Source organism: Bombus terrestris, chromosome 3 (genome assembly GCF_910591885.1).
Source record: "Bombus terrestris chromosome 3, iyBomTerr1.2, whole genome shotgun sequence".
NCBI classification, from domain to species: Eukaryota; Metazoa; Arthropoda; class Insecta; order Hymenoptera; family Apidae; genus Bombus; species Bombus terrestris.
The window spans coordinates 21,925,603-22,069,781 of NC_063271.1; positions in this window are offsets into that span (position 1 = coordinate 21,925,603).

Below are 144,179 nucleotides of genomic sequence, written 5' to 3' on the forward strand. Positions count from 1 at the left end.
AACGTTATATACCATTACGTAATAGCGTATAACGTTATATAGTATTACCATATCACGTATAACGTTGTATATTATTACGTACTAACGTATAACGTTATATACTATTACTATATAACGTATAACGTTATATACTATTACTATATAACGCATAACGTTATATAATATTACTATATAACGTATAACGTTATATACTATTACTATATAACGTATAACGTTATATACTATTACTATATAACGTATAACGTTATATACTATTACTATATAACGTATAACGTTATATACTATTACTATATAACGTATAACGTTATATACTATTACTATATAACGTATAACGATATATACTATTACGTATTAACGTATAACGTTAGATAGTATTACCATATCACGTATAACGTTGTATATTATTACGTACTAACGTATGACGTTATATACTATTACTATATAACGTATAACGTTATATACTATTACTATATAACGTATAACGTTATATACTATTACTATATAACGTATAACGTTATATACTATTACTATATAACGTATAACGATATATACTATTACGTATTAACGTATAACGTTATATACTATTACTATATAACGTATAACGTTATATACTATTACTATATAACGTATAACGTTATATTCTATTACGTAATAACGTATAACGTTATATAGTATTGCCATATCACGTATAACGTTGTATATTATTACGTTCTAACGTATAACGTTATATACTATTACTATATAACGTATAACGTTATATACTATTACTATATAACGTATAACGTTCTATACTATTACTCTATAACGCATAACGTTATATAATATTACTATATAACGTATAACGTTATATACTATTACTATATAACGTATAACGTTATATACTATTACTATATAACGTATAACGTTATATAATATTACTATATAACGCATAACGTTATATAATATTACTATATAACGTATAACGTTATATACTTATACTATATAACGTATAACGTTATATACTATTACTATATAACGTATAACGTTATACACTGTTACTATATAACGTATAACGATATATACTATTACGTATTAACGTATAACATTATATGCTATTACGTACTAACGTATAACGTTATATACTATTACTATATAACGTATATCGCTATATACTATTACTATATAACGTATAACGATATATACTATTACGTATTAACGTATAACGTTATATACTATTACATAATAGCGTATAACTTTATATAGTATTACCATATCACGTATAACGTTATATACTATTACGTACTATCGTATAACGTTATATACTATTACTATATAACGCATAACGTTATATACTATTACTATATAACGTATAACGATATATACTATGACGTATTAACGTATAACGTTATAAACTATTACGTAATAGCGTATAACGTTATATAGTATTACCATATCACGTATAACGTTGTATATTATTACGTTCTAACGTATAACGTTGTATATTATTACGTTCTAACGTATAACGTTATATACTATTACTATATAACGTATAACGTTATATACTATTACTATATAACGTATAACGTTATATACTATGACTATATACCGCATAACGTTATATACTATTACTATATAACGTATAACGTTATATACTATTACTATATAACGTATAACGTTATATACTATTACTATATAACGTATAACGTTATATACTATTACTATATAACGTATAACGATATATACTATTACGTATTAACGTATATGGTTATATAGTTTTACCATATCACGTATAACGTTGTATACTATTACGTAATAACGTATAACGTTATATTCTATTACGTAATAACGTATAACGTTATATAGTATTGCCATATCACGTATAACGTTGTATATTATTACGTACTAACGTATAACGTTATATACTATTACTATATAACGTATAACGTTATATACTATTACTATATAACGTATAACGTTATATACTATTACTATATAACGTATAACGTTATATACTGTTACTATATAACGTATAACGATATATACTATTACGTATTAACGTATAACGTTATATACTATTACGTACTAACGTATAACGTTATATACTATTACTATATAACGTATATCGCTATATACTATTACTATATAACGTATATCGCTATATACTATTACTATATAACGTATAACGATATATACTGTTACTATATAACGTATAACGATATATACTATTACGTATTAACGTATAACGTTATATACCATTACGTAATAGCGTATAACGTTATATAGTATTACCATATCACGTATAACGTTGTATATTATTACGTACTAACGTATAACGTTATATACTATTACTATATAACGTATAACGTTATATACTATTACTATATAACGTATACCGTTATATACTATTACTATATAACGCATAACGTTATATAATATTACTATATAACGTATAACGTTATATACTATTACTATATAACGTATAACGTTATATACTATTACTATATAACGTATAACGTTATATACTATTGCTATATAACGTATAACGTTATATACTATTACTATATAACGTATAACGATATATACTATGACGTATTAACGTATAACGTTATATACTATTACGTAATAGCGTATAACGTTATATAGTATTACCATATCACGTATAACGTTATGTACTATTACGTACTATCGTATAACGTTATATACTATTACTATATAACGTATAACGTTATATACTATTACTATATAACGTATAACGATATATACTATTACGTATTAACGTATAACATTATATAGTATTACCATATCACGTATAACGTTGTATATTATTACGTACTAACGTATAACGTTATATACTATTACTATATAACGTATAACGTTATATACTATTACTATATAACGTATATCGTTATATACTATTACTATATAACGTATAACGTTATATACTATTACTATATAACGTATAACGATATATACTATTCCGTACTATCGTATAACGTTATATACTATTACTATATAACGCATAACGTTATATACTATTACTATGTAACGTATAACGTTATATACTATTACTATATAACGCATAACGTTATATAATATTACTATATAACGTATAACGTTATATACTATTACTATATAACGTATAACGATATATACTATTACGTATTAACGTATAACGTTATATAGTATTACCATATCACGTATAACGTTGTATATTATTACGTACTAACGTATAACGTTATATACTATTACTATATAACGTATAACGTTATATACTATTACTATATAACGTATAACGTTATATACTATTACTATATAACGTATAACGTTATATACTATGACTATATACCGCATAACGTTATATAATATTACTATATAACGCATAACGTTATATACTATTACTATATAACGTATAACGTTATATACTATTACTATATAACGTATAACGTTATATACTATTACTATATAACGTATAACGATATATACTATTCCGTACTATCGTATAACGTTATATACTATTACTATATAACGCATAACGTTATATGCTATTACTATATAACGCATAACGTTATATACTATTACTATATAACGCATAACGTTATATAATATTACTATATAACGTATAACGTTATATACTATTACTATATAACGTATAACGTTATATACTATTACTATATAACGTATAACGATATATACTATTACGTATTAACGTATAACGTTAGATAGTATTACCATATCACGTATAACGTTGTATATTATTACGTACTAACGTATGACGTTATATACTATTACTATATAACGTATAACGTTATATACTATTACTATATAACGTATAACGTTATATACTATTACTATATAACGTATAACGTTATATACTATTACTATATAACGTATAACGATATATACTATTACGTATTAACGTATAACGTTATATACTATTACTATATAACGTATAACGTTATATACTATTACTATATAACGTATAACGTTATATTCTATTACGTAATAACGTATAACGTTATATAGTATTGCCATATCACGTATAACGTTGTATATTATTACGTTCTAACGTATAACGTTATATACTATTACTATATAACGTATAACGTTATATACTATTACTATATAACGTATAACGTTCTATACTATTACTCTATAACGCATAACGTTATATAATATTACTATATAACGTATAACGTTATATACTATTACTATATAACGTATAACGTTATATACTATTACTATATAACGTATAACGTTATATAATATTACTATATAACGCATAACGTTATATAATATTACTATATAACGTATAACGTTATATACTTATACTATATAACGTATAACGTTATATACTATTACTATATAACGTATAACGTTATACACTGTTACTATATAACGTATAACGATATATACTATTACGTATTAACGTATAACATTATATACTATTACGTACTAACGTATAACGTTATATACTATTACTATATAACGTATATCGCTATATACTATTACTATATAACGTATAACGATATATACTATTACGTATTAACGTATAACGTTATATACTATTACGTAATAGCGTATAACTTTATATAGTATTACCATATCACGTATAACGTTATATACTATTACGTACTATCGTATAACGTTATATACTATTACTATATAACGCATAACGTTATATACTATTACTATATAACGTATAACGATATATACTATGACGTATTAACGTATAACGTTATAAACTATTACGTAATAGCGTATAACGTTATATAGTATTACCATATCACGTATAACGTTGTATATTATTACGTTCTAACGTATAACGTTGTATATTATTACGTTCTAACGTATAACGTTATATACTATTACTATATAACGTATAACGTTATATACTATTACTATATAACGTATAACGTTATATACTATGACTATATACCGCATAACGTTATATAATATTACTATATAACGCATAACGTTATATACTATTACTATATAACGTATAACGTTATATACTATTACTATATAACGTATAACGTTATATACTATTACTATATAACGTATAACGATATATACTATTCCGTACTATCGTATAACGTTATATACTATTACTATATAACGCATAACGTTATATGCTATTACTATATAACGCATAACGTTATATACTATTACTATATAACGCATAACGTTATATAATATTACTATATAACGCATAACGTTATATGCTATTACTATATAACGCATAACGTTATATAATATTACTATATAACGTATAACGTTATATACTATTACTATATAACGTATAACGTTATATACTATTACTATATAACGCATAACGTTATATACTATTACTATATAACGCATAACGTTATATAATATTACTATATAACGTATAACGTTATATACTATTACTATATAACGTATAACGTTATATACTATTACTATATAACGTATAACGTTATATACTATTACTATATAACGTATAACGTTATATACTATTACTATATAACGTATAACGTTATATACTATTACTATATAACGTATAACGATATATACTATTACGTATTAACGTATAACGTTAGATAGTATTACCATATCACGTATAACGTTGTATATTATTACGTACTAACGTATGACGTTATATACTATTACTATATAACGTATAACGTTATATACTTTTACTATATAACGTATAACGTTATATACTATTACTATATAACGTATAACGTTATATACTATTACTATATAACGTATAACGATATATACTATTACGTATTAACGTATAACGTTATATACTATTACTATATAACGTATAACGTTATATACTATTACTATATAACGTATAACGTTATATTCTATTACGTAATAACGTGTAACGTTATATAGTATTGCCATATCACGTATAACGTTGTATATTATTACGTTCTAACGTATAACGTTATATACTATTACTATATAACGTATAACGTTATATACTATTACTATATAACGTATAACGTTCTATACTATTACTATATAACGCATAACGTTATATAATATTACTATATAACGTATAACGTTATATACTATTACTATATAACGTATAACGTTATATACTATTACTATATAACGTATAACGTTATATAATATTACTATATAACGCATAACGTTATATAATATTACTATATAACGTATAACGTTATATACTATTACTATATACGGTATAACGTTATATACTATTACTATATAACGTATAACGTTATATACTATTACTATATAACGTATAACGTTATATACTATTACTATATAACGTATAACGTTATATACTATTACTATATAACGTATAACGTTATATACTATTACTATATAACGTATAACGTTATATACTATTACTATATAACGCATAACGTTATATAATATTACTATATAACGTATAACGTTATATACTATTACTATATAACGTATAACGTTATATACTATTACTATATAACGTATAACGATATATACTATTACGTATTAACGTATAACGTTAGATAGTATTACCATATCACGTATAACGTTGTATATTATTACGTACTAACGTATGACGTTATATACTATTACTATATAACGTATAACGTTATATACTATTACTATATAACGTATAACGTTATATACTATTACTATATAACGTATAACGTTATATACTATTACTATATAACGTATAACGTTATATACTATTACTATATAACGTATAACGATATATACTATTACGTATTAACGTATAACGTTATATAGTTTTACCATATCACGTATAACGTTGTATACTATTACGTAATAACGTATAACGTTATATTCTATTACGTAATAACGTATAACGTTATATAGTATTGCCATATCACGTATAACGTTGTATATTATTACGTTCTAACGTATAACGTTGTATATTATTACGTTCTAACGTATAACGTTATATACTATTACTATATAACGTATAACGTTATATACTATTACTATATAACGTATAACGTTCTATACTATTACTATTTAACGCATAACGTTATATAATATTACTATATAACGTATAACGTTATATACTATTACTATATAACGTATAACGTTATATAATATTACTATATAACGTATAACGTTATATAATATTACTATATAACGCATAACGTTATATAATATTACTATATAACGTATAACGTTATATACTTATACTATATAACGTATAACGTTATATACTATTACTATATAACGTATAACGTTATACACTGTTACTATATAACGTATAACGATATATACTATTACGTATTAACGTATAACATTATATACTATTACGTACTAACGTATAACGTTATATACTATTACTATATAACGTATATCGCTATATACTATTACTATATAACGTATAACGATATATACTATTACGTATTAACGTATAACGTTATATACTATTACGTAATAGCGTATAACTTTATATAGTATTACCATATCACGTATAACGTTATATACTATTACGTACTATCGTATAACGTTATATACTATTACTATATGACGCATAACGTTATATACTATTACTATATAACGTATAACGATATATACTATGACGTATTAACGTATAACGTTATAAACTATTACGTAATAGCGTATAACGTTATATAGTATTACCATATCACGTATAACGTTGTATATTATTACGTTCTAACGTATAACGTTGTATATTATTACGTTCTAACGTATAACGTTATATACTATTACTATATAACGTATAACGTTATATACTATTACTATATAACGTATAACGTTATATACTATGACTATATACCGCATAACGTTATATAATATTACTATATAACGCATAACGTTATATACTATTACTATATAACGTATAACGTTATATACTATTACTATATAACGTATAACGTTATATACTATTACTATATAACGTATAACGATATATACTATTCCGTACTATCGTATAACGTTATATACTATTACTATATAACGCATAACGTTATATGCTATTACTATATAACGCATAACGTTATATACTATTACTATATAACGCATAACGTTATATAATATTACTATATAACGCATAACGTTATATGCTATTACTATATAACGCATAACGTTATATAATATTACTATATAACGTATAACGTTATATACTATTACTATATAACGTATAACGTTATATACTATTACTATATAACGCATAACGTTATATACTATTACTATATAACGCATAACGTTATATAATATTACTATATAACGTATAACGTTATATACTATTACTATATAACGTATAACGTTATATACTATTACTATATAACGTATAACGTTATATACTATTACTATATAACGTATAACGTTATATACTATTACTATATAACGTATAACGTTATATACTATTACTATATAACGTATAACGATATATACTATTACGTATTAACGTATAACGTTAGATAGTATTACCATATCACGTATAACGTTGTATATTATTACGTACTAACGTATGACGTTATATACTATTACTATATAACGTATAACGTTATATACTATTACTATATAACGTATAACGTTATATACTATTACTATATAACGTATAACGTTATATACTATTACTATATAACGTATAACGATATATACTATTACGTATTAACGTATAACGTTATATACTATTACTATATAACGTATAACGTTATATACTATTACTATATAACGTATAACGTTATATTCTATTACGTAATAACGTATAACGTTATATAGTATTGCCATATCACGTATAACGTTGTATATTATTACGTTCTAACGTATAACGTTATATACTATTACTATATAACGTATAACGTTATATAATATTACTATATAACGTATAACGTTATATACTATTACTATATAACGTATAACGTTATATACTATTACTATATAACGTATAACGTTATATAATATTACTATATAACGCATAACGTTATATAATATTACTATATAACGTATAACGTTATATACTTATACTATATAACGTATAACGTTATATACTATTACTATATAACGTATAACGTTATACACTGTTACTATATAACGTATAACGATATATACTATTACGTATTAACGTATAACATTATATACTATTACGTACTAACGTATAACGTTATATACTATTACTATATAACGTATATCGCTATATACTATTACTATATAACGTATAACGATATATACTATTACGTATTAACGTATAACGTTATATACTATTACGTAATAGCGTATAACTTTATATAGTATTACCATATCACGTATAACGTTATATACTATTACGTACTATCGTATAACGTTATATACTATTACTATATAACGCATAACGTTATATACTATTACTATATAACGTATAACGATATATACTATGACGTATTAACGTATAACGTTATAAACTATTACGTAATAGCGTATAACGTTATATAGTATTACCATATCACGTATAACGTTATGTACTATTACGTACTATCGTATAACGTTATATACTATTACTATATAACGTATAACGTTATATACTATTACTATATAACGTATAACGTTATATACTATTACTATATAACGTATAACGATATATACTATTACGTATTAACGTATAACGTTATATAGTATTACCATATCACGTATAACGTTGTATATTATTACGTACTAACGTATAACGTTATATACTATTACTATATAACGCATAACGTTATATAATATTACTATATAACGTATAACGTTATATACTTATACTATATAACGTATAACGTTATATACTATTACTATATAACGTATAACGTTATACACTGTTACTATATAACGTATAACGATATATACTATTACGTATTAACGTATAACATTATATACTATTACGTACTAACGTATAACGTTATATAATATTACTATATAACGTATAACGTTATATACTACTACTATATAACGTATAACGTTATATACTATTACTATATAACGCATAACGTTATATACTATTACTATATAACGCATAACGTTATATAATATTACTATATAACGTATAACGTTATATACTACTACTATATAACGTATAACGTTATATACTATTACTATATAACGTATAACGTTATATACTATTACTATATAACGTATAACGTTATATACTATTACTATATAACGTATAACGTTATATACTATTACTATATAACGCATAACGTTATATAATATTACTATATAACGTATAACGTTATATACTATTACTATATAACGTATAACGTTATATACTATTACTATATAACGTATAACGATATATACTATTACGTATTAACGAATAACGTTAGATAGTATTACCATATCACGTATAACGTTGTATATTATTACTATATACGGTATAACGTTATATACTATTACTATATAACGTATAACGTTATATACTATTACTATATAACGTATAACGTTATATACTATTACTATATAACGTATAACGTTATATACTATTACTATATAACGTATAACGTTATATACTATTACTATATAACGTATAACGTTATATACTATTACTATATAACGCATAACGTTATATAATATTACTATATAACGTATAACGTTATATACTATTACTATATAACGTATAACGTTATATACTATTACTATATAACGTATAACGATATATACTATTACGTATTAACGTATAACGTTAGATAGTATTACCATATCACGTATAACGTTGTATATTATTACGTACTAACGTATGACGTTATATACTATTACTATATAACGTATAACGTTATATACTATTACTATATAACGTATAACGTTATATACTATTACTATATAACGTATAACGTTATATACTATTACTATATAACGTATAACGATATATACTATTACGTATTAACGTATAACGTTATATAGTTTTACCATATCACGTATAACGTTGTATACTATTACGTAATAACGTATAACGTTATATTCTATTACGTAATAACGTATAACGTTATATAGTATTGCCATATCACGTATAACGTTGTATATTATTACGTTCTAACGTATAACGTTGTATATTATTACGTTCTAACGTATAACGTTATATACTATTACTATATAACGTATAACGTTATATACTATTACTATATAACGTATAACGTTCTATACTATTACTATTTAACGCATAACGTTATATAATATTACTATATAACGTATAACGTTATATACTTATACTATATAACGTATAACGTTATATACTATTACTATATAACGTATAACGTTATACACTGTTACTATATAACGTATAACGATATATACTATTACGTATTAACGTATAACATTATATACTATTACGTACTAACGTATAACGTTATATACTATTACTATATAACGTATATCGCTATATACTATTACTATATAACGTATAACGATATATACTATTACGTATTAACGTATAACGTTATATACTATTACGTAATAGCGTATAACTTTATATAGTATTACCATATCACGTATAACGTTATATACTATTACGTACTATCGTATAACGTTATATACTATTACTATATAACGCATAACGTTATATACTATTACTATATAACGTATAACGATATATACTATGACGTATTAACGTATAACGTTATAAACTATTACGTAATAGCGTATAACGTTATATAGTATTACCATATCACGTATAACGTTATGTACTATTACGTACTATCGTATAACGTTATATACTATTACTATATAACGTATAACGTTATATACTATTACTATATAACGTATAACGATATATACTATTACGTATTAACGTATAACGTTATATAGTATTACCATATCACGTATAACGTTGTATATTATTACGTACTAACGTATAACGTTATATACTATTACTATATAACGTATAACGTTATATACTATTACTATATAACGTATAACGTTATATACTATTACTATATAACGTATAACGTTATATACTATTACTATATAACGTATAACGATATATACTATTCCGTACTATCGTATAACGTTATATACTATTACTATATAACGCATAACGTTATATACTATTACTATATAACGTATAACGTTATATACTATTACTATATAACGCATAACGTTATATAATATTACTATATAACGTATAACGTTATATACTATTACTATATAACGTATAACGATATATACTATTACCTATTAACGTATAACGTTATATAGTATTACCATATCACGTATAACGTTGTATATTATTACGTACTAACGTATAACGTTATATACTATTACTATATAACGTATAACGTTATATACTATTACTATATAACGCATAACGTTATATACTATTACTATATAACGCATAACGTTATATAATATTACTATATAACGTATAACGTTATATACTATTACTATATAACGTATAACGTTATATACTATTACTATATAACGTATAACGTTATATACTATTACTATATAACGTATAACGTTATATACTATTACTATATAACGTATAACGTTATATACTATTACTATATAACGTATAACGTTATATACTATTACTATATAACGTATAACGTTATATACTATTACTATATAGCGTATAACGTTATATACTATTACTATATAACGTATAACGATATATACTATTCCGTACTATCGTATAACGTTATATACTATTACTATATAACGCATAACGTTATATACTATTACTATATAACGTATAACGTTATATACTATTACTATATAACGCATAACGTTATATAATATTACTATATAACGTATAACGTTATATACTATTACTATATAACGTATAACGATATATACTATTACCTATTAACGTATAACGTTATATAGTATTACCATATCACGTATAACGTTGTATATTATTACGTACTAACGTATAACGTTATATGCTATTACTATATAACGTATAACGATATATACTATTACGTACTATCGTATAACGTTATATACTGTTACTATATAACGTATAACGATATATATTATTATGTACTAACGTATAACGTTATATACTATTACTATATAACGTATAAAGTTATATACTATTACTATATAACGTATAACGTTATATACTATTACTATATAACGTATAACGTTATATACTATTACTATATAACGTATAACGTTATATACTATTACTATATAACGTATAACGATATATATATTCCGTACTATCGTATAACGTTATATACTATTACTATATAACGCATAACGTTATATACTATTACTATATAACGCATAACGTTATATACTATTACTATATAACGCATAACGTTATATAATATTACTATATAACGTATAACGTTATATACTATTACTATATAACGTATAACGTTATATACTATTACTATATAACGTATATCGCTATATACTATTACTATATAACGTATAACGATATATACTATTACGTATTAACGTATAACGTTATATACCATTACGTAATAGCGTATAACGTTATATAGTATTACCATATCACGTATAACGTTGTATATTATTACGTACTAACGTATAACGTTATATACTATTACTATATAACGTATAACGTTATATACTATTACTATATAACGTATAACGATATATACTATTACGTATTAACGTATAACGTTATATAGTATTACCATATCACGTATAACGTTGTATATTATTACGTACTAACGTATAACGTTATATACTATTACTATATAACGTATAACGTTATATACTATTACTATATAACGTATAACGTTATATACTATTACTATATAACGCATAACGATATATAATATTACTATATAACGTATAACGTTATATACTATTACTATATAACGTATAACGATATATACTATTACGTATTAACGTATAACGTTATATAGTATTACCATATCACGCATAACGTTATATAATATTACTATATAACGTATAACATTATATACTATTACTATATAACGTATAACGTTATATACTATTACTATATAACGCATAACGTTATATAATATTACTATATAACGTATAACGTTATATACTATTACTATATAACGTATAACGTTATATACTATTACTATATAACGTATAACGTTATATACTATTACTATATAACGTATAACGTTATATACTATTACTATATAACGTATAACGTTATATACTATTACTATATAACGTATAACGATATATACTATGACGTATTAACATATAACGTTATATACTATTACGTCATAGCGTATAACGTTGTATAGTATTACCATATCACGTATAACGTTATATACTATTACGTACTATCGTATAACGTTATATACTATTACTATATAACGTATAACGTTATATACTATTACTATATACCGCATAACGTTATATAATATTACTATATAACGCATAACGTTATATACTATTACTATATAACGTATAACGTTATATACTATTACTATATAACGTATAACGTTATATACTTATACTATATAACGTATAACGTTATATACTATTGCTATATAACGTATAACGTTATATACTATTACTATATAACGTATAACGATATATACTATTCCGTATTAACGTATAACGTTATATACTATTACGCAATAGCGTATAACGTTATATAGTATTACCACATCACGTATAACGTTGTATATTATTACGTACTAACGTATAACGTTATATGCTATTACTATATAACGTATAAAGTTATATACTATTACTATAAAACGTATAACGTTATATACTATTACTATATAACGTATAACGTTATATACTATTACTATATAACGTTGTAACGTTATATACTATTACTATATAACGTATAACGTTATATACTATTACTATATAACGTATAACGATATATACTATTACGTATTAACGTATAACGTTATATAGTATTACCATATCACGTATAACGTTGTATATTATTACGTACTAACGTAAAACGTTATATACTATTACTATATAACGTATAACGTTATATACTATTACTATATAACGTATAACGTTATATACTATTACTATATAACGCATAACGTTATATAATATTACTATATAACGTATAACGTTATATACTATTACTATATAACGTATAACGTTATATACTATTACTATATAACGTATAACGTTATATACTATTACTATATAACGTATAACGTTATATACTATTACTATATAACGTATAACGTTATATACTATTACTATATAACGTATAACGATATATACTATGACGTATTAACATATAACGTTATATACTATTACGTAATAGCGTATAACGTTGTATAGTATTACCATATCACGTATAACGTTATATACTATTACGTACTATCGTATAACGTTATATACTATTACTATATAACGTATAACGTTATATACTATTACTATATAACGTATAACGTTACATACTATTACTATATAACGCATAACGTTATATAATATTACTATATAACGTATGACGTTATATACTATTACTATATAACGTATAACGTTATATACTATTACTATATAACGTATAACGTTATATACTATTAGTATATAACGTATAACGTTATATACTATTACTATATAACGTATAACGATATATACTATTACGTATTAACGTATAACGTTATATAGTTTTACCATATCACGTATAACGTTGTATACTATTACGTAATAACGTACAACGTTATATAGTATTGCCATATCACGTATAACGTTGTATATTATTACGTACTAACGTATAACGTTATATACTATTACTATATAACGTATAACGTTATATACTATTACTATATAACGCATAACGTTATATACTATTACTATATAACGTATAACGTTATATACTATTACTATATAACGTATAACGTTATATAATATTACTATATAACGCATAACGTTATATAATATTACTATATAACGTATAACGTTATATACTTATACTATATAACGTATAACGTTATATACTATTACTATATAACGTATAACGTTATACACTGTTACTATATAACGTATAACGATATATACTATTACGTATTAACGTACAACATTATATACTATTACGTACTAACGTATAACGTTATATACTATTACTATATAACGTATATCGCTATATACTATTACTATATAACGTATAACGATATATACTATTACGTATTAACGTATATCGTTATATACTATTACGTAATAGCGTATAACTTTATGTAGTATTACCATATCACGTATAACGTTATATACTATTACGTACCATCGTATAACGTTATATACTATTACTATATAACGCATAACGTTATATACTATTACTATATAACGCATAACGTTATATAATATTACTATATAACGTATAACGTTATATACTATTACTATATAACGTATAACGTTATATACTATTACTATATAACGTATAACGTTATATACTATTACTATATAACGTATAACGTTATATACTATTACTATATAACGTATAACGTTATATACTATTACTATATAACGTATAACGTTATATACTATTACTATATAACGTATAACGATATATACTATGACGTATTAACGTATAACGTTATAAACTATTACGTAATAGCGTATAACGTTATATAGTTTTACCATATCACGTATAACGTTGTATACTATTACGTATTAACGTATAACGTTATATAGTATTACCATATCACGTATAACGTTGTATATTATTACGTACTAACGTATAACGTTATATACTATTACTATATAACGTATAACGTTATATACTATTACTATATAACGTATAACGTTATATACTATTACTATATAGCTTATAACGTTATATACTATTACTATATAACGTATAACGATATATACTATTCCGTACTATCGTATAACGTTATATACTATTACTATATAACGCATAACGTTATATACTATTACTATATAACGTATAACGTTATATACTATTACTATATAACGCATAACGTTATATAATATTACTATATAACGTATAACGTTATATACTATTACTATATAACGTATAACGATATATACTATTACCTATTAACGTATAACGTTATATAGTATTACCATATCACGTATAACGTTGTATGTTATTACGTACTAACGTATAACGTTATATACTATTACTATATAACGTATAACGTTATATACTATTACTATATAACGTATAACGTTATATACTATTACTATATAACGCATAACGTTATATACTATTACTATATAACGTATAACGTTATATACTATTACTATATAACGTATAACGTTATATACTATTACTATATAACGTATAACGTTATATACTATTACTATATAACGTATAACGATATATACTATGACGTATTAACGTATAACGTTATATACTATTACGTAATAGCGTATAACGTTATATAGTATTACCATATCACGTATAACGTTATATACTATTACGTACTATCGTATAACGTTATATACTATTACTATATAACGTATAACGTTATATACTATTACTATATAACGTATAACGATATATACTATTACGTATTAACGTATAACGTTATATAGTATTACCATATCACGTATAACGTTGTATATTATTACGTACTAACGTATAACGTTACATACTATTACTATATAACGTATAACGTTATATACTATTACTATATAACGTATAACGTTATATACTATTACTATATAACGTATAACGTTATATACTATTACTATATAACGTATAACGTTATATACTATTACTATATAACGCATAACGTTATATAATATTACTATATAACGTATAACGTTATATACTATTACTATATAACGTATAACGATATATACTATTACGTATTAACGTATAACGTAATATAGTATTACCATATCACGCATAACGTTATATAATATTACTATATAACGTATAACGTTATATACTATTACTATATAACGTATAACGTTATATACTATTACTATATAACGCATAACGTTATATAATATTACTATATAACGTATAACGTTATATACTATTACTATATAACGTATAACGTTATATACTATTACTATATAACGTATAACGTTATATACTATTACTATATAACGTATAACGTTATATACTATTACTATATAACGTATAACGATATATACTATGACGTATTAACATATAACGTTATATACTATTACGTAATAGCGTATAACGTTGTATAGTATTACCATATCACGTATAACGTTATATACTATTACGTACTATCGTATAACGTTATATACTATTACTATATAACGTACAACGTTATATACTATTACTATATACCGCATAACGTTATATAATATTACTATATAACGCATAACGTTATATACTATTACTATATAACGTATAACGTTATATACTATTACTATATAACGTATAACGTTATATACTTATACTATATAACGTATAACGTTATATACTATTGCTATATAACGTATATCGTTATATACTATTACTATATAACGTATAACGATATATACTATTCCGTATTAACGTATAACGTTATATACTATTACGCAATAGCGTATAACGTTATATAGTATTACCACATCACGTATAACGTTGTATATTATTACGTACTAACGTATAACGTTATATGCTATTACTATATAACGTATAAAGTTATATACTATTACTATAAAACGTATAACGTTATATACTATTACTATATAACGTATAACGTTATATACTATTACTATATAACGTTGTAACGTTATATACTATTACTATATAACGTATAACGTTATATACTATTACTATATAACGTATAACGATATATACTATTACGTATTAACGTATAACTTTATATAGTATTACCATATCACGTATAACGTTGTATATTATTACGTACTAACGTAAAACGTTATATACTATTACTATATAACGTATAACGTTATATACTATTACTATATAACGTATAACGTTATATACTATTACTATATAACGCATAACGTTATATAATATTACTATATAACGTATAACGTTATATACTATTACTATATAACGTATAACGTTATATACTATTACTATATAACGTATAACGTTATATACTATTACTATATAACGTATAACGATATATACTATTACGTATTAACGTATAACGTTATATAGTATTACCATATCACGTATAACGTTGTATATTATTACGTACTAACGTATAACGTTACATACTATTACTATATAACGTATAACGTTATATACTATTACTATATAACGTATAACGTTATATACTATTACTATATAACGCATAACGTTATATAATATTACTATATAACGTATAACGTTATATACTATTACTATATAACGTATAACGATATATACTATTACGTATTAACGTATAACGTAATATAGTATTACCATATCACGCATAACGTTATATAATATTACTATATAACGTATAACGTTATATACTATTACTATATAACGTATAACGTTATATACTATTACTATATAACGCATAACGTTATATAATATTACTATATAACGTATAACGTTATATACTATTACTATATAACGTATAACGTTATATACTATTACTATATAACGTATAACGTTATATACTATTACTATATAACGTATAACGTTATATACTATTACTATATAACGTATAACGATATATACTATGACGTATTAACATATAACGTTATATACTATTACGTAATAGCGTATAACGTTGTATAGTATTACCATATCACGTATAACGTTATATACTATTACGTACTATCGTATAACGTTATATACTATTACTATATAACGTACAACGTTATATACTATTACTATATACCGCATAACGTTATATAATATTACTATATAACGCATAACGTTATATACTATTACTATATAACGTATAACGTTATATACTATTACTATATAACGTATAACGTTATATACTTATACTATATAACGTATAACGTTATATACTATTGCTATATAACGTATATCGTTATATACTATTACTATATAACGTATAACGATATATACTATTCCGTATTAACGTATAACGTTATATACTATTACGCAATAGCGTATAACGTTATATAGTATTACCACATCACGTATAACGTTGTATATTATTACGTACTAACGTATAACGTTATATGCTATTACTATATAACGTATAAAGTTATATACTATTACTATAAAACGTATAACGTTATATACTATTACTATATAACGTATAACGTTATATACTATTACTATATAACGTTGTAACGTTATATACTATTACTATATAACGTATAACGTTATATACTATTACTATATAACGTATAACGATATATACTATTACGTATTAACGTATAACTTTATATAGTATTACCATATCACGTATAACGTTGTATATTATTACGTACTAACGTAAAACGTTATATACTATTACTATATAACGTATAACGTTATATACTATTACTATATAACGTATAACGTTATATACTATTACTATATAACGCATAACGTTATATAATATTACTATATAACGTATAACGTTATATACTATTACTATATAACGTCTAACGTTATATACTATTACTATATAACGTATAACGTTATATACTATTACTATATAACGTATAACATTATATACTATTACTATATAACGTATAACGTTATATACTATTACTATATAACGTATAACGATATATACTATGACGTATTAACATATAACGTTATATACTATTACGTAATAGCGTATAACGTTGTATAGTATTACCATATCACGTATAACGTTATATACTATTACGTACTATCGTATAACGTTATATACTATTACTATATAACGTATAACGTTATATACTATTACTATATAACGTATAACGTTACATACTATTACTATATAACGCATAACGTTATATAATATTACTATATAACGTATGACGTTATATACTATTACTATATAACGTATAACGTTATATACTATTACTATATAACGTATAACGTTATATACTATTAGTATATAACGTATAACGTTATATACTATTACTATATAACGTATAACGATATATACTATTACGTATTAACGTATAACGTTATATAGTTTTACCATATCACGTATAACGTTGTATACTATTACCTAATAACGTATAACGTTATATAGTATTGCCATATCACGTATAACGTTGTATATTATTACGTACTAACGTATAACGTTATATACTATTACTATATAACGTATAACGTTATATACTATTACTATATAACGTATAACGTTCTATACTATTACTATATAACGCATAACGTTATATAATATTACTATATAACGTATAACGTTATATACTATTACTATATAACGTATAACGTTATATACTATTACTATATAACGTATAACGTTATATAATATTACTATATAACGCATAACGTTATATAATATTACTATATAACGTATAACGTTATATACTTATACTATATAACGTATAACGTTATATACTATTACTATATAACTTATAACGTTATACACTGTTACTATATAACGTATAACGATATATACTATTACGTATTAACGTATAACATTATATACTATTACGTACTAACGTATAACGTTATATACTATTACTATATAACGTATATCGCTATATACTATTACTATATAACGTATAACGATATATACTATTACGTATTAACGTATAACGTTATATACTATTACGTAATAGCGTATAACTTTATATAGTATTACCATATCACGTATAACGTTATATACTATTACGTACCATCGTATAACGTTATATACTATTACTATATAACGCATAACGTTATATACTATTACTATATAACGCATAACGTTATATACTATTACTATATAACGCATAACGTTATATAATATTACTATATAACGTATAACGTTATATACTATTACTATATAACGTATAACGTTATATACTATTACTATATAACGTATAACGTTATATACTATTACTATATAACGTATAACGTTATATACTATTACTATATAACGTATAACGTTATATACTATTACTATATAACGTATAACGTTATATACTATTACTATATAACGTATAACGATATATACTATGACGTATTAACGTATAACGTTATAAACTATTACGTAATAGCGTATAACGTTATATAGTATTACCATATCACGTATAACGTTATGTACTATTACGTACTATCGTATAACGTTATATACTATTACTATATAACGTATAACGTTATATACTATTACTATATAACGTATAACGATATATACTATTACGTATTAACGTATAACGTTATATAGTATTACCATATCACGTATAACGTTGTATATTATTACGTACTAACGTATAACGTTATATACTATTACTATATAACGTATAACGTTATATACTATTACTATATAACGTATAACGTTATATACTATTACTATATAGCGTATAACGTTATATACTGTTACTATATAACGTATAACGATATATACTATTCCGTACTATCCTATAACGTTATATACTATTACTATATAACGCATAACGTTATATACTATTACTATATAACGTATAACGTTATATACTATTACTATATAACGCATAACGTTATATAATATTACTATATAACGTATAACGTTATATACTATTACTATATAACGTATAACGATATATACTATTACCTATTAACGTATAACGTTATATAGTACTACCATATCACGTATAACGTTGTATATTATTACGTACTAACGTATAACGTTATATACTATTACTATATAACGTATAACGTTATATACTATTACTATATAACGTATAACGTTATATACTATTACTATATAACGTATAACGTTATATACTATTACTATATCTCGCATAACGTTATATAATATTACTATATAACGCATAACGTTATATACTATTACTATATAACGTATAACGTTATATACTATTACTATATAACGTATAACGTTATATACTTATACTATATAACGTATAACGTTATATACTATTACTATATAACGTATATCGCTATATACTATTACTATATAACGTATAACGATATATACTATTACGTATTAACGTATAACGTTATATACCATTACGTAATAGCGTATAACGTTATATAGTATTACCATATCACGTATAACGTTGTATATTATTACGTACTAACGTATAACGTTATATACTATTACTATATAACGTATAACGATATATACTATTACGTATTAACGTATAACGTTATATAGTTTTACCATATCACGTATAACGTTGTATATTATTACGTACTAACGTATAACGTTATATACTATTACTATATAACGTATAACGTTATATACTATTACTATATAACGTATAACGTTATATACTATTACTATATAACGTATAACGTTATATACTATTACTATATAACGTATAACGTTATATACTATTACTATATAACGTATAACGATATATACTATTCCGTACTATCGTATAACGTTATATACTATTACTATATAACGCATAACGTTATATACTATTACTATATAACGTATAACGTTATATACTATTACTATATAACGCATAACGTTATATAATATTACTATATAACGTATAACGATATATACTATTCCGTACTATCGTATAACGTTATATACTATTACTATATAACGCATAACGTTATATACTATTACTATATAACGCATAACGTTATATACTATTACTATATAACGCATAACGTTATATAATATTACTATATAACGTATAACGTTATATACTATTACTATATAACGTATAACGTTATATACTATTACTATATAACGTATAACGTTATATACTATTACTATATAACGTATAACGTTATATACTATTACTATATAACGTATAACGTTATATACTATTACTATATAACGTTTAACGATATATACTATGACGTATTAACATATAACGTTATATACTATTACGTAATAGCGTATAACGTTGTATAGTATTACCATATCACGTATAACGTTATATACTATTACGTACTATCGTATAACGTTATATACTATTACTATATAACGTATAACGTTATATACTATTACTATATAACGTATAACGTTACATACTATTACTATATAACGCATAACGTTATATAATATTACTATATAACGTATGACGTTATATACTATTACTATATAACGTATAACGTTATATACTATTACTATATAACGTATAACGTTATATACTATTAGTATATAACGTCTAACGTTATATACTATTACTATATAACGTATAACGATATATACTATTACGTATTAACGTATAACGTTATATAGTTTTACCATATCACGTATAACGTTGTATACTATTACGTAATAACGTATAACGTTATATAGTATTGCCATATCACGTATAACGTTGTATATTATTACGTACTAACGTATAACGTTATATACTATTACTATATAACGTATAACGTTATATACTATTACTATATAACGTATAACGTTCTATACTATTACTATATAACGCATAACGTTATATAATATTACTATATAACGTATAACGTTATATACTATTACTATATAACGTATAACGTTATATACTATTACTATATAACGTATAACGTTATATAATATTACTATATAACGCATAACGTTATATAATATTACTATATAACGTATAACGTTATATACTTATACTATATAACGTATAACGTTATATACTATTACTATATAACGTATAACGTTATACACTGTTACTATATAACGTATAACGATATATACTATTACGTATTAACGTATAACATTATATACTATTACGTACTAACGTATAACGTTATATACTATTACTATATAACGTATATCGCTATATACTATTACTATATAACGTATAACGATATATACTATTACGTATTAACGTATAACGTTATATACTATTACGTAATAGCGTATAACTTTATATAGTATTACCATATCACGTATAACGTTATATACTATTATGTACCATCGTATAACGTTATATACTATTACTATATAACGCATAACGTTATATACTATTACTATATAACGCATAACGTTATATACTATTACTATATAACGCATAACGTTATATAATATTACTATATAACGTATAATGTTATATACTATTACTATATAACGTATAACGTTATATACTATTACTATATAACGTATAACGTTATATACTATTACTATATAACGTATAACGTTATATACTATTACTATATAACGTATAACGTTATATACTATTACTATATAACGTATAACGTTATATACTATTACTATATAACGTATAACGATATATACTATGACGTATTAACGTATAACGTTATAAACTATTACGTAATAGCGTATAACGTTATATAGTATTACCATATCACGTATAACGTTATGTACTATTACGTACTATCGTATAACGTTATATACTATTACTATATAACGTATAACGTTATATACTATTACTATATAACGTATAACGATATATACTATTACGTATTAACGTATAACGTTATATAGTATTACCATATCACGTATAACGTTGTATATTATTACGTACTAACGTATAACGTTATATACTATTACTATATAACGTATAACGTTATATACTATTACTATATAACGTATAACGTTATATACTATTACTATAAAGCGTATAACGTTATATACTATTACTATATAACGTATAACGTTATATACTATTACTATATAACGTATAACGATATATACTATTACGTATTAACGTATAACGTTATATAGTATTACCATATCATGTATAACGTTGTATATTATTACGTACTAACGTATAACGTTATATACTATTACTATATAACGTATAACGTTATATACTATTACTATATAACGTATAACGATATATACTATTCCGTACTATCGTATAACGTTATATACTATTACTATATAACGCATAACGTTATATACTATTACTATATAACGTATAACGTTATATACTATTACTATATAACGCATAACGTTATATAATATTACTATATAACGTATAACGTTATATACTATTACTATATAACGTATAACGATATATACTATTACCTATTAACGTATAACGTTATATAGTATTACCATATCACGTATAACGTTGTATATTATTACGTACTAACGTATAACGTTATATACTATTACTATATAACGTATAACGTTATATACTATTACTATATAACGTATAACGTTATATACTATTACTATATAACGTATAACGTTATATACTACTACTATATACCGCATAACGTTATATAATATTACTATATAACGCATAACGTTATATACTATTACTATATAACGTATAACGTTATATACTATTACTATATAACGTATAACGTTATATACTTATACTATATAACGTATAACGTTATATACTATTGCTATATAACGTATAACGTTATATACTATTACTATATAACGTATACCGATATATACTATTCCGTATTAACGTATAACGTTATATACTATTACGTAATAGCGTATAACGTTATATAGTATTACCATATCACGTATAACGTTGTATATTATTACGTACTAACGTATAACGTTATATGCTATTACTATATAACGCATAACGTTATACACTGTTACTATATAACGTATAACGATATATACTATTACGTATTAACGTATAACATTATATACTATTACGTACTAACGTATAACGTTATATACTATTACTATATAACGTATATCGCTATATACTATTACTATATAACGTATAACGATATATACTATTACGTATTAACGTATAACGTTATATACTATTACGTAATAGCGTATAACTTTATATAGTATTACCATATCACGTATAACGTTATATACTATTACGTACCATCGTATAACGTTATATACTATTACTATATAACGCATAACGTTATATACTATTACTATATAACGCATAACGTTATATACTATTACTATATAACGCATAACGTTATATAATATTACTATATAACGTATAACGTTATATACTATTACTATATAACGTATAACGTTATATACTATTACTATATAACGTATAACGTTATATACTATTACTATATAACGTATAACGTTATATACTTATACTATATAACGTATAACGTTATATACTTATACTATATAACGTATAACGTTATATACTATTACTATATAACGTATAACGTTATACACTGTTACTATATAACGTATAACGATATATACTATTACGTATTAACGTATAACATTATATACTATTACGTACTAACGTATAACGTTATATACTATTACTATATAACGTATATCGCTATATACTATTACTATATAACGTATAACGATATATACTATTACGTATTAACGTATAACGTTATATACTATTACGTAATAGCGTATAACTTTATATAGTATTACCATATCACGTATAACGTTATATACTATTACGTACCATCGTATAACGTTATATACTATTACTATATAACGCATAACGTTATATACTATTACTATATAACGCATAACGTTATATACTATTACTATATAACGCATAACGTTATATAATATTACTATATAACGTATAACGTTATATACTATTACTATATAACGTATAACGTTATATACTATTACTATATAACGTATAACGTTATATACTATTACTATATAACGTATAACGTTATATACTATTACTATATAACGTATAACGTTATATACTATTACTATATAACGTATAACGTTATATACTATTACTATATAACGTATAACGATATATACTATGACGTATTAACGTATAACGTTATAAACTATTACGTAATAGCGTATAACGTTATATAGTATTACCATATCACGTATAACGTTATGTACTATTACGTACTATCGTATAACGTTATATACTATTACTATATAACGTATAACGTTATATACTATTACTATATAACGTATAACGATATATACTATTACGTATTAACGTATAACGTTATATAGTATTACCATATCACGTATAACGTTGTATATTATTACGTACTAACGTATAACGTTATATACTATTACTATATAACGTATAACGTTATATACTATTACTATATAACGTATAACGTTATATACTATTACTATAAAGCGTATAACGTTATATACTATTACTATATAACGTATAACGATATATACTATTCCGTACTATCGTATAACGTTATATACTATTACTATATAACGCATAACGTTATATACTATTACTATATAACGTATAACGTTATATACTATTACTATATAACGCATAACGTTGTATAATATTACTATATAACGTATAACGTTATATACTATTACTATATAACGTATAACGATATATACTATTACCTATTAACGTATAACGTTATATAGTATTACCATATCACGTATAACGTTGTATATTATTACGTACTAACGTATAACGTTATATACTATTACTATATAACGTATAACGTTATATACTATTACTATATAACGTATAACGTTATATACTATTACTATATAACGTATAACGTTATATACTATTACTATATACCGCATAACGTTATATAATATTACTATATAACGCATAACGTTATATACTATTACTATATAACGTATAACGCTATATACTATTACTATATAACGTATAACGTTATATACTTATACTATATAACGTATAACGTTATATACTATTACTATATAACGTATATCGCTATATACTATTACTATATAACGTATAACGATATATACTATTACGTATTAACGTATAACGTTATATACCATTACGTAATAGCGTATAACGTTATATAGTATTACCATATCACGTATAACGTTGTATATTATTACGTACTAACGTATAACGTTATATACTATTACTATATAACGTATAACGATATATACTATTACGTATTAACGTATAACGTTATATAGTATTACCATATCATGTATAACGTTGTATATTATTACGTACTAACGTATAACGTTATATACTATTACTATATAACGTATAACGTTATATACTATTACTATATAACGTATAACGATATATACTATTCCGTACTATCGTATAACGTTATATACTATTACTATATAACGCATAACGTTATATACTATTACTATATAACGTATAACGTTATATACTATTACTATATAACGCATAACGTTATATAATATTACTATATAACGTATAACGTTATATACTATTACTATATAACGTATAACGATATATACTATTACCTATTAACGTATAACGTTATATAGTATTACCATATCACGTATAACGTTGTATATTATTACGTACTAACGTATAACGTTATATACTATTACTATATAACGTATAACGTTATATACTATTACTATATAACGTATAACGTTATATACTATTACTATATAACGTATAACGTTATATACTACTACTATATACCGCATAACGTTATATAATATTACTATATAACGCATAACGTTATATACTATTACTATATAACGTATAACGTTATATACTATTACTATATAACGTATAACGTTATATACTTATACTATATAACGTATAACGTTATATACTATTGCTATATAACGTATAACGTTATATACTATTACTATATAACGTATACCGATATATACTATTCCGTATTAACGTATAACGTTATATACTATTACGTAATAGCGTATAACGTTATATAGTATTACCATATCACGTATAACGTTGTATATTATTACGTACTAACGTATAACGTTATATGCTATTACTACATAACGTATAACGATATATACTATTACGTACTATCGTATAACGTTATATACTATTACTATATAACGTATAAAGTTATATACTATTACTATATAACGTATAACGTTATACACTATTACTATATAACGTATAACGTTATATACTATTACTATATAACGTATAACGTTATATACTATTACTATATAACGTATAACGATATATATATTCCGTACTATCGTATAACGTTATATACTATTACTATATAACGCATAACGTTATATACTATTACTATATAACGCATAACGTTATATACTACTACTATATAACGCATAACGTTATATAATATTACTATATAACGTATAACGTTATATACTATTACTATATAACGTATAACGTTATATACTATTACTATATAACGTATATCGCTATATAGTATTACTATACAACGTATAACGATATATACTATTACGTATTAACGTATAACGTTATATACCATTACGTAATAGCGTATAACGTTATATAGTATTACCATATCACGTATAACGTTGTATATTATTACTATATAACGTATAACGTTATATACTATTACTATATAACGTATATCGCTATATACTATTACTATATAACGTATAACGATATATACTATTACGTATTAACGTATAACGTTATATACCATTACGTAATAGCGTATAACGTTATATAGTATTACCATATCACGTATAACGTTGTATATTATTACGTACTAACGTATAACGTTATATACTATTACTATATAACGTATAACGATATATACTATTCCGTACTATCGTATAACGTTATATACTATTACTATATAACGTATAACGTTATATACTATTACTATATAACGTATAACGTTATATACTATTACTATATAACGTATAACGTTATATACTACTACTATATACCGCATAACGTTATATAATATTACTATATAACGCATAACGTTATATACTATTACTATATAACGTATACCGATATATACTTTTCCGTATTAACGTATAACGTTATATACTATTACGTACTATCGTATAACGTTATATACTATTACTATATAACGTATAACGTTATATACTATTACTATATAACGTATAACGATATATACTATTACGTATTAACGTATAACGTTATATAGTATTACCATATCACGTATAACGTTGTATATTATTACGTACTAACGTATAACGTTATATACTATTACTATATAACGTATAACGTTATATACTATTACTATATAACGTATAACGTTATATACTATTACTATATAACGTATAACGTTATATACTATTACTATATAACGTATAACGATATATACTATTACTATATAACGTATAACGTTATATACTATTACTATATAACGCATAACGTTATATAATATTACTATATAACGTATAACGTTATATACTATTACTATATAACGCATAACGTTATATAATATTACTATATAACGTATAACGTTATATACTATTACTATATAACGTATAACGTTATATACTATTACTATATAACGTATAACGTTATATACTATTACTATATAACGTATAACGTTATATACTATTACTATACAACGTATAACGTTATATACTATTACTATATAACGTATAACGTTATATACTGTTACGTAATAGCGTATAACGTTATATAGTATTGCCATATCACGTATAACGTTGTATATTATTACGTACTAACGTATAACGTTATATACTATTACTATATAACGTATAACGTTATATACTATTACTATATAACGTATAACGTTATATACTATTACTATATAACGTATAACGTTATATACTATTACTATATAACGCATAACGTTATATAATATTACTATATAACGTATAACGTTATATAATATTACTATATAACGTATAACGTTATATACTATTACTATATAACGTATAACGTTATATACTATTACTATATAACGCATAACGTTATATAATATTACTATATAACGTATAACGTTATATACTATTACTATATAACGTATAACGTTATATACTATTACTATATAACGTATATCGCTATATACTATTACTATATAACGTATAACGATATATAATATTACGTATTAACGTATAACGTTATATACTATTACGTAATAGCGTATAACGTTATATAGTGTTACCATATCACGTATAACGTTGTATATTATTACGTACTAACGTATAACGTTATATACTATTACTATATAACGTATAACGTTATATACTATTACTATATAACGTATAACGTTATATACTATTACTATATAACGTATAACGATATATACTATTACGTATTAACGTATAACGTTAGATAGTATTACCATATCACGTATAACGTTGTATATTATTACGTACTAACGTATAACGTTATATACTATTACTATATAACGTATAACGTTATATACTATTACTATATAACGTATAACGTTATATACTATTACTATATAACGTATAACGTTATATACTATTACTATATAACGTATAACGGTATATACTATTCCGTACTATCGTATAACGTTATATACTATTACTATATAACGCATAACGTTATATAATATTACTATATAACGTATAACGTTATATACTATTACTATATAACGCATAACGTTATATAATATTACTATATAACGTATAACGTTATATACTATTACTATATAACGTATAAAGTTATATACTATTACTATATAACGCATAACGTTATATACTATTACTATATAACGCATAACGTTATATAATATTACTATATAACGTATAACGTTATATACTATTACTATATAACGTATAACGTTATATACTATTACTATATAACGTATATCGCTATATACTATTACTATATAACGTATAACGATATATACTATTACGTATTAACGTATAACGTTATATACCATTACGTAATAGCGTATAATGTTATATAGTATTACCATATCACGTATAACGTTGTATATTATTACGTACTAACGTATAACGTTATATACTATTACTATATAACGTATAACGTTATATACTATTACTATATAACGTATAACGTTATATACTATTACTATATAACGCATAACGTTATATAATATTACTATATAACGTATAACGTTATATACTATTACTATATAACGTATAACGTTATATACTATTACTATATAACGTATAACGTTATATACTATTACTATACAACGTATAACGTTATATACTATTGCTATATAACGTATAACGTTATATACTGTTACGTAATAGCGTATAACGTTATATAGTATTGCCATATCACGTATAACGTTGTATATTATTACGTACTAACGTATAACGTTATATACTATTACTATATAACGTATAACGTTATATACTATTACTATATAACGTATAACGTTATATACTATTACTATATAACGTATAACATTATATACTATTACTATATAACGCATAACGTTATATAATATTACTATATAACGTATAACGTTATATAATATTACTATATAACGTATAATGTTATATACTATTACTATATAACGTATAACGTTATATACTATTACTATATAACGCATAACGTTATATAATATTACTATATAACGTATAACGTTATATACTATTACTATATAACGTATAACGTTATATACTATTACTATATAACGTATATCGCTATATACTATTACTATATAACGTATAACGATATATACTATTACGTATTAACGTATAACGTTATATACTATTACGTAATAGCGTATAACGTTATATAGTGTTACCATATCACGTATAACGTTGTATATTATTACGTACTAACGTATAACGTTATATACTATTACTATATAACGTATAACGTTATATACTATTACTATATAACGTATAACGATATATACTATTTCGTATTAACGTATAACGTTAGATAGTATTACCATATCACGTATAACGTTGTATATTATTACGTACTAACGTATAACGTTATATACTATTACTATATAACGTATAACGTTATATACTATTACTATATAACGTATAACGTTATATACTATTACTATATAACGTATAACGTTATATACTATTACTATATAACGTATAACGTTATATACTATTACTATATAACGTATAACGATATATACTATTACGTATTAACGTATAACGTTATATAGTTTTACCATATCACGTATAACGTTATATACTATTACGTGATAACGTATAACGTTATATACTGTTACGTAATAGCGTATAACGTTATATAGTATTGCCATATCACGTATAACGTTGTATATTATTACGTACTAACGTATAACGTTATATACTATTACTATATAACGTATAACGTTATATACTATTACTATATAACGTATAACGTTATATACTATTACTATATAACGTATAACGTTATATACTATTACTATATAACGCATAACGTTATATAATATTACTATATAACGTATAACGTTATATAATATTACTATATAACGTATAACGTTATATACTATTACTATATAACGTATAACGTTATATACTATTACTATATAACGCATAACGCTATATAATATTACTATATAACGTATAACGTTATATACTATTACTATATAACGTATAACGTTATATACTATTACTATATAACGTATAACGTTATATACTATTACTATATAACGTATAACGTTATATACTATTACTATATAACGCATAACGTTATATACTATTACTATATAACGTATAACGATATATACTATTACGTATTAACGTATAACGTTAGATAGTATTACCATATCACGTATAACGTTGTATATTATTACGTACTAACGTATAACGTTATATACTATTACTATATAACGTATAACGTTATATACTATTACTATATAACGTATAACGTTATATACTATTACTATATAACGTATAACGTTATATACTATTACTATATAACGTATAACGATATATACTATTACGTATTAACGTATAACGTTATATAGTTTTACCATATCACGTATAACGTTATATACTATTACGTGATAACGTATAACGTTATATTCTATTACGTAATAACGTATAACGTTATATAGTATTGCCATATCACGTATAACGTTGTATATTATTACGTACTAACGTATAACGTTATATACTATTACTATATAACGTATAACGTTATATAATATTACTATATAACGCATAACGTTATATACTATTACTATATAACGTATAACGTTATATACTATTACTATATAACGTATAACGGTATATACTATTCCGTACTATCGTATAACGTTATATACTATTACTATATAACGCATAACGTTATATAATATTACTATATAACGTATAACGTTATATACTATTACTATATAACGCATAACGTTATATAATATTACTATATAACGTATAACGTTATATACTATTACTATATAACGTATAAAGTTATATACTATTACTATATAACGCATAACGTTATATACTATTACTATATAACGCATAACGTTATATAATATTACTATATAACGTATAACGTTATATACTATTACTATATAACGTATAACGTTATATACTATTACTATATAACGTATATCGCTATATACTATTACTATATAACGTATAACGATATATACTATTACGTATTAACGTATAACGTTATATACCATTACGTAATAGCGTATAATGTTATATAGTATTACCATATCACGTATAACGTTGTATATTATTACGTACTAACGTATAACGTTATATACTATTACTATATAACGTATAACGTTATATACTATTACTATATAACGTATAACGTTATATACTATTACTATATAACGCATAACGTTATATAATATTACTATATAACGTATAACGTTATATACTATTACTATATAACGTATAACGTTATATACTATTACTATATAACGTATAACGTTATATACTATTACTATACAACGTATAACGTTATATACTATTACTATATAACGTATAACGTTATATACTGTTACGTAATAGCGTATAACGTTATATAGTATTGCCATATCACGTATAACGTTGTATATTATTACGTACTAACGTATAACGTTATATACTATTACTATATAACGTATAACGTTATATACTATTACTATATAACGTATAACGTTATATACTATTACTATATAACGTATAACGTTATATACTATTACTATATAACGCATAACGTTATATAATATTACTATATAACGTATAACGTTATATAATATTACTATATAACGTATAATGTTATATACTATTACTATATAACGTATAACGTTATATACTATTACTATATAACGCATAACGTTATATAATATTACTATATAACGTATAACGTTATATACTATTACTATATAACGTATAACGTTATATACTATTACTATATAACGTATATCGCTATATACTATTACTATATAACGTATAACGATATATACTATTACGTATTAACGTATAACGTTATATACTATTACGTAATAGCGTATAACGTTATATAGTGTTACCATATCACGTATAACGTTGTATATTATTACGTACTAACGTATAACTTTATATACTATTACTATATAACGTATAACGTTATATACTATTACTATATAACGTATAACGATATATACTATTTCGTATTAACGTATAACGTTAGATAGTATTACCATATCACGTATAACGTTGTATATTATTACGTACTAACGTATAACGTTATATACTATTACTATATAACGTATAACTTTATATACTATTACTATATAACGTATAACGTTATATACTATTACTATATAACGTATAACGTTATATACTATTACTATATAACGTATAACGTTATATACTATTACTATATAACGTATAACGATATATACTATTACGTATTAACGTATAACGTTATATAGTTTTACCATATCACGTATAACGTTATATACTATTACGTGATAACGTATAACGTTATATTCTATTACGTAATAACGTATAACGTTATATAGTATTGCCATATCACGTATAACGTTGTATATTATTACGTACTAACGTATAACGTTATATACTATTACTATATAACGTATAACGTTATATAATATTACTATATAACGCATAACGTTATATAATATTACTATATAACGTATAACGTTATATACTATTACTATATAACGTATAACGTTATATAATATTACTATATAACGTATAACGTTATATACTATTACTATATAACGTATAACGATATATACTATTACCTATTAACGTATAACGTTATATAGTATTACCATATCACGTATAACGTTGTATATTATTACGTACTAACGTATAACGTTATATACTATTACTATATAACGTATAACGTTATATACTATTACTATATAACGTATAACGTTATATACTATTACTATATAACGTATAACGATATATACTATTCCGTACTATCGTATAACGTTATATACTATTACTATATAACGCATAACGTTATATACTATTACTATATAACGTATAACGTTATATACTATTACTATATAACGCATAACGTTATATAATATTACTATATAACCTATAACGTTATATACTATTACTATATAACGTATAACGATATATACTATTACCTATTAACGTATAACGTTATATAGTATTACCATATCACGTATAACGTTGTATATTATTACGTACTAACGTATAACGTTATATACTATTACTATATAACGTATAACGTTATATACTATTACTATATAACGTATAACGTTATATACTATTACTATATAACGTATAACGTTATATACTACTACTATATACCGCATAACGTTATATAATATTACTATATAACGCATAACGTTATATACTATTACTATATAACGTATAACGTTATATACTATTACTATATAACGTATAACGTTATATACTTATACTATATAACGTATAACGTTATATACTATTGCTATATAACGTATAACGTTATATACTATTACTATATAACGTATACCGATATATACTATTCCGTATTAACGTATAACGTTATATACTATTACGTAATAGCGTATAACGTTATATAGTATTACCATATCACGTATAACGTTGTATATTATTACGTACTAACGTATAACGTTATATGCTATTACTATATAACGTATAACGATATATACTATTACGTACTATCGTATAACGTTATATACTATTACTATATAACGTATAAAGTTATATACTATTACTATATAACGTATAACGTTATATACTATTACTATATAACGTATAACGTTATATACTATTACTATATAACGTATAACGTTATATACTATTACTATATAACGTATAACGATATATATATTCCGTACTATCGTATAACGTTATATACTATTACTATATAACGCATAACGTTATATACTATTACTATATAACGCATAACGTTATATACTATTACTATATAACGCATAACGTTATATAATATTACTATATAACGTATAACGTTATATACTATTACTATATAACGTATAACGTTATATACTATTACTATATAACGTATATCGCTATATACTATTACTATATAACGTATAACGATATATACTATTACGTATTAACGTATAACGTTATATACCATTACGTAATAGCGTATAACGTTATATAGTATTACCATATCACGTATAACGTTGTATATTATTACGTACTAACGTATAACGTTATATACTATTACTATATAACGTATAACGTTATATACTATTACTATATAACGTATAACGTTATATACTATTACTATATAACGCATAAAGTTATATACTATTACTATATAACGTATAACGTTATATACTATTACTATATAACGTATAACGTTATATACTATTACTATATAACGTATAACGTTATATACTATTACTATATAACGTATAACGTTATATACTATTACTATATAACGTATAACGATATATACTATGACGTATTAACGTGTAACGTTATATACTATTACGTAATAGCGTATAACGTTATATAGTATTACCATATCACGTATAACGTTATATACTATTACGTACTATCGTATAACGTTATATACTATTACTATATAACGTATAACGTTATATACTATTACTATATAACGTATATCGCTATATACTATTACTATATAACGTATAACGATATATACTATTACGTATTAACGTATAACGTTATATACCATTACGTAATAGCGTATAACGTTATATAGTATTGCCATATCACGTATAACGTTGTATATTATTACGTACTAACGTATAACGTTATATACTATTACTATATAACGTATAACGATATATACTATTCCGTACTATCGTATAACGTTATATACTATTACTATATAACGTATAACGTTATATACTATTACTATATAACGTATAACGTTATATACTATTACTATATAACGTATAACGTTATATACTACTACTATATACCGCATAACGTTATATAATATTACTATATAACGCATAACGTTATATACTATTACTATATAACGTATACCGATATATACTATTCCGTACTAACGTATAACGTTATATACTATTACGTACTATCGTATAACGTTATATACTATTACTATATAACGTATAACGTTATATACTATTACTATATAACGTATAACGATATATACTATTACGTATTAACGTATAACGTTATATAGTATTACCATATCACGTATAACGTTGTATATTATTACGTACTAACGTATAACGTTATATACTATTACTATATAACGTATAACGTTATATACTATTACTATATAACGTATAACGTTATATACTATTACTATATAACGTATAACGTTATATACTATTACTATATAACGTATAACGATATATACTATTACTATATAACGTATAACGTTATATACTATTACTATATAACGCATAACGTTATATAATATTACTATATAACGTATAACGTTATATACTATTACTATATAACGCATAACGTTATATAATATTACTATATAACGTATAACGTTATATACTATTACTATATAACGTATAACGTTATATACTATTACTATATAACGTATAACGTTATATACTATTACTATACAACGTATAACGTTATATACTATTACTATATAACGTATAACGTTATATACTATTACTATACAACGTATAACGTTATATACTATTACTATATAACGTATAACGTTATATACTGTTACGTAATAGCGTATAACGTTATATAGTATTGCCATATCACGTATAACGTTGTATATTATTACGTACTAACGTATAACGTTATATACTATTACTATATAACGTATAACGTTATATACTATTACTATATAACGCATAACGTTATATAATATTACTATATAACGTATAACGTTATATAATATTACTATATAACGTATAACGTTATATACTATTACTATATAACGTATAACGTTATATACTATTACTATATAACGCATAACGTTATATAATATTACTATATAACGTATAACGTTATATACTATTACTATATAACGTATAACGTTATATACTATTACTATATAACGTATATCGCTATATACTATTACTATATAACGTATAACGATATATAATATTACGTATTAACGTATAACGTTATATACTATTACGTAATAGCGTATAACGTTATATAGTGTTACCATATCACGTATAACGTTGTATATTATTACGTACTAACGTATAACGTTATATACTATTACTATATAACGTATAACGTTATATACTATTACTATATAACGTATAACGTTATATACTATTACTATATAACGTATAACGATATATACTATTACGTATTAACGTATAACGTTAGATAGTATTACCATATCACGTATAACGTTGTATATTATTACGTACTAACGTATAACGTTATATACTATTACTATATAACGTATAACGTTATATACTATTACTATATAACGTATAACGTTATATACTATTACTATATAACGTATAACGTTATATACTATTACTATATAACGTATAACGTTATATACTATTACTATATAACGTATAACGATATATACTATTACGTATTAACGTATAACGTTATATAGTTTTACCATATCACGTATAACGTTATATACTATTACGTGATAACGTATAACGTTATATTCTATTACGTAATAACGTATAACGTTATATAGTATTGCCATATCACGTATAACGTTGTATATTATTACGTACTAACGTATAACGTTATATACTATTACTATATAACGTATAACGTTATATAATATTACTATATAACGCATAACGTTATATACTATTACTATATAACGTATAACGTTATATACTATTACTATATAACGTATAACGGTATATACTATTCCGTACTATCGTATAACGTTATATACTATTACTATATAACGCATAACGTTATATAATATTACTATATAACGTATAACGTTATATACTATTACTATATAACGCATAACGTTATATAATATTACTATATAACGTATAACGTTATATACTATTACTATATAACGTATAAAGTTATATACTATTACTATATAACGCATAACGTTATATACTATTACTATATAACGCATAACGTTATATAATATTACTATATAACGTATAACGTTATATACTATTACTATATAACGTATAACGTTATATACTATTACTATATAACGTATATCGCTATATACTATTACTATATAACGTATAACGATATATACTATTACGTATTAACGTATAACGTTATATACCATTACGTAATAGCGTATAATGTTATATAGTATTACCATATCACGTATAACGTTGTATATTATTACGTACTAACGTATAACGTTATATACTATTACTATATAACGTATAACGTTATATACTATTACTATATAACGTATAACGTTATATACTATTACTATATAACGCATAACGTTATATAATATTACTATATAACGTATAACGTTATATACTATTACTATATAACGCATAACGTTATATAATATTACTATATAACGTATAACGTTATATACTATTACTATATAACGTATAACGTTATATACTATTACTATATAACGTATAACGTTATATACTATTACTATACAACGTATAACGTTATATACTATTACTATATAACGTATAACGTTATATACTGTTACGTAATAGCGTATAACGTTATGTAGTATTGCCATATCACGTATAACGTTGTATATTATTACGTACTAACGTATAACGTTATATACTATTACTATATAACGTATAACGTTATATACTATTACTATATAACGCATAACGTTATATAATATTACTATATAACGTATAACGTTATATAATATTACTATATAACGTATAACGTTATATACTATTACTATATAACGTATAACGTTATATACTATTACTATATAACGCATAACGTTATATAATATTACTATATAACGTATAACGTTATATACTATTACTATACAACGTATAACGTTATATACTATTACTATATAACGTATAACGTTATATACTGTTACGTAATAGCGTATAACGTTATATAGTATTGCCATATCACGTATAACGTTGTATATTATTACGTACTAACGTATAACGTTATATACTATTACTATATAACGTATAACGTTATATACTATTACTATATAACGTATAACGTTATATACTATTACTATATAACGTATAACGTTATATACTATTACTATATAACGCATAACGTTATATAATATTACTATATAACGTATAACGTTATATAATATTACTATATAACGTATAATGTTATATACTATTACTATATAACGTATAACGTTATATACTATTACTATATAACGCATAACGTTATATAATATTACTATATAACGTATAACGTTATATACTATTACTATATAACGTATAACGTTATATACTATTACTATATAACGTATATCGATATATACTATTACTATATAACGTATAACGATATATACTATTACGTATTAACGTATAACGTTATATACTATTACGTAATAGCGTATAACGTTATATAGTGTTACCATATCACGTATAACGTTGTATATTATTACGTACTAACGTATAACGTTATATACTATTACTATATAACGTATAACGTTATATACTATTACTATATAACGTATAACGATATATACTATTACGTATTAACGTATAACGTTAGATAGTATTACCATATCACGTATAACGTTGTATATTATTACGTACTAACGTATAACGTTATATACTATTACTGTATAACGTATAACGTTATATACTATTACTATATAACGTATAACGTTATATACTATTACTATATAACGTATAACGTTATATACTATTACTATATAACGTATAACGTTATATACTATTACTATATAACGTATAACGATATATACTATTACGTATTAACGTATAACGTTATATAGTTTTACCATATCACGTATAACGTTATATACTATTACGTGATAACGTATAACGTTATATTCTATTACGTAATAACGTATAACGTTATATAGTATTGCCATATCACGTATAACGTTGTATATTATTACGTACTAACGTATAACGTTATATACTGTTACTATATAACGTATAACGTTATATAATATTACTATATAACGCATAACGTTATATAATATTACTATATAACGTATAACGTTATATACTATTACTATATAACGTATAACGTTATATACTGTTACTATATAACGTATAACGATATATACTATTACGTATTAACGTATAACGTTATATACCATTACGTACTAACGTATAACGTTATATACTATTACTATATAACGTATATCGCTATATACTATTACTATATAACGTATAACGATATATACTATTACGTATTAACGTATAACGTTATATACTGTTACGTAATAGCGTATGACTTTATATAGTATTACCATATCACGTATAACGTTATATACTATTACGTACTATCGTATAACGTTATATACTATTACTATATAACGCATAACGTTATATACTATTACTATATAACGCATAACGTTATATACTATTACTATATAACGCATAACGTTATATAATATTACTATATAACGTATAACGTTATATACTATTACTATATAACGTATAACGTTATATACTATTACAATATAACGTATATCGCTATATACTATTACTATATAACGTATAACGATATATACTATTACGTATTAACGTATAACGTTATATACCATTACGTAATAGCGTATAACGTTATATAGTATTACCAGATCACGTATAACGTTGTATATTATTACGTACTAACGTATAACGTTATATACTATTACTATATAACGTATAACGTTATATACTATTACTATATAACGTATAACGTTATATACTATTACTATATAACGCATAACGTTATATAATATTACTATATAACGTATAACGTTATATACTATTACTATATAACGTATAACGTTATATACTATTACTATATAACGTATAACGTTATATACTATTACTATATAACGTATAACGTTATATACTATTACTATATAACGTATAACGTTATATACTATTACTATATAACGTATAACGATATATACTATGACGTATTAACGTATAACGTTATATAGTATTACCATATCACGTATAACGTTGTATATTATTACGTACTAACGTATAACGTTATATACTATTACTATATAACGTATAACGTTATATACTATTACTATATAACATATAACGATATATACTATTCCGTACTATCGTATAACGTTATATACTATTACTATATAACGCATAACGTTATATACTATTACTATATAACGTATAACGTTATATACTATTACTATATAACGCATAACGTTATATAATATTACTATATAACGCATAACGTTATATAATATTACTATATAACGTATAACGTTATATACTATTACTATATAACGTATAACGATATATACTATTACGTATTAACGTATAACGTTATATAGTATTACCATATCACGTATAACGTTGTACATTATTACGTACTAACGTATAACGTTATATACTATTACTATATAACGTATAACCTTATATACTATTACTATATAACGTATAACGATATATACTATTACGTATTAACGTATAACGTTATATTCTATTACGTAATAACGTATAACGTTATATAGTATTGCCATATCACGTATAACGTTGTATATTATTACGTACTAACGTATAACGTTATATACTATTACTATATAACGTATAACGATATATACTATTACGTATTAACGTATAACGTTATATAGTTTTACCATATCACGTATAACGTTGTATACTATTACGTAATAACGTATAACGTTATATTCTATTACGTAATAACGTATAACGTTATATAGTATTGCCATATCACGTATAACGTTGTATATTATTACGTACTAACGTATAACGTTATATACTATTACTATATAACGCATAACGTTATATAATATTACTATATAACGTATAACGTTATATACTATTACTATATAACGTATAACGTTATATACTATTACTATATAACGTATAACGTTATATAATATTACTATATAACGCATAACGTTATATAATATTACTATATAACGTATAACGTTATATACTTATACTATATAACGTATAACGTTATATACTTTTACTACATAACGTATAACGTTATATACTGTTACTATATAACGTATAACGATATATACTATTACGTATTAACGTATAACGTTATATACTATTACGTACTAACGTATAACGTTATATACTATTACTATATAACGTATATCGCTATATACTATTACTATATAACGTATAACTATATATACTATTACGTATTAACGTATAACGTTATATACTATTACGTAATAGCGTATAACTTTATATAGTATTACCATATCACGTATAACGTTATATACTATTACGTACTATCGTATAACGTTATATACTATTACTATATAACGTATAACGTTATATACTATTACGTATTAACGTATAACGTTATATACTATTACTATATAACGTATAACATTATATACCATTACTATATAACGTATAACGTTATATACTATTACTATATAACGTATAACGTTATATACTATTACTATATAACGCATAACGTTATATACTATTACTATATAACGTATAACGAATATATGTCGAATATATGTCGAATTATTATATATGTCGAATTGTCGTTTGGATTTCGAGCGCGAGACGATTCTTCGTTAGCATTTGCCATCATGATGTTCAATAAAGGTTGTATTTACATAAAATTATATTTCTTTACAAAGTTTGATAAATAATTAGTTTATCGGTTAACTAAGATAACAAACAATAAGTAAACAAATGCTTCAAATAATATTCTTGGTTTCTGTAACGAATCCACGGTCAACGGGAAACTTTCTGTACGTTTTAATATATTTTTGATAGCACACTGACACGTTCACTCTGGCACAGGGTTTCTCTAAGACTGACTCCAAGACGATGACAGTAAACTCTCCAAGGAGATTGCAAAATAGAAGACAGATATAGTTACATATATCAAATACATATCGATCGGGAATATCAACAAATTCCCAAGCGCCGTAACTAGGCATTACCACATAAACCAGCAATGCTCCTGATCAAGGCTTCATTGTTTATACAGCGTATCCCTTAACACTGGAACCTCCTTTGTAAAACATTTCGTTCATCCCGTGACCGTGGCTACGTTCGGCGACCAGTTATGTCACCCCGAGCCCAAGTATTGAGAAATCTTCCAAAAGAAAGGCTCGATGTCTCTGCATCTCCGACATACTATTACTATATAACGCATAACGTTATATAATATTACTATATAACGCATAACGTTATATAATATTACTATATAACGTATAACGTTATATACTATTACTATATAACGTATAACGTTATATACTATTACTATATAACGTATAACGTTATATACTGTTACTATATAACGTATAACGATATATACTATTACGTATTAACGTATAACGTTATATAGTATTACCATATCACGTATAACGTTGTATATTATTACGTACTAACGTATAACGTTATATACTATTACTATATAACGTATAACGTTATATACTATTACTATATAACGTATAACGATATATACTATTCCGTACTATCGTATAACGTTATATACTATTACTATATAACGCATAACGTTATATACTATTACTATATAACGTATAACGTTATATACTATTACTATATAACGCATAACGTTATATAATATTACTATATAACGCATAACGTTATATAATATTACTATATAACGTATAACGTTATATACTATTACTATATAACGTATAACGATATATACTATTACGTATTAACGTATAACGTTATATAGTATTACCATATCACGTATAACGTTGTACATTATTACGTACTAACGTATAACGTTATATACTATTACTATATAACGTATAACGTTATATACTATTACTATATAACGTATAACGTTATATACTATTACTATATAACGTATAACGATATATACTATTCCGTACTATCGTATAACGTTATATACTATTACTATATAACGCATAACGTTATATACTATTACTATATAACGCATAACGTTATATACTATTACTATATAACGCATAACGTTATATAATATTACTATATAACGTATAACGTTATATACTATTACTATATAACGTATAACGTTATATACTATTACTATATAACGTATATCGCTATATACTATTACTATATAACGTATAACGATATATACTATTACGTATTAACGTATAACGTTATATACCATTACGTAATAGCGTATAACGTTATATAGTATTACCATATCACGTATAACGTTGTATATTATTACGTACTAACGTATAACGTTATATACTATTACTATATAACGTATAACGTTATATACTATTACTATATAACGTATAACGTTATATACTATTACTATATAACGCATAACGTTATATAATATTACTATATAACGTATAACGTTATATACTATTACTATATAACGTATAACGTTATATACTATTACTATATAACGTATAACGATATATACTATTACGTATTAACGTATAACGTTATATAGTATTACCATATCACGTATAACGTTGTATATTATTACGTACTAACGTATAACGATATATACTATTACTATATAACGTATAACGTTATATACTATTACTATATAACGTATAACGTTATATACTATTACTATATAACGTATAACGTTATATACTATTACTATATAACGTATAACGATATATACTATTACGTATTAACGTATAACGTTATATTCTATTACGTAATAACGTATAACGTTATATAGTATTGCCATATCACGTATAACGTTGTATATTATTACGTACTAACGTATAACGTTATATACTATTACTATATAACGTATAACGATATATACTATTACGTATTAACGTATAACGTTATATAGTTTTACCATATCACGTATAACGTTGTATACTATTACGTAATAACGTATAACGTTATATTCTATTACGTAATAACGTATAACGTTATATAGTTTTGCCATATCACGTATAACGTTGTATATTATTACGTACTAACGTATAACGTTATATACTATTACTATATAACGCATAACGTTATATAATATTACTATATAACGTATAACGTTATATACTATTACTATATAACGTATAACGTTATATACTATTACTATATAACGTATAACGTTATATAATATTACTATATAACGCATAACGTTATATAATATTACTATATAACGTATAACGTTATATACTTATACTATATAACGTATAACGTTATATACTTTTACTATATAACGTATAACGTTATATACTGTTACTATATAACGTATAACGATATATACTATTACGTATTAACGTATAACGTTATATACTATTACGTACTAACGTATAACGTTATATACTATTACTATATAACGTATATCGCTATATACTATTACTATATAACGTATAACGATATATACTATTACGTATTAACGTATAACGTTATATACTATTACGTAATAGCGTATAACTTTATATAGTATTACCATATCACGTATAACGTTATATACTATTACGTACTATCGTATAACGTTATATACTATTACTATATAACGTATAACGTTATATACTATTACGTATTAACGTATAACGTTATATACTATTACTATATAACGTATAACATTATATACCATTACTATATAACGTATAACGTTATATACTATTACTATATAACGTATAACGTTATATACTATTACTATATAACGCATAACGTTATATACTATTACTATATAACGTATAACGAATATATGTCGAATATATGTCGAATTATTATATATGTCGAATTGTCGTTTGGATTTCGAGCGCGAGACGATTCTTCGTTAGCATTTGCCATCATGATGTTCAATAAAGGTTGTATTTACATAAAATTATATTTCTTTACAAAGTTTGATAAATAATTAGTTTATCGGTTAACTAAGATAACAAACAATAAGTAAACAAATGCTTCAAATAATATTCTTGGTTTCTGTAACGAATCCACGGTCAACGGGAAACTTTCTGTACGTTTTAATATATTTTTGATAGCACACTGACACGTTCACTCTGGCACAGGGTTTCTCTAAGACTGACTCCAAGACGATGACAGTAAACTCTCCAAGGAGATTGCAAAATAGAAGACAGATATAGTTACATATATCAAATACATATCGATCGGGAATATCAACAAATTCCCAAGCGCCGTAACTAGGCATTTCCACATAAACCAGCAATGCTCCTGATCAAGGCTTCATTGTTTATACAGCGTATCCCTTAACACTGGAACCTCCTTTGTAAAACATTTCGTTCATCCCGTGACCGTGGCTACGTTCGGCGACCAGTTATGTCACCCCGAGCCCAAGTATTGAGAAATCTTCCAAAAGAAAGGCTCGATGTCTCTGCATCTCCGACATACTATTACTATATAACGCATAACGTTATATAATATTACTATATAACGCATAACGTTATATAATATTACTATGTAACGTATAACGTTATATACTATTACTATATAACGTATAACGTTATATACTATTACTATATAACGTATAACGTTATATACTGTTACTATATAACGTATAACGATATATACTATTACGTATTAACGTATAACGTTATATACTATTACGTACTAACGTATAACGTTATATACTATTACTATATAACGTATATCGCTATATACTATTACTATATAACGCATAACGTTATATAATATTACTATATAACGTATAACGTTATATACTATTACTATATAACGTATAACGTTATATACTATTACAATATAACGTATATCGCTATATACTATTACTATATAACGTATAACGATATATACTATTACGTATTAACGTATAACGTTATATACCATTACGTAATAGCGTATAACGTTATATAGTATTACCAGATCACGTATAACGTTGTATATTATTACGTACTAACGTATAACGTTATATACTATTACTATATAACGTATAACGTTATATACTATTACTATATAACGTATAACGTTATATACTATTACTATATAACGCATAACGTTATATAATATTACTATATAACGTATAACGTTATATACTATTACTATATAACGTATAACGTTATATACTATTACTATATAACGTATAACGTTATATACTATTACTATATAACGTATAACGTTATATACTATTACTATATAACGTATAACGTTATATACTATTACTATATAACGTATAACGATATATACTATGACGTATTAACGTATAACGTTATATAGTATTACCATATCACGTATAACGTTGTATATTATTACGTACTAACGTATAACGTTATATACTATTACTATATAACGTATAACGTTATATACTATTACTATATAACGTATAACGATATATACTATTCCGTACTATCGTATAACGTTATATACTATTACTATATAACGCATAACGTTATATACTATTACTATATAACGTATAACGTTATATACTATTACTATATAACGCATAACGTTATATAATATTACTATATAACGCATAACGTTATATAATATTACTATATAACGTATAACGTTATATACTATTACTATATAACGTATAACGATATATACTATTACGTATTAACGTATAACGTTATATAGTATTACCATATCACGTATAACGTTGTACATTATTACGTACTAACGTATAACGTTATATACTATTACTATATAACGTATAACGTTATATACTATTACTATACAACGTATAACGTTATATACTATTACTATATAACGTATAACGATATATACTATTCCGTACTATCGTATAACGTTATATACTATTACTATATAACGCATAACGTTACATACTATTACTATATAACGCATAACGTTATATACTATTACTATATAACGCATAACGTTATATAATATTACTATATAACGTATAACGTTATATACTATTACTATATAACGTATAACGTTATATACTATTACTATATAACGTATATCGCTATATACTATTACTATATAACGTATAACGATATATACTATTACGTATTAACGTATAACGTTATATACCATTACGTAATAGCGTATAACGTTATATAGTATTACCATATCACGTATAACGTTGTATATTATTACGTACTAACGTATAACGTTATATACTATTACTATATAACGTATAACGTTATATACTATTACTATATAACGTATAACGTTATATACTATTACTATATAACGCACAACGTTATATAATATTACTATATAACGTATAACGTTATATACTATTACTATATAACGTATAACGTTATATACTATTACTATATAACGTATAACGATATATACTATTACGTATTAACGTATAACGTTATATAGTATTACCATATCACGTATAACGTTGTATATTATTACGTACTAACGTATAACGATATATACTATTACTATATAACGTATAACGTTATATACTATTACTATATAACGTATAACGTTATATACTGTTACTATATAACGTATAACGATATATACTATTACGTATTAACGTATAACGTTATATAGTATTACCATATCACGTATAACGTTGTATATTATTACGTACTAACGTATAACGTTATATACTATTACTATATAACGTATAACGTTATATACTATTACTATATAACGTATAACGATATATACTATTCCGTACTATCGTATAACGTTATATACTATTACTATATAACGCATAACGTTATATACTATTACTATATAACGTATAACGTTATATACTATTACTATATAACGCATAACGTTATATAATATTACTATATAACGCATAACGTTATATAATATTACTATATAACGTATAACGTTATATACTATTACTATATAACGTATAACGATATATACTATTACGTATTAACGTATAACGTTATATAGTATTACCATATCACGTATAACGTTGTACATTATTACGTACTAACGTATAACGTTATATACTATTACTATATAACGTATAACGTTATATACTATTACTATATAACGTATAACGTTATATACTATTACTATATAACGTATAACGATATATACTATTCCGTACTATCGTATAACGTTATATACTATTACTATATAACGCATAACGTTATATACTATTACTATATAACGCATAACGTTATATACTATTACTATATAACGCATAACGTTATATAATATTACTATATAACGTATAACGTTATATACTATTACTATATAACGTATAACGTTATATACTATTACTATATAACGTATATCGCTATATACTATTACTATATAACGTATAACGATATATACTATTACGTATTAACGTATAACGTTATATACCATTACGTAATAGCGTATAACGTTATATAGTATTACCATATCACGTATAACGTTGTATATTATTACGTACTAACGTATAACGTTATATACTATTACTATATAACGTATAACGTTATATACTATTACTATATAACGTATAACGTTATATACTATTACTATATAACGCATAACGTTATATAATATTACTATATAACGTATAACGTTATATACTATTACTATATAACGTATAACGTTATATACTATTACTATATAACGTATAACGATATATACTATTACGTATTAACGTATAACGTTATATAGTATTACCATATCACGTATAACGTTGTATATTATTACGTACTAACGTATAACGATATATACTATTACTATATAACGTATAACGTTATATACTATTACTATATAACGTATAACGTTATATACTATTACTATATAACGTATAACGTTATATACTATTACTATATAACGTATAACGATATATACTATTACGTATTAACGTATAACGTTATATTCTATTACGTAATAACGTATAACGTTATATAGTATTGCCATATCACGTATAACGTTGTATATTATTACGTACTAACGTATAACGTTATATACTATTACTATATAACGTATAACGATATATACTATTACGTATTAACGTATAACGTTATATAGTTTTACCATATCACGTATAACGTTGTATACTATTACGTAATAACGTATAACGTTATATTCTATTACGTAATAACGTATAACGTTATATAGTTTTGCCATATCACGTATAACGTTGTATATTATTACGTACTAACGTATAACGTTATATACTATTACTATATAACGCATAACGTTATATAATATTACTATATAACGTATAACGTTATATACTATTACTATATAACGTATAACGTTATATACTATTACTATATAACGTATAACGTTATATAATATTACTATATAACGCATAACGTTATATAATATTACTATATAACGTATAACGTTATATACTTATACTATATAACGTATAACGTTATATACTTTTACTATATAACGTATAACGTTATATACTGTTACTATATAACGTATAACGATATATACTATTACGTATTAACGTATAACGTTATATACTATTACGTACTAACGTATAACGTTATATACTATTACTATATAACGTATATCGCTATATACTATTACTATATAACGTATAACGATATATACTATTACGTATTAACGTATAACGTTATATACTATTACGTAATAGCGTATAACTTTATATAGTATTACCATATCACGTATAACGTTATATACTATTACGTACTATCGTATAACGTTATATACTATTACTATATAACGTATAACGTTATATACTATTACGTATTAACGTATAACGTTATATACTATTACTATATAACGTATAACATTATATACCATTACTATATAACGTATAACGTTATATACTATTACTATATAACGTATAACGTTATATACTATTACTATATAACGCATAACGTTATATACTATTACTATATAACGTATAACGAATATATGTCGAATATATGTCGAATTATTATATATGTCGAATTGTCGTTTGGATTTCGAGCGCGAGACGATTCTTCGTTAGCATTTGCCATCATGATGTTCAATAAAGGTTGTATTTACATAAAATTATATTTCTTTACAAAGTTTGATAAATAATTAGTTTATCGGTTAACTAAGATAACAAACAATAAGTAAACAAATGCTTCAAATAATATTCTTGGTTTCTGTAACGAATCCACGGTCAACGGGAAACTTTCTGTACGTTTTAATATATTTTTGATAGCACACTGACACGTTCACTCTGGCACAGGGTTTCTCTAAGACTGACTCCAAGACGATGACAGTAAACTCTCCAAGGAGATTGCAAAATAGAAGACAGATATAGTTACATATATCAAATACATATCGATCGGGAATATCAACAAATTCCCAAGCGCCGTAACTAGGCATTTCCACATAAACCAGCAATGCTCCTGATCAAGGCTTCATTGTTTATACAGCGTATCCCTTAACACTGGAACCTCCTTTGTAAAACATTTCGTTCATCCCGTGACCGTGGCTACGTTCGGCGACCAGTTATGTCACCCCGAGCACAAGTATTGAGAAATCTTCCAAAAGAAAGGCTCGATGTCTCTGCATCTCCGACATACTATTACTATATAACGCATAACGTTATATAATATTACTATATAACGCATAACGTTATATAATATTACTATGTAACGTATAACGTTATATACTATTACTATATAACGTATAACGTTATATACTATTACTATATAACGTATAACGTTATATACTGTTACTATATAACGTATAACGATATATACTATTACGTATTAACGTATAACGTTATATACTATTACGTACTAACGTATAACGTTATATACTATTACTATATAACGTATATCGCTATATACTATTACTATATAACGCATAACGTTATATAATATTACTATATAACGTATAACGTTATATACTATTACTATATAACGTATAACGTTATATACTATTACAATATAACGTATATCGCTATATACTATTACTATATAACGTATAACGATATATACTATTACGTATTAACGTATAACGTTATATACCATTACGTAATAGCGTATAACGTTATATAGTATTACCAGATCACGTATAACGTTGTATATTATTACGTACTAACGTATAACGTTATATACTATTACTATATAACGTATAACGTTATATACTATTACTATATAACGTATAACGTTATATACTATTACTATATAACGCATAACGTTATATAATATTACTATATAACGTATAACGTTATATACTATTACTATATAACGTATAACGTTATATACTATTACTATATAACGTATAACGTTATATACTATTACTATATAACGTATAACGTTATATACTATTACTATATAACGTATAACGTTATATACTATTACTATATAACGTATAACGATATATACTATGACGTATTAACGTATAACGTTATATAGTATTACCATATCACGTATAACGTTGTATATTATTACGTACTAACGTATAACGTTATATACTATTACTATATAACGTATAACGTTATATACTATTACTATATAACGTATAACGATATATACTATTCCGTACTATCGTATAACGTTATATACTATTACTATATAACGCATAACGTTATATACTATTACTATATAACGTGTAACGTTATATACTATTACTATATAACGCATAACGTTATATAATATTACTATATAACGCATAACGTTATATAATATTACTATATAACGTATAACGTTATATACTATTACTATATAACGTATAACGATATATACTATTACGTATTAACGTATAACGTTATATAGTATTACCATATCACGTATAACGTTGTACATTATTACGTACTAACGTATAACGTTATATACTATTACTATATAACGTATAACGTTATATACTATTACTATACAACGTATAACGTTATATACTATTACTATATAACGTATAACGATATATACTATTCCGTACTATCGTATAACGTTATATACTATTACTATATAACGCATAACGTTACATACTATTACTATATAACGCATAACGTTATATACTATTACTATATAACGCATAACGTTATATAATATTACTATATAACGTATAACGTTATATACTATTACTATATAACGTATAACGTTATATACTATTACTATATAACGTATATCGCTATATACTATTACTATATAACGTATAACGATATATACTATTACGTATTAACGTATAACGTTATATACCATTACGTAATAGCGTATAACGTTATATAGTATTACCATATCACGTATAACGTTGTATATTATTACGTACTAACGTATAACGTTATATACTATTACTATATAACGTATAACGTTATATACTATTACTATATAACGTATAACGTTATATACTATTACTATATAACGCACAACGTTATATAATATTACTATATAACGTATAACGTTATATACTATTACTATATAACGTATAACGTTATATACTATTACTATATAACGTATAACGATATATACTATTACGTATTAACGTATAACGTTATATAGTATTACCATATCACGTATAACGTTGTATATTATTACGTACTAACGTATAACGATATATACTATTACTATATAACGTATAACGTTATATACTATTACTATATAACGTATAACGTTATATACTATTACTATATAACGTATAACGTTATATACTATTACTATATAACGTATAACGATATATACTATTACGTATTAACGTATAACGTTATATTCTATTACGTAATAACGTATAACGTTATATAGTATTGCCATATCACGTATAACGTTGTATATTATTACGTACTAACGTATAACGTTATATACTATTACTATATAACGTATAACGATATATACTATTACGTATTAACGTATAACGTTATATAGTTTTACCATATCACGTATAACGTTGTATACTATTACGTAATAACGTATAACGTTATATTCTATTACGTAATAACGTATAACGTTATATAGTTTTGCCATATCACGTATAACGTTGTATATTATTACGTACTAACGTATAACGCTATATACTATTACTATATAACGCATAACGTTATATAATATTACTATATAACGTATAACGTTATATACTATTACTATATAACGTATAACGTTATATACTATTACTATATAACGTATAACGTTATATAATATTACTATATAACGCATAACGTTATATAATATTACTATATAACGTATAACGATATATACTTATACTATATAACGTATAACGTTATATACTTTTACTATATAACGTATAACGTTATATACTGTTACTATATAACGTATAACGATATATACTATTACGTATTAACGTATAACGTTATATACTATTACGTACTAACGTATAACGTTATATACTATTACTATATAACGTATATCGCTATATACTATTACTATATAACGTATAACGATATATACTATTACGTATTAACGTATAACGTTATATACTATTACGTAATAGCGTATAACTTTATATAGTATTACCATATCACGTATAACGTTATATACTATTACGTACTATCGTATAACGTTATATACTATTACTATATAACGTATAACGTTATATACTATTACGTATTAACGTATAACGTTATATACTATTACTATATAACGTATAACATTATATACCATTACTATATAACGTATAACGTTATATACTATTACTATATAACGTATAACGTTATATACTATTACTATATAACGCATAACGTTATATACTATTACTATATAACGTATAACGAATATATGTCGAATATATGTCGAATTATTATATATGTCGAATTGTCGTTTGGATTTCGAGCGCGAGACGATTCTTCGTTAGCATTTGCCATCATGATGTTCAATAAAGGTTGTATTTACATAAAATTATATTTCTTTACAAAGTTTGATAAATAATTAGTTTATCGGTTAACTAAGATAACAAACAATAAGTAAACAAATGCTTTAAATAATATTCTTGGTTTCTGTAACGAATCCACGGTCAACGGGAAACTTTCTGTACGTTTTAATATATTTTTGATAGCACACTGACACGTTCACTCTGGCACAGGGTTTCTCTAAGACTGACTCCAAGACGATGACAGTAAACTCTCCAAGGAGATTGCAAAATAGAAGACAGATACAGTTACATATATCAAATACATATCGATCGGGAATATCAACAAATTCCCAAGCGCCCTAACTAGGCATTTCCACATAAACCAGCATTGCTCCTGATCAAGGCTTCATTGTTTATACAGCGTATCCCTTAACACTGGAACCTCCTTTGTAAAACATTTCGTTCATCCCGTGACCGTGGCTACGTTCGGCGACCAGTTATGTCACCACGAGCCCAAGTATTGAGAAATCTTCCAAAAGAAAGGCTCGATGTCTCTGCATCTCCGACATACTATTACTATATAACGCATAACGTTATATAATATTACTATATAACGCATAACGTTATATAATATTACTATATAACGTATAACGTTATATACTATTACTATATAACGTATAACGTTATATACTATTACTATATAACGTATAACGTTATATACTATTACTATATAACGTATAACGTTATATACTATTACTATATAACGTATAACGTTATATACTATTACTATATAACGTATAACGATATATACTATTCCGTACTATCGTATAACGTTATATACTATTACTATATAACGCATAACGTTATATACTATTACTATATAACGTATAACGTTATATACTATTACTATATAACGCATAACGTTATATAATATTACTATATAACGTATAACGTTATATACTATTCCTATATAACGTATAAAGTTATATACTATTACTATATAACGTATAACGTTATATACTATTACTATATAACGTATAACGTTATATACTATTACTATATAACGTATAACGATATATACTATTCCGTACTATCGTATAACGTTATATACTATTACTATATAACGCATAACGTTTTATACTATTACTATATAACGTATAACGTTATATACTATTACTATATAACGCATAACGTTATATAATATTACTATATAACGTATAACGTTATATACTATTACTATATAACGTATAAAGTTATATACTATTACTATATAACGCATAACGTTATATAATATTACTATATAACGTATATCGCTATATACTATTACTATATAACGTATAACGATATATACTATTCCGTACTATCGTATAACGTTATATACTATTACTATATAACGCATAACGTTATATACTATTACTATATAACGTATAACGTTATATACTATTACTATATAACGTATAACGTTATATACTATTACTATATAACGTATATCGCTATATACTATTACTATATAACGTATAACGATATATACTATTACGTATTAACGTATAACGTTATATACCATTACGTAATAGCGTATAATGTTATATAGTATTACCATATCACGTATAACGTTGTATATTATTACGTACTAACGTATAACGTTATATACTATTACTATATAACGTATAACGTTATATACTATTACTATATAACGTATAACGTTATATACTATTACTATATAACGCATAACGTTATATAATATTACTATATAACGTATAACGTTATATACTATTACTATATAACGTATAACGTTATATACTATTACTATATAACGTATAACGTTATATACTATTACAATACAACGTATAACGTTATATACTATTACTATATAACGTATAACGTTATATACTGTTACGTAATAGCGTATAACGTTATATAGTATTGCCATATCACGTATAACGTTGTATATTATTACGTACTAACGTATAACGTTATATACTATTACTATATAACGTATAACGTTATATACTATTACTATATAACGTATAACGTTATATACTATTACTATATAACGCATAACGTTATATAATATTACTATATAACGTATAACGTTATATACTATTACTATATAACGTATAACGTTATATACTATTACTATATAACGTATATCGCTATATACTATTACTATATAACGTATAACGATATATACTATTACGTATTAACGTATAACGTTATATACTATTACGTAATAGCTTATAACGTTATATAGTGTTACCATATCACGTATAACGTTGTATATTATTACGTACTAACGTATAACGTTATATACTATTACTATATAACGTATAACGTTATATACTATTACTATATAACGTATAACGATATATACTATTACGTATTAACGTATAACGTTAGATAGTATTACCATATCACGTATAACGTTGTATATTATTACGTACTAACGTATAACGTTATATACTATTACTATATAACGTATAACGTTATATACTATTACTATATAACGTATAACGTTATATACTATTACTATATAACGTATAACGATATATACTATTCCGTACTATCGTATAACGTTATATACTATTACTATATAACGCATAACGTTATATACTATTACTATATAACGTATAACGTTATATACTATTACTACATAACGCATAACGTTATATAATATTACTATATAACGCATAACGTTATATAATATTACTATATAACGTATAACGTTATATACTATTACTATATAACGTATAACGATATATACTATTACGTATTAACGTATAACGTTATATACTATTACGTAATAGCGTATAACTTTATATAGTATTACCATATCACGTATAACGTTATATACTATTACGTACTATCGTATAACGTTATATACTATTACTATATAACGTATAACGTTATATACTGTTACTATATAACGTATAACGATATATACTATTACGTATTAACGTATAACGTTATATACTATTACGTACTAACGTATAACGTTATATACTATTACTATATAACGTATATCGCTATATACTATTACTATATAACGTATAACGATATATACTATTACGTATTAACGTATAACGTTATATACTATTACGTAATAGCGTATAACTTTATATAGTATTACCATATCACGTATAACGTTATATACTATTACGTACTATCGTATAACGTTATATACTATTACTATATAACGTATAACGTTATATACTATTACGTATTAACGTATAACGTTATATACTATTACTATATAACGTATAACATTATATACCATTACTATATAACGTATAACGTTATATACTATTACTATATAACGTATAACGTTATATACTATTACTATATAACGCATAACGTTATATACTATTACTATATAACGTATAACGAATATATGTCGAATATATGTCGAATTATTATATATGTCGAATTGTCGTTTGGATTTCGAGCGCGAGACGATTCTTCGTTAGCATTTGCCATCATGATGTTCAATAAAGGTTGTATTTACATAAAATTATATTTCTTTACAAAGTTTGATAAATAATTAGTTTATCGGTTAACTAAGATAACAAACAATAAGTAAACAAATGCTTCAAATAATATTCTTGGTTTCTGTAACGAATCCACGGTCAACGGGAAACTTTCTGTACGTTTTAATATATTTTTGATAGCACACTGACACGTTCACTCTGGCACAGGGTTTCTCTAAGACTGACTCCAAGACGATGACAGTAAACTCTCCAAGGAGATTGCAAAATAGAAGACAGATATAGTTACATATATCAAATACATATCGATCGGGAATATCAACAAATTCCCAAGCGCCGTAACTAGGCATTTCCACATAAACCAGCAATGCTCCTGATCAAGGCTTCATTGTTTATACAGCGTATCCCTTAACACTGGAACCTCCTTTGTAAAACATTTCGTTCATCCCGTGACCGTGGCTACGTTCGGCGACCAGTTATGTCACCCCGAGCCCAAGTATTGAGAAATCTTCCAAAAGAAAGGCTCGATGTCTCTGCATCTCCGACATACTATTACTATATAACGCATAACGTTATATAATATTACTATATAACGCATAACGTTATATAATATTACTATATAACGTATAACGTTATATACTATTACTATATAACGTATAACGTTATATACTATTACTATATAACGTATAACGTTATATACTGTTACTATATAACGTATAACGATATATACTATTACGTATTAACGTATAACGTTATATACTATTACGTACTAACGTATAACGTTATATACTATTACTATATAACGTATATCGCTATATACTATTACTATATAACGCATAACGTTATATAATATTACTATATAACGTATAACGTTATATACTATTACTATATAACGTATAACGTTATATACTATTACAATATAACGTATATCGCTATATACTATTACTATATAACGTATAACGATATATACTATTACGTATTAACGTATAACGTTATATACCATTACGTAATAGCGTATAACGTTATATAGTATTACCAGATCACGTATAACGTTGTATATTATTACGTACTAACGTATAACGTTATATACTATTACTATATAACGTATAACGTTATATACTATTACTATATAACGTATAACGTTATATACTATTACTATATAACGCATAACGTTATATAATATTACTATATAACGTATAACGTTATATACTATTACTATATAACGTATAACGTTATATACTATTACTATATAACGTATAACGTTATATACTATTACTATATAACGTATAACGTTATATACTATTACTATATAACGTATAACGTTATATACTATTACTATATAACGTATAACGATATATACTATGACGTATTAACGTATAACGTTATATAGTATTACCATATCACGTATAACGTTGTATATTATTACGTACTAACGTATAACGTTATATACTATTACTATATAACGTATAACGTTATATACTATTACTATATAACGTATAACGATATATACTATTCCGTACTATCGTATAACGTTATATACTATTACTATATAACGCATAACGTTATATACTATTACTATATAACGTATAACGTTATATACTATTACTATATAACGCATAACGTTATATAATATTACTATATAACGCATAACGTTATATAATATTACTATATAACGTATAACGTTATATACTATTACTATATAACGTATAACGATATATACTATTACGTATTAACGTATAACGTTATATAGTATTACCATATCACGTATAACGTTGTACATTATTACGTACTAACGTATAACGTTATATACTATTACTATATAACGTATAACGTTATATACTATTACTATACAACGTATAACGTTATATACTATTACTATATAACGTATAACGATATATACTATTCCGTACTATCGTATAACGTTATATACTATTACTATATAACGCATAACGTTACATACTATTACTATATAACGCATAACGTTATATACTATTACTATATAACGCATAACGTTATATAATATTACTATATAACGTATAACGTTATATACTATTACTATATAACGTATAACGTTATATACTATTACTATATAACGTATATCGCTATATACTATTACTATATAACGTATAACGATATATACTATTACGTATTAACGTATAACGTTATATACCATTACGTAATAGCGTATAACGTTATATAGTATTACCATATCACGTATAACGTTGTATATTATTACGTACTAACGTATAACGTTATATACTATTACTATATAACGTATAACGTTATATACTATTACTATATAACGTATAACGTTATATACTATTACTATATAACGCATAACGTTATATAATATTCCTATATAACGTATAACGTTATATACTATTACTATATAACGTATAACGTTATATACTATTACTATATAACGTATAACGATATATACTATTACGTATTAACGTATAACGTTATATAGTATTACCATATCACGTATAACGTTGTATATTATTACGTACTAACGTATAACGATATATACTATTACTATATAACGTATAACGTTATATACTATTACTATATAACGTATAACGTTATATACTATTACTATATAACGTATAACGTTATATACTATTACTATATAACGTATAACGATATATACTATTACGTATTAACGTATAACGTTATATTCTATTACGTAATAACGTATAACGTTATATAGTATTGCCATATCACGTATAACGTTGTATATTATTACGTACTAACGTATAACGTTATATACTATTACTATATAACGTATAACGATATATACTATTACGTATTAACGTATAACGTTATATAGTTTTACCATATCACGTATAACGTTGTATACTATTACGTAATAACGTATAACGTTATATTCTATTACGTAATAACGTATAACGTTATATAGTTTTGCCATATCACGTATAACGTTGTATATTATTACGTACTAACGTATAACGTTATATACTATTACTATATAACGCATAACGTTATATAATATTACTATATAACGTATAACGTTATATACTATTACTATATAACGTATAACGTTATATACTATTACTATATAACGTATAACGTTATATAATATTACTATATAACGCATAACGTTATATAATATTACTATATAACGTATAACGATATATACTTATACTATATAACGTATAACGTTATATACTTTTACTATATAACGTATAACGTTATATACTGTTACTATATAACGTATAACGATATATACTATTACGTATTAACGTATAACGTTATATACTATTACGTACTAACGTATAACGTTATATACTATTACTATATAACGTATATCGCTATATACTATTACTATATAACGTATAACGATATATACTATTACGTATTAACGTATAACGTTATATACTATTACGTAATAGCGTATAACTTTATATAGTATTACCATATCACGTATAACGTTATATACTATTACGTACTATCGTATAACGTTATATACTATTACTATATAACGTATAACGTTATATACTATTACGTATTAACGTATAACGTTATATACTATTACTATATAACGTATAACATTATATACCATTACTATATAACGTATAACGTTATATACTATTACTATATAACGTATAACGTTATATACTATTACTATATAACGCATAACGTTATATACTATTACTATATAACGTATAACGAATATATGTCGAATATATGTCGAATTATTATATATGTCGAATTGTCGTTTGGATTTCGAGCGCGAGACGATTCTTCGTTAGCATTTGCCATCATGATGTTCAATAAAGGTTGTATTTACATAAAATTATGTTTCTTTACAAAGTTTGATAAATAATTAGTTTATCGGTTAACTAAGATAACAAACAATAAGTAAACAAATGCTTTAAATAATATTCTTGGTTTCTGTAACGAATCCACGGTCAACGGGAAACTTTCTGTACGTTTTAATATATTTTTGATAGCACACTGACACGTTCACTCTGGCACAGGGTTTCTCTAAGACTGACTCCAAGACGATGACAGTAAACTCTCCAAGGAGATTGCAAAATAGAAGACAGATACAGTTACATATATCAAATACATATCGATCGGGAATATCAACAAATTCCCAAGCGCCCTAACTAGGCATTTCCACATAAACCAGCATTGCTCCTGATCAAGGCTTCATTGTTTATACAGCGTATCCCTTAACACTGGAACCTCCTTTGTAAAACATTTCGTTCATCCCGTGACCGTGGCTACGTTCGGCGACCAGTTATGTCACCCCGAGCACAAGTATTGAGAAATCTTCCAAAAGAAAGGCTCGATGTCTCTGCATCTCCGACATACTATTACTATATAACGCATAACGTTATATAATATTACTATATAACGCATAACGTTATATAATATTACTATATAACGTATAACGTTATATACTATTACTATATAACGTATAACGTTATATACTATTACTATATAACGTATAACGTTATATACTATTACTATATAACGTATAACGTTATATACTATTACTATATAACGTATAACGTTATATACTATTACTATATAACGTATAACGTTATATACTATTACTATATAACGTATAACGATATATACTATTCCGTACTATCGTATAACGTTATATACTATTACTATATAACGCATAACGTTATATACTATTACTATATAACGTATAACGTTATATACTATTACTATATAACGCATAACGTTATATAATATTACTATATAACGTATAACGTTATATACTATTACTATATAACGTATAAAGTTATATACTATTACTATATAACGTATAACGTTATATACTATTACTATATAACGTATAACGTTATATACTATTACTATATAACGTATAACGATATATACTATTCCGTACTATCGTATAACGTTATATACTATTACTATATAACGCACAACGTTTTATACTATTACTATATAACGTATAACGTTATATACTATTACTATATAACGCATAACGTTATATAATATTACTATATAACGTATAACGTTATATACTATTACTATATAACGTATAAAGTTATATACTATTACTATATAACGCATAACGTTATATACTATTACTATATAACGTATATCGCTATATACTATTACTATATAACGTATAACGATATATACTATTCCGTACTATCGTATAACGTTATATACTATTACTATATAACGCATAACGTTATATACTATTACTATATAACGTATAACGTTATATACTATTACTATATAACGTATAACGTTATATACTATTACTATATAACGTATATCGCTATATACTATTACTATATAACGTATAACGATATATACTATTACGTATTAACGTATAACGTTATATACCATTACGTAATAGCGTATAATGTTATATAGTATTACCATATCACGTATAACGTTGTATATTATTACGTACTAACGTATAACGTTATATACTATTACTATATAACGTATAACGTTATATACTATTACTATATAACGTATAACGTTATATACTATTACTATATAACGCATAACGTTATATAATATTACTATATAACGTATAACGTTATATACTATTACTATATAACGTATAACGTTATATACTATTACTATATAACGTATAACGTTATATACTATTACTATACAACGTATAACGTTATATACTATTACTATATAACGTATAACGTTATATACTGTTACGTAATAGCGTATAACGTTATATAGTATTGCCATATCACGTATAACGTTGTATATTATTACGTACTAACGTATAACGTTATATACTATTACTATATAACGTATAACGTTATATACTATTACTATATAACGTATAACGTTATATACTATTACTATATAACGCATAACGTTATATAATATTACTATATAACGTATAACGTTATATACTATTACTATATAACGTATAACGTTATATACTATTACTATATAACGTATATCGCTATATACTATTACTATATAACGTATAACGATATATACTATTACGTATTAACGTATAACGTTATATACTATTACGTAATAGCTTATAACGTTATATAGTGTTACCATATCACGTATAACGTTGTATATTATTACGTACTAACGTATAACGTTATATACTATTACTATATAACGTATAACGTTATATACTATTACTATATAACGTATAACGATATATACTATTACGTATTAACGTATAACGTTAGATAGTATTACCATATCACGTATAACGTTGTATATTATTACGTACTAACGTATAACGTTATATACTATTACTATATAACGTATAACGTTATATACTATTACTATATAACGTATAACGTTATATACTATTACTATATAACGCATAACGTTATATAATATTACTATATAACGTATAACGTTATATACTATTACTATATAACGTATAACGTTATATACTATTACTATATAACGTATAACGTTATATACTATTACTATATAACGTATAACGATATATACTATTACGTATTAACGTATAACGTTATATAGTTTTACCATATCACGTATAACGTTATATACTATTACGTGATAACGTATAACGTTATATTCTATTACGTAATAACGTATAACGTTATATAGTATTGCCATATCAGGTATAACGTTGTATATTATTACGTACTAACGTATAACGTTATATACTATTACTATATAACGAATAACGTTATATAATATTACTATATAACGCATAACGTTATATAATATTACTATATAACGTATAACGTTATATACTATTACTATATAACGTATAACGTTATATACTGTTACTATATAACGTATATCGATATATACTATTACGTATTAACGTATAACGTTATATACTATTACGTACTAACGTATAACGTTATATACTAATACTATATAACGTATATCGCTATATACTATTACTATATAACGTATAACGATATATACTATTACGTATTAACGTATAACGTTATATACTGTTACGTAATAGCGTATGACTTTATATAGTATTACCATATCACGTATAACGTTATATACTATTACGTACTATCGTATAACGTTATATACTATTACTATATAACGCATAACGTTATATACTATTACTATATAACGCATAACGTTATATACTATTACTATATAACGCATAACGTTATATAATATTACTATATAACGTATAACGTTATATACTATTACTATATAACGTATAACGTTATATACTATTACAATATAACGTATATCGCTATATACTATTACTATATAACGTATAACGATATATACTATTACGTATTAACGTATATCGTTATATACCATTACGTAATAGCGTATAACGTTATATAGTATTACCATATCACGTATAACGTTGTATATAATTACGTACTAACGTATAACGTTATATACTATTACTATATAACGTATAACGTTATATACTATTACTATATAACGTATAACGTTATATACTATTACTATATAACGCATAACGTTATATAATATTACTATATAACGTATAACGTTATATACTATTACTATATAACGTATAACGTTATATACTATTACTATATAACGTATAACGTTATATACTATTACTATATAACGTATAACGTTATATACTATTACTATATAACGTATAACGTTATATACTATTACTATATAACGTATAACGATATATACTATGACGTATTAACGTATAACGTTATATAGTATTACCATATCACGTATAACGTTGTATATTATTACGTACTAACGTATAACGTTATATACTATTACTATATAACGTATAACGTTATATACTATTACTATATAACGTATAACGTTATATACTGTTACTATATAACGTATAACGATATATACTATTACGTATTAACGTATAACGTTATATACTATTACGTACTAACGTATAACGTTATATACTATTACTATATAACGTATATCGCTATATACTATTACTATATAACGTATAACGATATATACTATTACGTATTAACGTATAACGTTATATACCGTTACGTAATAGCGTATGACTTTATATAGTATTACCATATCACGTATAACGTTATATACTATTACGTACTATCGTATAACGTTATATACTATTACTATATAACGCATAACGTTATATACTATTACTATATAACGCATAACGTTATATACTATTACTATATAACGCATAACGTTATATAATATTACTATATAACGTATAACGTTATATACTATTACTATATAACGTATAACGTTATATACTATTACTATATAACGTATATCGCTATATACTATTACTATATAACGTATAACGATATATACTATTACGTATTAACGTATAACGTTATATACCATTACGTAATAGCGTATAACGTTATATAGTATTACCATATCACGTATAACGTTGTATATTATTACGTACTAACGTATAACGTTATATACTATTACTATATAACGTATAACGTTATATACTATTACTATATAACGTATAACGTTATATACTATTACTCTCTTACGCATAACGTTATATAATATTACTATATAACGTATAACGTTATATACTATTACGATATAACGTATAACGTTATATACTATTACTATATAACGTATAACGTTATATACTATTACTATATAACGTATAACGTTATATACTATTACTATATAACGTATAACGTTATATACTATTACTATATAACGTATAACGATATATACTATGACGTATTAACGTATAACGATATATAGTATTACCATATCACGTATAACGTTGTATATTATTACGTACTAACATATAACGTTATATACTATTACTATATAACGTATAACGATATATACTATTCCGTACTATCGTATAACGTTATATACTATTACTATATAACGCATAACGTTACATACTATTACTATATAACGTGTAACGTTATATACTATTACTATATAACGCATAACGTTATATAATATTACTATATAACGCATAACGTTATATAATATTACTATATAACGTATAACGTTATATACTATTACTATATAACGTATAACGTTATATACTATTACTATATAACGTATATCGCTATATACTATTACTATATAACGTATAACGATATATACTATTACGTATTAACGTATAACGTTATATACCATTACGTAATAGCGTATAACGTTATATAGTATTACTATATAACGTATAACGTTGTATATTATTACGTACTAACGTATAACGTTATATACTATTACTATATAACGTATAACGTTATATACTATTACTATATAACGTATAACGTTATATACTATTACTATATAACGCATAACGTTATATAATATTACTATATAACGTATAACGTTATATACTATTACTATATAACGTATAACGTTATATACTATTACTATATAACGTATAACGTTATATACTATTACTATATAACGTATAACGTTATATACTATTACTATATAACGTATAACGTTATATACTATTACTATATAACGTATAACGTTATATACTATTACTATATAACGTATAACGTTATATACTATTACTATATAACGTATAACGATATATACTATGACGTATTAACGTATAACGTTATATAGTATTACCATATCACGTATAACGTTGTATATTATTACGTACTAACGTATAACGTTATATACTATTACTATATAACGTATAACGATATATACTATTCCGTACTATCGTATAACGTTATATACTATTACTATATAACGCATAACGTTATATACTATTACTATATAACGTATAACGTTATATACTATTACTATATAACGCATAACGTTATATAATATTACTATATAACGCATAACGTTATATAATATTACTATATAACGTATAACGTTATATACTATTACTATATAACGTATAAAGATATATACTATTACGTATTAACGTAGAACGTTATATAGTATTACCATATCACGTATAACGTTGTACATTATTACTATATAACGTATAACGTTATATACTATTACTATATAACGCATAACGTTATATAATATTACTATATAACGCATAACGTTATATAATATTACTATATAACGTATAACGTTATATACTATTACTATATAACGTATAACGATATATACTATTACGTATTAACGTATAACGTTATATAGTATTACCATATCACGTATAACGTTGTACATTATTACGTACTAACGTATAACGTTATATACTATTACTATATAACGTATAACGTTATATACTATTACTATATAACGTATAACGATATATACTATTCCGTACTATCGTATAACGTTATCTACTATTACTATATAACGCATAACGTTATATACTATTACTATATAACGCATAACGTTATATACTATTACTATATAACGCATAACGTTATATAATATTACTATATAACGTATAACGTTATATACTATTACTATATAACGTATAACGTTATATACTATTACTATATAACGTATATCGCTATATACTATTACTATATAACGTATAACGATATATACTATTACGTATTAACGTATAACGTTATATACCATTACGTAATAGCGTATAACGTTATATAGTATTACCATATCACGTATAACGTTGTATATTATTACGTACTAACGTATAACGTTATATACTATTACTATATAACGTATAACGTTATATACTATTACTATATAACGTATAACGTTATATACTATTACTATATAACGTATAACGTTATATACTATTACTATATAACGCATAACGTTATATAATATTACTATATAACGTATAACGTTATATACTATTACTATATAACGTATAACGTTATATACTATTACTATATAACGTATAACGTTATATACTATTACTATATAACGTATAACGTTATATACTATTACTATATAACGTATAACGTTATATACTATTACTATATAACGTATAACGATATATACTATGACGTATTAACGTATAACGTTATATAGTATTACCATATCACGTATAACGTTGTATATTATTACGTACTAACGTATAACGTTATATACTATTACTATATAACGTATAACGTTATATACTATTACTATATAACGTATAACGTTATATACTGTTACTATATAACGTATAACGATATATACTATTACGTATTAACGTATAACGTTATATACTATTACGTACTAACGTATAACGTTATATACTATTACTATATAACGTATATCGCTATATACTATTACTATATAACGTATAACGATATATACTATTACGTATTAACGTATAACGTTATATACCATTACGTAATAGCGTATAACGTTATATAGTATTACCATATCACGTATAACGTTGTATATTATTACGTACTAACGTATAACGTTATATACTATTACTATATAACGTATAACGTTATATACTATTACTATATAACGTATAACGTTATATACTATTACTATATAACGCATAACGTTATATAATATTACTATATAACGTATAACGTTATATACTATTACGATATAACGTATAACGTTATATACTATTACTATATAACGTATAACGTTATATACTATTACTATATAACGTATAACGTTATATACTATTACTATATAACGTATAACGATATATACTATGACGTATTAACGTATAACGTTATATAGTATTACCATATCACGTATAACGTTGTATATTATTACGTACTAACGTATAACGTTATATACTATTACTATATAACGTATAACGTTATATACTATTACTATATAACGTATAACGATATATACTATTCCGTACTATCGTATAACGTTATATACTATTACTATATAACGCATAACGTTATATACTATTACTATATAACGTATAACGTTATATACTATTACTATATAACGCATAACGTTATATAATATTACTATATAACGCATAACGTTATATAATATTACTATATAACGTATAACGTTATATACTATTACTATATAACGTATAACGATATATACTATTACGTATTAACGTATAACGTTATATAGTATTACCATATCACGTATAACGTTGTACATTATTACGTACTAACGTATAACGCTATATACTATTACTATATAACGTATAACGTTATATACTATTACTATATAACGTATAACGATATATACTATTCCGTACTATCGTATAACGTTATATACTATTACTATATAACGCATAACGTGCTATACTATTACTATATAACGTATAACGTTATATACTATTACTATATAACGCATAACGTTATATAATATTACTATATAACGCATAACGTTATATAATATTACTATATAACGCATAACGTTATATACTATTACTATATAACGTATAACGTTATACACTATTACTATATAACGCATAACGTTATATAATATTACTATATAACGTATAACGTTATATACTATTACTATATAACGCATAACGTTATATACTATTACTATATAACGCATAACGTTATATACTATTACTATATAACGCATAACGTTATATAATATTACTATATAACGTATAACGTTATATACTATTACTATATAACGTATAACGTTATATACTATTACTATATAACGTATATCGCTATATACTATTTCTATATAACGTATAACGATATATACTATTACGTATTAACGTATAACGTTATATACCATTACGTAATAGCGTATAACGTTATATAGTATTACCATATCACGTATAACGTTGTATATTATTACGTACTAACGTATAACGTTATATACTATTACTATATAACGTATAACGTTATATACTATTACTATATAACGTATAACGTTATATACTATTACTATATAACGCATAACGTTATATAATATTACTATATAACGTATAACGTTATATACTATTACGATATAACGTATAACGTTATATACTATTACTATATAACGTATAACGTTATATACTATTACTATATAACGTATAACGTTATATACTATTACTATATAACGTATAACGTTATATACTATTACTATATAACGTATAACGTTATATACTATTACTATATAACGTATAACGTTATATACTATTACTATATAACGTATAACGATATATACTATGACGTATTAACGTATAACGTTATATAGTATTACCATATCACGTATAACGTTGTATATTATTACGTACTAACGTATAACGTTATATACTATTACTATATAACGTATAACGTTATATACTATTACTATATAACGTATAACGTTATATACTATTACTATATAACGTATAACGATATATACTATTCCGTACTATCGTATAACGTTATATACTATTACTATATAACGCATAACGTTATATACTATTACTATATAACGTATAACGTTATATACTATTACTATATAACGCATAACGTTATATAATATTACTATATAACGCATAACGTTATATAATATTACTATATAACGTATAACGTTATATACTATTACTATATAACGTATAACGATATATACTATTACGTATTAACGTATAACGTTATATAGTATTACCATATCACGTATAACGTTGTACATTATTACGTACTAACGTATAACGTTATATACTATTACTATATAACGTATAACGTTATATACTATTACTATATAACGTATAACGATATATACTATTCCGTACTATCGTATAACGTTATATACTATTACTATATAACGCATAACGTTATATACTATTACTATATAACGCATAACGTTATATACTATTACTATATAACGCATAACGTTATATAATATTACTATATAACGCATAACGTTATATACTATTACTATATAACGTATAACGATATATACTATTACGTATTAACGTATAACATTATATAGTATTACCATATCACGTATAACGTTGTATATTATTACGTACTAACGTATAACGTTATATACTATTACTATATAACGTATAACGTTATATACCATTACTATATACCGCATAACGTTATATAATATTACTATATAACGCATAACGTTATATACTATTACTATATAACGTATAACGTTATATACTATTACTATATAACGTATAACGTTATATACTTGTACTATATAACGTATAACGTTATATACTATTGCTATATAACGTATAACGTTATATACTATTGCTATATAACGTATAACGTTATATACTATTACTATATAACGTATAACGATATATACTATTCCGTATTAACGTATAACGTTATATACTATTACGTAATAGCGTATAACGTTATATAGTATTACCATATCACGTATAACGTTGTATATTATTACGTACTAACGTATAACGTTATATGCTATTACTATATAACGTATAACGATATATACTATTACGTACTATCGTATAACGTTATATACTATTACTATATAACGTATAACGATATATATTATTACGTACTAACGTATAACGTTATATACTATTACTATATAACGTATAAAGTTATATACTATTACTATATAACGTATAACGTTATATACTATTACTATATAACGTATAACGTTATATACTATTACTATATAACGTATAACGTTATATACTATTACTATATAACGTATAACGTTATATACTATTACTATATAACGTATAACGTTATATACTATTACTATATAACGTATAACGATACATACTATGACGTATTAACGTATAACGTTATATACTATTACGTAATAGCGTATAACGTTATATAGTATTACCATATCACGTATAACGTTATATACTATTACGTACTATCGTATAACGTTATATACTATTACTATATAACGTATAACGTTATATACTATTACTATATAACGTATAACGTTATATACTATTACTATATAACGTATAACGTTATATACTATTACTATATAACGTATAACGATATATACTATTCCGTACTATCGTATAACGTTATATACTATTACTATATAACGCATAACGTTATATACTATTACTATATAACGTATAACGTTATATACTATTACTATATAACGCATAACGTTATATAATATTACTATATAACGCATAACGTTATATAATATTACTATATAACGTATAACGTTATATACTATTACTATATAACGCATAACGTTATATACTATTACTATATAACGTATAACGTTATATACTATTACTATATAACGCATAACGTTATATACTATTACTATATAACGCATAACGTTATATACTATTACTATATAACGCATAACGTTATATAATATTACTATATAACGCATAACGTTATATAATATTACTATATAACGTATAACGTTATATACTATTACTATATAACGTATAACGATATATACTATGACGTATTAACGTATAACGTTATATAGTATTACCATATCACGTATAACGTTGTATATTATTACGTACTAACGTATAACGTTATATACTATTACTATATAACGTATAACGTTATATACTATTACTATATAACGTATAACGTTATATACTATTACTATATAACGTATAACGATATATACTATTCCGTACTATCGTATAACGTTATATACTATTACTATATAACGCATAACGTTATATACTATTACTATATAACGTATAACGTTATATACTATTACTACATAACGCATAACGTTATATAATATTACTATATAACGCATAACGTTATATAATATTACTATATAACGTATAACGTTATATACTATTACTATATAACGTATAACGATATATACTATTACGTATTAACGTATAACGTTATATAGTATTACCATATCACGTATAACGTTGTACATTATTACGTACTAACGTATAACGTTATATACTATTACTATATAACGTATAACGTTATATACTATTACTATATAACGTATAACGATATATACTATTCCGTACTATCGTATAACGTTATATACTATTACTATATAACGCATAACGTTATATTCTATTACTATATAACGCATAACGTTATATACTATTACTATATAACGCATAACGTTATATAATATTACTATATAACGTATAACGTTATGAACTATTACTATATAACGTATAACGTTATATACTATTACTATATAACGTATAACGATATATACTATTACGTATTAACGTATAACGTTATATAGTATTACCATATCACGTATAACGTTGTATATTATTACGTACTAACGTATAACGTTATATACTATTACTATATAACGTATAACGATATATACTATTCCGTACTATCGTATAACGTTATATACTATTACTATATAACGCATAACGTTATATACTATTACTATATAACGCATAACGTTATATACTATTACTATATAACGCATAACGTTATATACTATTACTATATAACGTATAACGTTATATACTATTACTATATAACGTATAACGTTATATACTATTACTATATAACGTATAACGTTATATACTATTACTATATAACGTATAACGATATATACTATTCCGTACTATCGTATAACGTTATATACTATTACTATATAACGTATAACGTTATATACTATTACTATATAACGCATAACGTTATATAATATTACTATATAACGCATAACGTTATATAATATTACTATATAACGCATAACGTTATATACTATTACTATATAACGTATAACGTTATACACTATTACTATATAACGCATAACGTTATATAATATTACTATATAACGTATAACGTTATATACTATTACTATATAACGTATAACGATATATACTATTACGTATTAACGTATAACGTTATATAGTATTACCATATCACGTATAACGTTGTATATTATTACGTACTAACGTATAACGTTATATACTATTACTATATAACGTATAACGTTATATACCATTACTATATACCGCATAACGTTATATAATATTACTATATAACGCATAACGTTATATACTATTACTATATAACGTATAACGTTATATACTATTACTATATAACGTATAACGTTATATACTTGTACTATATAACGTATAACGTTATATACTATTGCTATATAACGTATAACGTTATATACTATTGCTATATAACGTATAACGTTATATACTATTACTATATAACGTATAACGATATATACTATTCCGTATTAACGTATAACGTTATATACTATTACGTAATAGCGTATAACGTTATATAGTATTACCATATCACGTATAACGTTGTATATTATTACGTACTAACGTATAACGTTATATCCTATTACTATATAACGTATAACGATATATACTATTACGTACTATCGTATAACGTTATATACTATTACTATATAACGTATAACGATATATATTATTACGTACTAACGTATAACGTTATATACTATTACTATATAACGTATAAAGTTATATACTATTACTATATAACGTATAACGTTATATACTATTACTATATAACGTATAACGTTATATACTATTACTATATAACGTATAACGTTATATACTATTACTATATAACGTATAACGTTATATACTATTACTATATAACGTATAACGTTATATACTATTACTATATAACGTATAACGTTATATACTATTACTATATAACGTATAACGATACATACTATGACGTATTAACGTATAACGTTATATACTATTACGTAATAGCGTATAACGTTATATAGTATTACCATATCACGTATAACGTTATATACTATTACGTACTATCGTATAACGTGATATACTATTACTATATAACGTATAACGTTATATACTATTACTATATAACGTATAACGATATATACTATTACGTATTAACGTATAACGTTATATAGTATTACCATATCACGTATAACGTTGTATATTATTACGTACTAACGTATAACGTTATATACTATTACTATATAACGTATAACGTTATATACTATTACTATATAACGTAGATCGCTATATACTATTACTATATAACGTATAACGATATATACTATTACGTATTAACGTATAACGTTATATACCATTACGTAATAGCGTATAACGTTATATAGTATTACCATATCACGCATAACGTTGTATATTATTACGTACTAACGTATAACGTTATATACTATTACTATATAACGTATAACGTTATATACTATTACTATATAACGTATAACGTTATATACTATTACTATATAACGTATAACGATATATACTATTACGTATTAACGTATAACGTTATATAGTATTACCATATCACGTATAACGTTGTATATTATTACGTACTAACGTATAACGTTATATACTATTACTATATAACGTATAACGTTATATACTATTACTATATAACGTATAACGTTATATACTATTACTATATAACGTATAACGTTATATACTATTACTATATAACGTATAACGTTATATACTATTACTATATAACGTATAACGTTATATACTTATACTATATAACGTATAACGTTATATACTATTACTATATAACGTATAACGTTATATACTTATACTATATAACGTATAACGTTATATACTATTACTATATAACGTATAACGTTATATACTATTACTATATAACGTATAACGTTATATACTATTACTATATAACGTATAACGTTATATACTATTACTATATAACGTATAACGTTATATACTATTACTATATAACGTATAACGATATATACTATGACGTATTAACGTATAACGTTATATACTATTACGTAATAGCGTATAACGTTATATACTATTACTATATAACGTATAACGTTATATACTATTACTATATAACGTATAACGTTATATACTATTACTATATAACGTATAACGATATATACTATTACTATATAACGTATAACGTTATATACTATTACTATATAACGTATAACGTTATATACTATTACTATATAACGTATAACGTTATATACTATTACTATATAACGTATAACGATACATACTATTCCGTATTAACGTATAACGTTATATACTATTACGTAATAGCGTATAACGTTATATAGTATTACCATATCACGTATAACGTTATATACTATTACGTACTATCGTATAACGTTATATACTATTACTATATAACGTATAACGTTATATACTATTACTATATAACGTATAACGTTATATACTATTACTATATAACGTATAACGATATATACTATTACGTATTAACGTATAACGTTATATAGTATTACCATATCACGTATAACGTTGTATATTATTACGTACTAACGTATAACGTTATATACTATTACTATATAACGTATAACGTTATATACTATTACTATATAACGTAGATCGCTATATACTATTACTATATAACGTATAACGATATATACTATTACGTATTAACGTATAACGTTATATACCATTACGTAATAGCGTATAACGTTATATAGTATTACCATATCACGCATAACGTTGTATATTATTACGTACTAACGTATAACGTTATATACTATTACTATATAACGTATAACGTTATATACTATTACTATATAACGTATAACGTTATATACTATTACTATATAACGTATAACGATATATACTATTACGTATTAACGTATAACGTTATATAGTATTACCATATCACGTATAACGTTGTATATTATTACGTACTAACGTATAACGTTATATACTATTACTATATAACGTATAACGTTATATACTATTACTATATAACGTATAACGTTATATACTATTACTATATAACGTATAACGTTATATACTATTACTATATAACGTATAACGTTATATACTATTACTATATAACGTATAACGTTATATACTTATACTATATAACGTATAACGTTATATACTATTACTATATAACGTATAACGTTATATACTTATACTATATAACGTATAACGTTATATACTATTACTATATAACGTATAACGTTATATACTATTACTATATAACGTATAACGTTATATACTATTACTATATAACGTATAACGTTATATACTATTACTATATAACGTATAACGTTATATACTATTACTATATAACGTATAACGATATATACTATGACGTATTAACGTATAACGTTATATACTATTACGTAATAGCGTATAACGTTATATACTATTACTATATAACGTATAACGTTATATACTATTACTATATAACGTATAACGTTATATACTATTACTATATAACGTATAACGATATATACTATTACTATATAACGTATAACGTTATATACTATTACTATATAACGTATAACGTTATATACTATTACTATATAACGTATAACGTTATATACTATTACTATATAACGTATAACGTTTTATACTATTACTATATACCGCATAACGTTATATAATATTACTATATAACGCATAACGTTATATACTATTACTATATAACGTATAACGTTATATACTATTACTATATAACGTATAACGTTATATACTTATACTATATAACGTATAACGTTATATACTATTGCTATATAACGTATAACGTTATATACTATTACTATATAACGTATAACGATATATACTATTCCGTATTAACGTATAACGTTATATACTATTACGTAATAGCGTATAACGTTATATAGTATTACCACATCACGTATAACGTTGTATATTATTACGTACTAACGTATAACGTTATATGCTATTACTATATAACGTATAACGTTATATACTATTACTATATAACGTATAACGATATATACTATGACGTATTAACGTATAACGTTATATAGTATTACCATATCACGTATAACGCTGTATATTATTACGTACTAACGTATAACGTTATATACTATTACTATATAAGGTATAACGTTATATACTATTACTATATAACGTATAACGATATATACCATTCCGTACTATCGTATAACGTTATATACTATTACTATATAACGCATAACGTTATATACTATTACTATATAACGCATAACGTTATATACTATTACTATATAACGCATAACGTTATATAATATTACTATATAACGTATAACGTTATATACTATTACTATATAACGTATAACGTTATATACTCTTACTATATAACGTATAACGATATATACTATTCCGTACTATCGTATAACGTTATATACTATTACTATATAACGCATAACGTTATATACTATTACTATATAACGTATAACGTTATATACTATTACTACATAACGTATAACGTTATATAATATTACTATATAACGTATAACGTTATATACTATTACTATATAACGTATAACGTTATATACTATTTCTATATAACGTATATCGCTATATACTATTACTATATAACTTATAACGATATATACTATTACGTATTAACGTATAACGTTATATACCATTACGTAATAGCGTATAACGTTATATAGTATTACTATATCACGTATAACGTTGTATATTATTACGTACTATCGTATAACGTTATATACTATTACTATATAACGTATAACGTTATATACTATTACTATATAACGTATAACGTTATATACTATTACTATATAACGTATAACGATATATACTATTACGTATTAACGTATAACGTTATATAGTATTACCATATCACGTATAACGTTGTATATTATTACGTACTAACGTATAACGTTATATACTATTACTATATAACGTATAACGTTATATACTATTACTATATAACGTATAACGTTATATACTATTACTATATAACGTATAACGTTATATACTATTACTATATAACGTATAACGATATATACTATTACGTATTAACGTATAACGTTATATAGTTTTACCATATCACGTATAACGTTGTATATTATTACGTACTAACGTATAACGTTATATACTATTACTATATAACGTATAACGTTATATACTATTACTATATAACGTATAACGTTATATACTGTTACTATATAACGTATAACGATATATACTATTACGTATTAACGTATAACGTTATATACTATTACGTACTAACGTATAACGTTATATACTATTACTATATAACGTATATCGCTATATACTATTACTATATAACGTATAACGATATATACTATTACGTATTAACGTATAACGTTATATACTATTACGTAATAGCGTATAACTTTATATAGTATTACCATATCACGTATAACGTTATATACTATTACGTACTATCGTATAACGTTATATACTATTACTATATAACGTATAACGTTATATACTATTACGTATTAACGTATAACGTTATATACTATTACTATATAACGTATAACATTATATACCATTACTATATAACGTATAACGTTATATACTATTACTATATAACGTATAACGTTATATACTATTACTATATAACGTATAACGTTATATACTATTACTATATAACGCATAACGTTATATACTATTACTATATAACGTATAACGAATATATGTCGAATATATGTCGAATTATTATATATGTCGAATTGTCGTTTGGATTTCGAGCGCGAGACGATTCTTCGTTAGCATTTGCCATCATGATGTTCAATAAAGGTTGTATTTACATAAAATTATATTTCTTTACAAAGTTTGATAAATAATTAGTTTATCGGTTAACTAAGATAACAAACAATGAGTAAACAAATGCTTTAAATAATATTCTTGGTTTCTGTAACGAATCCACGGTCAACGGGAAACTTTCTGTACGTTTTAATATATTTTTGATAGCACACTGACACGTTCACTCTGGCACAGGGTTTCTCTAAGACTGACTCCAAGACGATGACAGTAAACTCTCCAAGGAGATTGCAAAATAGAAGACAGATATAGTTACATATATCAAATACATATCGATCGGGAATATCAACAAATTCCCAAGCGCCGTAACTAGGCATTTCCACATAAACCAGCAATGCTCCTGATCAAGGCTTCATTGTTTATACAGCGTATCCCTTAACACTGGAACCTCCTTTGTAAAACATTTCGTTCATCCCGTGACCGTGGCTACGTTCGGCGACCAGTTATGTCACCCCGAGCCCAACTATTGAGAAATCTTCCAAAAGAAAGGCTCGATGTCTCTGCATCTCCGACATACTATTACTATATAACGCATAACGTTATATAATATTACTATATAACGCATAACGTTATATAATATTACTATATAACGTATAACGTTATATACTATTACTATATAACGTATAACGTTATATACTATTACTATATAACGTATAACGTTATATACTATTACTATATAACGTATAACGTTATATACTATTACTATATAACGTATAACGTTATATACTATTACTATATAACGTATAACGATATATACTATTACTATATAACGTATAACGTTATATACTATTACTATATAACGTATAACGATATATACTATTCCGTACTATCGTATAACGTTATATACTATTACTATATAACGCATAACGTTATATACTTTTACTATATAATGTATAACGTTATATACTATTACTATATAACGTATAACGTTATATACTATTACTATATAACGTATAACGTTATATACTATTACTATATAACGTATAACGATATATACTATTCCGTACTATCGTATAACGTTATATACTATTACTATATAACGCATAACGTTATATACTATTACTATATAACGTATAACGTTATATACTATTACTATATAACGCATAACGTTATATAATATTACTATATAACGTATAACGTTATATACTATTACTATATAACGTATAAAGTTATATACTATTACTATATAACGTATAACGTTATATACTATTACTATATAACGTATAACGTTATATACTATTACTATATAACGTATAACGTTATATACTATTACTATATAACGTATAACGATATATACTATTCCGTACTATCGTATAACGTTATATACTATTACTATATAACGCATAACGTTATATACTATTACTATATAGCGCATAACGTTATATACTATTACTATATAACGCATAACGTTATATAATATTACTATATAACGTATAACGTTATATACTATTACTATATAACGTATAACGTTATATACTATTACTATATAACGTATATCGCTATATACTATTACTATATAACGTATAACGTTATATACTATTACTATATAACGTATAACGTTATATACTGTTACGTAATAGCGTAAAACGTTATATAGTATTGCCATATCACGTATAACGTTGTATATTATTACGTACTAACGTATAACGTTATATACTATTACTATATAACGTATAACGTTATATACTATTACTATATAACGTATAACGTTATATACTATTACTATATAACGTATAACGTTATATACTATTACTATATAACGTATAACGTTATATACTATTACTATATAACGCATAACGTTATATAATATTACTATATAACGTATAACGTTATGTACTATTACTATATAACGTATAACGTTATATACTATTACTATATAACGCATAACGTTATATAATATTACTATATAACGTATAACGTTATATACTATTACTATATAACGTATAACGTTATATACTATTACTATATAACGTATATCGCTATATACTATTACTATATAACGTATAACGATATATACTATTACCTATTAACGTATAACGTTATATACTATTACGTAATAGCGTATAACGTTATATAGTGTTACCATATCACGTATAACGTTGTATATTATTACGTACTAACGTATAACGTTATATACTATTACTATATAACGTATAACGTTATATACTATTACTATATAACGTATAACGTTATATACTATTACTATATAACGTATAACGTTATATACTATTACTATATAACGTATAACGTTATATACTATTACTATATAACGTATAACGTTATATACTATTACTATATAACGTATAACGATATATACTATTACGTATTAACGTATAACGTTATATAGTTTTACCATATCACGTATAACGTTGTATACTATTACGTAATGACGTATAACGTTATATTCTATTACGTAATAACGTATAACGTTATATAGTATTGCCATATCACGTATAACGTTGTATATTATTACGTACTTACGTATAACGTTATATACTATTACTATATAACGTATAACGTTATATAATATTACTATATAACGCATAACGTTATATAATATTACTATATAACGTATAACGTTATATACTTATACTATATAACGTATAACGTTATATACTATTACTATATAACGTATAACGTTATATACTGTTACTATATAACGTATAACGATATATACTATTACGTATTAACGTATAACGTTATATACTATTACGTACTAACGTATAACGTTATATACTATTACTATATAACGTATATCGCTATATACTATTACTATATAACGTATAACGATATATACTATTATGTATTAACGTATAACGTTATATACTATTACGTAATAGCGTATAACTTTATATAGTATTACCATATCACGTATAACGTTATATACTATTACGTACTATCGTATAACGTTATATACTATTACTATATAACGCATAACGTTATATACTATAACTATATAACGCATAACGTTATATACTATTACTATATAACGCATAACGTTATATAATATTACTATATAACGTATAACGTTATATACTATTACTATATAACGTATAACGTTATATACTATTACTATATAACGTATATCGCTATATACTATTACTATATAACGTATAACGATATATACTATTACGTATTAACGTATAACGTTATATAGTATTACCATATCACGTATAACGTTGTATATTATTACGTACTAACGTATAACGTTATATACTATTACTATATAACGTATAACGTTATATACTATTACTATATAACGTATAACGTTATATACTATTACTATATAACGTATAACGTTATATACTATTACTATATAACGTATAACGTTATATACTATTACTATATAACGTATAACGATATATACTATTACGTACTATCGTATAACGTTATATACTATTACTATATAACGCATAACGTTATATACTATTACTATATAACGTATAACGTTATATAATATTACTATATAACGCATAACGTTATATAATATTACTATATAACGTATAACGTTATATACTATTACTATATAACGTATAACGTTATATACTATTACTATATAACGTATAACGTTATATACTATTACTATATAACTTATAACGTTATATACTATTACTACATAACGTATAACGTTATATAATATTACTATATAACTCATAACGTTATATAATATTACTATATAACGTATAACGTTATATACTTATACTATATAACGTATAACGTTATATACAATTACTATATAACGTATAACGTTATATACTATTACTATATAACGTATAACGTTATATAATATTACTATATAACGTATAACGTTATATACTATTACTATATAACGTATAACGTTATATACTATTACTATATAACGTATAACGTTATATACTATTACTATATAACGTATAACGTTATATACTATTACTATATAACGTATAACGATATATACTATTACGTACTATCGTATAACGTTATATACTATTACTATATAACGCATAACGTTATATACTATTACTATATAACGTATAACGTTATATACTATTACTATATAACGCATAACGTTATATAATATTACTATATAACGTATATCGTTATATACTATTACTATATAACGTATAACGTTATATAATATTACTATATAACGTATAACGTTATATACTATTACTATATAACGTATAACGTTATATACTATTACTATATAACGTATAACGTTATATACTATTACTATATAACGCATAACGTTATATACTATTACTATATAACGTATAACGTTATATACTATTACTATATAACGCATAACGTTATATAATATTACTATATAACGTATAACGTTATATACTATTACTATATAACGTATAACGTTATATACTATTACTATATAACGCATAACGTTATATATTATTACTATATAACGTATAACGTTATATAATATTACTATATAACGTATAACGTTATATACTTATACTATATAACGTATAACGTTATATACAATTACTATATAACGTATAACGTTATATACTATTACTATATAACGTATAACGTTATATAATATTACTATATAACGTATAACGTTATATACTATTACTATATAACGTATAACGTTATATACTATTACTATATAACGTATAACGTTATATACTATTACTATATAACGTATAACGATATATACTATTATGTACTATCGTATAACGTTATATACTATTACTATATAACGTATAACGTTATATACTATTACTATGTACCGCATAACGTTATATAATATTACTATATAACGCATAACGTTATATACTATTACTATATAACGTATAACGTTATATACTATTACTATATAACGTATAACGTTATATACTTATACTATATAACTTATAACGTTATATACTATTGCTATATAACGTATAACGTTATATACTATTACTATATAACGTATAACGATATATACTATTCCGTATTAACGTATAACGTTATATACTATTACGTAATAGCGTATAACGTTATATAGTGTTACCATATCACGTATAACGTTGTATATTATTATGTACTAACGTATAACGTCATATGCTATTACTATATAACGTATGACGATATATACTATTACGTACTATCGTATAACGTTATATACTATTACTATATAAAGTATAACGATATATATTATTACGTACTAACGTATAACGTTATATACTATTACTATATAACGTATAAAGTTATATACTATTACTATATAACGTATAACGTTATATACTATTACTATATAACGTATAACGTTATATACTATTACTATATAACGTATAACGTTATATACTATTACTATATAACGTATAACGATATATACTATTCCGTACTATCGTATAACGTTATATACTATTACTATATAACGCATAACGTTATATACTATTACTATATAACGCGTAACGTTATATATAATTACTATATAACGCATAACGTTATGTAATATTACTATATAACGTATAACGTTGTATACTATTACGTAATAACGTATAACGTTATATACTATTACGTAATAACGTATAACGGTGTATAGTATTACAATATAACGTATAACGTTATATACTATTACGTACTAACGTATAACGTTGTATATTATTACGTACTAACGTATAACGTTATATACTATTACTATATAACGTATAACGTTATATACTATTACTATATAACGTATAACGATATATACTATTCCGTACTATCGTATAACGTTATATACTATTACTATATAACGCATAACGTTATATACTATTACTATATAACGCGTAACGTTATATATAATTACGATATAACGCATAACGTTATATAATATTACTATATAACGTATAACGTTATATACTATTACTATATAACGTATAACGTTATATACTATTACTATATAACGTATAACGTTATATAATATTACTTTGTAACGCATAACGTTATATAATATTACTATATAACGTATAACGTTATATACTTATACTATATAACGTATAACGTTATATACTATTACTATATAACGTATAACGTTATATACTGTTACTATATAACGTATAACGATATATACTATTACGTATTAACGTATAACGTTATATACTATTACGTACTAACGTATAACGTTATATACTATTACTATATAACGTATATCGCTATATACTATTACTATATAACGTATAACGATATATACTATTACGTATTAACGTATAACGTTATATACGATTACGTAATAGCGTATAACTTTATATAGTATTACCATATCACGTATAACGTTATATACTATTACGTACTATCGTATAACGTTATATACTATTACGTACTATCGTATAACGTTATATACTATTACTATATAACGTATAACATTATATACTATTACGTATTAACGTATAACGTTATATACTATTACGTATTAACGTATAACGTTATATACTATTACTATATAACGTATAACATTATATACCATTACTATATAACGTATAACGTTATATACTATTACTATATAACGTATAACGTTATATACTATTACTATATAACGCATAACGTTATATACTATTACTATATAACGTATAACGAATATATGTCGAATATATGTCGAATTATTATATATGTCGAATTGTCGTTTGGATTTCGAGCGCGAGACGATTCTTCGTTAGCATTTGCCATCATGATGTTCAATAAAGGTTGTATTTACATAAAATTATATTTCTTTACAAAGTTTGATAAATAATTAGTTTATCGGTTAACTAAGATAACAAACAATAAGTAAACAAATGCTTTAAATAATATTCTTGGTTTCTGTAACGAATCCACGGTCAACGGGAAACTTTCTGTACGTTTTAATATATTTTTGATAGCACACTGACACGTTCACTCTGGCACAGGGTTTCTCTAAGACTGACTCCAAGACGATGACAGTAAACTCTCCAAGGAGATTGCAAAATAGAAGACAGATATAGTTACATATATCAAATACATATCGATCGGGAATATCAACAAATTCCCAAGCGCCGTAACTAGGCATTTCCACATAAACCAGCAATGCTCCTGATCAAGGCTTCATTGTTTATACAGCGTATCCCTTAACACTGGAACCTCCTTTGTAAAACATTTCGTTCATCCCGTGACCGTGGCTACGTTCGGCGACCAGTTATGTCACCCCGAGCCCAAGTATTGAGAAATCTTCCAAAAGAAAGGCTCGATGTCTCTGCATCTCCGACATACTATTACTATATAACGCATAACGTTATATAATATTTCTATATAACGCATAACGTTATATAATATTACTATATAACGTATAACGTTATATACTATTACTATATAACGTATAACGTTATATACTATTACTATATAACGTATAACGTTATATACTATTACTATATAACGTATAACGTTATATACTATTACTATATAACGTATAACGTTATATACTATTACTATATAACGTATAACGTTATATACTATTACTATATAACGTATAACGTTATATACTATTACTATATAACGTATAACGATATATACTATTCCGTACTATCGTATAACGTTATATACTATTACTATATAACGCATAACGTTATATACTTTTACTATATAATGTATAACGTTATATACTATTACTATATAACGTATAACGTTATATACTATTACTATATAACGTATAACGTTATATACTATTACTATATAACGTATAACGATATATACTATTCCGTACTATCGTATAACGTTATATACTATTACTATATAACGCATAACGTTATATACTATTACTATATAACGTATAACGTTATATACTATTACTATATAACGCATAACGTTATATAATATTACTATATAACGTATAACGTTATATACTATTACTATATAACGTATAAAGTTATATACTATTACTATATAACGTATAACGTTATATACTATTACTATATAACGTATAACGTTATATACTACTACTATATAACGTATAACGTTATATACTATTACTATATAACGTATAACGTTATATACTATTACTATATAACGTATAACGATATATACTATTCCGTACTATCGTATAACGTTATATACTATTACTATATAACGCATAACGTTATATACTATTACTATATAACGCATAACGTTATATACTATTACTATATAACGTATAACGTTATATACTATTACTATATAACGCATAACGTTATATACTATTACTATATAACGTATAACGTTATACACTATTACTATATAACGCATAACGTTATATAATATTACTATATAACGTATAACGTTATATACTATTACTATATAACGTATAACGTTATATACTATTACTATATAACGCATAACGTTATATACTATTACTATATAACGTATAACGTTATATAATATTACTATATAACGTATAACGTTATATACTTATACTATATAACGTATAACGTTATATACAATTACTATATAACGTATAACGTTATATACTATTACTATATAACGTATAACGTTATATAATATTACTATATAACGTATAACGTTATATACTATTACTATATAACGTATAACGTTATATAATATTACTTTGTAACGCATAACGTTATATAATATTACTATATAACGTATAACGTTATATACTTATACTATATAACGTATAACGTTATATACTATTACTATATAACGTATAACGTTATATACTGTTACTATATAACGTATAACGATATATACTATTACGTATTAACGTATAACGTTATATACTATTACGTACTAACGTATAACGTTATATACTATTACTATATAACGTATATCGCTATATACTATTACTATATAACGTATAACGATATATACTATTACGTATTAACGTATAACGTTATATACGATTACGTAATAGCGTATAACTTTATATAGTATTACCATATCACGTATAACGTTATATACTATTACGTACTATCGTATAACGTTATATACTATTACGTACTATCGTATAACGTTATATACTATTACTATATAACGTATAACGTTATATACTATTACGTATTAACGTATAACGTTATATACTATTACGTATTAACGTATAACGTTATATACTATTACTATATAACGTATAACATTATATACCATTACTATATAACGTATAACGTTATATACTATTACTATATAACGTATAACGTTATATACTATTACTATATAACGCATAACGTTATATACTATTACTATATAACGTATAACGAATATATGTCGAATATATGTCGAATTATTATATATGTCGAATTGTCGTTTGGATTTCGAGCGCGAGACGATTCTTCGTTAGCATTTGCCATCATGATGTTCAATAAAGGTTGTATTTACATAAAATTATATTTCTTTACAAAGTTTGATAAATAATTAGTTTATCGGTTAACTAAGATAACAAACAATAAGTAAACAAATGCTTTAAATAATATTCTTGGTTTCTGTAACGAATCCACGGTCAACGGGAAACTTTCTGTACGTTTTAATATATTTTTGATAGCACACTGACACGTTCACTCTGGCACAGGGTTTCTCTAAGACTGACTCCAAGACGATGACAGTAAACTCTCCAAGGAGATTGCAAAATAGAAGACAGATATAGTTACATATATCAAATACATATCGATCGGGAATATCAACAAATTCCCAAGCGCCGTAACTAGGCATTTCCACATAAACCAGCAATGCTCCTGATCAAGGCTTCATTGTTTATACAGCGTATCCCTTAACACTGGAACCTCCTTTGTAAAACATTTCGTTCATCCCGTGACCGTGGCTACGTTCGGCGACCAGTTATGTCACCCCGAGCCCAAGTATTGAGAAATCTTCCAAAAGAAAGGCTCGATGTCTCTGCATCTCCGACATACTATTACTATATAACGCATAACGTTATATAATATTTCTATATAACGCATAACGTTATATAATATTACTATATAACGTATAACGTTATATACTATTACTATATAACGTATAACGTTATATACTATTACTATATAACGTATAACGTTATATACTATTACTATATAACGTATAACGTTATATACTATTACTATATAACGTATAACGTTATATACTATTACTATATAACGTATAACGTTATATACTATTACTATATAACGTATAACGTTATATACTATTACTATATAACGTATAACGATATATACTATTCCGTACTATCGTATAACGTTATATACTATTACTATATAACGCATAACGTTATATACTTTTACTATATAATGTATAACGTTATATACTATTACTATATAACGTATAACGTTATATACTATTACTATATAACGTATAACGTTATATACTATTACTATATAACGTATAACGATATATACTATTCCGTACTATCGTATAACGTTATATACTATTACTATATAACGCATAACGTTATATACTATTACTATATAACGTATAACGTTATATACTATTACTATATAACGCATAACGTTATATAATATTACTATATAACGTATAACGTTATATACTATTACTATATAACGTATAAAGTTATATACTATTACTATATAACGTATAACGTTATATACTATTACTATATAACGTATAACGTTATATACTACTACTATATAACGTTATACGTTATATACTATTACTATATAACGTATAACGTTATATACTATTACTATATAACGTATAACGATATATACTATTCCGTACTATCGTATAACGTTATATACTATTACTATATAACGCATAACGTTATATACTATTACTATATAACGCATAACGTTATATACTATTACTATATAACGTATAACGTTATATACTATTACTATATAACGCATAACGTTATATACTATTACTATATAACGTATAACGTTATACACTATTACTATATAACGCATAACGTTATATAATATTACTATATAACGTATAACGTTATATACTATTACTATATAACGTATAACGTTATATACTATTACTATATAACGCATAACGTTATATACTATTACTATATAACGTATAACGTTATATAATATTACTATATAACGTATAACGTTATATACTTATACTATATAACGTATAACGTTATATACAATTACTATATAACGTATAACGTTATATACTATTACTATATAACGTATAACGTTATATAATATTACTATATAACGTATAACGTTATATACTATTACTATATAACGTATAACGTTATATACTATTACTATATAACGTATAACGTTATATACTATTACTATATAACGTATAACGTTATATACTATTACTATATAACGTATAACGATATATACTATTATGTACTATCGTATAACGTTATATACTATTACTATATAACGTATAACATTATATACTATTACTATGTACCGCATAACGTTATATAATATTACTATATAACGCATAACGTTATATACTATTACTATATAACGTATAACGTTATATACTATTACTATATAACGTATAACGTTATATACTTATACTATATAACTTATAACGTTATATACTATTACTATATAACGTATAACGTTATATACTATTACTATATAACGTATAACGATATATACTATTCCGTATTAACGTATAACGTTATATACTATTACGTAATAGCGTATAACGTTATATAGTGTTACCATATCACGTATAACGTTGTATATTATTATGTACTAACGTATAACGTCATATGCTATTACTATATAACGTATGACGATATATACTATTACGTACTATCGTATAACGTTATATACTATTACTATATAACGTATAACGATATATATTATTACGTACTAACGTATAACGTTATATACTATTACTATATAACGTATAAAGTTATATACTATTACTATATAACGTATAACGTTATATACTATTACTATATAACGTATAACGTTATATACTATTACTATATAACGTATAACGTTATATACTATTACTATATAACGTATAACGATATATACTATTCCGTACTATCGTATAACGTTATATACTATTACTATATAACGCATAACGTTATATACTATTACTATATAACGCGTAACGTTATATATAATTACTATATAACGCATAACGTTATGTAATATTACTATATAACGTATAACGTTGTATACTATTACGTAATAACGTATAACGTTATATACTATTACGTAATAACGTATAACGGTGTATAGTATTACAATATAACGTATAACGTTATATACTATTACGTACTAACGTATACCGTTGTATATTATTACGTACTAACGTATAACGTTATATACTATTACTATATAACGTATATCGCTATATACTATTACTATATAACGTATAACGATATATACTATTATGTATTAACGTATAACGTTATATACTATTACGTAATAGCGTATAACTTTATATAGTATTACCATATCACGTATAACGTTATATACTATTACGTACTATCGTATAACGTTATATACTATTACTATATAACGCATAACGTTATATACTATAACTATATAACGCATAACGTTATATACTATTGCTATATAACGTATAACGTTATATACTATTACTATATAACGTATAACGTTATATACTTATACTATATAACGTATAACGTTATATACTATTGCTATATAACGTATAACGTTATATACTATTACTATATAACGTATAACGATATATACTATTCCGTATTAACGTATAACGTTATATACTATTACGTAATAGCGTATAACGTTATATAGTATTACCACATCACGTATAACGTTGTATATTATTACGTACTAACGTATAACGTTATATGCTATTACTATATAACGTATAACGTTATATACTATTACTATATAACGTATAACGATATATACTATGACGTATTAACGTATAACGTTATATAGTATTACCATATCACGTATAACGTTGTATATTATTACGTACTAACGTATAACGTTATATACTATTACTATATAACGTATAACGTTATATACTATTACTATATAACGTATAACGTTATATACTATTACTATATAACGTATAACGATATATACCATTCCGTACTATCGTATAACGTTATATACCATTCCGTACTATCGTATAACGTTATATACTATTACTATATAACGCATAACGTTATATACTATTACTATATAACGCATAACGTTATATACTATTACTATATAACGCATAACGTTATATAATATTACTATATAACGTATAACGTTATATACTATTACTATATAACGTATAACGTTATATACTATTACTATATAACGTATAACGATATATACTATTCCGTACTATCGTATAACGTTATATACTATTACTATATAACGCATAACGTTATATACTATTACTATATAACGTATAACGTTATATACTATTACTATATAACGTATAACGTTATATAATATTACTATATAACGTATAACGTTATATACTATTACTATATAACGTATAACGTTATATACTATTTCCATATAACGTATATCGCTATATACTATTACTATATAACTTATAACGATATATACTATTACGTATTAACGTATAACGTTATATACCATTACGTATTAACGTATAACGTTATATAGTATTACCATATCACGTATAACGTTGTATATTATTACGTACTAACGTATAACGTTATATACTATTACTATATAACGTATAACGTTATATACTATTACTATATAACGTATAACGATATATACCATTCCGTACTATCGTATAACGTTATATACTATTACTATATAACGCATAACGTTATATACTATTACTATATAACGCATAACGTTATATACTATTACTATATAACGCATAACGTTATATAATATTACTATATAACGTATAACGTTATATACTATTACTATATAACGTATAACGTTATATACTATTACTATATAACGTATAACGATATATACTATTACGTATTAACGTATAACGTTATATAGTATTACCATATCACGTATAACGTTGTATATTATTACGTACTAACGTATAACGTTATATACTATTACTATATAACGTATAACGTTATATACTATTACTATATAACGTATAACGTTATATACTATTACTATATAACGTATAACGTTATATACTATTACTATATAACGTATAACGATATATACTATTACGTATTAACGTATAACGTTATATAGTTTTACCATATCACGTATAACGTTGTATATTATTACGTACTAACGTATAACGTTATATACTATTACTATATAACGTATAACGTTATATACTATTACTATATAACGTATAACGTTATATACTTTTACTATATAACGTATAACGTTATATACTGTTACTATATAACGTATAACGATATATACTATTACGTATTAACGTATAACGTTATATACTATTACGTACTAACGTATAACGTTATATACTATTACTATATAACGTATATCGCTATATACTATTACTATATAACGTATAACGATATATACTATTACGTATTAACGTATAACGTTATATACTATTACGTAATAGCGTATAACTTTATATAGTATTACCATATCACGTATAACGTTATATACTATTACGTACTATCGTATAACGTTATATACTATTACTATATAACGTATAACGTTATATACTATTACGTATTAACGTATAACGTTATATACTATTACTATATAACGTATAACATTATATACCATTACTATATAACGTATAACGTTATATACTATTACTATATAACGTATAACGTTATATACTATTACTATATAACGTATAACGTTATATACTATTACTATATAACGCATAACGTTATATACTATTACTATATAACGTATAACGAATATATGTCGAATATATGTCGAATTATTATATATGTCGAATTGTCGTTTGGATTTCGAGCGCGAGACGATTCTTCGTTAGCATTTGCCATCATGATGTTCAATAAAGGTTGTATTTACATAAAATTATATTTCTTTACAAAGTTTGATAAATAATTAGTTTATCGGTTAACTAAGATAACAAACAATAAGTAAACAAATGCTTTAAATAATATTCTTGGTTTCTGTAACGAATCCACGGTCAACGGGAAACTTTCTGTACGTTTTAATATATTTTTGATAGCACACTGACACGTTCACTCTGGCACAGGGTTTCTCTAAGACTGACTCCAAGACGATGACAGTAAACTCTCCAAGGAGATTGCAAAATAGAAGACAGATATAGTTACATATATCAAATACATATCGATCGGGAATATCAACAAATTCCCAAGCGCCGTAACTAGGCATTTCCACATAAACCAGCAATGCTCCTGATCAAGGCTTCATTGTTTATACAGCGTATCCCTTAACACTGGAACCTCCTTTGTAAAACATTTCGTTCATCCCGTGACCGTGGCTACGTTCGGCGACCAGTTATGTCACCCCGAGCCCAAGTATTGAGAAATCTTCCAAAAGAAAGGCTCGATGTCTCTGCATCTCCGACATACTATTACTATATAACGCATAACGTTATATAATATTTCTATATAACGCATAACGTTATATAATATTACTATATAACGTATAACGTTATATACTATTACTATATAACGTATAACGTTATATACTATTACTATATAACGTATAACGTTATATACTATTACTATATAACGTATAACGTTATATACTATTACTATATAACGTATAACGTTATATACTATTACTATATAACGTATAACGTTATATACTATTACTATATAACGTATAACGTTATATACTATTACTATATAACGTATAACGTTATATACTATTACTATATAACGTATAACGATATATACTATTCCGTACTATCGTATAACGTTATATACTATTACTATATAACGCATAACGTTATATACTTTTACTATATAATGTATAACGTTATATACTATTACTATATAACGTATAACGTTATATACTATTACTATATAACGTATAACGATATATACTATTACGTATTAACGTATAACGTTATATAGTTTTACCATATCACGTATAACGTTGTATATTATTACGTACTAACGTATAACGTTATATACTATTACTATATAACGTATAACGTTATATACTATTACTATATAACGTATAACGTTATATACTTTTACTATATAACGTATAACGTTATATACTGTTACTATATAACGTATAACGATATATACTATTACGTATTAACGTATAACGTTATATACTATTACGTACTAACGTATAACGTTATATACTATTACTATATAACGTATATCGCTATATACTATTACTATATAACGTATAACGATATATACTATTACGTATTAACGTATAACGTTATATACTATTACGTAATAGCGTATAACTTTATATAGTATTACCATATCACGTATAACGTTATATACTATTACGTACTATCGTATAACGTTATATACTATTACTATATAACGTATAACGTTATATACTATTACGTATTAACGTATAACGTTATATACTATTACTATATAACGTATAACATTATATACCATTACTATATAACGTATAACGTTATATACTATTACTATATAACGTATAACGTTATATACTATTACTATATAACGTATAACGTTATATACTATTACTATATAACGCATAACGTTATATACTATTACTATATAACGTATAACGAATATATGTCGAATATATGTCGAATTATTATATATGTCGAATTGTCGTTTGGATTTCGAGCGCGAGACGATTCTTCGTTAGCATTTGCCATCATGATGTTCAATAAAGGTTGTATTTACATAAAATTATATTTCTTTACAAAGTTTGATAAATAATTAGTTTATCGGTTAACTAAGATAACAAACAATAAGTAAACAAATGCTTTAAATAATATTCTTGGTTTCTGTAACGAATCCACGGTCAACGGGAAACTTTCTGTACGTTTTAATATATTTTTGATAGCACACTGACACGTTCACTCTGGCACAGGGTTTCTCTAAGACTGACTCCAAGACGATGACAGTAAACTCTCCAAGGAGATTGCAAAATAGAAGACAGATATAGTTACATATATCAAATACATATCGATCGGGAATATCAACAAATTCCCAAGCGCCGTAACTAGGCATTTCCACATAAACCAGCAATGCTCCTGATCAAGGCTTCATTGTTTATACAGCGTATCCCTTAACACTGGAACCTCCTTTGTAAAACATTTCGTTCATCCCGTGACCGTGGCTACGTTCGGCGACCAGTTATGTCACCCCGAGCCCAAGTATTGAGAAATCTTCCAAAAGAAAGGCTCGATGTCTCTGCATCTCCGACATACTATTACTATATAACGCATAACGTTATATAATATTTCTATATAACGCATAACGTTATATAATATTACTATATAACGTATAACGTTATATACTATTACTATATAACGTATAACGTTATATACTATTACTATATAACGTATAACGTTATATACTATTACTATATAACGTATAACGTTATATACTATTACTATATAACGTATAACGTTATATACTATTACTATATAACGTATAACGTTATATACTATTACTATATAACGTATAACGTTATATACTATTACTATATAACGTATAACGTTATATACTATTACTATATAACGTATAACGATATATACTATTCCGTACTATCGTATAACGTTATATACTATTACTATATAACGCATAACGTTATATACTATTACTATATAATGTATAACGTTATATACTATTACTATATAACGTATAACGTTATATACTATTACTATATAACGTATAACGTTATATACTATTACTATATAACGTATAACGATATATACTATTCCGTACTATCGTATAACGTTATATACTATTACTATATAACGCATAACGTTATATACTATTACTATATAACGTATAACGTTATATACTATTACTATATAACGCATAACGTTATATAATATTACTATATAACGTATAACGTTATATACTATTACTATATAACGTATAAAGTTATATACTATTACTATATAACGTATAACGTTATATAGTAATAGTATATAACGTATAACGTTATATACTACTACTATATAACGTATAACGTTATATACTATTACTATATAACGTATAACGTTATATACTATTACTATATAACGTATAACGATATATACTATTCCGTACTATCGTATAACGTTATATACTATTACTATATAACGCATAACGTTATATACTATTACTATATAACGCATAACGTTATATACTATTACTATATAACGCATAACGTTATATAATATTACTATATAACGTATAACGTTATATACTATTACTATATAACGTATAACGTTATATACTATTACTATATAACGTATATCGCTATATACTATTACTATATAACGTATAACGTTATATACTATTACTATATAACGTATAACGTTATATACTGTTACGTAATAGCGTATAACGTTATATAGTATTGCCATATCACGTATAACGTTGTATATTATTACGTACTAACGTATAACGTTATATACTATTACTATATAACGTATAACGTTATATACTATTACTATATAACGTATAACGTTATATACTATTACTATATAACGTATAACGTTATATACTATTACTATATAACGCATAACGTTATATAATATTACTATATAACGTATAACGTTATGTACTATTACTATATAACGTATAACGTTATATACTATTACTATATAACGCATAACGTTATATAATATTACTATATAACGTATAACGTTATATACTATTACTATATAACGTATAACGTTATATACTTATACTATATAACGTATAACGTTATATACAATTACTATATAACGTATAACGTTATATACTATTACTATATAACGTATAACGTTATATAATATTACTATATAACGTATAACGTTATATACTATTACTATATAACGCATAACGTTATATACTATTACTATATAACGTATAACGATATATACTATTCCGTACTATCGTATAACGTTATATACTATTACTATATAACGCATAACGTTATATACTATTACTATATAACGCATAACGTTATATACTATTACTATATAACGTATAACGTTATACACTATTACTATATAACGCATAACGTTATATAATATTACTATATAACGTATAACGTTATATACTATTACTATATAACGTATAACGTTATATACTATTACTATATAACGCATAACGTTATATACTATTACTATATAACGTATAACGTTATATAATATTACTATATAACGTATAACGTTATATACTTATACTATATAACGTATAACGTTATATACAATTACTATATAACGTATAACGTTATATACTATTACTATATAACGTATAACGTTATATAATATTACTATATAACGTATAACGTTATATACTATTACTATATAACGTATAACGTTATATACTATTACTATATAACGTATAACGTTATATACTATTACTATATAACGTATAACGTTATATACTATTACTATATAACGTATAACGATATATACTATTATGTACTATCGTATAACGTTATATACTATTACTATATAACGTATAACGTTATATACTATTACTATGTACCGCATAACGTTATATAATATTACTATATAACGCATAACGTTATATACTATTACTATATAACGTATAACGTTATATACTATTACTATATAACGTATAACGTTATATACTTATACTATATAACTTATAACGTTATATACTATTGCTATATAACGTATAACGTTATATACTATTACTATATAACGTATAACGATATATACTATTCCGTATTAACGTATAACGTTATATACTATTACGTAATAGCGTATAACGTTATATAGTGTTACCATATCACGTATAACGTTGTATATTATTATGTACTAACGTATAACGTCATATGCTATTACTATATAACGTATGACGATATATACTATTACGTACTATCGTATAACGTTATATACTATTACTATATAACGTATAACGATATATATTATTACGTACTAACGTATAACGTTATATACTATTACTATATAACGTATAAAGTTATATACTATTACTATATAACGTATAACGTTATATACTATTACTATATAACGTATAACGTTATATACTATTACTATATAACGTATAACGTTATATACTATTACTATATAACGTATAACGATATATACTATTCCGTACTATCGTATAACGTTATATACTATTACTATATAACGCATAACGTTATATACTATTACTATATAACGCGTAACGTTATATATAATTACTATATAACGCATAACGTTATGTAATATTACTATATAACGTATAACGTTGTATACTATTACGTAATAACGTATAACGTTATATACTATTACGTAATAACGTATAACGGTGTATAGTATTACAATATAACGTATAACGTTATATACTATTACGTACTAACGTATACCGTTGTATATTATTACGTACTAACGTATAACGTTATATACTATTACTATATAACGTATATCGCTATATACTATTACTATATAACGTATAACGATATATACTATTATGTATTAACGTATAACGTTATATACTATTACGTAATAGCGTATAACTTTATATAGTATTACCATATCACGTATAACGTTATATACTATTACGTACTATCGTATAACGTTATATACTATTACTATATAACGCATAACGTTATATACTATAACTATATAACGCATAACGTTATATACTATTGCTATATAACGTATAACGTTATATACTATTACTATATAACGTATAACGTTATATACTTATACTATATAACGTATAACGTTATATACTATTGCTATATAACGTATAACGTTATATACTATTACTATATAACGTATAACGATATATACTATTCCGTATTAACGTATAACGTTATATACTATTACGTAATAGCGTATAACGTTATATAGTATTACCACATCACGTATAACGTTGTATATTATTACGTACTAACGTATAACGTTATATGCTATTACTATATAACGTATAACGTTATATACTATTACTATATAACGTATAACGATATATACTATGACGTATTAACGTATAACGTTATATAGTATTACCATATCACGTATAACGTTGTATATTATTACGTACTAACGTATAACGTTATATACTATTACTATATAACGTATAACGTTATATACTATTACTATATAACGTATAACGATATATACCATTCCGTACTATCGTATAACGTTATATACCATTCCGTACTATCGTATAACGTTATATACTATTACTATATAACGCATAACGTTATATACTATTACTATATAACGCATAACGTTATATACTATTACTATATAACGCATAACGTTATATAATATTACTATATAACGTATAACGTTATATACTATTACTATATAACGTATAACGTTATATACTATTACTATATAACGTATAACGATATATACTATTCCGTACTATCGTATAACGTTATATACTATTACTATATAACGCATAACGTTATATACTATTACTATATAACGTATAACGTTATATACTATTACTATATAACGTATAACGTTATATAATATTACTATATAACGTATAACGTTATATACTATTACTATATAACGTATAACGTTATATACTATTTCTATATAACGTATATCGCTATATACTATTACTATATAACTTATAACGATATATACTATTACGTATTAACGTATAACGTTATATACCATTACGTATTAACGTATAACGTTATATAGTATTACCATATCACGTATAACGTTGTATATTATTACGTACTAACGTATAACGTTATATACTATTACTATATAACGTATAACGTTATATACTATTACTATATAACGTATAACGATATATACCATTCCGTACTATCGTATAACGTTATATACTATTACTATATAACGCATAACGTTATATACTATTACTATATAACGCATAACGTTATATACTATTACTATATAACGCATAACGTTATATAATATTACTATATAACGTATAACGTTATATACTATTACTATATAACGTATAACGTTATATACTATTACTATATAACGTATAACGATATATACTATTACGTATTAACGTATAACGTTATATAGTATTACCATATCACGTATAACGTTGTATATTATTACGTACTAACGTATAACGTTATATACTATTACTATATAACGTATAACGTTATATACTATTACTATATAACGTATAACGTTATATACTATTACTATATAACGTATAACGTTATATACTATTACTATATAACGTATAACGATATATACTATTACGTATTAACGTATAACGTTATATAGTTTTACCATATCACGTATAACGTTGTATATTATTACGTACTAACGTATAACGTTATATACTTTTACTATATAACGTATAACGTTATATACTGTTACTATATAACGTATAACGATATATACTATTACGTATTAACGTATAACGTTATATACTATTACGTACTAACATATAACGTTATATACTATTACTATATAACGTATATCGCTATATACTATTACTATATAACGTATAACGATATATACTATTACGTATTAACGTATAACGTTATATACTATTACGTAATAGCGTATAACTTTATATAGTATTACCATATCACGTATAACGTTATATACTATTACGTACTATCGTATAACGTTATATACTATTACTATATAACGTATAACGTTATATACTATTACGTATTAACGTATAACGTTATATACTATTACTATATAACGTATAACATTATATACCATTACTATATAACGTATAACGTTATATACTATTACTATATAACGTATAACGTTATATACTATTACTATATAACGTATAACGTTATATACTATTACTATATAACGCATAACGTTATATACTATTACTATATAACGTATAACGAATATATGTCGAATATATGTCGAATTATTATATATGTCGAATTGTCGTTTGGATTTCGAGCGCGAGACGATTCTTCGTTAGCATTTGCCATCATGATGTTCAATAAAGGTTGTATTTACATAAAATTATATTTCTTTACAAAGTTTGATAAATAATTAGTTTATCGGTTAACTAAGATAACTAACAATAAGTAAACAAATGCTTTAAATAATATTCTTGGTTTCTGTAACGAATCCACGGTCAACGGGAAACTTTCTGTACGTTTTAATATATTTTTGATAGCACACTGACACGTTCACTCTGGCACAGGGTTTCTCTAAGACTGACTCCAAGACGATGACAGTAAACTCTCCAAGGAGATTGCAAAATAGAAGACAGATATAGTTACATATATCAAATACATATCGATCGGGAATATCAACAAATTCCCAAGCGCCGTAACTAGGCATTTCCACATAAACCAGCAATGCTCCTGATCAAGGCTTCATTGTTTATACAGCGTATCCCTTAACACTGGAACCTCCTTTGTAAAACATTTCGTTCATCCCGTGACCGTGGCTACGTTCGGCGACCAGTTATGTCACCCCGAGCCCAAGTATTGAGAAATCTTCCAAAAGAAAGGCTCGATGTCTCTGCATCTCCGACATACTATTACTATATAACGCATAACGTTATATAATATTTCTATATAACGCATAACGTTATATAATATTACTATATAACGTATAACGTTATATACTATTACTATATAACGTATAACGTTATATACTATTACTATATAACGTATAACGTTATATACTATTACTATATAACGTATAACGTTATATACTTATACTATATAACTTATAACGTTATATACTATTGCTATATAACGTATAACGTTATATACTATTACTATATAACGTATAACGATATATACTATTCCGTATTAACGTATAACGTTATATACTATTACGTAATAGCGTATAACGTTATATAGTGTTACCATATCACGTATAACGTTGTATATTATTATGTACTAACGTATAACGTCATATGCTATTACTATATAACGTATGACGATATATACTATTACGTACTATCGTATAACGTTATATACTATTACTATATAACGTATAACGATATATATTATTACGTACTAACGTATAACGTTATATACTATTACTATATAACGTATAAAGTTATATACTATTACTATATAACGTATAACGTTATATACTATTACTATATAACGTATAACGTTATATACTATTACTATATAACGTATAACGATATATACTATTCCGTACTATCGTATAACGTTATATACTATTACTATATAACGCATAACGTTATATACTATTACTATATAACGCGTAACGTTATATATAATTACTATATAACGCATAACGTTATGTAATATTACTATATAACGTATAACGTTGTATACTATTACGTAATAACGTATAACGTTATATACTATTACGTAATAACGTATAACGGTGTATAGTATTACAATATAACGTATAACGTTATATACTATTACGTACTAACGTATACCGTTGTATATTATTACGTACTAACGTATAACGTTATATACTATTACTATATAACGTATATCGCTATATACTATTACTATATAACGTATAACGATATATACTATTATGTATTAACGTATAACGTTATATACTATTACGTAATAGCGTATAACTTTATATAGTATTACCATATCACGTATAACGTTATATACTATTACGTACTATCGTATAACGTTATATACTATTACTATATAACGCATAACGTTATATACTATAACTATATAACGCATAACGTTATATACTATTGCTATATAACGTATAACGTTATATACTATTACTATATAACGTATAACGTTATATACTTATACTATATAACGTATAACGTTATATACTATTGCTATATAACGTATAACGTTATATACTATTACTATATAACGTATAACGATATATACTATTCCGTATTAACGTATAACGTTATATACTATTACGTAATAGCGTATAACGTTATATAGTATTACCACATCACGTATAACGTTGTATATTATTACGTACTAACGTATAACGTTATATGCTATTACTATATAACGTATAACGTTATATACTATTACTATATAACGTATAACGATATATACTATGACGTATTAACGTATAACGTTATATAGTATTACCATATCACGTATAACGTTGTATATTATTACGTACTAACGTATAACGTTATATACTATTACTATATAACGTATAACGTTATATACTATTACTATATAACGTATAACGATATATACCATTCCGTACTATCGTATAACGTTATATACCATTCCGTACTATCGTATAACGTTATATACTATTACTATATAACGCATAACGTTATATACTATTGCTATATAACGTATAACGTTATATACTATTACTATATAACGTATAACGTTATATACTTATACTATATAACGTATAACGTTATATACTATTGCTATATAACGTATAACGTTATATACTATTACTATATAACGTATAACGATATATACTATTCCGTATTAACGTATAACGTTATATACTATTACGTAATAGCGTATAACGTTATATAGTATTACCACATCACGTATAACGTTGTATATTATTACGTACTAACGTATAACGTTATATGCTATTACTATATAACGTATAACGTTATATACTATTACTATATAACGTATAACGATATATACTATGACGTATTAACGTATAACGTTATATAGTATTACCATATCACGTATAACGTTGTATATTATTACGTACTAACGTATAACGTTATATACTATTACTATATAACGTATAACGTTATATACTATTACTATATAACGTATAACGATATATACCATTCCGTACTATCGTATAACGTTATATACCATTCCGTACTATCGTATAACGTTATATACTATTACTATATAACGCATAACGTTATATACTATTACTATATAACGCATAACGTTATATACTATTACTATATAACGCATAACGTTATATAATATTACTATATAACGTATAACGTTATATACTATTACTATATAACGTATAACGTTATATACTATTACTATATAACGTATAACGATATATACTATTCCGTACTATCGTATAACGTTATATACTATTACTATATAACGCATAACGTTATATACTATTACTATATAACGTATAACGTTATATACTGTTACTATATAACGTATAACGTTATATAATATTACTATATAACGTATAACGTTATATACTATTACTATATAACGTATAACGTTATATACTATTTCTATATAACGTATATCGCTATATACTATTACTATATAACTTATAACGATATATACTATTACGTATTAACGTATAACGTTATATACCATTACGTATTAACGTATAACGTTATATAGTATTACCATATCACGTATAACGTTGTATATTATTACGTACTAACGTATAACGTTATATACTATTACTATATAACGTATAACGTTATATACTATTACTATATAACGTATAACGATATATACCATTCCGTACTATCGTATAACGTTATATACTATTACTATATAACGCATAACGTTATATACTACTACTATATAACGCATAACGTTATATACTATTACTATATAACGCATAACGTTATATAATATTACTATATAACGTATAACGTTATATACTATTACTATATAACGTATAACGTTATATACTATTACTATATAACGTATAACGATATATACTATTACGTATTAACGTATAACGTTATATAGTATTACCATATCACGTATAACGTTGTATATTATTACGTACTAACGTATAACGTTATATACTATTACTATATAACGTATAATGTTATATACTATTACTATATAACGTATAACGTTATATACTATTACTATATAACGTATAACGTTATATACTATTACTATATAACGTATAACGATATATACTATTACGTATTAACGTATAACGTTATATAGTTTTACCATATCACGTATAACGTTGTATATTATTACGTACTAACGTATAACGTTATATACTATTACTATATAACGTATAACGTTATATACTATTACTATATAACGTATAACGTTATATACTTTTACTATATAACGTATAACGTTATATACTGTTACTATATAACGTATAACGATATATACTATTACGTATTAACGTATAACGTTATATACTATTACGTACTAACGTATAACGTTATATACTATTACTATATAACGTATATCGCTATATACTATTACTATATAACGTATAACGATATATACTATTACGTATTAACGTATAACGTTATATACTATTACGTAATAGCGTATAACTTTATATAGTATTACCATATCACGTATAACGTTATATACTATTACGTACTATCGTATAACGTTATATACTATTACTATATAACGTATAACGTTATATACTATTACGTATTAACGTATAACGTTATATACTATTACTATATAACGTATAACATTATATAACATTACTATATAACGTATAACGTTATATACTATTACTATATAACGTATAACGTTATATACTATTACTATATAACGTATAACGTTATATACTATTACTATATAACGCATAACGTTATATACTATTACTATATAACGTATAACGAATATATGTCGAATATATGTCGAATTATTATATATGTCGAATTGTCGTTTGGATTTCGAGCGCGAGACGATTCTTCGTTAGCATTTGCCATCATGATGTTCAATAAAGGTTGTATTTACATAAAATTATATTTCTTTACAAAGTTTGATAAATAATTAGTTTATCGGTTAACTAAGATAACAAACAATAAGTAAACAAATGCTTTAAATAATATTCTTGGTTTCTGTAACGAATCCACGGTCAACGGGAAACTTTCTGTACGTTTTAATATATTTTTGATAGCACACTGACACGTTCACTCTGGCACAGGGTTTCTCTAAGACTGACTCCAAGACGATGACAGTAAACTCTCCAAGGAGATTGCAAAATAGAAGACAGATATAGTTACATATATCAAATACATATCGATCGGGAATATCAACAAATTCCCAAGCGCCGTAACTAGGCATTTCCACATAAACCAGCAATGCTCCTGATCAAGGCTTCATTGTTTATACAGCGTATCCCTTAACACTGGAACCTCCTTTGTAAAACATTTCGTTCATCCCGTGACCGTGGCTACGTTCGGCGACCAGTTATGTCACCCCGAGCCCAAGTATTGAGAAATCTTCCAAAAGAAAGGCTCGATGTCTCTGCATCTCCGACATACTATTACTATATAACGCATAACGTTATATAATATTACTATATAACGCATAACGTTATATAATATTACTATATAACGTATAACGTTATATACTATTACTATATAACGTATAACGTTATATACTATTACTATATAACGTATAACGTTATATACTATTACTATATAACGTATAACGTTATATACTATTACTATATAACGTATAACGTTATATACTATTACTATATAACGTATAACGTTATATACTATTACTATATAACGTATAACGTTATATACTATTACTATATAACGTATAACGATATATACTATTCCGTACTATCGTATAACGTTATATACTATTACTATATAACGCATAACGTTATATACTTTTACTATATAATGTATAACGTTATATACTATTACTATATAACGTATAACGTTATATACTATTACTATATAACGTATAACGTTATATACTATTACTATATAACGTATAACGATATATACTATTCCGTACTATCGTATAACGTTATATACTATTACTATATAACGCATAACGTTATATACTATTACTATATAACGTATAACGTTATATACTATTACTATATAACGCATAACGTTATATAATATTACTATATAACGTATAACGTTATATACTATTACTATATAACGTATAAAGTTATATACTATTACTATATAACGTATAACGTTATATACTATTACTATATAACGTATAACGTTATATACTACTACTATATAACGTATAACGTTATATACTATTACTATATAACGTATAACGTTATATACTATTACTATATAACGTATAACGATATATACTATTCCGTACTATCGTATAACGTTATATACTATTACTATATAACGCATAACGTTATATACTATTACTATATAACGCATAACGTTATATACTATTACTATATAACGCATAACGTTATATAATATTACTATATAACGTATAACGTTATATACTATTACTATATAAGGTATTACGTTATATACTATTACTATATAACGTATATCGCTATATACTATTACTATATAACGTATAACGTTATATACTATTACTATATAACGTATAACGTTATATACTGTTACGTAATAGCGTATAACGTTATATAGTATTGCCATATCACGTATAACGTTGTATATTATTACGTACTAACGTATAACGTTATATACTATTACTATATAACGTATAACGTTATATACTATTACTATATAACGTATAACGTTATATACTATTACTATATAACGTATAACGTTATATACTATTACTATATAACGCATAACGTTATATAATATTACTATATAACGTATAACGTTATGTACTATTACTATATAACGTATAACGTTATATACTATTACTATATAACGCATAACGTTATATAATATTACTATATAACGTATAACGTTATATACTATTACTATATAACGTATAACGTTATATACTATTACTATATAACGTATATCGCTATATACTATTACTATATAACGTATAACGATATATACTATTACTATATAACGTATAACGATATATACTATTACGTATTAACGTATAACGTTAGATAGTATTACCATATCACGTATAACGTTGTATATTATTACGTACTAACGTATAACGTTATATACTATTACTATATAACGTATAACGTTATATACTATTACTATATAACGTATAACGTTATATACTATTACTATATAACGTATAACGTTATATACTATTACTATATAACGTATATCGTTATATACTATTACTATATAACGTATAACGTTATATACTATTACTATATAACGCATAACGTTATATAATATTACTATATAACGTATAACGTTATATACTATTACTATATAACGCATAACGTTATATACTATTACTATATACCGTATAACGTTATATACTATTACTATATAACGCATAACGTTATATAATATTACTATATAACGTATAACGTTATATACTATTACTATATAACGTATAACGTTATATACTATTACTATATAACGCATAACGTTATATACTATTACTATATAACGTATAACGTTATATAATATTACTATATAACGTATAACGTTATATACTTATACTATATAACGTATAACGTTATATACAATTACTATATAACGTATAACGTTATATACTATTACTATATAATGTATAACGTTATATAATATTACTATATAACGTATAACGTTATATACTATTACTATATAACGTATAACGTTATATACTATTACTATATAACGTATAACGTTATATACTATTACTATATAACGTATAACGATATATACTATTATGTACTATCGTATAACGTTATATACTATTACTACATAACGCATAACGTTATATACTATTACTATATAACGTATAACGTTATATACTATTACAATATAACTTATAACGTTATATACTATTACTATATAACGCATAACGTTATATAATATTACTATATAACGTATAACGTTATATACTATTACTATATAACGTATAACGTTATATACTATTACTATATAACGTATAACGATATATACTATTACTATATAACGTATAACGTTATATACTTATACTATATAACGTATAACGTTATATACTATTACTATATAACGTATAAGGATATATACTATTACGTATTAACGTATAACGTTATATACTATTACTATATAACGTATAACGTTATATACTATTACTATATAACGTATAACGTTATATACTATTACTATATAACGTATAACGTTATATACTATTACTATATAACGTATAACGGCATATGCTATGCCGTATTAACGTATAACGTTATATACTATTACGTAATAGCGTATAACGTTATATAGTATTACCATATCGCGTATAACGTTGTATATCATTACGTACTAACGTATAACGTTATATACTATTACGTAATAACGTATAACGTTATATAGTATTGCCATATCACGTATAACATTGTATATTATTACGTACTAACGTATAACGTTATATACTATTACTATATAACGTATAACGTTATATACTATTACTATATAACGTATAACGTTCTATACTATTACTATGTAACGCATAACGTTATATAATATTACTATATAACGCATAACGTTATATAATATTACTATATAACGTATAACGTTATATACTATTACTGTATAACGTATAACGATATATACTATTACGTATTAACGTATAACGTTATATAGTTTTACCATATCACGTATAACGTTGTATACTATTACGTAATAACGTATAACGTTATATATTATTACGTAATAACGTATAACGTTATATAGTATTGCCATATCACGTATAACGTTGTATATTATTACGTACTAACGTATAACGTTATATACTATTACTATATAACGTATAACGTTATATACTATTACTATATAACGTATAACGTTCTATACTATTACTATATAACGCATAACGTTATATAATATTACTATATAACGTATAACGTTATATACTATTACTATATAACGTATAACGTTATATACTATTACTATATAACGTATAACGTTACATACTATTACTATATAACGCATAACGTTATATATTATTACTATATAATGTATAACGTTATATACTTATACTATATAACGTATAACGTTCTATACTATTACTATATAACGCATAACGTTATATAATATTACTATATAACGTATAACGTTATATACTATTACTATATAACGTATAACGTTATATACTATTACTATATAACGTATAACGTTATATACTATTACTATATAACGTATAACGTTATATACTATTACTATATAACGTATAACGTTATATACTATTACTATATAACGTATAACGTTATATACTATTACTATATAACGTATAACGATATATACTATTACGTATTAACGTATAACGTTATATAGTTTTACCATATCACGTATAACGTTGTATACTATTACGTAATAACGTATAACGTTATATACTATTACGTAATAACGTATAACGTTATATAGTATTGCCATATCACGTATAACGTTGTATATTATTACGTACTAACGTATAACGTTATATACTATTACTATATAACGTATAACGTTATATACTATTACTATATAACGTATAACGTTCTATACTATTACTATATAACGCATAACGTTATATGCTATTACTATATAACGTATAACGTTCTATACTATTACTATATAACGCATAACGTTATATAATATTACTATATAACGTATAACGTTATATACTATTACTATATAACGTATAACGTTATATACTATTACTATATAACGTATAACGTTATATAATATTACTATATAACGCATAACGTTATATAATATTACTATATAACGTATAACGTTATATACTTATACTATATAACGTATAACGTTATATACTATTACTATATAACGTATATCGTTATATACTATTACTATATAACGTATAACGTTATATAATATTACTATATAACGTATAACGTTATATACTATTACTATATAACGTATAACGTTATATACTATTACTATATAACGTATAACGTTATATACTATTACTATATAACGTATAACGATATATACTATTACGTACTATCGTATAACGTTATATACTATTACTATATAACGCATAACGTTATATACTATTACTATATAACGTATAACGTTATATACTATTACTATATAACGCATAACGTTATATAATATTACTATATAACGAGTAACGTTATATACTATTACTATATAACGTATAACGTTATATACTATTACTATATAACGTATAACGTTATATACTATTACTATATAACTTATAACGTTATATACTATTACTATATAACGTATAACGTTATATAATATTACTATATAACTCATAACGTTATATAATATTACTATATAACGTATAACGTTATATACTTATACTATATAACGTATAACGTTATATACAATTACTATATAACGTATAACGTTATATACTATTACTATATAACGCATAACGTTATATAATATTACTATATAACGTATATCGTTATATACTATTACTATATAACGTATAACGTTATATAATATTACTATATAACGTATAACGTTATATACTATTACTATATAACGTATAACGTTATATACTATTACTATATAACGTATAACGTTATATACTATTACTATATAACGTATAACGATATATACTATTACGTACTATCGTATAACGTTATATACTATTACTATATAACGCATAACGTTATATACTATTACTATATAACGTATAACGTTATATACTATTACTATATAACGCATAACGTTATATAATATTACTATATAACGTATAACGATATATACTATTACGTATTAACGTATAACGTTATATAGTTTTACCATATCACGTATAACGTTGTATACTATTACGTAATAACGTATAACGTTATATACTATTACGTAATAACGTATAACGTTATATAGTATTGCCATATCACGTATAACGTTGTATATTATTACGTACTAACGTATAACGTTATATACTATTACTATATAACGTATAACGTTATATACTATTACTATATAACGTATAACGTTCTATACTATTACTATATAACGCATAACGTTATATACTATTACTATATAACGTATAACGTTCTATACTATTACTATATAACGCATAACGTTATATAATATTACTATATAACGTATAACGTTATATACTATTACTTTATAACGTATAACGTTATATACTATTACTATATAACGTATAACGTTATATAATATTACTATATAACGCATAACGTTATATAATATTACTATATAACGTATAACGTTATATACTTATACTATATAACGTATAACGTTATATACTATTACTATATAACGTATATCGTTATATACTATTACTATATAACGTATAACGTTATATAATATTACTATATAACGTATAACGTTATATACTATTACTATATAACGTATAACGTTATATACTATTACTATATAACGTATAACGTTATATACTATTACTATATAACGTATAACGATATATACTATTACGTACTATCGTATAACGTTATATAATATTACTATATAACGCATAACGTTATATAATATTACTATATAACGTATAACGTTATATACTTATACTATATAACGTATAACGTTATATACTATTACTATATAACGTATATCGTTATATACTATTACTATATAACGTATAACGTTATATACTATTACTATATAACGCATAACGTTATATAATATTACTATATAACGTATAACGTTATATACTATTACTATATAACGCATAACGTTATATACTATTACTATATAACGTATAACGTTATATACTATTACTATATAACGCATAACGTTATATAATATTACTATATAACGTATAACGTTATATACTATTACTATATAACGTATAACGTTATATACTATTACTATATAACGTATAACGTTATATACTATTACTATATAACTTATAACGTTATATACTATTACTATATAACGTATAACGTTATATAATATTACTATATAACTCATAACGTTATATAATATTACTATATAACGTATAACGTTATATACTATTACTATATAACGTATAACGTTATATACTATTACTATATAACGTATAACGTTATATACTATTACTATATAACGTATAACGATATATACTATTACGTACTATCGTATAACGTTATATACTATTACTATATAACGCATAACGTTATATACTATTACTATATAACGTATAACGATATATACTATTACTATATAACGTATAACGTTATATACTTATACTATATAACGTATAACGTTATATACTATTACTATATAACGTATAACGATATATACTATTACGTATTAACGTATAACGTTATATACTATTACTATATAACGTATAACGTTATATACTATTACTATATAACGTATAACGTTATATACTATTACTATATAACGTATAACGTTATATACTATTACTATATAACGTATAACGTTATATACTATTACTATATAACGTATAACGGTATATGCTATTCCGTATTAACGTATAACGTTATATACTATTACGTAATAGCGTATAACGTTATATAGTATTACCATATCGCGTATAACGTTGTATATCATTACGTACTAACGTATAACGTTATATACTATTACGTAATAACGTATAACGTTATATAGTATTGCCATATCACGTATAACATTGTATATTATTACGTACTAACGTATAACGTTATATACTATTACTATATAACGTATAACGTTATATACTATTACTATATAACGTATAACGTTCTATACTATTACTATGTAACGCATAACGTTATATAATATTACTATATAACGCATAACGTTATATAATATTACTATATAACGTATAACGTTATATACTATTACTGTATAACGTATAACGATATATACTATTACGTATTAACGTATAACGTTATATAGTTTTACCATATCACGTATAACGTTGTATACTATTACGTAATAACGTATAACGTTATATATTATTACGTAATAACGTATAACGTTATATAGTATTGCCATATCACGTATAACATTGTATATTATTACGTACTAACGTATAACGTTATATACTATTACTATATAACGTATAACGTTATATACTATTACTATATAACGTATAACGTTCTATACTATTACTATATAACGCATAACGTTATATAATATTACTATATAACGTATAACGTTATATACTATTACTATATAACGTATAACGTTATATACTATTACTATATAACGTATAACGTTACATACTATTACTATATAACGCATAACGTTATATAATATTACTATATAATGTATAACGTTATATACTTATACTATATAACGTATAACGTTCTATACTATTACTATATAACGCATAACGTTATATAATATTACTATATAACGTATAACGTTATATACTATTACTATATAACGTATAACGTTATATACTATTACTATATAACGTATAACGTTATATACTATTACTATATAACGTATAACGTTATATACTATTACTATATAACGTATAACGTTATATACTATTACTATATAACGTATATCGCTATATACTATTACTATATAACGTATAACGATATATACTATTACGTATTAACGTATAACGTTATATACTATTACGTAATAGCGTATAACGTTATATAGTATTACCATATCACGTATAACGTTGTATATTATTACGTACTAACGTATAACGTTATATACTATTACTTTATAACGTATAACGTTATATACTATTACTATATAACGTATAACGTTATATACTATTACTATATAACGTATAACGATATATACTATTACGTATTAACGTATAACGTTATATAGTATTACCATATCACGTATAACGTTGTATATTATTACGTACTAACGTATAACGTTATATACTATTACTATATAACGTATAACGTTATATACTATTACTATATAACGTATAACGTTATATACTGTTACTATATAACGTATAACGTTATATACTATTACTATATAACGTATAACGATATATACTATTACATATTAACGTATAACGTTATATAGTTTTACCATATCACGTATAACGTTGTATACTATTACGTAATAACGTATAACGTTATATACTATTACGTAATAACGTATAACGTTATATAGTATTGCCATATCACGTATAACGTTGTATATTATTACGTACTAACGTATAACGTTATATACTATTACTATATAACGTATAACGTTATATACTATTCGTATATAACGTATAACGTTCTATACTATTACTATATAACGCATAACGTTATATAATATTACTATATAACGTATAACGTTATATACTATTACTATATAACGTATAACGTTATATACTATTACTATATAACGTATAACGTTATATAATATTACTATATAACGCATAACGTTATATAATATTACTATATAACGTATAACGTTATATACTTATACTATATAACGTATAACGTTATATACTATTACTATATAACGTATAACGTTATATACTATTACTATATAACGTATAACGTTATATAATATTACTATATAACGTATAACGTTATATACTATTACTATATAACGTATAACGTTATATACTATTACTATATAACGTATAACGTTTTATTCTATTACTATATAACGTATAACGATATATACTATTACGTACTATCGTATAACGTTATATACTATTACTATATAACGCATAACGTTATATACTATTACTATATAACGTATAACGTTATATACTATTACTATATAACGCATAACGTTATATAATATTACTATATAACGTATAACGTTATATACTATTACTATATAACGTATAACGTTATATACTATTACTATATAACGTATAACGTTATATACTATTACTATATAACTTATAACGTTATATACTATTACTATATAACGCATAACGTTATATAATATTACTATATAACTTATAACGTTATATACTATTACTATATAACGTATAACGTTATATAGTATTGCCATATCACGTATAACGTTGTATATTATTACGTACTAACGTATAACGTTATATACTATTACGTATTAACGTATAACGTTATACACTATTACGTAATAGCGTATAACGTTATATAGTATTACCATATCACGTATAACGTTGTATATTATTACGTGCTAACGTATAACGTTATATAGTATTATCATATCACGTATAACGTTGTATACTATTACGTAATAACGTATAACGTTAGATACTATTACGTAATAACGTATAATGTTATATAGTATTGCCATATCACGTATAACGTTGTATATTATTACGTACTAACGTATAACGTTATATACTATTACTATATAACGTAGAACGTTATATACTATTACGTATTAACGTATAACGTTATATACTATTACGTAATAGCGTATAACGTTATATAGTATTACCATATCACGTATAACGTTATATACTATTACTATATAACGCATAAAGTTATATAATATTACTATATAACGTATAACGTTATATACTATTACTATATAACGTATAATGTTATATACTATTACTATATAACGTATAACGTTATATACTATTACTATATAACGTATATCGCTATATACTATTACTATATAACGTATAACGATATATACTATTACGTATTAACGTATAACGTTATATACTATTACGTAATAGCGTATAACGTTATATAGTATTACCATATCACGTATAACGTTGTATATTATTACGTACTAACGTATAACGTTATATACTATTACTTTATAACGTATAACGTTATATACTATTACTATATAACGTATAACGTTATATACTATTACTATATAACGTATAACGATATATACTATTACGTATTAACGTATAACGTTATATAGTATTACCATATCACGTATAACGTTGTATATTATTACGTACTAACGTATAACGTTATATACTATTACTATATAACGTATAACGTTATATACTATTACTATATAACGTATAACGTTATATACTGTTACTATATAACGTATAACGTTATATACTATTACTATATAACGTATAACGATATATACTATTACGTATTAACGTATAACGTTATATAGTTTTACCATATCACGTATAACGTTGTATACTCTTACGTAATAACGTATAACGTTATATACTATTACGTAATAACGTATAACGTTATATAGTATTGCCATATCACGTATAACGTTGTATATTATTACGTACTAACGTATAACGTTATATACTATTACTATATAACGTATAACGTTATATACTATTACTATATAACGTATAACGTTCTATACTATTACTATATAACGCATAACGTTATATAATATTACTATATAACGTATAACGTTATATACTATTACTATATAACGTATAACGTTATATACTATTACTATATAACGTATAACGTTATATACTATTACTATATAACGTATAACGTTATATAATATTACTATATAACGTATAACGTTATATACTATTACTATATAACGTATAACGTTATATACTATTACTATATAACGCATAACGTTATATAATATTACTATATAACGTATAACGTTATATACTATTACTATATAACGTTATACGTTATATAGTATTGCCATATCACGTATAACGTTGTATATTATTACGTACTAACGTATAACGTTATATACTATTACGTATTAACGTATAACGTTATACACTATTACGTAATAGCGTATAACGTTATATAGTATTACCATATCACGTATAACGTTGTATATTATTACGTGCTAACGTATAACGTTATATAGTATTACCATATCACGTATAACGTTGTATACTATTACGTAATAACGTATAACGTTAGATACTATTACGTAATAACGTATAATGTTATATAGTATTGCCATATCACGTATAACGTTGTATATTATTACGTACTAACGTATAACGTTATATACTATTACTATATAACGTATAACGTTATATACTATTACTATATAACGTAGAACGTTATATACTATTACGTATTAACGTATAACGTTATATACTATTACGTAATAGCGTATAACGTTATATAGTATTACCATATCACGTATAACGTTATATACTATTACGTACTATCGTATAACGTTATATACTATTACTATATAACGCATAACGTTATATAATATTACTATATAACGTATAACGTTATATACTATTACTATATAACGTATAACGTTATATACTATTACTATATAACGTATAACGTTATATACTATTACTATATAACTTATAACGTTATATACTATTACTATATAACGCACAACGTTATATAATATTACTATATAACTTATAACGTTATATACTATTACTATATAACGTATAACGTTATATAGTATTGCCATATCACGTATAACGTTGTATATTATTACGTACTAACGTATAACGTTATATACTATTACGTATTAACGTATAACGTTATACACTATTACGTAATAGCGTATAACGTTATATAGTATTACCATATCACGTATAACGTTGTATATTATTACGTGCTAACGTATAACGTTATATAGTATTATCATATCACGTATAACGTTGTATACTATTACGTAATAACGTATAACGTTAGATACTATTACGTAATAACGTATAATGTTATATAGTATTGCCATATCACGTATAACGTTGTATATTATTACGTACTAACGTATAACGTTATATACTATTACTATATAACGTAGAACGTTATATACTATTACTATATAACGTATAACGTTATATACTATTACTATATAACGTATAACGTTATATACTATTACTATATAACGTATAACGTTATATACTATTACTATATAACTTATAACGTTATATACTATTACTATATAACGCATAACGTTATATAATATTACTGTATAACGTATAACGTTATATACTATTACTATATAACGTATAACGTTATATAGTATTGCCATATCACGTATAACGTTGTATATTATTACGTACTAACGTATAACGTTATATACTATTACGTATTAACGTATAACGTTATACACTATTACGTAATAGCGTATAACGTTATATAGTATTACCATATCACGTATAACGTTATATACTATTACGTACTATCGTATAACGTTATATACTATTACTATATAACGTATAACGTTATATACTATTACTATATAACGTAGAACGTTATATACTATTACGTATTAGCGTATAACGTTATATACTATTACGTAATAGCGTATAACGTTATATAGTATTACCATATCACGTATAACGTTATATACTATTACGTACTATCGTATAACGTTATATACTATTACTATATAACGCATAACGTTATATAATATTACTATATAACGTATAACGTTATATACTATTACTATATAACGTATAACGTTATATACTATTACTATATAACGGATAACGTTATATACTATTACTATATAACGTATATCGCTATATACTATTACTATATAACGTATAACGTTGTATACTATTACTATATAACGTATAACGTTCTATACTATTACTTTATAACGCATAACGTTATATAATATTACTATATAACGCATAACGTTATATAATATTACTATATAACGTATAACGTTATATACTATTACTATATAACGTATAACGTTATATACTATTACTATATAACGTATAACGTTATATACTATTACTATATAACGTATAACGTTATATACTATTACTATATAACGCATAACGTTATATAATATTACTATATAACGTATAACGTTATATACTATTACTATATAACGTATAACGTTATATACTATTACTATATAACGTATAACGTTATATACTATTACTATATAACGTATATCGCTATATACTATTACTATATAACGTATAACGATATATACTATTACGTATTAACGTATAACGTTATATACTATTAGGTAATAGCGTATAACGTTATATAGTATTACCATATCACGTATAACGTTGTATATTATTACGTACTAACGTATAACATTATATACTATTACTATATAACGTATATCGCTATATACTATTACTATATAACGTATAACGATATATACTATTACGTATTAACGTATAACGTTATATACTATTACGTAATAGCGTATAACGTTATATAGTATTACCATATCACGTATAACGTTATATACTATTACGTACTATCGTATAACGTTATATACTATTACTATATAACGCATAACGTTATATAATATTACTATATAACGTTATACGTTATATACTATTACTATATAACGTATAACGTTATATACTTATACTATATAACGTATAACGTTATATACTATTACTATATAACGTATAACGTTATATACTATTACTATATAACGTATAACGTTATATACTATTACTATATAACGTATATCGTTATATACTATTACTATATAACGTATAACGTTATATAATATTACTATATAACGTATAACGTTATATACTATTACTATATAACGTATAACGTTATATACTATTACTATATAACGTATAACGTTCTATACTATTACTATATAACGCATAACGTTATATACTATTACTATATAACGTATAACGTTCTATACTATTACTATATAACGCATAACGTTATATAATATTACTATATAACGCATAACGTTATATAATATTACTATATAACGTATAACGTTATATACTATTACTGTATAACGTATAACGATATATACTATTACGTATTAACGTATAACGTTATATAGTTTTACCATATCACGTATAACGTTGTATACTATTACGTAATAACGTATAACGTTATACGTTATTACGTAATAACGTATAACGTTATATAGTATTGCCATATCACGTATAACGTTGTATATTATTACGTACTAACGTATAACGTTATATACTATTACTATATAACGTATAACGTTATATACTATTACTATATAACGTATAACGTTCTATACTATTACTATATAACGCATAACGTTATATAATATTACTATATAACGTATAACGTTATATACTATTACTATATAACGTATAACGTTATATACTATTACTATATAACGTATAACGTTACATACTATTACTATATAACGCATAACGTTATATAATATTACTATATAATGTATAACGTTATATACTTATACTATATAACGTATAACGTTCTATACTATTACTATATAACGCATAACGTTATATAATATTACTATATAACGTATAACGTTATATACTATTACTATATAACGTATAACGTTATATACTATTACTATATAACGTATAACGTTATATACTATTACTATATAACGTATAACGTTATATACTATTACTATATAACGTATAACGTTATATACTATTACTATATAACGTATATCGCTATATACTATTACTATATAACGTATAACGATATATACTATTACGTATTAACGTATAACGTTATATACTATTACGTAATAGCGTATAACGTTATATAGTATTACCATATCACGTATAACGTTGTATATTATTACGTACTAACGTATAACGTTATATACTATTACTTTATAACGTATAACGTTATATACTATTACTATATAACGTATAACGTTATATACTATTACTATATAACGTATAACGTTATATACTATTACTATATAACGTATAACGTTATATACTATTACTATATAACGCATAACGTTATATAATATTACTATATAACGTATAACGTTATATACTTATACTATATAACGTATAACGTTATATACTATTACTATATAACGTATAACGTTATATACTATTACTATATAACGTATAACGTTATATAATATTACTATATAACGTATAACGTTATATACTATTACTATATAACGTATAACGTTATATACTATTACTATATAACGCATAACGTTATATAATATTACTATATAACGTATAACGTTATATACTATTACTATATAACGTTATACGTTATATAGTATTGCCATATCACGTATAACGTTGTATATTATTACGTACTAACGTATAACGTTATATACTATTACGTATTAACGTATAACGTTATACACTATTACGTAATAGCGTATAACGTTATATAGTATTACCATATCACGTATAACGTTGTATATTATTACGTGCTAACGTATAACGTTATATAGTATTACCATATCACGTATAACGTTGTATACTATTACGTAATAACGTATAACGTTAGATACTATTACGTAATAACGTATAATGTTATATAGTATTGCCATATCACGTATAACGTTGTATATTATTACGTACTAACGTATAACGTTATATACTATTACTATATAACGTATAACGTTATATACTATTACTATATAACGTAGAACGTTATATACTATTACGTATTAACGTATAACGTTATATACTATTACGTAATAGCGTATAACGTTATATAGTATTACCATATCACGTATAACGTTATATACTATTACGTACTATCGTATAACGTTATATACTATTACTATATAACGCATAACGTTATATAATATTACTATATAACGTATAACGTTATATACTATTACTATATAACGTATAACGTTATATACTATTACTATATAACGTATAACGTTATATACTATTACTATATAACTTATAACGTTATATACTATTACTATATAACGCATAACGTTATATAATATTACTATATAACTTATAACGTTATATACTATTACTATATAACGTATAACGTTATATAGTATTACTATATAACGTATAACGATATATACTATTACGTATTAACGTATAACGTTATATAGTATTACCATATCACGTATAACGTTGTATATTATTACGTACTAACGTATAACGTTATATACTATTACGTATTAACGTATAACGTTATACACTATTACGTAATAGCGTATAACGTTATATAGTATTACCATATCACGTATAACGTTGTATATTATTACGTGCTAACGTATAACGTTATATAGTATTATCATATCACGTATAACGTTGTATACTATTACGTAATAACGTATAACGTTAGATACTATTACCTAATAACGTATAATGTTATATAGTATTGCCATATCACGTATAACGTTGTATATTATTACGTACTAACGTATAACGTTATATACTATTACTATATAACGTAGAACGTTATATACTATTACGTATTAACGTATAACGTTATATACTATTACGTAATAGCGTATAACGTTATATAGTATTACCATATCACGTATAACGTTATATACTATTACGTACTATCGTATAACGTTATATACTATTACGTACTATCGTATAACGTTATATACTATTACTATATAACGCATAACGTTATATAATATTACTATATAACGCATAACGTTATATAATATTACTATATAACGTATACCGTTATATACTTATACTATATAACGTATAACGTTATATACTATTACTATATAACGTATAACGTTATATACTATTACTATATAACGTATAACGTTATATAATATTACTATATAACGTATAACGTTATATACTATTACTATATAACGTATAACGATATATACTATTACGTATTAACGTATAACGTTATATAGTATTACCATATCACGTATAACGTTGTATATTATTACGTACTAACGTATAACGTTATATACTATTACTATATAACGTATAACGTTATATACTATTACTATATAACGTATAACGTTATATACTGTTACTATATAACATATAACGTTATATACTATTACTATATAACGTATATCGTTATATACTATTACTATATAAAGTATAACGTTATATAATATTACTATATAACGTATAACGTTATATACTATTACTATATAACGTATAACGTTATATACTATTACTATATAACGTATAACGTTCTATACTATTACTATATAACGCATAACGTTATATACTATTACTATATAACGTATAACGTTCTATACTATTACTATATAACGCATAACGTTATATAATATTACTATATAACGCATAACGTTATATAATATTACTATATAACGTATAACGTTATATACTATTACTGTATAACGTATAACGATATATACTATTACGTATTAACGTATAACGTTATATAGTTTTACCATATCACGTATAACGTTGTATACTATTACGTAATAACGTATAACGTTATATATTATTACGTAATAACGTATAACGTTATATAGTATTGCCATATCACGTATAACGTTGTATATTATTACGTACTAACGTATAACGTTATATACTATTACTATATAACGTATAATGTTATATACTATTACTATATAACGTATAACGTTCTATACTATTACTATATAACGCATAACGTTATATAATATTACTATATAACGTATAACGTTATATACTATTACTATATAACGTATAACGTTATATACTATTACTATATAACGTATAACGTTACATACTATTACTATATAACGCATAACGTTATATAATATTACTATATAATGTATAACGTTATATACTTATACTATATAACGTATAACGTTCTATACTATTACTATATAACGCATAACGTTATATAATATTACTATATAACGTATAACGTTATATACTATTACTATATAACGTATAACGTTATATACTATTACTATATAACGTATAACGATATATACTATTACGTATTAACGTATAACGTTATATACTATTACGTAATAGCGTATAACGTTATATAGTATTACCATATCACGTATAACGTTGTATATTATTACGTACTAACGTATAACGTTATATACTATTACTTTATAACGTATAACGTTATATACTATTACTATATAACGTATAAAGATATATACTATTACGTACTATCGTATAACGTTATATACTATTACTATATAACGCATAACGTTATATACTATTACTATATAACGTATAACGTTATATACTATTACTATATAACGCATAACGTTATATAATATTACTATATAACGTATAACGTTATATACTATTACTATATAACGTATAACGTTATATACTATTACTATATAACGTATAACGTTATATACTATTACTATATAACTTATAACGTTATATACTATTACTATATAACGCATAACGTTATATAATATTACTATATAACGTATAACGTTATATACTATTACTATATAACGTATAACGTTATATAGTATTGCCATATCACGTATAACGTTGTATATTATTACGTACTAACGTATAACGTTATATACTATTACGTATTAACGTATAACGTTATACACTATTACGTAATAGCGTATAACGTTATATAGTATTACCATATCACGTATAACGTTGTATATTATTACGTGCTAACGTATAACGTTATATAGTATTACCATATCACGTATAACGTTGTATACTATTACGTAATAACGTATAACGTTAGATACTATTACGTAATAACGTATAATGTTATATAGTATTGCCATATCACGTATAACGTTGTATATTATTACGTACTAACGTATAACGTTATATACTATTACTATATAACGTATAACGTTATATACTATTACTATATAACGTAGAACGTTATATACTATTACGTATTAACGTATAACGTTATATACTATTACGTAATAGCGTATAACGTTATACAGTATTACCATATCACGTATAACGTTATATACTATTACGTACTATCGTATAACGTTATATACTATTACTATATAACGCATAACGTTATATAATATTACTATATAACGTATAACGTTATATACTATTACTATATAACGTATAACGTTATATACTATTACTATATAACGTATGACGTTATATACTATTACTATATAACGTATATCGCTATATACTATTACTATATAACGTATAACGTTGTATACTATTACTATATAACGTATAACGTTCTATACTATTACTTTATAACGCATAACGTTATATAATATTACTATATAACGCATAACGTTATATAATATTACTATATAACGTATAACGTTATATACTATTACTATATAACGTATAACGTTATATACTATTACTATATAACGTATAACGTTATATACTATTACTATATAACGTATAACGTTATATACTATTACTATATAACGCATAACGTTATATAATATTACTATATAACGTATAACGTTATATACTATTACTATATAACGTATAACGTTATATACTATTACTATATAACGTATAACGTTATATACTATTACTATATAACGTATATCGCTATATACTATTACTATATAACGTATAACGATATATACTATTACGTATTAACGTATAACGTTATATACTATTACGTAATAGCGTATAACGTTATATAGTATTACCATATCACGTATAACGTTGTATATTATTACGTACTAACGTATAACATTATATACTATTACTATATAACGTACATCGCTATATACTATTACTATATAACGTATAACGATATATACTATTACGTATTAACGTATAACGTTATATACTATTACGTAATAGCGTATAACGTTATATAGTATTACCATATCACGTATAACGTTATATACTATTACGTACTATCGTATAACGTTATATACTATTACTATATAACGCATAACGTTATATAATATTACTATATAACGTTTAACGTTATATACTATTACTATATAACGTATAACGTTATATACTTATACTATATAACGTATAACGTTATATACTATTACTATATAACGTATAACTTTATATACTATTACTATATAACGTATAACGTTATATACTATTACTATATAACGTATATCGTTATATACTATTACTATATAACGTATAACGTTCTATACTATTACTATATAACGCATAACGTTATATAATATTACTATATAACGCATAACGTTATATAATATTACTATATAACGTATAACGTTATATACTATTACTGTATAACGTATAACGATATATACTATTACGTATTAACGTATAACGTTATATAGTTTTACCATATCACGTATAACGTTGTATACTATTACGTAATAACGTATAACGTTATATATTATTACGTAATAACGTATAACGTTATATAGTATTGCCATATCACGTATAACGTTGTATATTATTACGTACTAACGTATAACGTTATATACTATTACTATATAACGTATAACGTTATATACTATTACTATATAACGTATAACGTTCTATACTATTACTATATAACGCATAACGTTATATAATATTACTATATAACGTATAACGTTATATACTATTACTATATAACGTATAACGTTATATACTATTACTATATAACGTATAACGTTACATACTATTACTATATAACGCATAACGTTATATAATATTACTATATAATGTATAACGTTATATACTTATACTATATAACGTATAACGTTCTATACTATTACTATATAACGCATAACGTTATATAATATTACTATATAACGTATAACGTTATATACTATTACTATATAACGTATAACGTTATATACTATTACTATATAACGTATAACGTTATATACTATTACTATATAACGTATAACGTTATATACTATTACTATATAACGTATAACGTTATATACTATTACTATATAACGTATATCGCTATATACTATTACTATATAACGTATAACGATATATACTATTACGTATTAACGTATAACGTTATATACTATTACGTAATAGCGTATAACGTTATATAGTATTACCATATCACGTATAACGTTGTATATTATTACGTACTAACGTATAACGTTATATACTATTACTTTATAACGTATAACGTTATATACTATTACTATATAACGTATAACGTTATATACTATTACTATATAACGTATAGCGTTATATACTATTACTATATAACGTATAACGTTATATACTATTACTATATAACGCATAACGTTATATAATATTACTATATAACGTATAACGTTATATACTTATACTATATAACGTATAACGTTATATACTATTACTATATAACGTATAACGTTATATACTATTACTATATAACGTATAACGTTATATAATATTACTATATAACGTATAACGTTATATACTATTACTATATAACGTATAACGTTATATACTATTACTATATAACGCATAACGTTATATAATATTACTATATAACGTATAACGTTATATAGTATTGCCATATCACGTATAACGTTGTATATTATTACGTACTAACGTATAACGTTATATACTATTACGTATTAACGTATAACGTTATACACTATTACGTAATAGCGTATAACGTTATATAGTATTACCATATCACGTATAACGTTGTATATTATTACGTGCTAACGTATAACGTTATATACTATTACTATATAACGTATAACGTTATATACTATTACTATATAACGTAGAACGTTATATACTATTACGTATTAACGTATAACGTTATATACTATTACGTAATAGCGTATAACGTTATATAGTATTACCATATCACGTATAACGTTATATACTATTACGTACTATCGTATAACGTTATATACTATTACTATATAACGCATAACGTTATATAATATTACTATATAACGTATAACGTTATATACTATTACTATATAACGTATAACGTTATATACTATTACTATATAACGTATAACGTTATATACTATTACTATATAACTTATAACGTTATATACTATTACTATATAACGCATAACGTTATATAATATTACTATATAACTTATAACGTTATATACTATTACTATATAACGTATAACGTTATATAGTATTGCCATATCACGTATAACGTTGTATATTATTACGTACTAACGTATAACGTTATATACTATTACGTATTAACGTATAACGTTATACACTATTACGTAATAGCGTATAACGTTATATAGTATTACCATATCACGTATAACGTTGTATATTATTACGTGCTAACGTATAACGTTATATAGTATTATCATATCACGTATAACGTTGTATACTATTACGTAATAACGTATAACGTTAGATACTATTACGTAATAACGTATAATGTTATATAGTATTGCCATATCACGTATAACGTTGTATATTATTACGTACTAACGTATAACGTTATATACTATTATTATATAACGTAGAACGTTATATACTATTACGTATTAACGTATAACGTTATATACTATTACGTAATAGCGTATAACGTTATATAGTATTACCATATCACGTATAACGTTATATACTATTACGTACTATCGTATAACGTTATATACTATTACTATATAACGCATAACGTTATATAATATTACTATATAACGTATAACGTTATATACTATTACTATATAACGTATAATGTTATATACTATTACTATATAACGTATAACGTTATATACTATTACTATATAACGTATATCGCTATATACTATTACTATATAACGTATAACGATATATACTATTACGTATTAACGTATAACGTTATATACTATTACGTAATAGCGTATAACGTTATATAGTATTACCATATCACGTATAACGTTGTATATTATTACGTACTAACGTATAACGTTATATACTATTACTTTATAACGTATAACGTTATATACTATTACTATATAACGTATAACGTTATATACTATTACTATATAACGTATAACGATATATACTATTACGTATTAACGTATAACGTTATATAGTATTACCATATCACGTATAACGTTGTATATTATTACGTACTAACGTATAACGTTATATACTATTACTATATAACGTATAACGTTATATACTATTACTATATAACGTATAACGTTATATACTGTTACTATATAACGTATAACGTTATATACTATTACTATATAACGTATAACGATATATACTATTACGTATTAACGTATAACGTTATATAGTTTTACCATATCACGTATAACGTTGTATACTCTTACGTAATAACGTATAACGTTATATACTATTACGTAATAACGTATAACGTTATATAGTATTGCCATATCACGTATAACGTTGTATATTATTACGTACTAACGTATAACGTTATATACTATTACTATGTAACGTATAACGTTATATACTATTACTATATAACGTATAACGTTCTATACTATTACTATATAACGCATAACGTTATATAATATTACTATATAACGTATAACGTTATATACTATTACTATATAACGCATAACGTTATATACTTATACTATATAACGTATAACGTTATATACTATTACTATATAACGTATAACGTTATATAGTAATAGTATATAACGTATAACGTTATATAATATTACTATATAACGTATAACGTTATATACTATTACTATATAACGTATAACGTTATATACTATTACTATATAACGTATAACGTTATATACTATTACTATATAACGTATAACGATATATACTATTACGTACTATCGTATAACGTTATATACTATTACTATATAACGCATAACGTTATATACTATTACTATATAACGTATAACGTTATATACTATTACTATATAACGCATAACGTTATATAATATTACTATATAACGTATAACGTTATATACTATTACTATATAACGTATAACGTTATATACTATTACTATATAACGTATAACGTTATATACTATTACTATATAACTTATAACGTTATATACTATTACTATATAACGCATAACGTTATATAATATTACTATATAACGTATAACGTTATATACTATTACTATATAACGTATAACGTTATATACTATTACTATATAACGTATAACGTTATATAGTATTGCCATATCACGTATAACGTTGTATATTATTACGTACTAACGTATAACGTTATATACTATTACGTATTAACGTATAACGTTATACACTATTACGTAATAGCGTATAACGTTATATAGTATTACCATATCACGTATAACGTTGTATATTATTACGTGCTAACGTATAACGTTATATAGTATTACCATATCACGTATAACGTTGTATACTATTACGTAATAACGTATAACGTTAGATACTATTACGTAATAACGTATAATGTTATATAGTATTGCCATATCACGTATAACGTTGTATATTATTACGTACTAACGTATAACGTTATATACTATTACTATATAACGTATAACGTTATATACTATTACTATATAACGTAGAACGTTATATACTATTACGTATTAACGTATAACGTTATATACTATTACGTAATAGCGTATAACGTTATATAGTATTACCATATCACGTATAACGTTATATACTATTACGTACTATCGTATAACGTTATATACTATTACTATATAACGCATAACGTTATATAATATTACTATATAACGTATAACGTTATATACTATTACTATATAACGTATAACGTTATATACTATTACTATATAACGTATAACGTTATATACTATTACTATATAACGTATATCGCTATATACTATTACTATATAACGTATAACGTTGTATACTATTACTATATAACGTATAACGTTCTATACTATTACTTTATAACGCATAACGTTATATAATATTACTATATAACGCATAACGTTATATAATATTACTATATAACGTATAACGTTATATACTATTACTATATAACGTATAACGTTATATACTATTACTATATAACGTATAACGTTATATACTATTACTATATAACGTATAACGTTATATACTATTACTATATAACGCATAACGTTATATAATATTACTATATACCGTATAACGTTATATACTATTACTATATAACGTATAACGTTATATACTATTACTATATAACGTATAACGTTATATACTATTACTATATAACGTATATCGCTATATACTATTACTATATAACGTATAACGATATATACTATTACGTATTAACGTATAACGTTATATACTATTACGTAATAGCGTATAACGTTATATAGTATTACCATATCACGTATAACGTTATATACTATTACGTACTATCGTATAACGTTATATACTATTACTATATAACGCATAACGTTATATAATATTACTATATAACGTTTAACGTTATATACTATTACTATATAACGTATAACATTATATACTTATACTATATAACGTATAACGTTATATACTATTACTATATAACGTATAACGTTATATACTATTACTATATAACGTATAACGTTATATACTATTACTATATAACGTATATCGTTATATACTATTACTATATAACGTATAACGTTATATAATATTACTATATAACGTATAACGTTATATACTATTACTATATAACGTATAACGTTATATACTATTACTATATAACGTATAACGTTCTATACTATTACTATATAACGCATAACGTTATATACTATTACTATATAACGTATAACGTTCTATACTATTACTATATAACGCATAACGTTATATAATATTACTATATAACGCATAACGTTATATAATATTACTATATAACGTATAACGTTATATACTATTACTGTATAACGTATAACGATATATACTATTACGTATTAACGTATAACGTTATATAGTTTTACCATATCACGTATAACGTTGTATACTATTACGTAATAACGTATAACGTTATATATTATTACGTAATAACGTATAACGTTATATAGTATTGCCATATCACGTATAACGTTGTATATTATTACCTACTAACGTATAACGTTATATACTATTACTATATAACGTATAACGTTATATACTATTACTATATAACGTATAACGTTCTATACTATTACTATATAACGCATAACGTTATATAATATTACTATATAACGTATAACGTTATATACTATTACTATATAACGTATAACGTTATATACTATTACTATATAACGTATAACGTTACATACTATTACTATATAACGCATAACGTTATATAATATTACTATATAATGTATAACGTTATATACTTATACTATATAACGTATAACGTTCTATACTATTACTATATAACGCATAACGTTATATAATATTACTATATAACGTATAACGTTATATACTATTACTATATAACGTATAACGTTATATACTATTACTATATAACGTATAACGTTATATACTATTACTATATAACGTATAACGTTATATACTATTACTATATAACGTATAACGTTATATACTATTACTATATAACGTATATCGCTATATACTATTACTATATAACGTATAACGATATATACTATTACGTATTAACGTATAACGTTATATACTATTACGTAATAGCGTATAACGTTATATAGTATTACCATATCACGTATAACGTTGTATATTATTACGTACTAACGTATAACGTTATATACCATTACTTTATAACGTATAACGTTATATACTATTACTATATAACGTATAACGTTATATACTATTACTATATAACGTATAACGATATATACTATTACGTATTAACGTATAACGTTATATAGTATTACCATATCACGTATAACGTTGTATATTATTACGTACTAACGTATAACGTTATATACTATTACTATATAACGTATAACGTTATATACTATTACTATATAACGTATAACGTTATATACTGTTACTATATAACGTATAACGTTATATACTATTACTATATAACGTATAACGATATATACTATTACATATTAACGTATAACGTTATATAGTTTTACCATATCACGTATAACGTTGTATACTATTACGTAATAACGTATAACGTTATATACTATTACGTAATAACGTATAACGTTATATAGTATTGCCATATCACGTATAACGTTGTATATTATTACGTACTAACGTATAACGTTATATACTATTACTATATAACGTATAACGTTATATACTATTACTATATAACGTATAACGTTCTATACTATTACTATATAACGCATAACGTTATATAATATTACTATATAACGTATAACGTTATATACTATTACTATATAACGTATAACGTTATATACTATTACTATATAACGTATAACGTTATATAATATTACTATATAACGCATAACGTTATATAATATTACTATATAACGTATAACGTTATATACTTATACTATATAACGTATAACGTTATATACTATTACTATATAACGTATAACGTTATATACTATTACTATATAACGTATAACGTTATATAATATTACTATATAACGTATAACGTTATATACTATTACTATATAACGTATAACGTTATATACTATTACTATATAACGTATAACGTTATATACTATTACTATATAACGTATAACGATATATACTATTACGTACTATCGTATAACGTTATATACTATTACTATATAACGCATAACGTTATATACTATTACTATATAACGTATAACGTTATATACTATTACTATATAACGCATAACGTTATATAATATTACTATATAACGTATAACGTTATATACTATTACTATATAACGTATAACGTTATATACTATTACTATATAACGTATAACGTTATATACTATTACTATATAACTTATAACGTTATATACTATTACTATATAACGCATAACGTTATATAATATTACTATATAACGTATAACGTTATATACTATTACTATATAACGTATAACGTTATATAGTATTGCCATATCACGTATAACGTTGTATATTATTACGTACTAACGTATAACGTTATATACTATTACGTATTAACGTATAACGTTATACACTATTACGTAATAGCGTATAACGTTATATAGTATTACCATATCACGTATAACGTTGTATATTATTACGTGCTAACGTATAACGTTATATAGTATTACCATATCACGTATAACGTTGTATACTATTACGTAATAACGTATAACGTTAGATACTATTACGTAATAACGTATAATGTTATATAGTATTGCCATATCACGTATAACGTTGTATATTATTACGTACTAACGTATAACGTTATATACTATTACTATATAACGTATAACGTTATATACTATTACTATATAACGTATAACGTTATATACTATTACTATATAACGTAGAACGTTATATACTATTACGTATTAACGTATAACGTTATATACTATTACGTAATAGCGTATAACGTTATATAGTATTACCATATCACGTATAACGTTATATACTATTACGTACTATCGTATAACGTTATATACTATTACTATATAACGCATAACGTTATATAATATTACTATATAACGTATAACGTTATATACTATTACTATATAACGTATAACGTTATATACTATTACTATATAACGTATAACGTTATATACTATTACTATATAACGTATATCGCTATATACTATTACTATATAACGTATAACGTTGTATACTATTACTATATAACGTATAACGTTCTATACTATTATTTTATAACGCATAACGTTATATAATATTACTATATAACGCATAACGTTATATAATATTACTATATAACGTATAACGTTATATACTATTACTATATAACGTATAACGTTATATACTATTACTATATAACGTATAACGTTATATACTATTACTATATAACGTATAACGTTATATACTATTACTATATAACGCATAACGTTATATAATATTACTATATAACGTATAACGTTATATACTATTACTATATAACGTATAACGTTATATACTATTACTATATAACGTATAACGTTATATACTATTACTATATAACGTATATCGCTATATACTATTACTATATAACGTATAACGATATATACTATTACGTATTAACGTATAACGTTATATACTATTACGTAATAGCGTATAACGTTATATAGTATTACCATATCACGTATAACGTTGTATATTATTACGTACTAACGTATAACATTATATACTATTACTATATAACGTATATCGCTATATACTATTACTATATAACGTATAACGATATATACTATTACGTATTAACGTATAACGTTATATACTATTACGTAATAGCGTATAACGTTATATAGTATTACCATATCACGTATAACGTTATATACTATTACGTACTATCGTATAACGTTATATACTATTACTATATAACGCATAACGTTATATACTATTACTATATAACGTATAACGTTCTATACTATTACTATATAACGCATAACGTTATATACTATTACTATATAACGTATAACGTTCTATACTATTACTATATAACGCATAACGTTATATAATATTACTATATAACGTATAACGTTATATACTATTACTATATAACGTATAACGTTATATACTATTACTATATAACGTATAACGTTATATACTATTACTACATAACGTATAACGTTATATACTGTTACTATATAACGTATAACGTTATATACTATTACTATATAACGTATAACGATATATACTATTACGTATTAACGTATAACGTTATATAGTTTTACCATATCACGTATAACGTTGTATACTCTTACGTAATAACGTATAACGTTATATACTATTACGTAATAACGTATAACGTTATATAGTATTGCCATATCACGTATAACGTTGTATATTATTACGTACTAACGTATAACGTTATATACTATTACTATATAACGTATAACGTTATATACTATTACTATATAACGTATAACGTTCTATACTATTACTATATAACGCATAACGTTATATAATATTACTATATAACGTATAACGTTATATACTATTACTATATAACGTATAACGTTATATACTATTACTATATAACGTATAACGTTATATAATATTACTATATAACGCATAACGTTATATAATATTACTATATAACGTATAACGTTATATACTTATACTATATAACGTATAACGTTATATACTATTACTATATAACGTATAACGTTATATACTATTACTATATAACGTATAACGTTATATAATATTACTATATAACGTATAACGTTATATACTATTACTATATAACGTATAACGTTATATACTATTACTATATAACGCATAACGTTATATAATATTACTATATAACGTATAACGTTATATACTATTACTATATAACGTATAACGTTATATAGTATTGCCATATCACGTATAACGTTGTATATTATTACGTACTAACGTATAACGTTATATACTATTACGTATTAACGTATAACGTTATACACTATTACGTAATAGCGTATAACGTTATATAGTATTACCATATCACGTATAACGTTGTATATTATTACGTGCTAACGTATAACGTTATATAGTATTACCATATCACGTATAACGTTGTATACTATTACGTAATAAAGTATAACGTTAGATACTATTACGTAATAACGTATAATGTTATATAGTATTGCCATATCACGTATAACGTTGTATATAATTACGTACTAACGTATAACGTTATATACTATTACTATATAACGTATAACGTTATATACTATTACTATATAACGTAGAACGTTATATACTATTACGTATTAACGTATAACGTTATATACTATTACGTAATAGCGTATAACGTTATATAGTATTACCATATCACGTATAACGTTATATACTATTACGTACTATCGTATAACGTTATATACTATTACTATATAACGCATAACGTTATATAATATTACTATATAACGTATAACGTTATATACTATTACTATATAACGTATAACGTTATATACTATTACTATATAACGTATAACGTTATATACTATTACTATATAACTTATAACGTTATATACTATTACTATATAACGCATAACGTTATATAATATTACTATATAACTTATAACGTTATATACTATTACTATATAACGTATAACGTTATATAGTATTGCCATATCACGTATAACGTTGTATATTATTACGTACTAACGTATAACGTTATATACTATTACGTATTAACGTATAACGTTATACACTATTACGTAATAGCGTATAACGTTATATAGTATTACCATATCACGTATAACGTTGTATATTATTACGTGCTAACGTATAACGTTATATAGTATTATCATATCACGTATAACGTTGTATACTATTACGTAATAACGTATAACGTTGTATACTATTACGTAATAACGTATAACGTTAGATACTATTACGTAATAACGTATAATGTTATATAGTATTGCCATATCACGTATAACGTTGTATATTATTACGTACTAACGTATAGCGTTATATACTATTACTATATAACGTAGAACGTTATATACTATTACGTATTAACGTATAACGTTATATACTATTACGTAATAGCGTATAACGTTATATAGTATTACCATATCACGTATAACGTTATATACTATTACGTACTATCGTATAACGTTATATACTATTACTATATAACGCATAACGTTATATAATATTACTATATAACGTATAACGTTATATACTATTACTATATAACGTATAATGTTATATACTATTACTATATAACGTATAACGTTATATACTATTACTATATAACGTATATCGCTATATACTATTACTATATAACGTATAACGATATATACTATTACGTATTAACGTATAACGTTATATACTATTACGTAATAGCGTATAACGTTATATAGTATTACCATATCACGTATAACGTTGTATATTATTACGTACTAACGTATAACGTTATATACTATTACTTTATAACGTATAACGTTATATACTATTACTATATAACGTATAACGTTATATACTATTACTATATAACGTATAACGATATATACTATTACGTATTAACGTATAACGTTATATAGTATTACCATATCACGTATAACGTTGTATATTATCACGTACTAACGTATAACGTTATATACTATTACTATATAACGTATAACGTTATATACTATTACTATATAACGTATAACGTTATATACTGTTACTATATAACGTATAACGTTATATACTATTACTATATAACGTATAACGATATATACTATTACGTATTAACGTATAACGTTATATAGTTTTACCATATCACGTATAACGTTGTATACTCTTACGTAATAACGTATAACGTTATATACTATTACGTAATAACGTATAACGTTATATAGTATTGCCATATCACGTATAACGTTGTATATTATTACGTACTAACGTATAACGTTATATACTATTACTATATAACGTATAACGTTATATACTATTACTATATAACGTATAACGTTCTATACTATTACTATATAACGCATAACGTTATATAATATTACTATATAACGTATAACGTTATATACTATTACTATATAACGCATAACGTTATATACTTATACTATATAACGTATAACGTTATATACTATTACTATATAACGTATAACGTTATATACTATTACTATATAACGTATAACGTTATATAATATTACTATATAACGTATAACGTTATATACTATTACTATATAACGTATAACGTTATATACTATTACTATATAACGTATAACGTTATATACTATTACTATATAACGTATAACGATATATACTATTACGTACTATCGTATAACGTTATATACTATTACTATATAACGCATAACGTTATATACTATTACTATATAACGTATAACGTTATATACTATTACTATATAACGCATAACGTTATATAATATTACTATATAACGTATAACGTTATATACTATTACTATATAACGTATAACGTTATATACTATTACTATATAACGTATAACGTTATATACTATTACTATATAACTTATAACGTTATATACTATTACTATATAACGCATAACGTTATATAATATTACTATATAACGTATAACGTTATATAGTATTGCCATATCACGTATAACGTTGTATATTATTACGTACTAACGTATAACGTTATATACTATTACGTATTAACGTATAACGTTATACACGATTACGTAATAGCGTATAACGTTATATAGTATTACCATATCACGTATAACGTTGTATATTATTACGTGCTAACGTATAACGTTATATAGTATTACCATATCACGTATAACGTT